The sequence below is a fragment of the Talpa europaea genome (assembly GCF_964194135.1).
Source record: "Talpa europaea genome assembly, chromosome: X".
NCBI classification, from domain to species: Eukaryota; Metazoa; Chordata; class Mammalia; order Eulipotyphla; family Talpidae; genus Talpa; species Talpa europaea.
Genome location: NC_140081.1, coordinates 22811342 through 22955520, shown reverse-complemented (window position 1 = coordinate 22955520; position 144179 = coordinate 22811342). Strand labels below are relative to the sequence as shown.

Here is a 144179-nt window from a genome sequence, read left to right as displayed (position 1 = left end):
AAAGTGAGGGTTTTGTGCACGCGAATAAACCAGACCTTTTTTTTTGTTGTTGTTGCAATCAATAACTTTACAGAAAGAAACGGTAGAACTGGAAGAAACTACTGAAAGAAAGGGTAAAACTGGAAATTACTGAAAGAAACTGTAAAACTGGGAAGAAACCACTGAAACGAATGTATTGCAAAGGCAGTACTGCCATGTGAATGCAAACTGGGTAAGGAGGGGAAGGCACCGCGCCCCCCCCCCCCCTGCCATGGGCAAGACAGTTCAGTCTAAGTCCATGGAGCTTTCACCCAGGGTGAGCTTGTCAAAGAGGTACTCTGCCAGGCCGTCTTCGGGGGCCCCGATGTCGCGCAGGTTGGTGAGATGGTCCCCCAGCTCTTTGATGGAGTCGACTTGCTCGCGCAGGTAGTGGGTGTGCAGGAAGTCGCAGAGCTCGGCGTCCCTGAAGTAGGTGGCCATCTGGTGCAGGTCGAGCAGGCTCTGGTTGACGCGCTTCTTGAGGCGCAGGGCGCACTTGAAGGCCAGGAGGCTGCTCTCCCAGTTGTCGTGCTCAGGCTTCCTGATGTCGCGGAAGCGGAGGCGCGCCCCGCGCAGGCTCTGCAGGTGCATCAGCTTCTTGGCGCGCCGCTTGGCCTCGCGGGCCTGCTGCCGGAAGTACTGGGCGAAGTGTTTCAAGGCCACGTCGTCGCGGCTGAAGTAGAAGGCCATGGACAGGAACGAGTACGAGGTGTGCAGCTCCACGTTGATGTGCAGGTTGATGGCGGCCTCGCACTGGGGCTGGTAGTTCTGGCGCACGCGTGGCCCTGCAGGGCCGGCCGGGTCTGGGGCCGCGGCCATGAAGGTGGTGATGAAGGCCACGCACGAGCGGTTCTGGTGGTTAGTTGGTGCTGGCCGCGCACAGAAGGCTGCTGAGGCGTGCTGGCGGCTTCCGGATGGGAGCGGAAGTGACGTATGTACGTGTGGGGGCTTCCGGTACGTGGTGGGGTCAGGGATCCCTCACGTGATGTAAGTGGGGTGAGCGGGGGAGGCAGAGGAGAGGGGGCAGGCATGTGGGCACTATGTCCTGGGATCCCGCAGAGCCAGGGTGGGGTGTTGTGACTGCTCTGTGTGCCTGGCATCGGCTAAGGTTTACATTTTGTAATGACATTTCCATTTTCCAATGACTAGTGATGTTGAGAATCTTTCATGAACCTATTGTCCTTTCTTGTTTCTTTGGAGAAATATCTATTAAGGTTCTTTGCCCATCTTCCAATTGGGTTGATTTTTTTTTCTTTGCTATTTTGTTATGTAAGTACTTTACATATTTTGGATATTAACCCTGATCAGATTCTTGGTTTGTAAATAGTTTTCCTCATTCTTTAGGTTGTCTTGGCACAATCTTCATGGTTTCTTATGTCCTACACAAATTTTTGGTTTGCTCTAGTCTCATCTTTTTTTGTTTGTTTGTTTTGATTCTTGTGCTTTAGATTCATATCCAAATAGTGGTTACTAGACACATCCTAAGAAGCTTTATTCTGTGTTTTCTTCTAGTAATTTCAAGGTTTCAAGTTTTATATTTATGTATTTGAGTTAATTTTTGTGAGTGGTAGGACAAGGATCTAGTTCCATTCTGTTGTGAATATCCATTTAATCCCATGCCACCTACTGAAGAGATTATCTTTTCTCCATGGAATGTTCTTAGCTGTCTTATCAAATATAAGTTGACCATACATGCTTGAGTTTATTTCTGGCTCTCAATTCTATTCCATTGTTGTTGTGTCTATTTTTATTCCAGTACTATATTGTTTTGATTACTGTAGTTTTACAGTGTATCTTGACATCAGTAAGTGTGATACCTCATGCTTTGTTTTTGTTTCTCAGAATTTCTTTGACTATTTGGGTTCTTTTGTGGTTCCATATAAATTTTAAGAATGTTTTTTCAACTTCTATAATAATACTTTAGGAATCTTCATAAGAATTGTATTGCATCTATAGATGGCTTCTGGTAGTATTGTCATTTTATTGATATTAGTTTTTCTAATTATTGAACACAGGATACTTTTCCATTTATTTGTGTTGTCTTTGATTCCTTTCATCAGCGCCTTACAGTTTTCAGTGTAAAGATCTCCCACCTCATTAGTTAAATTTCCTCCTAGAATTTTTTATTCATTTTTCTGTTTCAGAAATACCATTGTTGCTGTACAAAAATAGACAGCATAAATGAAAACACAGGATGGGAAAAACAGGTGGTCAGATAGTCAGTTTTCTAGATCAAGCAGGGTTCTCTGAAACCAAGGAACTTGGGTCTGGGGCAGCCTGGCTCTTGATCTGATCTTATCCAGGCAATGTGTTAATTGAAGCTAACCATGTCTGAGTAATCAAAAGCTTAATGTCAGGTGCTTGCATTACTATTTAAAAAAAAACAACAACTGTCAGACACTTAAATTACAATCCACCTTGTGATACTGAGGCATTAGGGTGAGCAGTGAGAATATTAATAACCTGCAATATTGTAGTCAGGGGAGCTGTCTCGGGTTTCGACCTACCACAGTCAGTCAATATGATAGAATGCTGCCCTGTAGTCCACAGGGGACATACTGACAGGCCTCTTGATACAGGTTAGGATCAGCTCGCAAACCCACACAGCAAATTCTGTAAAATAATATTCCAAGAATGATCTCCTGATCCACTAAGGCAGGACAGTAAGTCCATCATTCCCCATTCTTAGTCCCCATGTGGCATTCTGCCAGGTTTGCTGTATACTGGAGAGTGGGGCTATCTGGGCATGCAGCAAAGTCTCTGATATGGTGCTATATCTGTAAGGTGTCGTTCCAGGTGTGGGAGGCACAGGCATTTCTACTGGCAAACTCTTTGGTTGGGGCAATGTTCTCTGAGATGGTATCCTGTCCGGCATGGAGCCTAAAGGATTTTTCTAAACCGTGACATGGTGTTCTCTGACAGATGCTAAACCACTTATATAGAGAATTCATTTTCTTAACTTCCTGTAGCCAATGCGTGTTTTCAGTGATTTTTTTTCTATGTGTGTGTGTATTCCTGTGGTGTTCAAGTACAGTAAGTAGTTTTAACCATAGCTTCTACCCTTCAAATGCCTTGCAGACTGTGGCTTTGACCAGAATGGAAGTTAATGATCTAGGGCATCACAGGGCCTATAATGATCTACTAGAGACACAGAGTGTTCAAAAATAGATTGAGGGTTTAGGTGATATATCCACTAATAAGTTAAATTTCCTCTATCAGCAAGTCTTTAAGACAGCCTAACAATACATTGTTTTTCTAAGTAGCAGTTGGGGCTACCCAGGGAAAATTATGGATATCCATGTTTAAGGTATTCCTACTGTCTGGAGGGCTAAAAGCTCTCGAAATGCAATACAGAAGATGCTAAGGGTAATTTCCCTAAACCATGCTTGTAATTCTAATAAAGCATAAATCAATAGGGTACTTTATTTATCAATAAATAAAAAGATTTATTACTGTGTTCCATCTTGGCACAAGTTAGTATCATAAGAATCTGATGAACAGAATTGAGTCTGAATATTATAGGAATGATGCACTGGCTTGGTCCAGAGCCTTGTGTAAGCAGTCTGCATTAGATGTCATCTGCTTGGTCAAGTGGAAGGTGAGCTCTCCAGTTGGATGACTTTTTCTGATTTCAGGTCTAGAGGCCTCCTTTGGGTGAGAAAGATGGACCCAAGGAGTCCATGCCCTGTAATATAAATCCTTAAAGGTTGGCTAAGAGTATCTGACTGGGTCCTCTCCATCTCGGTTGGAGATGTCTTTTTCAGTAAACAGAGTCTCCTGGCTTTATCCCATAGTGGATCTTTCCATCTTTCAGAGTTAAAGTATTATGATGAGCTAATGACTAAGTTTTCCTTTTTATTAACCAGCTTCAACAGCTGTTTACAAAAATTAAGAGCTATATCTCCTTTGAAAAGGTTAGATTCAATGGCTACCAATGCAAAGGGCTTCTGGTGTAAGCCCTTGGGTATTTAATAAGAGCCATTTCTGTAGAAATAAAAACAAAGGTTAAGTTGGGAGCAGACCACAAATTTAGTCAGAAGTCTGAGGGCAGCCAGTGGAAAAGTTCTGGATGCATCTTGGGTTTGCCACTGGAATGCCTCTGGTGTTGCTGGATGGCATTCAGGTAAACTTTCTGAGTGTCCCACACAGCAGCATTCAGGAAGGAAATTTAAATGTGATATTTCTCTGAAGTTTGTATCAAGTTATTTCATTTTAGATTATATGGCTTAAGAAAAATGAAAGTTTTAATTTTTAATAAGTCCAAGCCAGAAGAATGGGGGAAAAACCTAGAAATGTTAGTTTGAAGAGTCATTCCAGTAAATTATCAGTTAAGATACTCATTCATTTTTTCCATTTTTATCTCATATAGGCTCATTTTGCTGTTATGCACACTATTTAAATCTCAAAGTAAATCTTTTTGGTATGACTAGCTACTGCTAAACATGTATTGCTATATATTTACAGAAAAAGTAAAAGTGAAGATAGTTTCTGTAAAAGTGAAGATAGTTTCAAAAGTGGTAAGACATTAATAGTTTATACTTTAATATTCCTAAAATAAACTGAAAATATCAATAGTATGATTTGGCAGTTCAATACTGAAATAAACATTGATAAAAAGATATAAAAATAATTTGCATGTTAACATAAGAATTCAGAGATCTAGTTTTTCATTCTATTTTAAACCAAAATTATGTCAACACAAATACTGTAGATATCTATAACTCGGACAGTAAATAGCCCAATATAAACAACATTCACGTGCCATAGTTAATTTTAGACACAAATTGATAGCTTCAAATAAATTATTTTAAACAAGAATACTTAATATATGAAAATCTTAATTTGATTATTTTTTCTTGTCATTAAATCCGAGTTTTACATGCTTGTGCACATACATTAGAAAAGTATATGTATGTACACTTATTTGTAAACACACATATGCCTAAATACTCAAAAAGGATTCAAATATTTTTTTCTCAACTCAAACATCTATTTTGTTTTAAACTTTTATACAATTATGATGTCTTTTGCTATACTTTTGTTAGCATTTGATATTATGAAAAGCATGAATTAAAATTGCATATACATTCCTAACTCAAAGCAACATTCCTAACTCAAATTCAATTTAAACAATGTTTTAAATAAAAATTATGATCATCCTTTTCATTTCCTCCAGTCCTATCTTTGCTCTGTTTAAATCTAGCTTCTCCATAAGATCTGGAAATCCTTACCCAATTCAATTTTATTATAAACCTTTATTCTAGAGTATTTGTTCGTCTTTTCTGTGAATCTGTGAATCTGAAACAAATTGGGAAATGTACCATAATAAATAAGTTCTGTAAATAACAAAAAGTGACCATAAAGATTCCATTATAATGCATTTGGCAAGGAACTATGCTTAATTTTGTGATAGACAATACATTAAAATAATAACCAGAAATACAGGTGCTATACCAGAAGTTATCTGACTTTGAGGAAGTTCATATAATTTGTAGAACACTTATATTAATAAAACATATACAAATAAGTATAAATTAAGGTTAGTATTATTTAACAGAGCATTCTATGTAGTTTTGACATAAAATAAATCTAATGGGTGTAATAGCCCTCCTTTTATAAAGGGAGAACAAATCTTACAGGAAGGTGTTTTAGGGAACCTTTGGATGAACATCTCATGGTAATTAACTATACAAGACTTTATCTAGAATTTGATGTTAGAAGTCTGTCAAAAGTATCAGAAAGGGGCCTCCCCAGTGGTGCAGCGGTTGAGCACTGGGTTGCAAAGCTGCCCGCAGCCTTTGTGGCGCCGGTTCGATCCCCGGCCGTGCAAGGGTCCCACATGACATGCAGTCCTCTCCTGCTGCGCCCGCTGCTCCCCTCAGCAGTGTACTTTGTCAGTCTGCCTGCTCTGCTCTCCCCTCTGGCTCTGGTGAATTCTCTCACCCTCCCACGCTTCTGACTGTACCCAGTGCTTGTATAAATTAAAATAAATAAATAAATAAATAATAAATCTTTAAAAAAAAGTATCAGAAGATTAGGGCACTTAAATAAGATCAGAGATTATTATGAAACAATACTTAATTTTCCATTTAAAGTGACACAGATTCCAAGTGCATATTTAGAAGATTCACATAGTTTTGAGCAAAATTTAGCTCTTAATATTGACAAGCCTAGGATTACTTAGTTAACTAAAGATCTGATGACAAAGATAATAAGAAGCATGAATTTTTTGCATTCAAAAAAGCTTTCTCCTTTTAACTGAAAGTCAAGTTATAGATACCCATTCTAATCTTTCTTTCACCACACATAAAAATTCCTTTTACAAGATTCCTTTTCCATAAGCCTCTACCATTTGTGTATTTTATAAGCTTTTACCATATTTTTCTTAATTTTATAATTTTTAATTGAAGTAACATTGGTTTACAAACTGTATGATTTAGGGGTATAGATCCACACATCTTTGGATGTATATTACCCCTCTATGCCCACCATCAGAGCACCCATAACCCTCTACCATATCCTTTTGGCCCCTTCTTTCTTCACCTCTCCTCTACCATCCCCTTCTAGTAGTCTCATTTCTGCAAATTTCTCGAGTGTTTTGCTTTAGTTTTCTCTGATCATTTATTTTGATCCTTTATATTCCACTTAGGAGTGAAATCATCCGGTATTTGTCTTTATCCCTCTAACTTCTTTTACTTGGCATAATCCTCCCCGAGTCCCATCCATGTTGCTACAAATGGCAGGATTTCATCTGTTTCTATAGCTGAGTTGTATTCCATTGTGCACTGATTCCATATCTTCTTAATCTACTCATCAGTCATTGGATACATAGGTTGTTTCTATAATTTAGCTACTGCAAATAGTACTGTAGTGAACATAGGAGTGCATATATCCCTTCAAGTCAGTGTTTTGATGTGCTTTTGGTGGATACCTGGAATGAAGTTGCTGGATTATATGGCAGATCTAATTGAATATTTTGAGGAACCTTCACACTGTTTTCCATAGGGGCTGGACCAATCTGTATTCTCATCAAAAGTGTAAAAATGTTCTTTTTTTTCCTCCACACGCTGGCCAGCACTTCTTGTGTCAGCTCTTTTTGAAATGGGCCATTCTCACGGGCCTGGGGTGCTGATTGTGGTTTTGATTTGCATTTCCTGGAGGATAAGTGATGCTGATCAATTTTTCATGTGCCTGAAGACCATGTGCATGTTTTCTTTGGAGTTGTTCTGCTCATTTTTGACTGGGTTACTAGATTTCTTTTTATTCAGATCCTGGATATTAGTCCTTTGTTGGATTATAATGTGCAAAAATTTTCTCCCACTCAGTAGGCTTCCTTTTTATTTTTTTTTAATTTTTTAAAAGATTTATTTATTTATTTATACAAGCACTGGGTACAGTCAGAAGCGCGGGAGGGTGAGAGAATTCACCAGAGCCAGAGCTGGAAACAGAACAGGCAGACTGACGAAATATACTGCTGAGGGGAGCAGCAGGCAGCAGAAGAGGTCTGCGCGCCATGTGGGACCCTTGCCCAGCGGCCGGGGATCAAACCGGTGCTGCAGAGGCTGCGGGCTGCTTCGCAGCCCAGCGCTCAACAGCTGCGCCACCAGGGAGGCCCAGTAGGCTTCCTTTTTATTTTAATAATAGTGACTTTCACTGGCAGAAACCTTTTCGTTTGATATAATCCTGTCTATTTTTGCTTTCTTTCCCTTGCTGTTGGTGTCAAGTGTTCAAAAATATCCTTGAAGCCAATGACCTGGAATGTTTTGCTTATGTTTTCTTTTATATATTTTTGAATTTCAGGTCTTGCATTCAAGGTTTTTAACCATTTTTTAGTTTTTTTGTATAGTTTGAGATAATGGTTTAGTGTCACTCTTGTACATGTGACTGTCTCGTTTTCTCACCATCATTTGTGGTGTTAGCTTTAGGTTTGTCATATGGCCTTCACTATGTTGGGAGCATGTTCCTTCGATCCCCATTTTAGTCATACTTTTATCATAAATGGATGTTGAATCTTGTCAAATATTTTCTCTGCTTCTATTGATAAGATCCATGATTTTATTGTTCCTTTTTTGATGTGGTGTATGAGTGGATGATTTGTGAATGTTGAACCATTCTTGTTCCCTGGAATAAATGTCACATGGTCATGATCTTTTTTATGCATTGTTGAATTAGTTTTGCTAAGATCTTGTTTAGGACATTTGCACCTATGGTCATTGGAGAAACTAATCTGTAGTTTTCTTTTTTTGTGATGTTCTTGTCTACTTTTGTTGTCAAGGTAACGGTCTCATAAAATATGTTTTGAAACATTCCCTCATCCTTACTTTTTTTTGAAAGTTTGAGAAGGAAATGTATTAGTTCATCTTTGAAGATTTGGTAGAACTCACTAGAGAAACCATCTGAACCCGGGCTTTAGTTTTTTGAGAGACTTTTGATCACTACCTCAATTTCCTTCCTTGTGATTGGTCTGTTCAGATTTTCCTTTTTTTCAGATTCATTTTTATAATGTTGTGTCCTATAAATTTGTACATTTCTTTTAAGTTGCCCAATTTATGGGTATAAAGATGTTCATAGTAGTCCATTATGAGCCTTATGTTTGTTGGAGCTTCTCCTCTTTTATTTATGATCGCATTATTAGAGGTTTCTCCCCTACCCAACCCTCCCCCGCTTTTTTTTTTTAATTTTTTCAAAGAGCTTTTGGTTTCATTCATTCATTTTCTTCATTCTGGGTTTTTTATTTGTTTGTTAATTTCTGCTGTGATTTGTCTATTCCCTTCCTTCTACTGACTTTTGTTATGCCTGTCTTTTTCCCCTAGTTCCTTAAGGTATAAGATTAGGTTAGAGTATTTGAAGGCTTTTTTTTTTTTTGATGTAGGTCTGTATTGTTATTTATATCCCACTTAGAGATGCTTTTGCTGCATCTCACAGCTTCTGGTAGCTCATGTTTTCATTTTTATTTCTCTGCAGGTATTTTTCAAATTCTCCTTTGATTTTCTCATTAACCCAGTAGTTATTCAGTAGCATGTTGTTTAGTCTCCACATTTTTTCCACACTTTTTGTGGTTGATTTCTAGTTTGATACCATTGCAATCAGAGAAGATCCTTGATAGGATTTTAACCTTTATGAATTTATTGACATTTGTTTTATGACCCACTATGTGGTCTATCCTCAAAAATGTTCCATGTGTACCAAAAAGGAGTGTACACCCAGCTTTTTGGGGGTGTGCAGTGCCCTATAAATGTCCAGTAGGTTCATCTGTTGCCTTTCCCAGTGGATTTGGATATATTTTCATTTTTTTCTTTACATTTTATTTCACTTGATTCTTTTGTGTATTAATATCTTCAAGGTCCTGATTTAATTTGTTCTGTTCTTCCATGGATTTCTCTTGAATACTTGCTCTTATAAACTGAGCCCTTGACATTATGAATCCATTATTTTCTTATTTATTTTTTTTTTGATTAATAAATTTTATTTTTATATTCCCCATACAATTGCAATCCCCCCATTCTGACCCCAATCCCTCCCCTCCCGCCCCCCACCCCCCAAAAAGTGTCTCTGGTTCATACTTTTTGTTGATTTTGATTTTCACTTTCTTATAGTTATTCATTTTCCTGGTCCCTTATTTAAGTATTCTAGATTCCTGCTATGAGTGAGACCATCCGGTATTTTTCTTTTTCTTTTTGGCTTATTTCGCTGAGCATGATCCCTTCCAGCGCCATCCATGTTGCTGCAAATTGCATGTGTTTATCTTTTTTGAATGCTGAGTAATATTCCATGGTATATATGTACCACATCTTCTTGATCCAGTCATCTATTTTTGGGCATTTGGGCTGTTTCCAAAGCTTAGCTATTGTAAATAGTGCTGCTATAAACATAGGGGTGCAGGTGTTCTTTGGAATTGATGTTTCTGTGTTCTTTGGGTAAATACCTAGGAGTGGAATTGCTGGATCCTGTGGAAGCTCTATGTTTAGTAGGTCCAGAAATCTCCACACAGCTCTCCACAGTGGTTGGACCAGTTTGCACTCCCACCAACAGTGCAGAAGAGTTCCTTTTTCTCCACACCCTCGCCAGCATTTGTTGTTGCTAGTTTTTTTAATATGTGCCATTCTCACTGGTGTAAGATGGTATCTCATGGTAGTTTTGATTTGCATTTCCCTGATTGCAAGTGATGCTGAACATTTTTTCATATGCCTGTTGGCCATTCGCATTTCCTCTTCAGAGAAGTTTCTTTTTAGCTCCTCTGTCCATTTTTTGACTGGATTATTTTCTTTGTTTTTGTTGAGTCTCATCAGCTCTTTGCAGATTTTTGTGATCAGTCCTTTATCATTACTGTTGTGTGCAAAAATTTTCTCCCAGTTGGTGGGGTTTCTCTTTGTTTTTGTTATTGTCTCTTTTGCTGTGCAGAAGCTCTTTAATTTGATGTAGTCCCAGCTGTTGATCTTTGCCTTCACTATCACTGCTTTGGGTGATGTGTCTGTAAAGATGTCTTTGATATGCAAATCACATAGTGTTTCACCTATATTTCCTTCTATGTATTTTATGGTTTCAGGTCTTATGTCTAGTTCTTTAATCCATTTTGAGTTGATTTTTGTATATGGTGTGAGGTAGTGGTCAAGCTTCATTCTTTTGCATGTAGCGACCCAGTTTTCCCAGCACCATTTATTGAACAAACTTTCTTTGCTCCAATGCATAGTCTTTGCTCCTTTGTCAAAGATTAGTTGACCATAAATCTGTGGGTTTATTTCTGGATTTTCTATTCGATTCCATTGGTCTGTATGTCTGTTCTTGTTCCAATACCATGCAGTTTTGATGATTATGGCTTTGTAGTAGAGTTTGAAGTCTGGGAGTGTGATGCCTCCATTCCCTTCTTTTTTTTTCGGGAGAGCTTTGGCTATTCGGGTTTTTTTGTGATTCCATATGAATTTCATCAATAATTGTTCTATTTCTTTGAAGAATGACATTGAAATTTTGATTGGAATAGCATTGAATCTGTATATTGCTTTTGGTAGGATGGCCATTTTAATAATGTTTATTCTCCCAATCCATGAGCAGGGGATGTTTTTCCATTTCTTTGTGTCTTCTTCTATTTCTTTTAACAGTGTTTTATAGTTTTCTTTGTATAGGTCCTTTACCTCTTTTGTTAGATTTATTCCCAAATATTTGATTTTTTTTGTTTCAATAATAAAAGGGATGTTTTTTTTGATTTTTTCTTCTTCAGATTTATTGTTTGTATATAGGAAGGCTACTGACTTTTGCGTGTTGATTTTGTATCCTGCCACTTTACTGAACTGATTGATTAGTTGAATTAGTTTTTCTGTGGAGTTTTTGGGGTTCTCTATGTATATTATCATATCATCTGCAAAGAGTGCTAGTTTGACTTCTTCTTTTCCTATTTGGATTCCTTGGATGTCTTTCTCTTGTCTTATTGCCCTGGCTAGGACTTCCAGTATTATATTGAAAAGCAGTGGTGAAAGTGGACATCCTTGTCTTGTTCCAGATCTTAATGGAATTGCTTTCAGCTTTTCACCATTGAGAATGATACTGGCTGTTGGCTTGTCATAGATGGCCTTTATGATGTTGAGGTATGTTCCTTGTATCCCAAGAATTTCAAGGGCTTTTATCATGAATGGGTGTTGCACTTTGTCGAAAGCTTTCTCAGCATCTATTGATATTATCATATGGTTTTTATATTTCTTTTTGTTGATGTGTTGGATAACGTTGATTGATTTTCGGATGTTAAACCATCCTTGTGTCCCTGGAATGAATCCTACTTGGTCGTGGTGAATTACCTTATGGATACACTGTTGGATTCTGATAGCTAAAATTTTATTGAGGATTTTTGCATCAGTGTTCATTAGGGATATTGGCCTATAGTTTTCTTTTTTTGTGTTGTCCTTGTTCGGTTTTGGTATTAGTGTAATGTTGGCTTCATAGAACGTGTTAGGTATTATACCTTCCTTCTCAATTTTTTTGAAGAGTTTGTGAAGGATAGGCACCAGTTCGTCTCTGAATGTTTGGTAGAATTCATTTGTAAATCCATCAGGTCCTGGGCTTTTGTTTTTGGGGAGGTTTTTGATTACCATTTCAATTTCGCTAATTGTAATTGGTCTGTTTAGGTGTTCTATTTCTTCTTTATCTAGCTTTGGGTGATTGTAGAGTTGTAGGAATTTGTCCATCTCCTTTAGATTGTTGAACTTGTTTCCATATAACTGTTCATAGTAGTTATTAATTATTCTTTTGATTTCTGCTGTGTCCGTTGTGATTTCTCCTCTTTCATTTATTATCCTATTTATTTATGCTTTCTCCCTTTTTGCCCTTGTGAGCCTGGCTAGGGGTTTATCTATTTTATTTATTTTTTCGAAGAACCAGCTCTTGGTTTCATTGATCTTTTGGATTGTTTTTTTAGTTTCGATTTCATTTATTTCTGCTTTGGTTTTTATTATTTCTTTTCTTCTGCTGGTTTTGGGGGTTTTTTGTTGTTCTTTTTCTAGATCTTTGAGCTTCGAGATTAGGTTGTTTCTTTGAGTTCTTTCTTGTTTCTTGATGTGAGCATCTATTGCTATATATTTTCCTCTTATTACTGCTTTTGCTGCATCCCATACATTTAGGAAATTGGTGTCCTCCTTGTCATTCAATTCAAAGAATTTTTTAATTTCTTCTTTTATCTCCTCGTTAGTCCAGTGGACTTCCAGTAGTGTGGGTTTCAATCTCCACAAGGTAGGAGAGTACCTTGCCTTCTTTTTATGGTTTATTTCTAGTTTGATGCCTTCATGGTCAGAAAAGATGGTTGGTATGATTTCAATCTTGGTGTATCTGTTGATGTTTGTCTTGTGCCCCAGTATATGATCGATCCTAGAGAATGATCCGTGTGCGCTTGAGAAAAATGTATACTCAGATTTTTTTGGGTTTAGTGTTCTATATATGTCTGTTAAGCCCAAGCACTCTAGATCCTTATTTAGAGCTTTAGTGTCTTTACTTATTTTTTGTCTTGTTGATCTATCCATTGTTGATAGTGGTATGTTGAAGTCTCCCACTACGTATGTGTTTTCTCTGATGTCTGTTTTCAGAGATGCCAATAGTTGTCTGATATATTTTGGTGCTCCTTCGTTTGGTGAATATATGTTAATGAGTGTTATTTCTTCTTGAAGTATTGTCCCCTTGATCATAATGTAATGACCACTGGGGTCTCTTTTTATCTTTTTAAGTTTGAAATCTGTTTTATCTGATATGAGTATAGCTGTTCCTGCCTTCTTTTTTGGTCCATTTGCTTGTAGAATTGTTTTCCATCCTTTAACTTTGAGTCTATTTTTATCTTTTGCAGCTAAATGTGTTTCCTGGAGACAGCAAAAGGTTGGGTTTTGTTTCTTAATCCAGCCTGCAACTCTGTGTCTTTTTATTGGAGAGTTTAGTCCATTTACATTTAGAGTTAGTATTGATATGTTAGCATCTGTATTTGCCATTGTGTTTGTCTTTCCTTTGATTTTATTTATTTATTCTTTTAATAGCTTTCTTTGGCCTTCTTTTGTTGTTATTCGTCCCTCTGAGGTTCTGGCTTTAGGACTCCTTGTAGTATTTTTTGGAGTGGGGGTTTAGTCGTAATAAAATTCCGGAGTTTCTGTTTGTCTGGGAAGGTCCATATTCTTTCTTCAAAGAGGAAGGAGAGCTTTGCGGGATAGAGTATTCTTGGTTGGCATCTGTTTTCTTGGAGTCTGTTGACTATGTCCCTCCACTCTCTCCTTGCCCGTAGTGTTTCTTCAGAGAAGTCTGATGTCAGTCTGATTGGTTTCCCTTTGAATGTTATCTGTTTCTTCCCTCTTGTTAGTTTCATTATTTTTTCCTAGTCTTGGATTCTTGGGAGCTTTACTATTATGTGTCTTGCTGTATTTTTCCTTTCGTCATGGAAGTTTGGTGTTCTTCTTGCTTCTTGTATATCAATTTTCAGATCCTTCTTCGCGTTTGGGAAGTTCTCTTCAATTATATCCATGAATATTTTCTCTGTTCCTACCTCTCTCTCCTCTCCTTCTGGGATTCCTTTAACTCTTATATTTCCTTTCCTCATGGAGTCAGATAGTTCCCGAAGTCTTTCTTCGGTCTTTTTCCTTCGTACTTCTCCTTCCTTTTCTGTTTTAGTTCTTTTTATTTCTGTGTCTTCAAGAGTACTTATTCGTTCTTCCATTTCATCTATTCTGCTTTCATTGCTTTTCCCAGAGTTCTTTAGCATCTCCATTAATTCTTTGATCTCCTGCATTTCTTTTACTTCCCTCTTTAGGGACTCAATTTCATTCTTCTGGTCATTAATTATTTTCCCCTTATCATTGTTTTCCTTTATGACTTCTGTCAGTTTTTTAATCATAGCAATTTTAAATTCTCTATCTGGAAGGCTCAGAAGTTCTTCCAAGTTACTGTCGTTGCAATCTGGTAGTTGGTTTTCTTTTTGCGGTGTGCTATTTTGCTGAGGAGTTGCTGGGTTGCATGTGGTTTTTCTACTCCCTACTGCCTGTTTTCTAATTTGCCGTATTCCTTGTGACACTGTGTTGCTGGTACTGGCCGGCATCTTGGGCGACCTTCCCAGCTCACCACTGGCTCCTCTGGGGAACTTCTGCTGGGTTCACAAGTCTCCAGCAAAGAAAGGTCCCTGCTGCAAAATGGCGATTATGGAACGTGTTCCCCTGCACGCCCGGTCTGCCCCAGCGGTGGGTGCTGCTCTCCTCTGGGCTGGAACTGCAGGCTAGAAGGTGCCCGGCGTGGGCAAGCCTCCCAGCTTACCTCTGTCTCCTCGGTGAGCCTTCTGCTGGGTTCACACAGTCTCCAGCAAGAAAGGTCCCTACTGCAAAATGCCGGTGCCGGGGATGCGCTCCCCTGCACGCCCGGTCTGCCCCAGCGGTGGGTGCTGCTCCCCTCTGGGCTGGAACTGCAGGCTAGAAGGCGCCCAGCATGGGCAAGCCTCCCAGCTTACCTCTGTCCCCTCGGTGAGCCTTCTGCTGGGTTCATACAGTCTCCAGCAAGAATGGTCCCTGCTGCAAAATGGCGATGCGGGAACGTGCTCCCCTGCACGCCCGGTCCCATTATTTTCTTATTTAAAGCTTCCATTTTTTACCTTCTGTTCATTGATTTTTTTTCCTGAACTCATTTTTTCCCCCTGAATTTCTTATATCTCTTGGATTAGCTTTTCTGAGTTCTCTTGTTTACTTTGATTTGCCTTACTGTGTTATGTCTATCACTTTGAATTTCTTTACTCTAGCAGTTTTGAACTCTTTATATGGTAGGGAGATAAAATCTTCCATGTTTATGTGATTGCATTTTGCAGAGTTGTGCTCTCTTTGTGATATATTCCCTTGAGATGTCATGTGTTACATTTTTTGTCAGCCTGTTTTTAAAAATTTTCCTTATTTTCTTCATTATCTGTAGCAGTAACTCGGAGAGTTGAAATCCTTTTATTTTTTCCACAGGTGGCTCTTGGGTTTGATTTGATTTCATTTTTTTTAAGGTTTATTTATTTATACAAGCACTGGTGTGCAGGCCAGAGGCGTGGGAGGGTGACAGTATTCACCAGAGACAGAGCAGGGCACAGAACAGGCAGAGGGACCAAAGTACACTGCTGAGGGGAGCAGCGGGTGAGACAGGAGAGGTCTGTCGTGCCATGTGGGAATCTCCCTGGCTGGCCAGGAATCGAACCGGCACTGCAGAGTGCCCAACCCGCTGCACCACCAGCGAGGCCCTGATTTCATTTTCTGTAGGCTTTGCTTGCTTCTGTAGCTCCTGAGACCTGCTTTTGCAGTTGCTGAGTCAACAGGGTAGAAGAGGGGTCTGAAAGTGTGTGTCTGGTGGTGGTAATATGTGGGGGTGGGGGACTCGCTTTTGTGTTACCACTGATATCCCACCCCTGTGGTGTTCCACATCCAGGGCTAGAGAGTGTGTGCTTTGTCAGCCCCCTTCATGAGGTCAGCACCATCCCAGAGGGGTAGGGGAGAGGTTGTGCCGTCTAAATTGCTTTATATTCTTTTCCTTTGATGCTATCAGCCTGTGTAGGCCACTGAGCTCCTCATATGGGTTTCCCCTGTCTTGAGTGCATGCCTCCATACCATTTTCATGCTGTCAGCCTGGGGTCTCCTGGCTGATGTGACAGTCCTCTCATCTGTGCACCCCACCCCAGACTGCAGCCTCCAGCCATCTCTCTCAACCCAGCTCCTGTTCAGTGAAGCATGAATCTTCTCCATGTCTCCTCCGTACAATGTGTGTTGATCTCCACTGCCCAAGAATGTTTCATTTGCACAAGTTGTGGCATTCTCTCAATGTTGCGTCCCTCTGGTTAACTGTTAGCTATTCCTCTCAGATGTGAGCAAGGAACCTGTTCTGTTGCCATTTTGGACAAGTGCCCAGCATTTGTCCTACTTCTTTATTCATCTTGGAACACACATTTTATTTGAAGACAAAGTTATTTTTCTCTTCCCTCTTTTACAAAAAGAAAATCCATGTCATTTACTTTTTTATCCAGAAAAGCACATTCTGTTCCCCTCACCCTACTTTCTGTATACACTTGTTTTCTTTCATCTTTTAGAATGCTTAATTTCTTTTTTTATTTATGTATTTTTACATTGTTATTCACTTTTGTACAATGTTTGATTTATTCACTCAGGTGTTGTCCCCATAGACTCTTGTGCTCTTCCCTCCTGTTTTGATCCCTCTCCCTCCCCCCTTGAATGTCTCCAATTTATAGTTTGCCTGCTAATTTTATCTTTTTTTGTCCTGATCCCTTGTATGGTTCCCCTATGTTCCTCTATAAGTGAAACCACCTGATATTTTCCTTTTTCCTCCAGACCTATGTCACTGGGCATAATCCCTTCCCCATCCATGTGGCTGCAAATGGCATGAGTTAAACTTTTTTGATTGCTGAATAGTATTCCACATCTTATTTTTTTTTCAATATTTTTTTCAATTTTTTTTACATCATTTTTCATTTTGGCACAATGTATGCGTTTTCATCTTGGTTATAGTCCCCATACAATTCCCACCCCCTTGTTTTGATCCTACTCCCTTCTCCTACCTCTGCCCCCCCCCCCATAGTGTGTCTCTGGTTCTTGATCTAGTCATCTGTTTTGGGGCATTTAGGTTGTTTGCATATTTTAACTATTGTAAATAGTGCTGCAGTGAACATAGGAATGCAGGTTTCCTTTTGAATTAATGTTTTTGTGTCCTTTGGGTAGATTCCTAGGAGTAGAATTGCTGGGTCATGTAATGGTCATGCTCCATTTTTAGTAATTTGAGGGTCCTCCATACAGCTTTCCATAGTGGTTAGACCAGTTTGCTTTTCCACCAGCAATGCAAAAGGATTCCTTCTTCTCTACATCTTCGCCAGCATTTTTTTGTTGTTAGTTTTTTTAATGTGGGCCATTCTTACTGGTGTGAGGTGATGTTCTCATTGTGGTTTTGATATGCATTTCCTTGATTATTAAGGGATATTGAGCATTTTTTCATGTGCCTGTTTGCCACCTGCATTTCCTCTTTGGAGAAGTGTCTTTTAGCTCCACTTTTTGACTGGTAGAATCCATCATTTCTAATGAAAATTGAAATTCAAAGGAGGTTTTCTTGCAGTCTGTATTTGAAGTCCTTACTTTTTTTTTCAGTCTCTTAGAATGGTTTTTGGTTATCTTCTAGGGGTCTACATTTCAGAGGCTGATAATGTTTACAACTTCAGGTTATTAATGTGATCCTGTCATCAATGTGGTCCAATTTGGCAGACTTTTCTTGAATGATGCCTTGCTCAGCAACAGACAACACTCACATGATATCGAACATCTCTGCATTTCTGATCAGATTAGGCAGAAAACATAAATAACCACAGCTGTGGTGTTACAGTGGCTCTGTTGACAGTTTGTGCCACCTAATTTCATGTTCTGTACAAAGACCCCTCAAAGATGTGAAAATTATTGGTTACTAAGGCTTTGATTGACTCTAACCAGTCAGAAAAATAGAAAAAAATGAATAAAATTACAATATATTATTTGTATTTTGTGCTAAATATAGCTTAGGACAATTAGTATTTGTACTTGATTTACCTTACTATTTTCTCCCAGGTTGTTTTCAGAGACTTATTCTAAAAAAAATTTTCCTAAAACTTGTCCCTCAATTTATAATTAAAGCTCCCATTGGATTATCTCTAGAGGCTGCTGTTTAGAAGGCTGGAGAAAAGCAGACTTCCTCTGAAAAATGTATGTCATATAATAACATAGCATGTCTTCACCACGCTGAGCCCTCAGTAATGTAACCATTTTTGATGCTAGAATTTGAAAGTTATCAGTAAATAAGTTAAGACTCTTAACGCAGTAATTATAGATTATTCAGGCCTCCAGACAGACCCACTGGCTCTGAGTTAAGGATGCAAGTTTCCGGCGAGCACTGAGCCCAGATAAAGGTGTGAAGCAGGCTTCTGTCAGGTGTTAGAATCTCTGCAGATGAGGCTATGCTAGAATGTCTGGGTAGACTCCCTCAACTAGGCTTGTCTAATCACACCTCATTTGAAACTTAATTCAAAGCTACAACCTCCCCCAAAAACTAACTGATGCCATTGTAAGAAATGCTGCAGCTCATCCTAAATATTTAAGGTGAATTTTATTACATGCTTTGGAAGTTACTCTTTGGGAAGGTGAGAGAGTAGCAGGTGAGGAGAACGGTTTTATTTTTTTTAAATGTTAATTTATTTATGCATACAAGAGCTGGGGGACAGGCCAGAGATATAGGGGGCGGTGAGAGGATTCACCAGAGACACAGTGGGGAGCAAAACAGGCAGACTGACTGAATTGCACTGCTGAGGGGAGCAGCAGGTAGACAGGAGAGGTCTGCTGGGCCATGTGGGTAGCTCCCTGGACGTCCGGGGATCGAACGTGTGCTGCAGAGGATGTGGACAGCTTCACAGTGCAGTGCTTAACCCCTTGCGCCACCAGGGGGGGCCCTGAGAAGAACAGTTTATGTAGTGGCCTTTGTGCTTGATAAGCCTTTATTTGTAGCATTTCCAGTGAACTTGACCTTATTCAATCTGTTATAGGACAGGGAGAGGGGCAGCCCAAACCCTGCAAACCTGCCTATTCTAAATGGGTTCTGCCATCCGCCGCATCAACACAAAACACATGAGACTAATGGGAAGGATCTTTAATAAAACTAGGAAACAATACAGGTAAGGCAAAGAGTCTAGTTTCTAAATGAAGCACCCAAAGTTACCCGTCCCCTCGTGGGTAAAAGTCCATCCATATGGGATCGGCCCAGAACAAGGCCCCAAAGCCTGCCACAAGTCTAAAGCATCTTCCAGTGGGGACCCACAGAAAAGGGTCACAAACAACCAGACAAGCCCGGAAGGAAAAGAGCAAAATCAACATCAAGATAAAAGCTGCCATGGTCACCTCCCCACGGGTCTCACCCACATCTGTGTCACCCAGTCCACGACCAAAAGACAAGCGCAGTTTCTTCACATGTCTCTAGGCTCCATGCGCCTCCTCCAGGTCTCCTTCTGGCTCCATCCTGCTTCCTTCCTTCCTCAGTCTCTTCTGCAGCTTCTTCTCTCCCTGCTCAGCTCCACCCTCCCTTGTGTGGGGCAGGGAACCTCCCCCTTTCCTGGGGACCACCCTGTTGCAATTCCTTGACAGTAGAAAGTGGTTTGGTTAATATTTTGAGTTCAAACAGAAAGGTACAAACACTTTTCCTTGTTGTAAAGATTTTATTTTTTTTTTTGCCATTTGAGGCAAAAAAAAAAAAACCTTAAAAAAATAAATGTTTAAATGAAACTGGAAAAAAAAGATTTACAACTTAAAGGGACAGAAAATCAAATTCTAGGAGTTCTGTGGCATATTTTTCTGTTGTTGTTAGAAGTCTAGGGTAATTACTATTTAAATTTTGTCCTTTTTCTTAGGGATTCTACGCCTACATGTCCTAATAAGGCCTTGTCACAAGTGCTTCCACCTTAATCTACAGCACCTTCTGTTTTCCCTTCCTTGCTGGGCTGCATGCTAAAGTCTCTAACTTCAGTTCTTCCTCCTACTTTGCAATTCGTACTTTAACCTCTAGTGAGGCATCAGTGTTAGCCAAACTACTTGCCCTAGAGGTCAACCCACTGTGAATCTAATCACTTCTTCCGGGCCATGGTACACCACGCAACGTTTCTCAAAACAAGCACATTAAAGTTGGTATTTTCTTTAGAGCAAAATTTATCTTCTTTTTTCTTAATAAAAATACACATTTCCATTCTTTATACTTTCTCTTATTGAAGATAACCATCTCACTTTTTTTATACAGAAATATTTTCTTTATTTTCATTAATTTTAATGTCCATTAATTTAGAGTTCATAACTCTGAGGAACCTTGCATTCTAATGAAAAGTAAGATGTAAGCAGTTGTGAACTGTCTGTGCTGATGCTGACCTGTTGATATTATCACTGGACCAACAGTTAGTGTTCTGATGGTCACAAGGATGCCTTTTTCAGCAATAACCATTAGGAAAGTTTGAAAAGGAATAGTCCCTCCTAAGAAGATCTGGAAATGACACAGTAAGGCTGGTGGTGTGGGAAGAGAGCCAGCGAGCACGAAAGCCAGCCAGGTCTGGGGTACAGCTTTTTTATTGGCACTGAAGATGAGGGTTTTAGGGTTTTGTTGACATACTCTTTTTTGGTTCATAGCAATAGTAAAAGTTGTAGTTTAAAGTGTGGGAAGAGAGACAGAAGAAGGGAAAAGGAAAGACATAATTATTTCTCATTGGACAGTTATCTAATCAGGCAGGATCTGTAAAACAAAGGACAGTTGGGGGAGGAGCATGGTGGCCTGGGTCTTATGTAGTCACATGACTAGGCCATGTGTTTGAGGCCTCTTTGAAACAGATGCTTCCTTGATAAGGATGCTTGGCCTCAAGCTTGAATTAAGCACTAGTATTACAAAAAGTAAAAGTCAATTCTGGGAATTTACAATACAGTCTGCTATACCATCATGCTTTCGATTGAAATATACTTTTCATGTTTCTTCCTCATAGTATAGCTTTTCAAGATAGCACAACACATGTTTATTAAGAACCCAAATCTCTTTAGTTAATAAAAAATATTTATTGCTCATAACATTGAAGACATGCCTGTTTGAAATCAAACTGTCTAATATTAAACTAGCTTTCATTTACCAAAAATTATCCCAGATCACATTAATTTGAAAATCAGTTGGGTTAGTTTCTATTATTTTTCTCAGTTTTAGCAATAATTTATATAAACATTTATAATTAAATAAAACTCATTAGTAAGTTAACTTTGGTAATGTCATCCAGATATTAGAACAGTATAATGTGGAGAGACACACAGAAACATACAATCAGACATAAACACAAACTTCATGGCTTTTATTTAAATTTTGTTTGCAGGGAAAAGAATGATTTGCCATGAGTCAGGTACAATACGAAAACTCATTAATTTATAAAAGAACAATTGAATCCTTCAACAAGCAATCACATTGTTAGTGAGTGACTGAGGATACCCAGGGACCCCAAACTGTTAAGGGGTGTATGCTCTAAAAAGGATTTGGCCATGGATGCAAGAAGGCAGTGGAAGCAGACTCTTAGTATGAACGATTCTTTTTTTTTTTTTTTTTTTTTTGGTGTGCATAGAGAGAGAAGAAAGGATATTTCTAATAAACTCCAAAAATTACCCATTCCTTCATGGGCAAATGCCCAGCCAAATGGGGTCATCTTGAAACATGGCTGCTGAGACCTGAAAGCTGGCTGTAAGTGTAAGATAGCTTCCAGCAAGGAATGAGAGAGGGGTTCGGCAGGTCCCAGAGAGTTGGGACAGAAGGAAAGGGTCAGAATTCAAAATGTACCACATAATCCACAATGAGGTCAAGATGATGGCTGTCATTTGTCTCTGCCAATGACCAGGAACAGCCTCCCACATCTCTCACCCACTTGTCTCTCCCATGAATCTTTTCTGTCAGTACCAGGGTGCGAGTCAGAACCAGAAGAGCAAGAGAGCAAGAGCATGCATGTCTTCAAACATGGCCACTTAACTCTGCCCCTTGTTCCCAGAAGTCCCCATTCCATTCTGGAAGTAAGGTTCATCACCTACTGGGAGCTGTAATTCTCAGTATCTGAGATGTCTTTGAAGTGGAGATGGGAGCAGAATCTGTAAAAAACGTCAGGGGGGGGAGTTCATTCAAAATGTCATCACAGGCTCAGCATCTGCTCCTTATTGTTCTTCTAACAACTTGAAAGTCATGGGCCAGAGTCTGGGCAAGGCAGCTACCCACCAACATTGGCACAGTCATACCAAAACCATGAAGAAGGCAGTCCAGGGCATCATTTAAAGGTACTGCATGTGCTTGTGCTTGGACATCAATTTCCTCAGCAGCTGATTTTAGGGGGGAAAAGGGCTTTCCTTTGTCCTTTTTACTCTTTCTTTTGTTATCTCTCGAAAGCTTGCCTTCTAGTGGAATGGTGCTACTAAAGATTTCTTGAAGACTAGGTAGAATGACTTTAAGAACTGCTTTTAGAGCTGCATTTTGGTCATGCAAAGGGTTTTAAGATAAAAATTCCTATCAGACACTGGGTAGCAGTTATTTGGGAGTGAAGCCAAGCTCTTGGCACACCAAGAGCAGTGAAAGGAAGACCTATCCTGACCCTATTATTTTCCTTCTTATGACAAATGATTCAAAAAGACAGGAGGTCGTAGAGTGGAAAGAGGAAGAGAAGAATGAGATCTCAGAATTTCTCTTATTTTAAATCTACAGGTTTAAACAAAGAAGTTTTGAAAGCTTAAAAGCCTCTCCACCCACATCTTCCTTAATTTATCAAACCCACTTTTCACAATGAGCACATGATAATGGCCCAGAATTTTTGCATAAACCTGCTGCATCTGGAAGAAGGCAAATTTGAAGCCTCAAAATGAGTGGATCTCACATATACATACCCTGCCAAAGGGAGGCACGTTTGCCCACAGAAAAAATGAAAGATTGTAATCACCAAATGGATAGCACTCAGGGGTGCCAACAAATCTTGAATAAAGGCTGGATTTAACTGAAAAGGAACAGGAGTTTGGGGCCAGGAGTGCAGTACTGAGATGGGAGGAGAGAGGAAATAAAATTCTCTGGCACAAGTAGCTAATATGTGGGTAGCTCTTGAATGGAATTTCCAGGCAACATTCCATAGGGGGTGCATAGCAATCGCAGACCCCACCGTTCTGATATCAAAAATATCGACTGAGACATAATCAGGCTTTAAGCAGGAAGGTGTTTGTTCAAGAATAGGAATCACAATTAGGGTGCAAAGGGCAGCCCCCCAAGGTGTGTACCAACAGGGTCACAGCACAGGGGAGTTTTAAGGGATCAGGCCAGGGAGATGGTTTGAGTTTAGGTCAGTTGCAGTGAAATATGTGGATTGGTTCTCAGATCTATTTGCCTCTGATTGGTGGGCACAGGTTTCCAGACAGGAGGTTCTGCTGTGTGGACCTGTTTTCATGATCAGCAGATGAGCCCTTATTTTTTGGTAGTTATCAAATGGCTGAGTCAGGCTGTTCAATTTTTACCTAGAAGTTTCAACATGGCAGCTGGAGACAAAAAGGAGCCTGACTCAAAACATGCCCCCACAGTGGCAGGCTGACATTATGCATTATGCCAGCATTATGACTAAATATTGCACATCTTAATTAAAAATACTTTATTGGGACTCCCTGGTGGCACAAGGGGTTAAGACACAACCCATAAACCTTCCGCAGCCTCTGCAGCATGAGTTCCATCCCCCGGCCAGCCACAGAGCAACCCACATGGCACAGCAGACCTCTCCTGCCTCGCCCGCTGCTCTCCTCAGCAGTGTATTTCAATGGCTCTGCCTGTTTTGCTCCTCACTCTGTCCCTGGAGAGTCCTCTCACCCCCCACACCTCTGGCCTGTACCCCAGCTCTTGTATGCATAAATAAATAAATCTTTAAAAAAATAGTTTATTGCTAAAAAATACCGACTATCCTCTGTAATCTTTGTTGGCCGCTCTTGTGCACTATCTTGAAACACCATGGTGTGTGATGAAATGAATTATGCCTGAATCCATGTGATGGTTCCAAGTGTTGTGTTCAGTGACCCTAGCTTCCAGGCCACACAACGTTGGTACTTGATGGGCCTGGGACAGGTTCCTTCTCACTGAGCTATTGGCATATTGAGTGTGTGGCTCTTGGCAGGAAAGTTGTGGCTTATGTTGTCCAGTGTGCGGAAAGGCCCCAGTTTGTAGCTTTTTTGCTATGCTCTCATCTCCGAGTAGGGCTTAACATTTACCAAATGGAGTTGCTTTCCCTCTTTCAGACACTCAACCCACTGGTTGAATCTCGGTTGATGATTCCTACTTCCTGTAAATGAGTGGAGTTTAGTTTCATTAGTCAGCACTTGTAGTCCCTGTGTTGGGGTAGGGTAGCTGGCATGGAGTTCACGCCTTTCAGAACGTGCTCACCACTGTCACGGTTTCCAAAGAAACACACAAACTAACCTGGTGGACTTTTGGCTTGGGGTGTGGGGGTCTTTCAAGATGAGGGGGTCATATTGGGTTACCCAACCTTGATCAGGTGATCAGTGTGAATCAGATGGCGAGATGATGGAAAACTCATAGTGGTAGGGGCAAGTGGAGTCAGAGGACACAAGCGCATTGTCCTGCAGGGCAAGAGCTTGAGGATTTCCCGAGTTGACTAAAAGTGGGATGGGGGTGAGTATAACAGTTGGGATGTGATATGTGGAGGCCAGGGACACGGATTAAGTAAGATGAGGGCCAGTGTTACGAGTTTGCTCCATTTTGGGGACCACTTGCCTGAAAATAATGTAAATAATGTTAAGAAGCGGTACTTGACGTGCAAGAGATCCGCTGCCTGGGGGCAGTAATCTCACTGGGCGTGCTTAAAGACTTCTGTGCGGCAGAGCCCACCGTTGAGTTTTCTGAGAGGTAAAATAAGTATCCGGTCAGTTAGTAAATGCCTGGTGATCCGAAGGGAGCATGAATACATTTGGTAAGGAGAGAGTTCCCAGGGTGAGGCCCCACGAGGAGCCCCACGTGTTATCAGTGTTTGTGATAACACATTAGAAGCCCCAGCGAGAGGTGTAGGGGGTCCAATGAAATGAACCTGCCGGCAGGAGTAGACTTACTTCCCAGGGGATACGTCTCCTGTGGGCAGCTTCAGTTGTTTGGTTTTGGGAGCAGAGAGTTTGCTCACCTGTCACAGCCGTGGCTGCTGTGTCCAAGTTATTAAGGCATGAAGTTAGTGATGATTCCAGATTCTTGGGCCTGTTTCATGAACTGGTGTCAGGGGTCAGTACCCTGAGCCACCTGTAGTGGACAGAGTGTGGAGGGTTGAGGGAGGGAGTCTGCAATAGCATAAATGACTTTTGGGGTAGAGTTGTTAATGTGTGTGTAGACATGAGTAACGATGGTAGGGATTGGGAACCCTGGTAATTCCTTCCATGTCTGGATGCCCCCAGCGGGTACCCAGACGGACTTGTTGTATATGAGAAAATTGTCCCTAGTTGGTAGCCAGATCAAACTGCAAGGCCATTAGCAAAAGTCCAGCAATTTGTAAAAATGTGGAGCTGTGAAAGCCTCTGCTTTTGGCTGCCTGGAGCGCTGGGTGAACAGCTACAAGTTCTGCCAGTTGTGTTGAGCTGGGAGAGCGCGCCTCACCTAGGCAAGGGCCGGAGTCCACGTGGAGTGGCGCCATCCTCCTATGAGCCATGGATGAAGAACACTGTCTCTCTCAGACGTTGGTCCCCGAGGTTCCCAAATAGCTAGAGGAGGAAAGTAGGGCGCTATTACCACTTCCTCACTTCCCTCAATATGGGCCACATGTTGTAATTTAGAAAGGCCTTTGACATCAGGTCGCGCCCTCTCCTGAAGATGCCATTTCCAGTTTTACCAAGAAAGCATCCATGGCTTTGTCAGGTTTCTGCTAGGAGGCGTAGCTAACCCAGGGAATTATGGGAATGTCTGTATGGTGTGTACTCGGCGAGGGCAGTGAGGCCCTAATAGAGTCCAATGCGAGGCAGAGGTGGCTGTGGTGTGGAGGTGATCTTGACAACAGGAGCCCCAGGGGATGAGGTTTAGCAAGGGTGAGTAGACTTTGTTGGAGACCTGGACCATCAGAGAACACGAGTATGCAACAAACGTGCGCCTCTATCCCTTACTTCCCAGGGGAGTACAGTCCCCCACCAGTGGGTTTGAACTTTCCAGTCTAGACCCTGGTATAAGTTTCTAGTGCCTGGCAATGAAGCTTGTGGCAACCTCAACACTAGCCCCTCGCCTGTAATTAGCGGTCACTCCATACATTGAAACTCAAATTCTTATGGTCTGTGATGTAGACCCAGAAGGACAGCAGAGGATGCCCAGCGGTGGAGGCCGTGTTCAGAGATCTGATGGCTTCATTTAACGATTTCATCCATCCCTGGAAAAATGGTCTGGCGTGGTTTTCTTTAAAATGTCTTTCAAATGTCCATTCTTCCTCTCCACAAGCCCCGTGGTGGGTTGCAAGGCAGGTGAAAAATCTTTGGCCCATTCCTGGTCTTTCTGCCCAGGAAATGGGCATCTTGGTCGCTGTCAGTTTGGTCAGGGAGGCACTGCCAAGTGGCCAGTGGGGAGGGAATATCTTTCCCAGATGTCCCCCATCATTCCCATCCCTGTGCAATCCAAGGATTGTCCATTTCTCATGATGCCATTGTGCCATCCACATGGTGAGCCCCTGGTGGCTGGCACAGCTGTCCATGCCCATAGACAAGGGCATGGGCTTCCACGCCACTCCTGTCCATACGGCTCTTAGTCCAGGCCACAGGCCATTCAGCACTTGTTTCCTTTCCCCAAATAATACCTGAATCTGAGCACGCTGAAGTGAATCCGAGCACGCTGAAGTGACAACATCATGCCAGCAGTTGTCTGTGTTCCTGCCATCTGTGTATCAGTTTCGTTAGGTGGGGCCCAGTTCCCCACAAGCGCAGTCTATATGTTCATCATTGTTTCAGGGATTGAAGAAAAGCCCTCAGGGGTCCACATGCATGACTGGACTTAATGGGTGGTGCATTTCTTTTGAAAAAGGGCTTTCTTGGAAAGAGCACTGTTGCTTTCTTGGGAAGAGCACGGAGTATAATACTCTGTTGATTTGTTGTTTGCCTGTTGCAAGTGAGCAGCAGTGTGCTATTTCTGCAGTGCGTGTGCTGGGCACACACTCTCCCGGGGCTTGCAAACATCTCTCTAATCCATCTTCTGACAGGAAGAGAGATCTTCACCTTAATAGGTAAAGTGCCATCTTTTCTGTGTGTTGCAAGGGCAGAAATACTACTAACTCTCTCTCAGTAGGGCTGCATCTAATTCCAGCCCCTTCCATAATTGTGACAGAAAGCCTAAAGGAACGCCTTTCCTTGTGGCCACTGCCACGAACCCTGTCCAGACACGTCAGGGACACTGGCTACATCCAATTTGCATTCCCTGCCAATAATGTGCCCAAGGCGTGTACCTTCTGTGCTAAAAGTTTTTCCTGGGTGAAGGCTTCTTCCCACTTTTTTTTTTTTTTAACCAGTCTGTATAAAGGACAAAGGACTTGGCCTAGGTGGGATATGAAAGTTCTCCATTATCCTAAAAAGTCCATAAAAGTGGGCAGTGGTTTGACATGGTGGCCACTGGGAGAGCTTGGATTTTATCTGTCAAGCATCTGACTTGACTTTATTCTGACCTGACCAGACAACTCGTGAGAATGTTACTGACTGTCCCCATCCCTGGCTCGTGCTGGTGTTGACTGCCCATTCTCGTAACACCAGGAGCTCTTGCAGAATAGTGATAGCTTCACACGATAAAGGCAAGTCACCGCAGGTTAACATATCAATGTAATAAAACGCTCTCACTGAGGACAGCCCTCCCACCTTTGCAGATCTCTAGCCACTAGATTGTAGCAAATAGGGGGACTGTGTAATTATCTTTGTGGGAATATAAATAAAGTCCACTGTCACCCATCCCAAATAAAGGGTTGAGATCTTGGGCTGAGATATCCAAAGGGATGCTAAAGAAAGCATTAGACAAATCCTAGACATTGTCATATAACCGTGGCGGAGCTGAAATTTGACCAAGCGGATCAGCTATGATGGGGACAGGAGCATGTGGTGGAGTGACCTTATTTAACTCTCAGTAACGCATGGTCAGTTTTCATGTCCCATCAGGTTTTTTTACTGACTCTGTGCAAGACTGCTGCACGGGCTGTGTATAGGGCACAAGGTTCCTGCTTTTTCTAATCCTATAATTGTAGCTGCAAGTTCTTTGTGACCTCTTTTTTTAAATAAAAGATTTATTTATGCATACAAGAACTGGGGCACAGGCCAGATGTGTAGGGAGTGAGAGGACTCACCAGAGAGAGTGGGGAGCAGAACAGGCAGATTGCCTGAAATACACTGCTGAGGGGAGCAGCCGGGGAGACAGGAGAGGTCTGCTGTGCCATGTGGGTTAGTTCCCTGGCTGGGGATCAAACTTGTGCTGCAGTGGCTGTGGATAGCTTCATAGTTCTGATGCTTAACCCCTGTGCCACCATGGAGATGCCTGTTTGTGACCTCTTCAAGTGGTATTAAAATTTACCACTCTGCAAGAAGTTGGCAACATTACTGGAGTCCACTTTGCCAGCCCAATTTGTATAGGTTTAACAATAGGTGTATACGAAGTTGGAATGCACAAGAAGTAGTTGTAATACCTAATCCTTGTAAGATTCCTGTATCCGTGAGACATAGACCGAGTATAATATTCTGTTGATTTGTAAATATACAGACACCTGTTTAATTCTGTTCTTTCTCCGTGTCCATCAATAGCCCTAACTGGCCCTTGAAATTTGTTTGGATTTCTGTAAATTCCTTTCCGCTTAAAGGAAATGTCAACCAAAGCCAATACCTGATGCTTATTGGAACAAAACCAGTAAATAGTGAACTGAACATGTGAGCGCCAGTGACCCATAAAGCCCACACTAGCACAGCCTTTGGCGGGGGAGCTCCAGATCCTTTTCAGACGTGGGCGAAAGAGGACAGCTTTTGTCACAGAGAGGAGAGTGGCATTAGGCTGTTAATCTGTTGATTCTCTTGGTGTTCCTGCCAGGAGCTCTGTCCACAGCTCTTCCCAGCTCACACTTTTTTAAAAAGATATTTTATATAATTCTTACATCATTTTTCATTCTTGCACAATGTATGCATTTTCATTTTGGTTCTATTCCCCATACAATTGCACCCCCGCTTTCCAGCTCACTCCTGTGCCCTTTGCTTTTATTTTTATTGCTTCATTTTTTTTGAGTTAACGTTGGCTTACAACACTGTATATGATGGAGAGGGATAGGTTCATGCCTCTTCAGATGTATGTTACCATACATACGCGCTACGCAGCACCCATAATCCTCTCCCATTGTCTGTGGGGCCCCTCTCTCCTTTGTTCCCCACCTGCCTCTCTCCCCCTCTGCTAGCCTCATTCTGTAGGCAGATTTCTAGGCTTCATTTTGGTTTAGTATTGTGTGTCCCTCTGTTTTATTTCTGTCTATTTTACACATGAGTGAAATCATCCCATGATTATCTTTCTGACTTCACTTAATCCCATCCAGTTCCCTCAATGTTGTTGCAAATGCCAATATTTTTTTTTTAATAGCTGAGTAGTATTCCATTGTGTATATGTGCCACATCATCTTAACCCCTTCATCTATCCTTGGATAGATGTTTCCATAATTGAGCTACTGTAAATAGTGCTGCAATGAACATAGGAAGGCATGTCTCCCTTAAAATGAGTGTTTTTGCATTCTTGGGTAGATATTAGGAGTGGGATTGCTGGGTCATAGGGTAGGTCCATTTTTAATATTTGAGACACCTCCATACTCTTTTCCATAGGGATTAGGCCATATGTCTTTGGAAAAGAGTAATTCTTCTGTATGTGTGTGTATGTACATACGCGTACATATATGTGTATGTATATATATAATTTTTGGATTGGGATTTGTTTTCTTTCTGTTGAGTTGTATGAATTCTTTGTAGATATTGGATAATATTCCTTGTCAGATGTCTGATGTGAAAATATTTTCTCCCTTTTAATAGGGTGTCTTTTCCTTTCACAAAGTTTATTCACTGTACAGAGAAGCCTTTTAGTTTATTGTAGTCTCGTTTGTTTATTTTTGCATTTATTTCCATTGCTGTTGGAGTCAAGTCTCTAAAGGCATCCCTGAAGTCAGTGTTCTGGAGTGTTTTGCACTTGTTAATTTTTTCCATGTTTTTTTTTTTTTTTTGGTTTCAGATCTTATAGCCAAGTCTTTAATAATCCCTTTTGAGTTAATATGTGTGTATGATGTGAGATAGTCTAGTTTAATTCTTTTGCATGTGGTTTTTCAGCTTTCTCAACATCATTGTTTGAAGAGACTTTGCTTATTTAACTGACTACTCTAGATTCCCTGTCGTATAAGTGTGGGTTTATTTCTGGATTTTTCATGTATGGCCTTTATTATGTAGAAGTATTTTCCTTTTGTTCCCATTTTATTTAGAGTTTTCATCATAATAGGTCTTTGAATTTTGTCAAATGCTTTCCCTGAATAGGTTGATAGGATCATGTGATTTTAATCCTTTTGTTGATGGGGTGCATCCTATCAATTTATTTGCAGACATTGAACTGTTCTTGCATCCCTGGTATAAATTCCACTTGGTCATGATGTACGATTCTTTTAATGTGTTGTTGAATTCAGTTTGATTAGTTTATGTTGAGAACTTTTGCATCTGTGTTCATCCTAGATACCTGTAGTTTCTTTGTTTTTGCCTACTTTTGGTATCTGGTAAAGTTGGCCTTATCAAATTTGTTTGGCTGCATTCTTATCTTTTTTTTTTTTTTTTTTGGAAAAGCTTGACAAAGGTGGGTAGATAAGATCTATGAAGTTTTGATAGAACTTACTAGTTCACCCTCTTTGTCCTGGTCTTTTGTTTTTTTTAGAAGACATTTATTAATGTTTTAATTTCCTTGCTTGTGATCTCTTTGTTCAGGTTTTCTATTTCTTCCTGATTTAATTCTGTAAAGTTGTATGCTTCTAAGAATTTTTCCATTTCGTGTTGCTTGTCTTCTTGGCATGTAGATGTTTATAGCAGTCTCTTCTGATCTTTTGCATTTCTATAGAACCTGTTGTAATCTTTATTTCTGATTTTTATTAATGTTCTGTTTTCTAAGTGAGCCTAACTAAAAGTGTCTATTTTGTTTGGTTTTAAACATCCTACTGTTGGTTTCATTGATCTTTTGTATTGTTTCTTTGATTTCTATTTTGTTTATTTCTGTTCTGGTTTTTATTATTTCCTTCCTTCCACTGACTTCTAATTCATTTGCTCTTTTTCTAGTTCCTTTTGGTGTAAGTTTAGTTTAATTTGAGACATTTCTCGCTGCATTTTTTAATATTTAATTTAGGGTGTCACCATGTGTCTCTGTTTGGGTTTGATTGGAAATCTTTGAGCTTCTTTTACCTGGATGTCTCTTTCCTTCCACAGTTTAGGGAAGTCCTCAGGTATTTTTCTTCAAATAAGATTTTTGTCTCTTTTCTTTCTCTATCCTCTACAAATGCGGATGTTGTACCTCTTGGTGTTATCCCATAAATTACTGCAGTTATCTTCATTTCTTTCTTTTTTTCTTTTTTTTTGTGGGACCCTCGCCGGTGACTGGGGATCGAACTGGCACTGCAGAAGCTGTGGGCAGCCTCGCAACCCAGCACTCAAATCTTTTCTAATTTTCGCTGGTCTGTTTTGCATACATTGAACTCTGCTTGCATGCCTGGCATAAATTCCATCACCCTATCTTCCAGGTTACTGATTCTCTTTGCTGCTTCATCTAGTCTACTGATGAACACCTCTATTGTATTGTTTAGTGCAGTTATTACATTCTTTAGCTCTGTCTCTTTTGAACCTTATTATTTTCTGGTTTTGTTGTCGTTCTCATTTTTCATCCATTCCTCTCCTAATTTCTGTAAGCATCATTAAGACTGTTGCTTTAAAATCTTCACATAGTTTACTTAATTCTTATTGCATTAGGATTTTTCCTGGGGGTTAGTCTTGAACAATCATTTGGGGTACATTCCTGTCTCCTCATTTTGTTTCATTATCTGTATTTCTGTAACTTAGGCTAAAGATCTTTATTTCTCAGCCTTGATGTAATGGCCTTATGTTGAATGTTGCAGAATGGAGGTCTAGGGCATTGGCCCAGCATGCTGAGCTTTATTTTGGTATATAGAAGCCTCTAACCAGTATGACTGGAGCTCACAAGTCATTGTGGTTGGGTGGCCTGAGAAACCAGCCTGTTGGTTGGGAAGGAGGGTGGTGGGAGGCAAGGATGTTGCTACTATAGATTGCTGTGGGCATAAGCCTCCCAGGGGCCTTGAGCTGCTGGAACTGAGGAAGGGATGTGCAACCAAGGCCAGCTCAAGGCACTTTCCACAGGTAGAGCTTTCTCTGTAGTCCCAGGCCTGGAACTGACAGCTCAGCTTCAGCCGAGCTCTGATAACAGGTTCTGCAAGCAGTTTTTCCCCAGAGGCACAGGCAAGAGCTGAATGGTTGTAAGGCAGTGGGCTCTGGCTGCAGGCAGTTACTGTGAGTGAATGCAGCCCCAGTAGTGGCTAAGTTTGCCTAGAAGTCAGTGGAACTTCAGGTGGGGCCTGGGTAGGTGTCTCACAGGAGTCCTGTGAACTGCCTGTAGAAAAGTGTCTCCTGTGCTAGCCTTTCTTGGGGCTACAGCCCCGGGAGGGAGCCCTGACTTTAGTCTGCTCCCAGCTGGTTCCACAATTATCCTCAGAGGCACAAGCTCCAGCTGCCGGAACCCAGGGCTATGAGCACAGGCTGCAGGCAGTTCCTGGGGGTGAGTGTGGCTCTAGTATTCACAGGAACTATCTGGAAACCATAACAACCACTGCCTGTGGCAAAGGGGTGAGGTGTTTTGCTCCTTGACCCTGGCTTTCCTATTGATTTTAATCACTGTGGCATCTGCCTGCCCCAGCACCACACAGAAAAATAAGAGAGCCCCTAAGACAGCACCCAGCATCGCCTCCACTCAGAGAAACTCCCCCTTCCCATTACTCCAGGTGAGGTTCGACACACAAGTGTAGATTCTTTAGGCCCATCAGTCCGCTGCCTTTGTGCTCAGCCCAGGATCTCTGCTCCCCAGACTCCGCTGCAGAGGAGAGCCCTCTGTTGTCTACACCTGAATGTGGGTGCTCTCCTCTGGTGCCGTTCCTACATGCTTGCACACTGGATGTGGGAAGGAATACCTACATTTCCTAGAGTCTCTGTGTCACTTATGGCCTTCCAATCCTGGGTCACGGTGCCTAGTGGCGTTCCTGATGCAGCTGTGTCTCAGCCTTTCCTGCCCTTTTCCGTGGTTTCTGTTCCTTTTCCATGTGGAAGCTGGTTCGCCAGTCCTCCTTCTCTCTCAAAGGCAGTGCTCCTGTGGAGTGCAGGTTTCTTGTGTCTGTGGAGAGGAGGGAAGATCAGGATCTTCTCTGCCATCTTGAGCCCCTTCATCTAGAACTGCGTTCTTTAGGGTTTATTATTGCAGCTGCATTAGTTTCCTTGGTGGTATTATATTTACCTGATTTTTTAGGATCATGGATTCCTTACTTTGGCATCTGTGCATGTGAGTACATTGTCTCCTCTTCCAGACACTACAGGTTTACTTTGGCAAACAGCTCTTTACTAGTCAGCTCAGTTTGTTTTTTGTGTTTCATGTCCTCGGGCAGGTGGAACTTTCCATCAGGGTCTATTGGGCAAGGTCACTGCTTGCACTCTAAGGTCAAGGGGCTGTGCCACTGAGAACTGGATAGGACCTGACTGCTTCCTTGCCTAAGTGAGGCTTGGAGGATGGGCTACACCTTTCCCTGGGTGCTCTGGCCATGCTACCCAGATGCTTGGGACTGGGCACTATACCTAGAAGTTGGTGGGACTAGGCATTAATGTTATATGGCAACCCTGGAAATTAGATTCTGCCCCCTCCTTAGGGTTTTTGTTTGTTTGCTGTTTTTTTCTCGTTGGTACTTGGTTTAGTGGCATTTTAAACTTGCTTTGTAAAGTTTATATTCTTAGTCATGTGTGGCCACTGGTCTTGTTACAGTGTTTGGTTAGTGATTTGATAGGGGTGTTTCTTAAACATCTAGAACCTCCTGTCCCTGCAAAAGAATGATCCTGGCTTTGGTAGATGTGCTTTGTGTGTGAGTGTGTGTGTGTGCGCACACGCACTCCCTCCCAGATAGTACGTAACTCTACCATAAACTTCACTTCCTGCTTCTGTACAACCTGAAGGTCAAAGGTGAGGTATAGGGCCTTCTCTCTCTCTTTTTTTTTTTTTTTTTTTTTGAGCACACTCCCCATTCTGCATATGGCTTGTACTTCTAGACTCCTAAGACTACATGGTTGCTTTTCAATGGGAAGCTTCTCTTCACGTCCCAGGCATTTCAGTCTGACAGCTCATGCATTGACCTTTGTTTTTGGAAAAAACAAACAAACAAAAAAAAACCCTCCAAGTAGTTGTCTCCAGCTAGAGTTGTAAAGTTCTAAGTAAGGTGAAATAAGGTAAGCCCTGTGAGGTGGTATTTCAGGAAGTCAACATTCAGGACTAAGGAACAACTCTCAGTTCTTTGAGAATAAGGTCCATTCTGTGCACTCTGATACTAGAAACCTATGCCTGAAGTGTGGGTGGTTGTCCTGCAAGGTGCCACTGCAAAGGGAAGCAGGGGATAAGGCCCAGGTAAGTTCAAGCTTTTTTCTTGCTTGTTTGCTATCAGTTCAGTTTCCAGAGTTCTGATGAAGCTGATTCTGAGAGGTTTTGCCAGTTTATTTGCTGATTTTGTAGAAGAACAGGCTTTTTTGTAGAAGAACTTCCCACTCCATGCTGCTTTCACTGACATCACTGTGCTTTTCGATGTGGTTTATGAATATATTAAAAATGTCATTTTGCACAGATGCAAAAGGACTGAGTATTGAAAATGTTGCATAAAGTGTGGCGATGATGGAGAGAATGTAAACCAAGAATTAGAAGCATTAACTTTCCGTGGTTCTCTCGTCCAACAAAATTTTTATATGGTGTATACTGGTGGCCAGTGCAGCATCCTTGTGAATTAGGCACTGGACCAAAAAGAACATTTGAACTCTATGTAGTTTTAGTAGAGCAGAGTCTGTGGATTGTGTGTGCATGAAGATGAGGAACTATAAATTAGACATCAGTGGATATTACCGGGTTGTCAGAAGTCATGACACATTTTTGCTTGAAAAACAGAGAAAAAGTAAGTCATGGCTTTTCTGACGACCCAATAAATTACAGTGCTTTTCCAACCATGTTTATAGAATTCTAGTGTTTGAACGGTGACTTCTGACCTGAAATAAGGAGGACTGACAAGGAAGGTCACAGATGGTCAGGTTCTAAGCTTTCCCTTCTGTAGTCCACCACGATAGTCTTCATCTCTGAGTTTTATGAAAAATTTTTTGAAAGTTTCCATTGCTGAAAACATAAAACAAACTGATATACAGGACTGCGTGATAAAAAGGACTGTTGGTAAACACCAAGGGATTTCAAGCCAAAAGAGTCACTGTGAGCTGGAGGTGGACCCTTGCGTTACACAAAATTAGGACAAGTTTCTAATTTTGGAAGGGTATTCCAGTCTTAAGCAGATTGCAGAATCCCCAGGGACAAAGGCTATAGGTACCATCACTTTCTAACCTGCTTAGTGCTTTACACAAGGTAGGCACTTTGCATTTGTTTGGTTAACGACAGGCTGTATTAGCCTCTGGTCTTCAAGGTAGCTATGCTTAGGAAGATGCCCTGTGGTCACAACAGTCACAACAGTTTACACCTGGTGCTTTTCTTTCTCATCTTCTCAAATGTCAAATAGAAGCTGTTCTGCTAAGGGGGAAAAAACCAGTTCCTTGGTATTTGGTACCCTCGGGACTTCACAAAAAAACGACATTACAGCAGGGAGCTCGATCTGTCCCTTTGGAGCAAGTATTCCCATTTTATCATGCGTGCATAATTCAAAAGCCATATGGAAAGTTCCTTTTTATGCTGAGAACACTTTCAGAGTTTCACCAGGTAATTTGTCGAGCAACATTCCCTGAATTCATAAGAGAAACGTATCTACCTTGTCAAAACCACAATGAACAGAGCTTATGTAGTATGTTTACCATCTACTGATGATATAACTAACATATGGCAGAAGAATCTCTTGGGTTTAAAAATAGCTTTATTTAGCATACCAAAACCACAGACACATAAGAAAAACCTTACCTAGTATAAACATAAAAACAGTTAAATACCATAATTTAATGTAAACAATTTTAAAATGTGACATAATAAAATACATGCTATTTACACAGAACCAAATTAAAGCCACCTCCACAGTTCTGGTATCAGATCAGTCTTGAAGTCATCATAACAATGAAACACAGCATTGGTACTAATAGGACAAAAAGAGATCCTTTAATTTACTTTAAGCAGATAGGATTCATTGTGACATTCAAAGTAGGGAGGCGGAAAGTGACAGTTCTAAGGTTCCAGACTCAAGCACTTCCTGTGAGGGTTTGGAAAACATTCCACTGGAAGGCCCTTGAACCCATTTCTTCATTAAAATGCAAACTGGTTGATTCAGTTTAGTCATTGCTTAAGAAAGATACTACATATATGCTGCAAAAATAAGCCTTTATTAGAAATGATCAAAGGTGAATATCAATCAGATAAGGCAAACACATAAAAATATATATTGATATTATTCCAGACACACCCCTGTAATTATAACACATGTTAAGAAACTCAGCTTATAAAGTCAGATGGGATAGCAAATGGGCTTTTTAAAAATGTAAAATCCAAACCAAATCAAGCCAACCAAACTAATTTAAGAGACTGTTTCTTGAAGGGAATGGAATTTATCTTGTCATTGTGGGGGTGCCTCTGACTGATACCACTTATCCTTAAGAAGTGTAGGGTTATCTTCTTTGACCAACAGCCAAAAAAAAAAAAAAAAAAAAAACCCATAGTCACTGATCAGTTTAAGCATTTGGCTTTTGCCTCAAGGTTTGACACTCATTTTGACACAGTAATTGGTTTGTAAGCGGCAGTACTAACTCCAGTATGAGGTGCTTAAAATGTAAAACCAAGTTGTAGATACCTAGTAACATAAGTTCCTGCCCTTTTCTCTATCCTTTGCACCTCCAGAACCCTTTACACTCTGAGAATGTATTTGGGATATGGATGCCAGTGGGCTTTTTGTTCATGCATTTTCTGTCTATCAGTATTTGCCATATTAAATAATAAAACGGAAAAAGCTTAAAATATTTAAAAATTTAAATGTCCATTACATGCTAACACAAATAACATTATAAAGAAAATATCCATATTTTCTAAAAAAAGATTTGTGAGAAGCAGGCATTTATATTTTTAACTATTTTTGAGAGCGTGAAAAAGAAAAAGGCTATTTTCTTAATAACACAAACATGATTTATCTCACAGATCCCCTGAAAGTTTCTCAAGGACTTCAGGGGGCCCAGGGACTACTCTGAAAACCGCTGGTCTAGTCTAGTCTAAGGCCTGATGTTAGTGACCACATAAGGCTACACAAAAGGAGCCTTATTTTTCACTTAAACCCCCAAAACCAACACACACACATATCCACCACTGGATCAAATACTCCCACTTTCAATTTTCTTTTTCAAAAGATTTATTTAGGCATACAAGAGCTGGGGTACAGGCCAGAGGTGTGGGGGGAGGGGTGAGAGGATTCACTAGAGACAGAGTGGGGAGCAGAACGGGCAGATTGACCAAAGTACACTGCTGAGGGGAGCAGCGGGCAAGTCAGGAGAGGTCTGCCATGCCATGTGGGTAGCTCCCTGGCTGGCCAGGAATCAAACTCGTGCTGCAGAGACTGAAGATAGCTTCAAAGGTTGCGTCTTAATCCTTGTGCCACCAAGGAGGCCCCCCACTTTCAACTTGAAAAGCCAGAGATCACCAAATACTTATGGTCAAATTCAAAACAACACTCTTTTCTGCTGAGATCAGATCAGGGTCAAGATTTTTTCATTTTGAGTCTGCGAAAGCTACAAAATCTGTTAACACACGTCTCAGTTCCTTTTTGATATTTGCTTAATCCTGTTTGTGCTGAGCTGGCTGTGGCCTTTAAGTGGGTACAGCAGTGATACAGACCAGGGAATGTCAGGAGCTTAACTAACACCCACACACTTGGAGTCTGCTCCTTTTCTTACTATGTGAAAACTGATACATTTTAGGGAAACAGACTCAGAAAGCTGTCCCTTCACCACAGTCAGAGCATTGCTATGTCTGGACCCCTAGATAGCCCTTCACAGCTCACAACTTAGTTTCACACATTCCATCTCCTGAGATCCTTTTTAAGCCCAGAGGCAGGGGGAGGGGTGGGGGCCTATGGAAAAGGGCAGGTCAAAGATCTACTTTTGAGTTGAGAAATTTGAGGGTGGCCTATGGTCCTTCCCGAAGTACAATGGAAATGCGTTATAGAAAGAGATCTAGAATCCACCTGATTTCTAGTTTACTGTTCTCCCTGCCAGCCTTCCCTTCCCTGAGGGTGGGATTGAAGGGAGGGTCAGCAGAGACTAGGCAGAGGCGGAGGGTGTTAACACCTACAGTCAGCATCACTTCTACCTCAGCAAACATTTTATCCAACACACAGGAGACCTGGGCGTGGTGCAGACGTTGCCCTGAACAGAAGTAATGAATTTGCCACTCGTGCCTATATAAGGGGACTTCATACTACATAAGTCCCTTTTTTTCTTTCTGAGCCAGTTTATGTTGGCAGTTCATTCACAGTCTGTTCCCTCTGCTCCAAGGGAAAAGTAAAAATCCTGTAGTTAAAGGAAAATCCGATGAAAACACAAAATGAAAGAGCAACAAAAATGCGGGCTTTGTGAAGTTAAAACCAGATTTACTGTGCCCCTGGCACAACACAGACTGCAGTTTTCTTCCACCAACTAGGGAGCAATATAAAAATCGCAGTTCTTCATGGAATGGAAAATTGCCTCTTAATCATCTTGAGGCAAAGACGTCAGGTTATATGAAAACATTAAGAAAGTAATTTTTAGAACTTTAACTAAACTCTTAGGTACTTGAAGATTTTGTGGTGGTAGGCGAGGGAGCAGACAAGAGTAACAGGCGATGAAACTGTAGAAGTCATTGTCCCCAGTGAGCAAAGGCATGCTCACATCTATTTCCTGCCATTGATACACAGATCTGCTTCAGGAGACACTTACCAGGAATTCGTCTCCACTAAGTTGTTAATACAAAGAGCATGAGACCGTCAAACACACAAAACATTTTAATTTTTTTTTGGGGGGGAGGATTGGGAGGCAGTCAACATGATCCCTCCAAAACTAGCTCAGGTGCCGCTAATGACCAACAGTTGTCTTGGCACACACACTAAGCTAAGGTGCCTTTTCTCTCGGAGATGTTTCTAAAATGGAGATCGACTACATACATTTTTTTCCCTTCGAAGGTAGGTGAAGGAAAAAGGTTAATAAAAGCCAGTAAGAGTTAGAAAACATCCCAAGTTCATCTTATTTTCAAAATCAAACAGCATGTTGCTGGCTGTCTAGTCTACAAATTGTTGGTGCCCTTCTCCCCAATTTTGGTGAGTAATGTTCTCTTCACACATGATTCAGACAGAAGTTAATATTTTGTAAGACACTTGCACATATATGCATATACATATATACACACATGTATAGCTCCTCATGGCACATGAAGACCCCCACTAGTATGTTTTTCTACACATATTTCCATTAGCAAAAATGAGCGTGAATGTTTTTATAATAGGAAACAAATGAAAATCAAATCAGAAAATGTGAAGTGGTATGCTGTAAGAATAATAAAATGAGTCAATGCACATTTATGTAGTGGTAAAGTGCTAGAAAGTTCTTTCATTAGTATTTAAAAATGATTATAGTAAAAAAAAATGTAGCTTCATTTGATGGTGGTGACCACAGGCACCATAGCAATGGCAGTGGCTGAGCTGGAGTTGATGATGTCCTCATACTCTGGCGGGGGGTCTAAGTGAGATTCTGTTTCGTTCCTGTGCAGGCTCACCTGTCCAGTGGCTTCCTCATAGGTGGGTGGGGGATCACAGTTAGACAGGCGAGTGGAGACAGAATCTGAGCGTCCGACTACATATTCCAGAAAGCCTGGCGACAATCCACTGCTGTCAAATACTTCATCTGGTGGGGGCGGCTGAGTGATGATATTAAGGTGCTGAGGGAAAGGAATATGGCCTTCAGTCACCGTTTGTCTGCGAGTCTTGTTTCTCAGGAAGCATCTCCAGATTAGGAAAATGACAAGGAGGATAATGAAGAGGCCAAAGATGAGTGGGAAGGTAAGGTAAAACTGAAACCAGTCACTTCCTCTGTTACTCTCTCCTTGTTGCGCTTTAGTGTAGGTGTTCCAAAACTCCTTCTGAGAAGATAAAATACATTGAAAATTAGTCTGATCAACATCAAAGAAATTCCATTAAAATTACATGATACTCTGAATCCTCCCTAAAAGGGCTGTCAGAGCCAAGAGTCTTTTTCAAGACTTGGAGAGTTTTATCCTTTCAAGCTGTGAAATATCAGTGGGAAAAATAAAACTTGAGAGATTTCCCCTTCCAAATTATACTAAATCCTCTTCCCTTAGAATCTCAATTATTATTTTCCATGTCCAACTCATTGTATCCAAACAGCATTACTAGCATAGCAACATCTGCTTTTCTAGGTGGCTGTAGCTTTCAGTACTCAAACACTTGACAGATCAACACCTTATTTTCTAATGGTTCTCTCTGGGGTCTCCCCTACATCCCTCCACATCTCTCCCTCCCAAAGTTAGTGCAGATGTTGGCTAAGTGCTGCAGGTACACACTGCCTCTAAAATAGGAAGGTCTGGCTAGTGAAAAAATGATTTGCAAAGCTAGACTGTAATCCCCGATGACATGTGATGTAGTAGCTCAGCCTTGAATGTCTGTGGGGGAAGTATTAAAAAAAAAAAAAGGAAACCTGGACAAGTTGCTCTTGGACACCTTAGTTACACAAACCAGCCACAGAGGCTACCTGGGCACTACATGAGACCATGTACTTAACGCATCTAATGAGGTTCCTGGCATATAAATTAATGGTAATTTTTGTATATCAAGATCAAGTCTCTGCTTCAAATTGATTGCTGAATCTATCTGATACTTTGGTACAAAGACTGCCCCAACCATGGTGCTACTGACTCCGTTTACACTGCCTAAACTTAGCCAAAAACTGCTTCTCTCTATATTTATTGGCAGGCACTATAGGTCACTGACATTATTTAATCCAAATTGGCAAAGGTAGAGTTGGGGAAGGGAGTTGTCATTATCCAGATGGGCAAACAGAGGTTGCTGGATTAGGTCAGGGATTGTTAACCTCAGATGTGCCAGGGGAGCAAGACATTTACATAAATCTATGACGCTGGTCCAGAGTAACACTCTGGATACTAATGCTGCTGGCTTTACAGTCACCGACACTAAGCATAAGGTACATTGTGGGCATAACAATGACCCAAAATCATGAATATTCTACTTGTGAAATAGATCTTCTCTATGGTACACATTACTCTGGCGTTCTGTGTTTCTAAGATGAATTTGGGGCGTGTTGGAAGAACCGTATGATTTATGACAGGCAGTATACAGGTGAAAATATGCAAAGTTCAGTTCAATATTAAAATAAGAGTAGAAAAAGTATATCCTAAAGTATACAGCATTATTTGTAGAACATTGCCCAAAACCTGAAATTGTCAAATGATGAAATTTGTTTCACTAATAACTTAATCGCAGGTAAAAACTCATGAAGCTTACTTTTAAGACAATACACGTGCTTTTAATTTTTTATACTATTAATTTTTTGTATAATCGTCACTTTTAGGACTGCAAACATTAAATACTTCCGATTAGAGTAATAGTTACATACAATTTTAATACACAGAAACATCTAAAGAGAAAATATACAATCACATCTCAAAGATAATCACTTTAGATGCATTCTTGGCAACTTTTAATTCTGCTCTGCATTATGTATGATGTTTGTACTTCTAGACCCAGTTTACCTGTCTTACCCACTCTCTAAGACCCTCCTCCCTCCAATAACTATTCTACTTTTTGTTACCTATGAGTTTGTTGTTTTTAAGATTCCACACCTAAGGGAAAAATACAGTGTTTCTCTTTCTCTGTGTGACTTATTTCACTTAGCATAATTCCTTCAAGGTCTATTCATGTTGCAAATGGCAAGATTTCATTCTTTATGGCCGAGTATTTCATTATATGTATATGCACACACACGTTCTATTGACTGGGATTAATTTCTCTTTGATGCTTTACTGTTAGTGTATAGAAACAGAGCCAATTTCTATATCGATTTTGTTCCATGCAACTTTACTTATTAGTTCTAAACATTCTTTTGTGGCATCATTGGGCTTTTCTGTATATAACATGTCATCAGTAAATAGTGAGACTCTTATGTTTTCTTTTGATTTGAGTACCTTCCGTTTGCTCTGGTCTATCTGCTATGTCTAAATCTTTCAAAACTAGTGGGCACCTTGTCTTGTTCCTAAGCTTAGAGGAAAATCTTTCAATTATTCCCTGTTGAATATGATGTTATGCTGAGGTCCATTCTCTCTATATATACTTTGTTGAGAGCTTTTTATCATAATTGCATATTGAATTTTTCAAAAGCTTTTTCTGCATCTATTGAGATGATTATAATATTGTTATCCTTTGTTAGTATGATGTATCACATTTGATTCACAGATGCTGAACCATCCTTGCATCCCTGGAATAAATCCCACTTCATTGTGGTATATGATCCTTTTAATGTATTCTTGAATTCAGTTTGCTAATATCTTTCATAGGGTTTTTGTATTTATACTCATCAGGGATGTTGCCTTGTAATTTTCTTGTGACATGCCTGCCTGGTTTCGGTATCAGGGTAATGCTGGCCTCCTAAAAGGAGTCCAAAAGAGTTCTCTTCCATTTTTTTGGAATGCTTTGATAAGGGTTGGCAGGTACCAATAGAAACCTTTGGTCATGGAATTTTGTGGGGAGGCTTTTGATTAATTATAACACAATGAAATTGGTAGTCTATTCAATCTTGGAAGAGTGTATGATTCTAACCTCTCACGAATTTATCCACTAGATTATAACAACTCTGCACCAACAATCTGGATAGTCTCCTATGATGACTTGTCTATCTACGAACCAGTTGTTAGTTTCACTTATCAGTGAGCACTTAGAATGTTTCCACAAATAGGCTATTGTCAGTCATGCTGCAATGAACATAGGGGTGCATATTATCTTTTTGAATTCGTGCAGTTTATTCTTTGGTTACTTAGAAGTGAAATTGCTGTATCATATAGTAACTCCTTCCCATAGAGTCTGCACTGATTTCCATGTATGATGGTTCCTTTTCCCCCTATACCAACACCTTGTTGTGGTTCTTTTTTGATATAGGACATTCTTACTTTAATAAGTGAGGTCTAGCATTTCTTTTGTTGAGTTGTATGAATTCTTTATCTTGGATATTAAACTCCTTAGAGTATAGGGTATATGACGTGCAAATATTTTGCTCCATCCACCAAGAAGAAAACAAAGTTTAGGCAAAAATGGAATTAAAAACAAGATTTTTATCTGATCCATAATAATCCAGTCCTTATCTAATAATAATAATGTAGGTTAGAAAGGTTAATAATAAACCCAAGGTTATTTAACATGTAAATGCTGGAGATGTGATTTGAACGTAAGAGGTAGGCATCTGAGCAAGCTGTCTTGGTGACTGTAAACTGGTTTGGCCACTTTCCAAGAAAATTTAATCTTCCAATCATGTTAAATTGTGGCTGGCTCATTTTGTAGATTAAATATAACATTGATATGACTAAAGTGATACTGACATGTTTGCAACCGAACTAGAGTTGTCCTTTAAAATGGAGAATAAGATTAAATCACTTGAAATCAAGACTAACATAAGTATCATTCATATAGATAAACCCAGTTTGTCTTTTGTAAACTATTTAAATATCCCTCTATCTTACTGAAATAAGTGAAATATATTCAAAAGAGCAACTGAGTCCAAAAGGTGGTAAGCGGTGCTTAAAAGGTAATGAAAATTTGTTTGATAAAGAAAATATGGCAACAAGTTCTCAGTAGTTTTAGATCTTCCAGAGTTTTGAACTGTTTCACAGGGAAGAGCCCCAAGAGGTAAATGCTTTATCCCAGCAGCTGAATTTTAGATCTTGCACATAGTGAATTTTGTTCTATTGAGGGATATGTGTTGCTATTTTTTTTTAAAAATTGTGCTTTTCTGTTTTGAACTTTCTTACTACCATTTCTGAAATAGAATTCAAATGATTTAAGGCCTGAAGGACTCTATTCATTACCTGGAAAAAAAGCAGAGCCCAGCATGTTTTATAATGTGGTTAGTCAGCTCAGAGCCTGTCTTTACATTTTGGAGGTAGGGATATTCCTTGAACTTGGATTGCCGAGGAGGGCCCAGAAGCACTTATAGTCAGCTCTGACATTGGCTTATCCCTGTCCTTGGACAAGAATGACAGGATTGTGATTTGTCTCTTCTGTGTTTTCCCCCCTTATCTCCAAATGTTGCCTTGTTGAGATCGAGTTGCGACATTCAGCAAGAGCTTGTCCAAAAAATTTAACATTCTTTATCAAGGGGGATATCCTAGGGAAAATAGCTGGAGTTACACAAAGATAGTTTAACATTTTTGTGCCAATTCCTTTATCAGTAGGGTAGGAATATGGAGATATGACATCTGAGGAAACAGATTTGTAAATTGTAAAGTACTATACAAAAAGTAGGGTATTTTAAAAATCTTTTTTCTTACAATGTTTGCTTTCTTTTCTCAGGTGTAGTCCCCATAGAATTTCCACCACTGGTTCACCCGTGCACCATCACCATAGGGTGCTCTTTCCACCCTCGTTTTGATTACTTTCCCTCCCCTGCAGAATGTCTCTGATTTATATAGTTGTCTGTTTTTTATTGCTATATTTTTCCTTGATCCCCTATATTCCTCCTATAAGTGAAACCATCTGGTAGTTTTCTTCTTTGACTTATTTCACTGAGCATACCATGCACAAAAACAACTCAAAATGGATCAAAGAATTAGACATAAGACCTGAATCCATAAAATATATGGAAGAAAATATAGGCAAAAACACTACATGACAGACATCTCAGTAATATCTTTAAAGACTCATCACCTAAAGCAAAGAAAGTGAAGGGAAAGATAAACAGCTGGGACTACATCAAATTAAAAAGCTTCTGTACAGCAAAAGAGACATTAACCAAAACAAATAGACATCCCACTGATTAGAAAATTTTTCCTTTCCATACAACTGATAAGGGACTGATCACAAAGATCTACAAAGTTTGCAATTCAGTCAAAAAATGGGCAGAAGAACTTAGAAGATACTTACACAAAGAGGAAATGCAAATCAAAACCACAATGAGATACCACCTTACACAAGAATGGCATATTAAAAAAAAACTAGCAACTACAAATGTTGCCAATGATGTGGTGAAAAAGGAACTCTACTACACTGCTGGTGGGAGTGCAAACTGGCCCAACCACTATGGAAAGCTGGGTGGAGGTTCCTCAGTCTACTAAAAATGGAGCTCCCATATGACCCAGCAATTCCACTCCTAGGGATCTACCCAAAGAACACAAAAACATTGATTCAAAAGAATATATGAACCCCTATGTTTATTGCAGCACTGTTTAAGGCTTGGTATCAACCCAAATGCCCAAAATTAGATGACTGGATCAAGAAGATGTGGTATATATACACAATGGAATACTATTCAGCAATCAAAGATAAACTCATGCCATTTGCAGCAATATGGATGGAGCTTGAAGGGAAAAAGTAGGGTATTTTTCTTGAAAACCACCACTAAGGTGTAGAGAAGTTGCTGAGTATGGGGTCAATTCAACAATATTCATTCTCCTAGTAGTAGAAAATAGTTGGGGGGGGGTGTGATGGAGAATGCATTTTTGTTGTTTCCTTCTGAAATGTTACTTTACAGCATGGCACACAGCTTTCATAAAAGTAAAACCTCCTTAACTTTGACATAATTATTTGGAAACTATTAGTTTGGATTCAAGTTTCAGATTCTGGATAGAGGAATTCGTAGCTGTCTTGGTATAGGAGCTGATAGGAGGAATCTCAATTTCCAGAATCTCCCTAGTGACCACTATTTCAATATTTTTTTAAAGATTTATTTATTTATTTATACATGCACTGGGTACAGTCAGAAGAGCAGGAGGGTGAGAGAATTCACCAGAGCGGGGAGCAGAGCAGGCAGAAGGACCGAAGTACACTGCTGAGGGGAGCAGCGGGCGGCAGGAGAGGTCTGCGCGCCATGTGGGACCCTCAGCCAGGGATTGAACCGGCGCTGCAGAGGCTGCGGGCAGCTTTGCAACCCAGCGCTCAACCGCTGCGCCACAGGGGAGGCCCCACTATTTCAAATTTTGACTGTTTAAAAATTCTTCCAGGGTTCAAGATGACAACAGGAAGCTCCTGAACTCACCTCGATACATATAGAACAATTTCCTTTGGAAATAACCTCAAAACTGGTTGAACTTACACTTCGGGTGAAGGAGAAAAAGGCCACATTATTGCTGGTAAGCAGAGACAATCTTGCCATAAACTCCATCCCTGACAGTGCAATGTTGGGAGAAATCAAAACCCAGCCTCTCACTGAGGCATGAGGGGTTCAAAACTCTACACTGGATACCCCAGATTTTAAGACCTGGACCTGAGATGAGCCCCTAAAACATCTAGCTTTCCAAGGTAATGGCGCTAGCTAGCATGCACAAGAGTATAGTGAACCCAGAAATGACTGTTCAAGGTCTCGTGTTCGGAGGCAGCGACGTGTGTGCAAGGAGACCTGCTTGCTTATTTTAAGCATCAGCCCGAGAGGCAGCATGTAATCTGGCACACAGCTAGGGGCCCACTAAAATGCCCTAGGGCCACAGCGCATGGGTGTCATTTCTGTACTCTCCCTCACTCCAGCTCACCAGAGAAACCCTGTTCTCACCCAGGGTTGCCAGCATCTCAGTTTTGCAGTGTGGACCCTTGCCTTGGAGCCTGTGTACTGGGGCCCGTGCCCGGAGCGTAGTGCTGGGTTGCCTGACTTAAGCGGGACGTGTGCTTGTGGCCCACAGTTTTGTATATATTTGCATACAGAAGTACAAATAGGTACTCTCCTTGGGTATGGAGGAGGAGGGGCACCGTGGGGATGCCCCCTACCATCCACTTTGAGGTCACTGGCAACTAGTGAAACTTAGGCCTAAGGCTCTGTAACTGAAGGAGGAAGACGTCTGAACCAGCTCCCATCCGCAGAGCACAGTGCGCAGAGTCAGACGCAGCCCCCAGTCCTCCTGTGGAAGAGACCCGTTAGCTAGAATCTTCAACGCTGTGGCCGAGAGGCAGGCTTCTAGTTAGTCAGACATTTAAGGGCCAGCTATAGCCTCCAGAGACCTTTGGCTTTATCAAGCGTCCTCGCTGCTGCACTACATCGTGCCAGCACCTCACAGAGGGGAGCTTGTACATGTGTTTATTATCCCAGTTATTGTGGCTGCTGCTCAGGGGCTACCCCTTCATTACCTTGCTCTGGTGGCCAGTCAGGCTCCCATTCCTGGGTCCCACAAGACAAACATACTCCTAGTCTTCCTAAGGGCAGCATCTGGCCGGTGCACATGTAGGGGCATTCCAGGGAGCTTTTCGGCAGTGGAGCGTGTTGTGGACTGTCCTGCAGCCCTTATCGTTTTCCTTTGCCACTGTGAACAAACCCTCTGCCTGGGAAATCCATTTTTCCTCTCCTTTTGCTCGACCAGCAGCTCACCCAGACTTTCTACAGCCAAGGCCGGGGCCCCTCCCTGATACATCCCTGCCGTTTGAGTACCTTCCTGCACCACCGGTGCTTTCATAGCCTCCTTCCCTTGGGATCCACCTCATTGGATGATCAGGGGGCCCAGTCTTTCATTCAAGGTCAAGGCACTCCTGTTACATCTGTCATAACTTTAAACTCTATAAAGACAGAACAGTTCCTCTCAGAAGCCCTGCAACCTGAAGTGGCACAATCAGAGTTTGGTCTTTGAAATCATTTCATCAGATACCACAGGGTGTGCGCACAAGCCAGTATTAAGATCACCACATGGACTGAGGGTAAATTAAACGGGTCTAACCTCCCACATTTTCCCCTTCCACAGACAAGAGAGAATGGCCAGAGCAGGTAGCAAGTTGTGGCCTGGGGATGTCCAGCCCAAGGTGAGTTAAAGTGGGGACACCCACAGTCATAGGACTATTCCCCTGGAGGGGAGGGGTATGTCCATGGGTGCCCCCACGATAATCTGTCCATGACAGATTCCACTTTTCTCTCTCATTCGTTATGGGGTCTGCTCAATCCATTTTTTTTTTTAAGATTTATTGATTGATTTATACATACATACATACAAGCACTGGGTACAGTTAGAAGCACGGGAGGGTAAGAGAATTCACCAGAGCAGGCAGAAGGACCTAAGTACACTGCTGAGGGGAGCAGCGGGCGGCAGGAGGGTCTGTGCGCCATGTGGGACCCTCCTCCGGTGGCCGGGGAGCAGCTGGGGATCGAACCGGTGCTGCAGAGGCTGCGGGCAGCTTCGCAACCCAGCGCTCAACCGCTGCGCCCCCGGGGAGGCCCTGCGCAATCCATTTCTATGGACTGTCCTCTGGGCTGTCTCTGAAAACAATTGGATGGGCTAGGCCTCACCCCTGGAGTGAAAAGACCTTGATTCTTACTGTAATTCAGCCTGGCACCTCTACAAATTAAAAAACCAAGAGGCGTGGCCACCCTAAGCTATAACACCATCCCCAACTAGACCTCTTCTGCAGCAGCTCAGGCAAAAGTCAGGAACAAATGCTGGGGAGTAAGTGAGGAACACCGCCTTGGGTGGCACGTGCGCGCGCGGCTCCTTTGATCTCAGCAGCAGCTGCCTGGACCTTTCCTCTCGTGCGGAGATCACTGGTATGACTCGGCCACTTCCCAGCTGTGGGGGACTGGGTTTCCCCTATCTTCCACCTTGAGATACTATTCTGGTCTGTCCCATGGGGAAGGGAGCCTCCTCGCCCCCCACTATGTTTCCCTGCTCTTAAAAAGGCCACTTGTAGACTCTAGGGTAAAAACTGTAGAACTGCTTTGGTCTTACTTGTAACCTATGTAGGATGCTTATCGGACCTGTGAAAATTTTATTTCCCATTACATTTAATTTGGTAAAAGAACTATGGAGACAGAAAATACAGCCTTTTGAGAGCTAAATTCCAAACCTGAGATTTCTAATTAATGTCAGTGAAATGCAAAATAAGAGTCCTTAATCTGCTCTCTCTCCTCTATGAATAAGGAGTTCTTTTGTCTCAGGAAGAGGCCCGATTTCCAGCAGGAACAAGGCCTCTGAAGAGCAATCTAAAAAATGATTCTAGTTTTGGGCCCTTAGAGGTCTTGGGTGATGGTTAAAATTGGACACTTATTCTAGCATGGAGGCACTTTAGCATCTATCTTGTTGGAAACCTCCTCGATATGAAAGTATATTGGAGGAGAACTTAAATGGGCACATCAAACTTAGGTTTTAGCCTTTAAGTTATTTCAGAAATCAGGTCATGTGAGGCATGGCTCTAAGCCTCTTCCAAAAAAATCTCTTTCTGGCCTTAGGAAATTAATGTAGATTCTGGTCACAACTCCTTTACTTTACACTCCAATTTTATTATTATTTTTGTAGGACTGACCCTCGCTGGTGGCCGGGGATCGAGCTGGTGCTGCAGAGGCTGCGGGCAACCCAGCGCTCAACCGCTGCGCCACCAGGGGAGGCCCTACACTCTGATTTTAAACATGGTTACTTACTACTAAGCTTTTTAGTCAGGAAAATTCACAGAAAGAAGCTAACAGTACTGAAAATACAGGTTTGTCATGGAATGGACATACTGGACTGAAAACTGCTAACAGGAGATTGAGACTTACCTAGTGCGGCTAAAGAAGAAGCTTTAATACGTTGCCTTTACTTCCAGAAAGCTTCCCTTAGAACTGGGCCATGATCAGCAACAATGGCAAATCACATTTTTTAATGAGTAAATTGGAACATTTGCTTTTTTCTCTACAGTAAAGTGACTTAAGACTCTGAAATCTAAGGCCTCCGGAAAGCACTCTGGTTTCCAGAGTGTTAGAAGAGACAGCAGGGCCTTGCTGTCAGGGGTCTGTGTCTGCCAGGAAGAGTAATGAATGTCACTCCCTTGGGAGATCTGGAGGGACCCCCCCAAGTGCATTTTGGGACCTCAAGGAGAGGAACCTACCCAAAGACACAGGTATTTTCAGCTACCGTTGATGAGAAAGAAACTGGGCATGGTCCCTGCCTGCAGGGGCTAACAGAAGGCCCAATCGGAGACTCCTGGGGGTCAATCTTAGAAGTAGTTAGTTTTGTTACTACAGTTAATCTTAGTCAATTGGTAAAACTGAAGTGAGGGTAGAGCAAAATTATGTTTCAGTAATTTAATTTCTAGTCCTCTTCAGTCTGGCATTTTGATTATCTATTTTGCATAAATTTGCTTCTAACAGACTCCAGCATCCCACAGACTTCCATTCTCCTGGTGCTTCTGAAAACTTGAAAGTGTCATGATTCTGAAACCCATACTTCCCAACACCCAATCTGCCCCAAAATTGCAAGAAGCAGAACTGTGGATTCATCATTCTCAGGTAAAACCAGACTGTAATCCCCAATTTAAATTTATAAGCTCACCCAACTTTCCCCTGAGAGACCAGGACTCTCCAGGCCATGCTCATGCCACTCTCTGTCCCTGACAAAGCAGGGAGCTAATCCCTTTCTCTGGGCTCACTACTATGCACTTGCAGCAAGCAAACCTCCAGCTGGGTTTGGGGCTCTCCGCCCTGCTCCAAGAGTCGGGGCTCCCTTGGTGGGTGGTGCATGTACAGCTCCTCTTTGCTGCGAGCAGAGAGCCCATCTGCTCCCAACAGCACTCCAGAAATGGTCTGTCTTTGCTGAAATTCGTCCCTGACAGGTTTGCTGCTCGTTCTGTCCATCAACGTGACTATTAATGGGCGAACATGTTAACTGGAGTCCAGGTAGACATTTGCACAATAATCACAACAAAATGCTGTGTCTATATTCCTGGCCATCCTGTAACATGCTACATCTGTTGAGACACAACTTCAGTCCCAGTCCCTCTCACTGCCACCTTTTTAAACAACTGGTTAAGCTCTTAGTGGGAAAAGGTTTAAGACTTGATAAAACGTTGTTCATTGTATTGCACTTTATCCTTCACACACGAGTTTCTGTTACTGAATTTAATCATTCTGTATAAGCTCTACACAGGCATCCCTTCAGCACATAATTTCTAAAACCTGTTCATGTAGCTCCCTGGCCTTGCTGCCTGAAATACCTCTTTAAAAGACAACAAAAGAGGATTACTGACCACCGGTGGAGCAGAGTAGAAAATGTGGGAAGGAGGCATCACAAGACCAGATACTGGAGGTACAGATGATTAACACAGTCCAAAAGCCAGCGACAGAAATGAAAAATCCTGAGACCCCAACAGCTACACAAAGTATGTTGAGGCACAGGCTAGCCGTGGGGAAATGGAGAGCGAGCCCTGGTAGGGAATCAAGGGTCCTTACCACACCAATCAGACTGGTCGCCCCTACAAGTAATTAATTTAACAAGAGATAACCATTCCACAAAGGAATGCACCCCTCCCAAACTATCAGTGCAATTTCTGCCCTGGCCAGACACAGCTCTGCTGCCCACCCCTTTCAAAATGCAGCTCTCCTCCCAAGACTGGAGAACCATGTCTGTGCGACTTGTCTCCCTCAACAGTCCTGTCCCTTTCAGAGGCAGCTCTCCTGCCCACCGGTGACTGCAGGTGCCGCTCCTTTTCCTAATAAACGTGCCCTTTTGGGCTATAACCCAAATCTCTGTCTTGTGGAAAACTTGCTATGTGCCGCTGACAGTGGGGCTCCAGTGAAGCTTTTCTCAGAGGTAACCCCAGGACCCTGCTCTCTGAACCCAACATCTCTCCAAGCCAACATCAGAGCTGCTTAAGTCTGAAGTTTTCTGGTCAGATAAAGTTGCCTTTTAGGTAAAGGTTTCGACACAAGCAATAGGTCCCTATAGCAATAATAGCCTCAATGAGATTACTGGTAACTGACAGTTTTAGAGAAAACATGTTAAATACATACAATAAAGCAAAGAAAGGAATATTTCAGGCAAAATGACTTTTACCAGTCTAATTGCAGATTGGTTGGATGGGGGATCCCCAGCAACTAAAACTGCAATGTCAAAGTTTACCATGGATAACTCCATTTATAATCCAATCCTGTTAACACCAAGTTTCCCAAATTAAGGCTTTACAAAGTTTTATATTACTGAATTTACTTAGGTTTAGTTTTGGTGCCTTACTGAAAACTAAAGAATTTGAGTAGAATGTTTTATGTCACCTAGAAAAATGGGAGCATATATTCTAAAGGGATAATGGTTTAACAGTTTGTAAAACTGAGTTTTAAATTTAAAACTAACGGAAATAAGGGTAACAATTCTGTATGTGAAGAAAGTAAAATGTGTGTGGTTGGGGGAAAAAAGGTATAATGAATGAAGATATCTTTGGAATGGAAAACTAAAAAAATCTAGCAGATTTTAAAAGGAAATAGCTTAGGGAAAAAAAACTGTCCAGACTGGAAAAGATTATGTGACTTGCTAGAATTCTTTTAAGCTTTATTATGAGTAGCATACTTACATGAAACCAACATTTTCTTTCATCTGCTAAAAGAACAAAAAGTACTTTAATACTGTGGTTAACTTTGAATAACAAATTGTATAAACATAGTTTAAGTGATCTAAAAATCTGAATGTTTCAAGGTCTGCTTAGCTAGAAAGATCTAATCCTGTCAGTACAGGGTTGAGCTCAGTCTTGACTGGAAAGTAGATTTGCTCTTAAAATCTACTATTATCACTCCTAGTAATTATTATTTCATGGTGCTCTGTGTATTTTATACCTTCTAATTAATGCCTGTATAAAAACTTCCCTGAAAATTGAAATTCTAAAATAGTAAAGTATTTGATTACAAGGAAAAAAAAAATATGGGAAGTCTTGGAAAAATTCTAATGTACCTCATAAGAATTGTTCTCTCCTTAAAAGGAACTCTTCTGCACTGTTGATGGGAGTGCAAACTGGTCCAACCACTATGGAGAGCTGTGTGGAGATTTCTGGACCTACTAAACATAGAGCTTCCATATGATCCAGCAATTCCACTCCTAGGTATTTACCCAAAGGACACAGAAACATCAATTCCAAAGAGCACGTGCACCCCTATGTTTATAGCAGCACTGTTTACAATAGCTAAGTTTTGGAAACAGCCCAAATGCCCAAAAATAGATGACTGGATCAAGAAGATGTGGTACATATATACCATGGAACATTACTCAGCAATCAAAAAAGATAAACACATGCCATTTGCAGCAACATGGATGGCGCTGCAAGGGATCATGCTCAGCGAAAAAAGCCAGAAAGAAAAAGAAAAATACCGGATCGTCTCACTCATAGCAGGTATCTAGAAAACTTAAATAAGGGACCAGGAAAAAGAATAACTATAATAAAGTGAAAATCAAAATCAACAAACAACTATGAACCAGAGACACTCAATGGGGGGTGGGGGGTCAAAATAAGGGGGTTGCAATTGTATGGGAAATATAAAAATAAAATTTATTTTAAAAAAATTGTTCTCTCCTTAATAGAAAGTGAGATATTAAATAAATTAGGCCGAATTGGGTATATTGAAACCTCAGGTGAAGTATAGCTATTTATATTGTCTGTCACAAAATTGAGTGACGTTCCTTGTCTATACTATAATGAAGATATGATAAAGTCTCTTGCCACTTAAAGCAGAGTAGATGATAGTTTATGTCCATAGGGGTTCACAGGAAGAGAACTTTAATAATATTCTAGAAATATAGGTTTGGCATGGAAGTAAGGATAAGAAATTAAAGTGCTTATGAAAAAGCTGTACTCATAAAAACTACCAAGAGAGTGACATTTTCACCATGGTACTGCATGAACTATTGAGGGCTAATACTTTTTTTTAATGACTTAGTTTAAAATATCACTGCTTCTTTTTATGAGCAGAACCCAACCAAACATTTTCCTTTTCCCAACACCCCAAATGTGAACTTTCAGTATTCTTATTTCTCATGGCAATGAGAAATAAGACACTTTTTACCCATAACAGACTACTGGAAACACAGCTGTATTACTGATGCGTTCACCAAATTGTCACTGAGACCAGACAACTTTCAGCTTTGTCTTTGAAGGCTCTGGGATCAGACAACTTGATACCTTGCTTTCAGAGAGCAGGTCTATCAGGACAAAGGGTAAGGAAGCACAGCATTGGTAGATCTGGAACCCCCAGATATTTGGGGGACCTCAGGAATAAGATAGGAACTTACCAACCCACAGGTAGAGTCTTGAGGGTGTGATCATGGCTTGCCCTAAAAGGCTGTTATCAATCTAAGATTCCTTATGAAAAATTCCAGCAAAGCAGGTAAAAAAGGTTCTAGTTCATACACACTATGCACATGAAGGGAAAAAAAGGCCAGGTTTATTGAAACCAGACTTAATTTTCAATTGAGTTAGCTTTTCTATAGTTATTTGGTAGACTATGGATGGAAGGTGGAGAAAAAAATATTTCACTAACATCTTAATCATTTTTGAGGTTTTTACTTCTTTTAACCTATGAACTGAACTGGCTCCTGATTTTTTTTTTTTTCACTATCTGGCTATAACTTTCCAAACTAATGTTTCAATTTTTTGTTCTCCCAATCTTTTTGACTGGGATTGAAAACTACAACTAAACAACTATCTTGGAATAGGAGGTCCTGATAAACATCTCCCTCAAATACAACTATGAAAAACTTTACAAAGTGTGATCACAGAAAATATTTCAACCTCAGCAACAGGAAACTGAAACACACGTTACTCCAAGGTCGGTGACTAGCTGGTGGCGTCAAACAGCTAACTGGGAATGGTTATGGTCGGGGAACAGGCTGCATGCGGGCAATGCAAACCTGGCCAACAGGAGCCGGGACTATGGAGTTCAGTTTTGGAAAACACTGCTGCTAACAGCTGGGGTGGGGGAGTGCTCCTCCCTCCCTGCAGCCAGTGCTACCAGAAAGAGGGCTGCATGTCTTACATTGGGAAGGATTTGTGCCCTCCATCACTATGTGGTCCACACCATGTCATTTTGGTCTAGCAAGCCAGGGTCCAGGCGCAGACTGAACATGGTGCGCAGACGGTACCTGGGGGACCTCCATCAGTGAGCAGGTACCAGTGCGGGGATGTTGACCTCACTAATGGAAAATCAGGCTGCACCCCACAAAGGGCTGTCCCCTGCTCCTCCTCTGCAGGGAACACTGAGAGACTAGGGGCACCTTTTGTACTGAGAGAGGCTTGTGCCCTCCACTGCATGCTCCACACCAAAGCCATTACCTGAGCCAGGACTGGTCCTGCCCCAACTGTCAGCCACCCCGTGCCAGTCTCCACATCACATCAGGATCCTCACACCCCGTGACAGGAACATCACAGAAGTAGGCAGCTGGCATTTGGGCTCCTTGAATGCAAAAGCTCTGACTACATTAACCCTCCCTCACAGTCAGACTGATTGCAAATCTTTGAACTCCAGCATTCCCTCCTTCTGCACTTGCCAGGTTAAAGATTTAAGAAAAAAACAAAACAAAACAAAACCAGACACATCTCCCAGGATGGAATTAGCAAATAAGGCAACACACACGCCTAGTAAACAAGGCACATATCTGAATACAACATGGAAAAACTGAAAAACAGAAGTCCAGAAAACTTTGATAAAGGATACAGAATTACAGGACCTAATAAAATATTTTACAGTAACAATTTAAGACATCTCAGTGAAACTCTGGAAGGGAAGCCAAACACAGAAAGGCGGGGGCATGATTAGGAAAGAGATTTAGGGAGTAAAAAGAGTCCTTCATTAAAGAGATCTAGCATAGCAAAAAAAGACATTGAAGAGTACACACAGAACCTTCTCAAGGCTAGACCATATGCTGGGACACAATGTTTCAACAAATATACCAAAATTGAAATTATACTGAGCAGCCTTTCTGATCACAATGTAATAAATGCTAGACATCAATCATAAAAAGAATAAGCATGGAAAAAACCCAAATATATGGAAACTCAGCAAAGTGCTTTTGAATAACACTTGGGTCAATGAAGAAATCAAATGCAAAATTAAAAAAAAAAAGTGGACACAAGTACAAATGAGTAGACAAGCTACTAGACTATGCGATTCTTTCAAAGCAGTAGTAAGAGGGAAGTACACAGCAATACAGGCTCATGTCAATAAATAAAACTCAATCTAACTTTATATCTGAAGGAACTAGAAAGAGAACATGTGCCCCAAATCATTAGGAGGAAGAGTACAATGGAGCAGAAATAAATGAAATAGAATCAGAAAGATACAAAAGAACAACGAAACTTGACCTGGTTCTTGGAAAGGATAAACGGAACACTTAGCAAAGCTCACTAAGAAAAGTGAGCAAACCCAAATAAAAAGCATCAGAAAAAAGGCAAAACAATAACAGATACTGCAGAAACACAGTAAGAGATCACTATGAACATCGATAAAAAAACATGACAATCTGAATTCACAGAAACTTCTAAGACTGAACCAGAATGAAACTGACAGCTTACACTTCTGACAGACACAAAAATTGAAAGAGTAGTCAAAGTTTCTCTAAGAACAAAAGCCCAGGACCAGATGGCTTCACCTGTGAATTTTCCCCAGCCTTCACAAAAGATCTATTCCTATACTTCTCTCTTAAAAAAAGAAAGAAAAAAAAAAAAGAAACGAAAAGAAAACCTGAAGATTGGGGGAGTTTTCAAACACATTTCACGGGCTAACATTACTTACCCTGAAAACCCAAACAATGACAGCACCAAACACACACACAGGTATCTTTGATGAAAATAGATGCTAAAAATCTTCAACAAAATCTTGTCAAGTCAAATTCAACAATATATTAAGAGAATTATTCATACCATGAGCAAATAGGTTTCATTCCAGCGATGCAAGGCTGTTTCAACAAACACTGATCAATGATTTATCACATCAACAAAAAGATAAAATCACATGATAATTTCCATAGATGTGGGGAAAGTATCTAAGTTTCAACACCCATTTATGATTAAAACCTCAATAAAATGTGAATAAAGGAACATTTCAACATAATAAAAATTATGACAAGTTTATAGCAATCATATTGAATGGTATAAAACTGAAAGCATTTCCCCTCAGATCAGGAACAAAACAAGATTGTACACTATCACCACTACTGATAAACATTGTATTGGAAATCCTAACCAATACAAGAACCAGGCAGGCAAAAGAAAGAAAAGGATTCCAAATTGGAAAAGTGGAAAATGCCACTATTCACAGATGACATGGTAGTATACACAGAAAACATAAGCACTACCAAAAAAAAAAAAAACTATTAGAAATAATAAATGAATATGATGAAGTGGCAGAATACAAAAATCAATTGCATTTCTATATGTAAACAATGAATGAGAAAAGAATACCATTTAAAATTGCTCTGAGAAGATGATATACCTGTGAATCAACTTAACAAAAGAACAGAATTATATAATGAAAACTATAAGACAATGTTGAAGGAAATAAAAGACACACAGAAATGGAGAGATACACTGCGTTCATGGGAGAATAAACATTGTTAAAATGGCCATGTTGTCTAATTCAATTCAAGAGACTCAATACCTATTAAAATCCCAATATTCTTCAGAACAGACAATTATAAAATCTGTGTGGACCCACAAAAGAACCCTAAGTAGCCCAAGCAACCCTGAGAGGAAAAAAAAAAATGGAGATATCACCCCCCCCCCCCGACTTCAAAGTAAACAGTAATAGTAATCAAGACTGTATGGGATGGGCAAACAGAGAACCATGAAATAGAACCACACCCCCAGGAATAAACCCACACCCATATGGACAGCAGATCTTTGACAAAGGTGTTAGGACCATATATTGGAGAAACTGTGCTGGGAAACCTGGCTAGCCTTGTGCAACACAATGAAATTAGGTTATTACTTCGTTCACAAAACTTAATTCAAAGTGGACTGAAGGCTTGAATATTAGATCTGAAACCTCTATGAGGCTTCCGAGGAAGATGGCCTCAGAGGAAGGTCTCTGCTTCACTCCTGCGAGTGAACTGGTGTAGGCCAGGCAAGCACTGAACTCAGCAGAATCCAGGACGTGGGGTGAAACCGGCCCACCACCTGAACGTCGGAGACCAGTGCTGAGCATGCATGACGCAACGGACACTGAGGAAACCCAACTCTGGGCTAAGATGGTGAGTGGGAAGAGGCATCAGCTAGGATGGAGACCAGGGAAGGTACAGCTGTATGTTGTGTAACTGTGGGGAGGTTTGTGCAATAGTGCAGGGGTAAGTCAGCTGAACTGGTCCTCAGGGAGGAAGACAAAGCTCAGAAAGGTGCAGGTTCCCCCACCCACCTCCCTTGGGATCAGGACGATAAAGAGCTTGGATGGATACAATGAAATGGAGCTGAAAACACCAGGAAGCTGTGTGGAGAGCCCAGCTCAGACTGCAGAGACAAAGGCCTGCAATCCAGAGGAGGGTGACCATCAGTGCTGCCACAGGCACGCCCCGTGCCCACACACACACCACAGTCACCAGCAAGGGACAATCTCCCCCTACCCAGATCCTCCTTCACCCCAGGAAGAGCCCACTACAGATTAGTTCTTCCTGACACACAGTGCCATCTGCTGGAAAAGTGGAAGCTCTGCATCCTTAATACTTAGCCAAATGGGGAGACAAAAGAACATTAAAACAAAATAGTAACTTTAGTGCTCAGGGGGATACTATACCACAGAGAGAACATAAATCTCCAAAACCCAACTACAAAGACATGGAAGAGCCCTTATTCCTATCAGAGTAGAGAGTTCATAATTGCCATGATAAATAAATTCAAAGAAATGGAAGAAAACACAGAGAAGCTGATTGAAGATATGCAAGAAACTCAGAAAAATAAGTGAAAGTCCTGAGAAATTAATGAGTACAAGATCAAAACTGAAGCTTTAAATAAGAAAGTAACAGTGATGCAGGATGTAATCAATAGAGCAGATTACAAGCTACTGAAGTAGAAAAGACCAAATGGAAGATGAAAACGGTGATCTCGAAGATGATGATGCACAAAGAATCCAGGTGAAAGAAGGATGAGAAATAAAAAGAAAAAAAAAAAGAAAAAGCACTTTGAGAAGCATCTGACTCCATGAAGAAAGGGAATATAAGATAATGGGTAGCCCAGAAGGAGAGGAGAGTGAAGGGATCAGAGAACTTATTTAATGAAATAGAAGAAAACCTCTTAAACCTTCAAAAAGAACAAATATATAAATATATAAGTACTTGCAGCTAAAATCCAACCTGCACACCTCAATGTATTGAAACCTACATCAAGATACATAACACTAAAACATCCAAGAGTTCAACAAAAGAAGATATTGAAGCTGGCTATGGCAGAGATATCAGACTCAGACCTGACTGTTGTGAAGAAATACTATGGGCGAGGATGGATGGAATGACATCATCAAAATACTTAAAAGGTAAAAACACCAGCCAAGAATACTCTATTCTGCAGTGCTCTCCTTCAGATATGAGGGAGAAATAAAGGTCCTTTTAGACAAATAGAAGCTGAACAAGTTTGAAAACACTAGCACTCCTTCTTCTCAGAAATATTTCAAAGAGAACACCCACAAAGAAATGAAGGAAATAGAGCCACACAATTAAAGACAAAGTGGCAGTAGCAGACTTCCATATGTCAGTAATCACTCTAAATATAAATGGACTGAACTCACTGCTTAAAAGGTTCAGAGGGCCCCCTTGGTGGCACAAGGGGTTAAGCGCAGAGCTGTGAAGCTATCCGCAGCCTCTGCAGCCCAAGTTCGATCCCCGGCCAGGGAGGTGACCGACATTGCACAGCAGACTTCTCCTGTCTCGCCTGCTGCTCCCCTCAGCAGTGGATTTCAGTCAATCTGCCTGTTCTGCTCCCCACTCTGTCTCTGGTGAGTCCTCTCACCCACACCTCTGGCCTATACCGCAGTTCTTCTATGCATAAATAAACAAATCATTAAAAAAAAAGGCAGAGTGGCTCAGGTTGGATCAGTGAACAGAATCCAACTTTGTGCTGTTCCCAGGAAAAGCACCTGGACTCCAAAGATAAACACAGGCTCAGAGTAAAAGGGTCATAAGACAACTAACCCTACAAGCAAAGGGGATGCCTTGCATCCCCCAAAGGAAGGCAAGGACAACCATACTTGTGTCAGAGAACATAGTTTTTAGCTAAAAAAGGCAACAAGAGACAGGGATAGATATGTTACAGTGACTAAGGAAGAATACATCAGGAAGGCATTAACACTTATCAATATTTACTTACAAGATGAAGGAGCATCAAAATATGTAAGGCAATGGCTATCATTTCTGCAAACAGACTTTGGGAAAAACATTACTGACTGGGGAGTTGAACATCACACTTTCACCAATGGGCAGATGAACCAGACAGAAAAAAAACAGGGACACAAAAGCCATAGACAAAGAATTATATCACAAGGGCTTAATAAACATTTGTAAGGACTCTACCCTGAAAAAGCTAAATACAATACACATTCTTCTCAAGTACATGTGGAACATTCTCCAGGTTTGACCACACATTGTATTACAAAACAAGTATCAATAGGTTCATAAACACTGAAATCATTACAAGCATCTTCTCTCGCCACAAAAAAAAAAACAAAAAACTAGAAATCAACCACAAAAAGAAAGCAAGAAAAAAATCTCTAACATGTGGAGACTGAACAACCCAGTACTGAATGACCACTAGGTTAAAGAGGAAAGAAAAATATACCTCTAGACAAATGATAATGACACACAACCTTCCAGAACTTATGGGGCACAGCAAAAGCAGTACTAAGAAGGAAGTATATAGCAGTACAGGCCAACAACAAGAAACAAGAGCTCAACTAATATTTTCTGCCACCCTAACGAACAACAAAAAAATGAACAAACAAAAAAATCAGTATAAGGAAGGAATTAATAAAAGTCGGAGGAGAAATAAATTAAATAGAAAACAAAAAGAAGGTCCCCAAATTGAATGAAATAAAAAGCTGGTTCTTTGGGGGTGGAGGGTGTTTAAAAAAAGAGCAAAACCTCTAGCTTGGCTCTCCAAGAGAAAAAAAAGGAGAAAAGTCAAATAAAATAGCATCGGAAACAAAACAGCAGTTAAAACAGACACCTCAGAAATTCAGATGGTCATGAGAATACTATAAACATCTGTATGCTAGTAAGCTGACTAACTTAGAAGAGATGGGCAAATACTAAGAAATATATAACCATCCAAGACTCAAGAAGTAGAAACCCTGAATAGACCAATTACAAGCAATGAAACTGAAACAGTAATCAAATGTTCCCCCCAACCCAAAAGTCCAGGACCAAAATCATTAGCAAGTTCCACCAAACCTTCAACGATGAGCTAATACCTATTCTTCTCAAACTCTTACCCAAAAATTAAGAAAGAAGGGCCTCCCCTGGTGGCGCAGCGGTTGAGCGCTGGGTTGCGAGGCTGCCCGCAGCCTCTGCAGCGCCAGTTCGATCCCTAGTCACCGGCGAGGGTCCCACAGGAAAAAAAAAAAAAAAAACTTTTTAAAAAACAAATAAAAACGAAAAAAAATTGAGAAAGGAGTACTTACAAACACATTTTATGAGCTCAATACCTCCCCGATACCAAAAGCAAAGACACCACACACAAAAAAGAAAAATAGAGACCAAATTCTCTAATGAACACACATGCAAAAGTCCTCAACAAAATCCTAGCTAACCAAATCCAACAACACATCAGGAGGATCATACACCATGACCAAGTGGGATTTATTCTACAGATACAAGGATGGCTCACATCTGGAAATCAGTGAAAGGAAAGATAAAAATCACATGATCCTATCAAGAGATGCTGAGAAGTCCTTTGATAAGATTTAACATTTATTTTGATAAAAACCCTCAAACAGTTGGGGCCAGATGGGCTACACCTCAGCATAATGAAGGCCATATATGACAAACTCACAGCTAACATCGTGTTCAAAGGTGCACCACTGAAAGCTTTTCCTATGAGATCTGGTGTAAGACAAGGATGGCCACTCTCACTAATATTATTCCACATCATATTAGAAGTCCTAGCTAAAGCAATTAGGCACAAGAAAGGATAAAAAGAATCCAAATTGGAAAAGTAGTAAAGCTACCATTATTTGCAGATGTATAATATACATAGGAAACCCTAAAGATTCCACTTAAAAAACTAATTGAAGCGGTAATCAGTTCAGCCAAGTGGCAGCTTACAAAATCAATATACAAAGACAAATGGATGGTCAACAAGGTACATGGAAATTGCTTACCATCAATAATCATCAGGGAAATGCAAGTCAATACCACCATATTACCTGGCACCTGCCAGAATGGTATCAAACATACGAGAAATAACAAGTGTTGGCAAGGGTGTGGCGAAAGGGGCACCCCTGCGCTGTGGATGGGGAAGTAAGCTGGTGCGGCCACTTTGGAAAACAGGACAGAGGGTCTTCAAAAAACTAAAACTTGAACTATCTTATGATCCAGCTGTAGGGTAAGAAAAATGTCAGTCTTTTCTGCCCTCCCACCATCAGGATAGACGATGGATCTTTGCGGTCCTGAATGCATGCCTGATGGCGGGCACCTGGAGTAGGGTGTGGGCATAGGAAGATGGGATTCACCTGGGCTGAGACTGTGGTTTTTTTTTTTTAAGGGCAGTGTCACGGGGACGCCAGTAGAAGCCAAAAGAGAAGCCGAGAAAGAAGCAGCAGAAGCCGAGAGAGAAGCAGAGAAGGCCGGAGAGCCCAGATAGAGTGAAGACTTGCTGGAGGCTGGGAGGCCTGCCAGCCTCCCGCCCCCCCCAGCACCCCTGCCTGCCATGTGCCTGGTAAATCCCAATAAAAGCCTGCAAAGCCACTGAGGACTCTGACTCCTCCTTTACCAGGTCTGCTGGACCAGAAAACCTGCACTGTGTCCTGTCCTGACTTTCCACCAGCAAATTCACTTTAACAAAAACAAAAGCCAAGATGCAGGACCCTGTGGATTGTGCCACTATTTGCTAAGAGGAGAAGGTATAAATTCATTTAGGCTGCCATGTTCATAAAGCTCGAGTGTGCAAGGGCGGACTGCAAACTTACCTTCTCCCAAGTGGAGGGGAGGGCGAGCAACCGAGAGCATGGGAGGAGACAGGGCAGGAGTAAGTCTCTATAGAAATTGCTTCACATTTCAGTTTTTAATCTTGGGGAAGTGCCACCTGTAGATGGGAGAGGGGCCTGGGAAGTCCGGTGGTGGGTGTGGTGCGGTGATACCCATCTGAGGCGATAGGATCCTAGTCCCTGAATCATATACAGTGTTGCTACGTAAAAAAGCCCATGTTACATCAAAAATAAAAATGAAAATACATTAAAATTTTTTTCAGCTAAGAAAGTCCTCTTTTCAGGAACATGAACAAGCGCACAGGTAACCACAGCCAGAGCGTGGCTATCCACGAAAGGGTGAGGCTGCCGTCTGTCTGAGATGCAGGAGCGGCTCAGGAACCAGGATGGTGTGCTTGGTAAATATCAAATCTGCCAGGTGAGATAGGTTATTCAGGGCGGGGTGTGCCAGGGAGAACATGAACTCCTGATCTCAACACCTGGAAGAAATGTAGCTAAGTTTGCAGGCAGTGTTTGCACATCACCTTTTATTAAAACAACAAGAACAACAAACTAGAATAAAGTGACTCATTTCACAGGGCTCTTGCTTAAATGAAGTCATTTTTGTCATAATGATCACCTGTCACAAGAAATTGAGATGAGAGAAGTGATGCAAAGACATTATCATTCTCCCCTGCAGCCAGATGATTCTGATTCTAGTGCTTTGGAGCTGTGTGGTTTTACGAAATGGCACAACCTTAAACCCACTTTCTCATATATCAAATAAGGAAGATCCGTATCTCACAGGGTTATGGCTACTGGCACAGATAATGTCTGCAGAGCACCTGAAACAGCACGTCACATGTCGTATGCACTTACAGCACTAGTTAAAGGAGGGGGGGATAAATTTAATTTTCAGGGAGTCACAACACTGCCTTATCCCCATAATCATCTTTTATATATTAGATTAGCCACAAGTAACAATGCCCAGTTACTCTGATGTCTTCACTTACAGGAAGCCAAGGTGGCAGACAATGCCAGGGCTCACGACTGGCCAAAGTATAATATTCCTTGGCCTCTCCTCATGACAACATGGTGGTTGTCTCTGCGCCTGGCATCACATCCTTCTACCAGCATGCCAAGAAGAATCATTAGGAGGGAAAACAAAAAACAAAAAAAACCCAAAAAACCAAAACAGAGCTGTCTCTTTTATCAAGGAAATCAACTTTTCCTGGAAAACCAGGTTATGTCTTAGGCGAGAAGTCAACACGTGGTTGCCTCCAGCAAAAGTACAAACTAATAAAGCACATATCTTTTAAGGAGAACCTAACTGCACGATCAATGCAGACTAACGACGACACAGCACAAGGAACGGGGCGCACTGTCATTCCCAATCAATCAGCGTTCTCTTAAGAAGGATGTGAAGTGGCTGTTGGACAAGTAAGCGGCAGGGCCCACCACCCCTCTTCAGCTGGAGATGCTATTTCAAATCACTGTTCTCTCAGATTACATTTATACAGGACACTGCTCTCCTTCCTGGAAGAGGACGTCTGTGGTAGGGAAACAGACGATTACACTACTTTGAGTGTATGTTGAAGGTATAAAGAAAAGTGAAAATTTAAAAATATTTGGCAACTTTAGGGTACAGGGCCTGTAACAAATTACTATAAAACAAAGATTGACAACCATTTTGTTAAGATGAAGGCTGTAAATATTTTAGACTTTGTGGCTATGTAGTGTCTGTCTTCCCTTCTAGCGCTACCACTGTAGCATACACCCAGCAACAGGCCATATGCAATCAAATGGTTGTGCATTTGTTCCAACAAAACAATTTACAAGAAACAGACAGTGGGCTGGATTTGGCTCATAGGCCATTGCTTGTCAACCCGTTTGTAATAAAACAAATGGGCTGCAGAGCATTTATACAATGTATGTGCTTTTGTGTGTTCATGCAACATCAGTGGAAGTGAAAGAAGGTTTTTAAGTGTTGTTTTTTATTTTTTTAAATATTTGTTAGTTCACTAAGTGTTGTTGAAGTTACAGCAGTTTTCCTAAGAGCTGTTTCCCACCTCTGAGAGTGAGAGAGTGTTCAGGATGCAGGGAGTCTCAGGCAACCTGGATTTGGGAAGAACAAGCAAAAAGCATCTGAGGAAGCTGGTTGAGAAAGAATGGGGGGTTACCACGGAGATTTGTCAAAGCAAACCTTGCCTCCAGGCTTGGGCCTGAGTGTGGGGCAGTGAAAATAGCAGTTTATCCTCCAGAATCCGGACACCCCAGCTGCACAGGAAGAATTTCTTTTCCTCCATCTGCAAGGGGATGCGGCTGATCTAAATGCCAAGGAGCCCCTCCCGCCCCGGGTCAGTGTGGAGACATGAATTCTCTCCAAAACTTCAACAACGCAGAGTGACTTAGAAGTGAGTCGTGAGGATGGTGATGATAAAGGATGGCTAATACATGGTGAATTTACTAAGTCCCAGGCACTGTTCTAAGAGATTTACCTACAACTCAGTTAATCTCAAAAATCCAATGGCATTTTTGGCAGCAGCCACTTTTATCCCCCTTATTTTACATGGCAGGAAAGAGACACAGAGAAGTTAATAACATCAAGTTCCCCCCAAGCTAAGTGGGTAAACTGGGATTTGAACCTAGGTAATCTCCGGTTAAGAAATAAGTATAGTTGCTTTTTGATTTTGATTTTGGTTTTATTACAATTAGTCTTTTCCTGGTCCCTTATCTAGGTTTTCTAAATTCCTGCTAGGAGTGAGACCATCCGGTATTTTTCTTTTTCTTTCTGGCTTATTTCGCTGAGCATGATCCCTTCCAGCTCCATCCATGTTGCTGCAAATTGCATGTGTTTATCTTTTTTGATTGCTGAGTAATATTCCATGGTGTATATGGACCACATCTTCTTGAGGGGGGGGAGAGGAGAAGAGGGATTAAGGTCAGAATAAGAGGGGTGGGAATTGTATGGGGAATATAACCAAAATGAAAATGCATACATTGTGCAAAAATGAAAAAATGATGTAAGAATTATATAAAATAATTTAAAAATCAATTCACTCAGCCATAACATTAAAAAAGTAAGAAAAAAGAAAAAAAAATAGTGAATTGCTGCTCCTTAATAGCAAAGAAAGGATCCTCAGTTATAAACACAATCAGGTGCTTGCCCTGTGCTTCCTCATATGGGGTGTGTGTGTGTGTGTTTGTTACATGCGGCCAGGATTCAATTTTTTTCCCAAAAAATTTTTTTTCTCAGTGACTATGTAACGTATTCACAGGACTCAGAAATGCAGCTCTCCTCTCCGCAGGAAACCACTGTGCTCCTGCATGTTATAATCAGGAGGCGACAGAGGAAGTGACACTCTCGAGCAGAAGAGAAGCAACTTTAAAATAACTTTTTACCTTAGTGGTGGGTGTGGTGTGGTGACAGGCATCTGAGGAGATGGGATCTTATGCCTCTGAATCACGTACAGTGTGGTAAACCAATGTCAACTCAATAAAAATAAATAAATGAATAAAAATAACTTGTTTAGAAGCATATTCTTCTCAAGCGCTCATGGAGTATTTGCCAAGATAAATCATTTTCTGGACCATAACCAAATCTCAATAAATTTCAAAGGATTTAAATAAGCGAGATTAGAAAAGAAGATCCATCTCAAATCAAACACATAGCCCTCTACCTTAACGGACTTGGAAAAGAGAAGCAATATACACCCAGATCAGGCAGCAGCAGGAAACGATACACTAGTAGTACTCAGTGGAATTGAAAACAAAAAATAGAGAAAATAAACCCAAATACAGATTCTTGGAAATTTTTTTTGGCTTAAAAGATAATTTTAATTGCTACAAATTGGTTCATAATTTTAATATTTTTATTTTATATATATTTTTAATTTTTGCACAATGTATGCATTTTCATCTTGGTTATTGTCCCCATACAATTCCCACCCCCCTTGTTTTGACCCTAATCCCTCCTCCTCTCCCCCTAATCCCGTAGTGTGTCTCTGGTTTATAGTTGCTTGTTGATTTTGATTTTGACTTTATTATAATTAGTCTTTTTCCTGGTCCCTTATTTAGCTGTGTGGAGATTCCTCAACCTGCTAAAGATGGAGCTTTCCTATGATCCAGCAATTCCACTCCTAGGTATTCACCCAGAGGACACAGAATCATTAATTCAAAAGGGCACCTGCACCCCTATGTTTATAGCAGCACTGTTTACAATAGCTAAGCTTTGGAAGCAACCCAAATGTCCCAAAATAGATGACTGGATCAAGAAGATGTGGTACATATACACAATGGAAGATTCTTGGGATTAACAAAAAAAATACACCTCTAGATAACTGTTTGGGAATAAAAGAGAGGCCATCAATTACCAAAATCCAGAATGAGAGAAGACATTACTACAGATCATGAAAAGGAAAACAACATTGCTATGACTTCCACTAATTATGATTCACCCCAGCAAACTGTTTATATTAGTACTCCCCAAAGTTGGGGTTCTCTTAGCAGGGAAAGAAAAGGAGGCTTTTTAAAGATCAGTAATCAACACTGTTTGCCACATTTCTCTTCATTAGCAACTTATAATACATTCACGCAAGCGAGTGCTTTCTTCTCTGCCCAAGAATGTTGGCGGTAACACAATCCATGATCAAACTGCAGTCCACACAGGATTTCTAGAATAATGAAAGTGAGTAATGCAAGTGGTATAGTAGAGCAGCACATGCTAGAACAAAGTATCTTTGTATGCTAAGCTCAATAAAGATATACTAAAATCCATAGTAGCTAGAGTTTGCCCTGGATTTTTCTATTTTAAAAATAGAAAACCCTACAGTGGCTGGGCCAGTTTACGTTCCCACCAGCAGTGTACGAGGGCTCCTTTATCTCCACACCCTCCCGAGCATTTGTTGTTTCTGGTTTTTTTAATGTGGGCCATTCTCATTGGAGGGAGGTGGTAGCTCACTGTGGTTTTGATTTGCATTTCCCTGATAACTAGTGATGTTGAATTTTTCATATGCCTGTTGGCCATTTTGCATGTCTTCTTTGATGGTTCATGCGTGACGTGGGGGGAGAACTATGGGGACTACAGCAATGTAAGAACAAATTAATAAAGAAATAAAAAAATAAATATAAGAAACACTAATGTGAAAGTGGTCGGTTTATGTTCTGTTTATGGAGATTATTTTTATTAATTTATCTCATTTTACTTATTAGTAAGCATGTTATCTTTATAAGGGAATCTGTCTTTCAAAATAATAAACGAATCCGAAGAATTGAAGTTTCATTAACTTTAAATAGATCTACTTCTGTGCCATCTCTTTCACCTCTTCAGACATTACACTAGACTTATAATGAAGCCCCATCAATTTAGCTTAAAAGATAGCCCCGTTGAAAAATGACCTCATCATATCAATTGTCTAAACATTCGGGTTGCCTCCTCTTAGATAATAACAGGAAATCTCAGCCTACCCCGTCTTCTTTCCTAATTGGCCCAATTATATTGCAAGTTCTATTAGGTTTTCTTCTCTTTAACACACTCTGTTTATGTTACAACTGTGTCAGCTACAGGGTATGGTGTCGATGAGTACTAACAGGAAGCAAAAACCACAAGTTCTAATTCCAACCAGAAATCAGTGACATCATTGGTCATTCTGGCCCTCAAAATATTGATCTAAAGATAGACAGAATATCTCCAGCTTCACCTGTCTCAATGGGTGTTATTCTAAAGCATTTAAAAATAGTAGAAAGTAAAAGTATGGCTAAGAGTAGATACCAGCCACCAATGTTTCCGCTTCTGGGCTTGAATAACTATACTGTGATGTGACTTTATCAATGGCCTAGTGAGAAGCCAGAGTGAGAAGCCTATGGCTAAAATCACTGTGAAATCCTGGAATAGTCATCACCAGGTAAATTAGGAGGGCACTGTGTTCAAAGCAATGGCAGGAGAGGAGGGAAGACACTGAATTAGGAGACCACTGTTCTATTTTGGGCCACATCAATCAGTATCTTGCTAGGAAAATGAGCAAATCGATTTCTTTGGGTCTGTTCTTTCTCCTTATGCATGAAATGAAAAGCTTGATCTGCTCAGTTTTCCTGGTAAGTTATAAAGATGACTGGACCCTTTCCACGAGTCTTTCCTCTACAATGGAATGAATGGAGTGGAATGGAAAATTAGCCTTTAGCCTGTTCATGAAAAACAGGTATTGACTACTACCTTTGCAAATGGGATAATATCTTAACACTCAAATAATAATGCTATTTCAAAATAGAGAATTGGTGCAACCCTCTAAGACAGACAACTCAAGAAAAGGCACAGCCCGCTTTGCTCTACTGCTCGAGTGGGGGATAGATCCCCATTTCAGCTTGTACCCAAGACCTGGGGCAGATGATCTAGGGCTATGGCCATACTCCAATCTCCTCTGGCACTGATTTCATGGTACCTTGGAAGTGACTAAGCTGCAGACAGAATGTCTATGGTTACTGACATTCCAACCATGAGGCCTGTGGTCACAAGTCTTGCCCTGGGGGAGGTGTGCCTTAGCAGTGGGGCAAAGAAGAACAAGTGACAGCCCCAAATGTTAAAGGAATTTGCGGCCACCCACTATATAACACATTTATAGTCATGGTCTCACCCAGATGACAATCTCTGAGGAATGAGCAGGGTGGTGACTTGTTTGCTGTACTTTATCAGATATACCATAAATTCAAATACAATTTTTATGTATTAAAAGTAGAAAAAAACAACACATGATTTTAACTAATGTCACTGATTATAAACTACACCTCAGTTTCAGAGAAGTTAAAATATGAATACATGATCAAAAAAAAGCTAAGAAATAAGGTATTATTTACTGGTTTTGTCATGTACTTGCCTGAATACATGTATCATATGTGTTTTGGTAATTTGTGGCTACAACTAAGTCTATAGTATCACGTACAAAGATGGAGGGAGAGGTTTAGTTTATTAGGCTAAGGAATAGAATTCTTTGGGTAACAGGTAAACCCCTGTTCTCTGAACGCACATCTAACCTCCACCCAGCATGCTTCAGGAGGCATGTGACTTCATCTTTCCGATGAAATAATAGCTGCAGTAAACATTCAGCAAAGTTGCTGAGCTCGGTCTCCACTGCAATCCCAACGTGAGTGTGAAGGTTTTATTCTGATCAGTTCCTTTATCACAGCTCACTCACTGGTAATGTGAGCGCCTTCTAGCAACGACAGCACCGCCTCTCCAGCAGCCCAGCATCTCCAAGCAGCAGCACAGTGCCTCAGGGGGGCCATGAGGACCTCTCCTGCACATGCTGGGCTGGCTTGTGCCCCTTTTCATAGATTCAGAGGGACTGTTTAGACCATAAGGCTTTTGACTACTAAAGAGAGTTCTAAGAAAGCCAGTTGTAAGGTACCTGCAAGAAGAGAACACTGATAATTCATTCTCCTGGTGGACATCTGCTCAAGCAGTGGGCTGGCTGATCTGTGTCCCTCCTCCCCGCCCTGCCATGCTCATATGAAGAACAGGGTGGATTTGAAGAAAAAGCAAGTTAGAAAACAGTCAGCAATGGAACAGTTCCAAGCGTTAAAGCGAGGGTGTGAGGATTTCCCATAGTTAGGCGGTTACCGTGGAAAGCTTGAACAATGTTGCTTCCACTCTGTCTCAGAGGGCCGTTTGCCAGGCACACGGCCCCAGCAATAAGGAAGTGAAGTATGTTCACCAGGACAGGAGCCAGCTGGGGAAAGGGTCAAAAAAGTTCAATGCAGAGTCGTAACTCCTATTCCCGGAACGGAACTGTGTTTACGGGGAAGTTTCTTCTGGAATCTCAGGAAGATGACTCCACCTCCCACCCAACATATAGTGAGGCCCCCTGCAGAATTAGTGGTCGCCTAGACGGGGCTAGAGCATACCAGTTAAATTAGAGACATCTGTCTCTTTTCCTCATCCTTCCTGCAGGTCCTCAAAATAGCAGAGAAGAGAGAAATAGGAGAGGTAAAGTTTAAAGAGCGAATCATGCCATTCACCTCACTCCATGGTCTTAAGGTCAAGGCCTAACAGTAACTGGAGAAGTAGAGGTGGAAAAGGTGAACATAAAGTGAATCCAACATTGAAGTTTTCTTTTTTTCTTTTTTTAAAGATTTATTTATACAAGAGCTGGGATACAGGCCAGATGTGCGGGAGGGTGAGAGGATTCACCAGAGACAAGTTTTAAAAAGAGACTGGATAAGAGTTTTGATGTCAACAGTGCCTAGCAAGGAATGAGATCTGTGTCTTAGGAAAAGGAGTTTAGACAGTCAAATGAGAGTGAATACACAATGCAGGGTCTTTTAAAATACTTATTTATGTGACCTTATGCTCTGGTGCAATGATGCCACAAAATCCTTGGATTTTCACCAGATCCATTAGAAGAACTATTTGATTAATTCTGACAAGAAATACTGATGAGCTCTCACATTCTCCATGTGCCTTCAGTCTAACTATGGGTAAGTAACTTCACATTTGGAAGATAACCAGGGCATCCCTAACTAGATGTTACTGTCTACAATATGCAGTTATGTCAGACACATAGTGCAGATGATTCTACAAGTGACAAAAAAATGGACCTGTCAACCCCACCCGTATACCCAGTCTCTGAAAGCAGGTCTGAAAAGGTTAATGGCACTGAGAGGAAACCTGCTGAGGGAGCTTCAGGTCAAGTTTAAGAGACTGTCAGCAAGGGATTGGAAGACCGAGCACTGATAAAATGGCCATCTTACCCAAAGCGATATATACAGATTCAATGCAATCCCTATCAAAGTTTCAATGGCGTTCTTCGAAGAAACATAACAAACATTACTAAAATCCATATGCAACTACAAATGACCCTGAATAAGTACAGCAAGCCTGACAAAAAAGCAGTATCACACGCCCGGACTACAAACTATTCGACAAAGCTATAATAATCACAACAGTATTATACCGGGCCAAAACCAGATATACACACCAATGGAATAGAATTGAGAGTGCAGAAATAAACCCACACCTGTATGTGTGGTTAATCAGTGACAAAGGAACCAAGAATACACATTGAGAAAGGAAAGCCTTTTCAATAAATGGCGTTGGGGAAACTGGACAGCCACATGCAAAAGAATGAAACTAGACCACTATCTCACACCATACACACCATTTAATTTAAAATGGATAAAATATTTGGCTATAAGACCAAAATCATAGAATACATTGAATAAAACAGACAAAACACTCCACAACGTTGGCCTCAGTGCTGTCTTTGGGGACTCAACTCCAATGGCAAAGGGAATGAAAGCAAAAACAAATGAAACTACATCAAACTAAAAAGTTTCTGCACACGGAAGGAAACTGTCATTAAAATGAAAAGACACTCTACTGAATGGGAGAAACTACTTTTTTTTTAAAGATTTATTTATTTATACAAGCACTGGGTACATTCAGAAGCACGGAAGGTGAGAGAATTCACCAGAGCGGGAAACAGAACAGGTAGACTGATGAAATACACTGCTAAGGGGAGCAGCAGGCGGCAGGAGAGGTCTGCACGCCATGTGGGACCCATGTGGGGATCGAACCAGTGCTGCAGAGACTGTGGTCAGCTTCACAGCCCAGCGCGCAACCACTGCACCACCGGGGAGGCCCTGGGATAAACTATTTTACACATTGTACATCCCACAAGGGGTTAGTATCTAAGATTTATAAAGAACTTATACCCTACAACTCAACAAGAAGAAAATCATCCAATCCAAAAAATGAACAGAAGGTCTGAATACACTTCTCCAGAGAAGGCATACAGATGACCAACAGACACAGGAAAAAAATCATCATCATCACTGTCAGGGAAATGCAAGTCAAAACCACAGTGAGATATCAGCTCACGCCTGTGAGAATGGCTCAGCTCTAAAAGACAATAAACAACAAGGTAAGGGTCTGGAGAAAAAAGAACCCTCACACACTGTTGATGGGAATGTAAACTGGTCCACCCTCAATGGAAAACAGTATGGAGGCTTCTCAAAATATTCAAAGTAGGAATACCATACAACTCAGCAATTCCACTCCCAAGTGTCTATATGAAGAATACAAAAACACTGCTTTGAAAGGATACATGCACCCTGATGTTCACTGCAGCACTGTTTACAATAGCCAAGATATGGAACAATCAAGTGCCTAACAACAGATGAGTGGATAAAGAAAATGTGGTGCATATATACACAATGGAATACTACTTACTCAGCTATTAAAAAAAAAATGAAATCTTGCGATTTGCAACACATGGATGAAATTAGGAAGGGAATTACATTAAGTGAGAAAAGTAAGGAGAAAGTCAAATACCAGATGATTTCACTGCTATCTGGAATATAATAAAACAAACAAGGCGCAGACAAAACCAAACCAAAACAAACCCTTGGATTCTGAATGCAGAGCTGAAGTTATGGAGACAGGTAAGGGGAGGAAAGCAAAGGCAGGAGAGGGCCTAATTGACTGTAGTTGAGGATTACTGGTACTTTGGTGGTGGGTGTGGTCCGGTAACATATATTTGAGGAGCTGTGAACCCGTACACCTAAAACACACAGTGTTGTAAATGATCTTAATAGAAATTATTAAATTATCTTAATAGAAACAAAAATAAATCCTTCCTTGCACTGACCTAAAAATAAGGAATGTTGGGCCTCCCCGGTGGCACAGTGGTTGAGTGCTGGGTTGTGAAGCTGCCCGCAGCCTCTGCAGCACTGGTTCGATCCCTGGCCACCGGGTGAGGGTCCCACATGGCACAAAGACCTCTCCTGTTGCCCGCTGCTCCCCTCAGCAGTGTACTTTGATCCTTCTGCCTGTTCTGCTCCCTGCTCTGGCTCTGGTGAGTTCTCTCACCCTCCCGCACTTCTGACTGTACCCAGTGCTTGTATAAATAAATAAATCTTTAAAAAAAAAAAAAAGGAATGTTTGGGGTTGATGAATTTGTTTGCTATCTTGTGATGAAAGTTTCACAGGTATATACATAGGTCAAAACTTACCAAATTATATACCTTAACTATGCATAATTAACTATGCCAATTCTAACTCAAGTAAGGTTTAAAGAAATCAACAGCTTACACATACTCAAATAACATGCAGTTACAGTATGTCATGGAAAGGAACACCCCATTTACAACAGCAACAAAACAACACTTTGGAATCAAATCTAAGAAATAGGTTAAACCTGTATGATGAAAACTATAAAACATGTCTGAAAGACAAAAATGTTGACTTCAACAAATAGAAACCTCTTCTTGGAGAGAGTGATTTAGTACCTTAAAGATGTCAGTTTCCCTTAGGTTAATTTACAAATGATTTTTACCAGGATTTTTTTCAGTGACAGATTATTCTGTTGGGACCTAGACAAATACTATGATTTATATGGAAAAACAGGCATGAAAAGAACAGCTCACAAAGCACTGAAAAGGAAGAGCTTATAAGGTGAACTAGCTCCAATTTATTCTAAAAATCAAAAATCCTCTATAAAACAGTGTGGTACTTGATGTTTGAGCAGAATAATGGCTCAGTGAACTAGGATATAAAATCCTGAAATTGACTCAGCACATATTGAAATCAGCTATAACCTAAAGAGGAACTGGAATGATGGGGACAAGGAGGGGCTGCATAATAAATGGTGTTTGGACAACTAATAGCAATGTAAAAAAAAAAAAAAAAAAGCAGATCCATAACTCACACAATACCCAAGAATGAACTGTAAGTGCATAAGAGATCTAAATGTAAAAACTTAAAAATATTAGAAGAAACTGTATGGATTTCTCTATAACCAGGTTATAGGGGAATGGTTTCTATTATATCTAAGTAGGAATTCAACAAAATATGGATTTATCACTACAATAAAATTGTTTAAAATTTGCATAGGAAAAATCCATATGCAAAGTCAAAATATAAATGACAACTGCAAGGAGATAGTTGAAGCATATGTCACCAATAAAGGTTAGTATTACCAACACACTTTTTAAAAATTTGATTTAAAAAATAACAACAATGGACTACAGTTTATAACTCACTGAATAAAAGTCCATATTGATACATGAAGGGAAAGCTTCCACCTGTAGAATGTTCTGTGTATAACAAGTACACAGAAAATGATGGAGTTAGAAATTCACTTCAGCAACTTTTAATTGATTCAATTAAGAATCATCACTAGCAGAAGTTAAAACTAGTGGGTAGAAGAGTTTGGTGAACAATAAAATAGGAACATAGTTGTCAAAATATTTTTCACTAAAGTACTTACCATTCCGGGCCTCTCTGGTGGCGCAGGGGGTTGGGATGAAGCCTATGGAGCTATCTGCAGCTACTGCAGCATGAGTTCGAGCCCCAGCCAGGGAGCTACCCACAAGGCGCAGCAGACCTCTGCTGACTCACCCGCTGTTACCCTCAGCAGTGTATTTCAGGCAATCCGCCTGTTCTATTCCTCACTCTGTCTCTGGTGAATCCTCACACCCCCCACACCTCTGACAAGTACCCCAGTTCTTGTATACATAAATAAATCTTTACAAAAATAAAGTACTTACCATTTCTTTGAAGGATAATGATGAGCTGTAGGACAAAGTCATTAGCTTTGTAAAAACCATATCAGAATATCTAAATTTACATTCTTAAAAAAAAAATTCTCTAAGTTTTAAATACCTGAGCCAGAGTGCATTAAAAACTGCATGTTACAAAACACTACACTACAGTCATTTTTCCTCATTAAAAATTATAGGCCAGAGGGATATGTATCCAAATCATACAACTGGTGGTGGTAAAAATTCCAACAATTTCTGTTTTACTATATTTTAAATTTCCCTTTATACAGTTAATGATTTAATTTTATAAAAAGAGAAAACATAAGCATGTGAAATAATATCAACAAGGACAAAGCAAAAGTAGAAGAATAAAAAAGTTGGAAAGAAATGAAAACACCAACGATACCTTGTGACTGCATGATGGGATTGTGGATGTTTCTTTTTCCCAGTTTATAACTGTGATTTAAGTATGATTTAAGGACAATGATGCTGTTTATCAATTTATCAACTAATTTTGCTTTGCTGTGCACACTGCAATCGAGCAACAATGGTTCTCTGATCTTTCCTTGACAAAGGCTTTCCATTTAACCCTGGATCCTTCTCTACCAAACAAGCACTCAAACCACCGCCCCCCCCTCAATCCCTTTTGAAAAACTTCTGTAATCACTGATCTTCAGACATATCTGATGTCTCTTCTGTGCACTGGACATCATTTATCTAGTATTCCGCTCATACCTTTATATAATGGTCACCTCTGGCAATGTCATTGCCAGCTGTGGGGCAGTTCTATAGAATTCCCACCACTGCCTAGTGCTCCCTCATCCCTGCTCTCCTTGAGGAGCTCACAGCCCAGAATAAAGAGGGGTGAGGAGACTATTCTCACAGATTGGGGAGGGAAGTACTGTCAGGTCTTTTCTTTGGTGCAAGAAGTAAACATCTGGAAGCAGGGCCCCCGTCTATTAGCTTCCTCCACACTTTCTCTGGCTGGGCAGAGTAAGGTCATGGCTGCTGATGTTATCTGTAACATTCCCAGACGAAGCCCCTTGTGACACAGATGCTCACTCCTTGCTAAGATGATACGTCTCAGTTCAGCAGAGCCCAGTGGAAGTGGGGTGCTCAAACACAGACCAACATGCAGGAGGTGATCCTAGCTCTCCGGCCCACAGAGATTTCCTAGCTGGGTGCTCCTTACAGAGTCCTTCCCTAGGGGTGTTCCCATCGGGTAGCAATGCACACATTTGGGAATACAGATTTCACAAAACTTCAAAAAGGTAGGCAAATCACTGAAAGTTGTTTCTAAAATTGCCAGAATACTTACAGTTTTTTCATTATTTTCAAAAGCCTCCCTCGCTTCTTCAAATGTGCAGACTTCTTCTTTGCATTCGCGCTCAATGTTGCCCTGTCGTATTTCTTCAAAAAGCCCATTGGCTCTTGGGTAGCGTTTCAATACTGAATTAGCTTTTTCTCCTGTGAGGAAAACTAAAGAGAGAATAATAAGCATAAAAGTGTAATTTAAAAGCTACTTGCAAGGTTAATATACACCCTGAAAGCTGCTAGGCGCTCTTTAGAAAACAAGGCGCTGAAGTTAACAATTAGCTCTACCCCTCAGGCTGCTCTCTTCCTGGGGGGGGGGGGTGGGGGAGAGACAGGTCCTTGCAGCAGCAGATGTCCTGGCGGGGAAGGTGACATCACTGACCATGTTCTATCCAGACTGTTGCACACCCCTGCCAGCCGGAGGGCGGGGGGTTATTGGAGTTATACCTCCACTGACACTCATTGCTCTGAGTGGACACCCCGAGGCATTCTGCGCTGGATAGCAGCAAGCAAATCAAAATCCAGTCTCTAGACCACCAGACTTTGTCCCCCTAACTAAAAATAAATAAAACTCCAACTGACTTAGGAAACCCTTATTCGTGTGGAAAGAAAATGTGACATAACATTAAGGTGTCAAGATAAATGTGCTAAAATCTATTCCAAGGGAGAGCTTGTACTTTTATTCTAAATGTACGTACGTGACAGATAGTGTAACATGCTGACACACCTAACCCCATTCCAGTCTTTCAGAAAAAAAAATATTCTTCCTAATAAGATATTGCACATGAACAATCAAAATGCACACCCAACATACCCTGTATGTTTATTTTTACTTATATGTGTATACATATATTGCATCACTGTTCATTTTTGTACAACATATGCTTGTCTGCTTTCTCCTTTTAGGCATATCCCCCATAAAATTCCCACCCCCAATTCACCCAAGAACCATCACCATAGTCCCTTGTGCTCGTCGATCCCCTGTTTTGATCCTTCTTCCTCCCCTCCCTTGCAGAATATCTCTGAATTACAGGTTATTTTTGTTTTTTTAATTTATTATTATTTTTTTTCCTGACCCTTTATTTGGTTTCCCCTCTAGTCCTCCTATAAGTATACCCTGTATGTTTAAAAGGTAATCACTGTAATATACTTGTAGGGAACTCTTTTGTATGAAAAAGATACGCCAAAGCAAATATCAAGAAATTAATATAAATTTGGCCATAATTCACTAATGAAAAATTTGTTGAATGCAATTAAGTTAAATCTATTGTGACACTTTAATACGTTCAACCACCCTTCAGAAGAAATTCCTCTATGTGACTTAACAGGAATTTTTTATAAACATTCAAAATGCACATTTAAAACACCCATTAAAATAAATTAAGGCAACCACTATATGTATGCTTATGAGAAGTCATTTTTGTTTTTATATATGGATTCATTTAAAACGATAATACATTTTTTTAATAAGTGCCATGCTTGTTTAAAGAAATAAGTACAATGATAGGAGAATCTAATTTCTGCTAATGCAAAGAAATCCCAAACTTCCCTGATCTGATAGGCTTTTGACAGGGAGAAGGTATATAAAAGATCTTTAAAAAAGTTTTTTTTTTTTAAAAAGGACATTTTGAAGTAAATGAAAATCAGTAGATAATTGTTTAAAAATGGCAACAGGAACAATGAATTTAAGGATTATTACATTATAGAAACGTAGAAATGTGTGCTCCATTTTATAGAAGATAGAGATTCATTACATAGGATAACTTCAAGTATGCAAATTGAAAACAGGGAGCTGGCACTGACACTAGGTAGAAAGCTGTGGTAGGCCTTTTCCAAGTGTTCCTTCCTTCTGTCGCTCAGAGGGTAACCGTCTATTAAATGCATCGGAGTCCCAGAAATTCATTACAAGATGTCTTTAAAAATAAACATTGTGGCAAATGTTATGAAGGTAACAAAAAGGGTGCTGTTGAGTTGGAGAAGAGTGGTGGAACTTTCTATCAGCATTTCTCACAGTTCAGCAGCATCACTATGGCCTAGAGGACTTATCGCACAGCTTGCTGGGGCTAGCTCCCAGACTTTCTGATTCCAGGTCCAGGGTAGGGCCAAAAAGATGTATTTCCAGTATCTTGCCAGGTAATGCTAGGTCGCACTACCCCAATTTGAGAATCACACCCAAATGAGAGCGCCTTAGAAAACCAGGTCTGAGGAGGGTGTTTATGGAATGCTGGGATTAACAAGTTTAACAGTATCTTTTACTGCATACCATTGCAGGAGTCTCTCTCTCTCTCTCTCTCTCTCTCTCTGAAAATCTCCAGGAAAGGAAAATGGCACAGGCTTTTGTCATATGTATTTGCCTACAAAACCCCTTTTCAGAGATGATTCACTGAATTAACAACTTTCTGGGCACAGGGCCTATTATGCCCTCTGAAATGACATACAGTTCTCCCACCGATGCATAAAAATAGTAACTGATTTCCCTTGAGGGTTCCTTTTCCAGCACAAACATGTCCAGTTCCTTCATCTGTTGATCAAATAAAATGGATAACAATCTCTACACAACCTTTATCTCATAAAATACTGTGTCTTACACTGTGTGTAATGCTGCTTGTGTCGTCTGACCAGTGCAAAACTGATCCGGTCAAACCGTTTCCCTTGTTTTTAAATGCAACAGATAACAGCAGTGCAGTGTAAGATATCCCTAGCTTTGGGGACATCTGTGTATTGAGCTTTTAAGAGAGGGAAAAAATGAAAATCTCTTAAAAGAAAATAATTTTCTTAAATGCTATCCAGATGGAAAAGGCGGGGAGGGTGAAGGAAAGCAGGCTCTTTCAGAAGGTGACACAACTCTATGCTAATGTAGCAGGACACAGATCTTTGACTCCCAGCCTAATCACATCCCAAGAACATTCCACAAACACCCTGTGTGCACTGTGTGTGTGTTGGGATGAAGGTAACATAAACTGGACTAAGCAACTAGATTTTATCTCATGCCTTGTCTGGCCAGTAAGACGAGGCGATCTGGAGTGAGAATCTGACTGGTAGGAAAGAGCTTATCAGAGATTAATAATGCCTGCCATGCATCAGGGAATAGGAAGTTGTGGCAGAATATTTAACATCTAAAAAATCTGGTAATCCAATGGGTACTACCAGAATGAGGATGCTTTCAATGTGAAAACAAAAAGGTGAGAGGAGCAGCTTAAGACTTAAAGGGTGAGATCAGACTGCGTCTTCTAAAAACAGAAGACAATTTCCAAGATTCAGGGCCTTGCGGTTGGGCTGACACAACCACAGCAGTGATATCTGAAACTCAGGTTCACCATTTCCCTCTATCTCCTTCTCATCCTATTGTGTGAGCTCACCCACAGCTGTCAGGAGTCACGTGTACACCTTCATCAGCGATCACATGATGTGACAAGTAAACAGAACGTAACCGTACCTGGGGAACATGACATATATATATGAACAGATTTGGGGGTAGGATAAGGAGAAAATGGAGAAAGAAAATCCAGGTACAGAGCTACTAACAACAGATGAGTGGATCTAGAAGATGCGTATGTGTACTCAGTGATCAAAAAAGATAAACTCAAGCTGTTTGTGGCAACATGGTTAGAGATGGAAGGAATTATTCTTTCTTTTTAAAAGATTTATTTATTTATGCATACAAGAGCTGCAGTATAGGCCAGAGGCATTGGGGGGGGGGGTGAGAGGACTCACCGGAGACAGAGCTGGGAGCAGAACAGGCGGAGCTACTGAAATACACTGCTGAGGGGAGCAGTGGGCGAGGCAGGAGAGGTCTCCTGCGCCATGTGGGTCAGCTCCCTGGCTGGGGATTGAACTCGTGCTGCAGTGGCTGCTGACAGCTTCATAAGTGCTGAGACTTAACCCCTTGCGCCACCAGGGAGGCCCCTGGAAGGGATTATTCTAAGTGAGTCAGAAGGAGAAAGATAAAAACTGGATGGTTTCACTAATATGTGGAATCTAAAGAAACCAAACAGAGGATCAGAAAAAGACAAACTGTAAGCCTGGCCCTTGAAAGACTGTAGATCTGAGGCATCAGGGAAGGGTGGGGTGGAAGGAGAGCATGCTGGAGTGTGTTGGAGGATTGTGGGCATGTTGGTGGTGGGAGAACTATGGTGACACACCTGAAAGAACTCCTAAAATGTGAAAATTAAGTTTCCACTGTTACCAAAAAAAAAAAAAAAGAAGGAAGGAAAAAAAGCTATCACTAGGTTAAGAAATAATGAGATCATGCATTAGTGGTTGCAATACTTTGGAATGTACATTCCTTTGCTCCCCACACCCCCCTGGAAAAAACAGCTGCTTCAAGGATACAGCTTTGATAAAACATGTTGTAATGTCAAATATGTTGTTGAGACTATCTGCACTGCACATGTAACTGAAGAGTTAAAGCCTCTGTTTTAACTCTTTAAGATTTGGTGGGGCAAATGGGGTACAGAAAAAAGCCTTGTCTCGCAGCCTCCCAAGACAAAGCCTCGAAAGTTCCCTTGTTCATTAAAACTGCTGCCTCAGCTCTTCCCTCCAGCTTGAGTCTGTGCAAGCAGCGTCCTCTTCTCCTTTCCTTTCTTTTATATAATAAACCTGCCCTTTTTGATATTAAAAAATTGCTATATCAATAAATATGAAAAAGGGCCTCCCCAGTGGTGCAGAGGATTGAGCGCGGCGCTGTGGAGCTGTCTGCAGCCTCTGCAGTGAGGGTTCAATCCCGGCCGGCCAGCTGGGGAGCAACCCACAGGGTGTGGCAGACCTCTCCTGTCTCGCCCGTTGCTCCCCTCAGCAGTGTGTTTCAGTCAATCTGCCTGTTCTGTCCCCCGCTCTGTCTCTGGTGAATCCTGTCACCCCCCCCCCACACACACACACCTCTTGCCTTTACCCCAGTTCTTGTATAAATAAATCTTTAAAAATAAGTAAACATGAGAAACACAAACACACACACAAATCTGCTGCCTACCAGAGAGAACAAGTGTACAAGAGCCCGAGAGACTGAATGGTGGCAACAGGAAGGAAAGGGATAAACCTGGAATATGCAGTGACTGCCCTCCATACCCCCTGTGCGCCTTACTCCCCATACCAGTCGCACCGTTCTCCAAATAGGTTCTTTTGTGCCGCCATACTTTTGTAGCTAACATTTCCTCTGCCCAGTGAACTTTGATTCCAGTCAGCTAGAATGTGCTCTAAAAGCCTTCCCCCGATTCTACTCTCCACCTCACCAGACAGAGCTGTTATGAACTCTCACTAGTCATGTGTACTTCGATAAGAGTAATCAATTAAATAAATGATCTTGACTTTTGGAAGCCTATCTGGCTCCCCTCTCAAAACTACAAGCTTCTTGGGGACAGGGCCCATGTATTATTAATATTTTGATCTCACTGCTGTCTTTAATAATAGCTAGTAAAGAACTTGGTACAGGACAGAATTCCTAAGTGTGGAGTAAATGAAAATGTAAAGTGGGAGAAGCTTGCAGACTGGATGACTAGAAGCTGGGAAACCACCTCCTATTAATCTGATGGTGAAATTAATACATCTATAGTCATTTCTAGTGAGACAGCACTGGTGTATTCTTTTCTTTGCGAAAAAACCTACCTTTTGAAATCTATAAAAATACTTCTACTTATAACCCTCCTCCCTGCCACCAGTGGAGAAGACAGGTTTTTGTTCTGTAAGAACCACTTGATTTTCCTTAGTAATTAGGCAGAAAAGGAGTAACTGGACACCTGCTCTCCTTCGAAGACAGCACGGACAGATGCTTTATGACCTGCCAAGGAACTAGCAACTTGATTTCCAACGTGTGCACCGAGGGCCTCCAAGGTCATACAAAAAAATTCCTAGAAAATATATAGATATTTTACATTTTTGAAGGAAATGCTTTGATGCTAACCATCTGTGGAATACCACACAAACTACTAACAGTTTAGACAGTACTATGTATTTCTTCCTTTGTAAAGCTGGATTTTCAACTGTGGATTAAAAAAAAAGTGCTGTGTGAAAAATCAATGTGGAACAGGAAACGGAGGTGGCAGTGTCCAATCTGATTCCAAGCTTTTAGAAGCTGCACAGTGCCCAACAGACATACACAGCCCATTAGTAAGAAATGCCATGGCTATATGACTCAGCTAAAAATACTGCTTTATTTCAATTTATATATAATAGCTATTCCAATGGCTACTAAGCTGTCAGGATGTAAATAAGTTTTTTGAACCTAATTGCTTAATACCTAATTAGCAGGTATTTCTTTTGGCCTATGGTTGGTATGGGGAAAGTCACTGTGACAACTAAGACTACTACAACCTTAGGAAGCTCTCACCTAGGGGTTCTGGCCACTGATGGAGTCTCGACACTGTTCTCCCAAATCCATTTTTCACCCCGAGCTTGAATGGACCAAGAAATTTTTTTCTCGAGGAAAGAGACTGAAATCCCTTTTGAAAGTTCCAAGTTACTGAAATACGACACATGATCATGGTGGCCCCTGGAAGAACTACAGCTAGCAGAAAAAGAAGACTATAGTCTCTGACGTCGCCCAGTCATATCACTCAAATATATGCTATACCTTAGTAGCCCTTTCCCTAAAATTAGTCACTCTGATTCTATGAGCTTGCCTGGGGACTGAACCAACAGGACCACTAAATAGGTGAAACATGGAGAAATCAGGCTTCCTGTACTATGGAGTAAGGATGGAATTCAGGTTAAGTGAAATGTTGAGGAGACAGATGCCCTCCCCTTTTCTCAGCACTGCTAAAAATGACTACCAATCTAGCTGGGGCAATCTATGCCTCAGTTACTAGTCATTCCTCTTGCGTCCTTGGATCTGTTCTGGTTACCAGACATTCTGGTTTCGGGGGGGGCCTGACTTATGTAAAACTGCATATGATCAACAGCAGCATGACTATCAAGAGCAACAGAGAATGGGATCTTTCTACAAGTAAACTTAACTTTCTGTTATGTTTTCAATGCCAGAGTCAAGGTGTACTCCTGTAAAACTGTGCAATCTTAGAGTTCTCAAATTTTCCATGGGAGCAGGACTGGTCAGGCAAGGAAAAAGGCATTCTTGTATTACCAGGGACTATGGTTGTTTCAAGTAAGTAACAGATGTGATCTCACTGAAATCCCAAGCTTGTTCTGTGGTACACCCCAATCGTACATTTAGAAAGAAAATGTATTGTTAAAGCAAACAGCAATGTGAGGAAAGCAAAGTCCCCAAGTTTTCCTTCTTCACCTGGAAAGTTGGAATAACACCACCAATCTTCTAGTTATAAATGATGTAATGTACGCAGAGTGCTTTGCTTATGACTTGGCAAAAAACAGATGCTCAATAAATATTATTGATAGTATGACTCATTGTCAGTCATGAAAGGAAAAACAAGAGACTTACCAATTTGAAAATGCAAATACACTTAGAATATACAGAATAAACAAGTACGAACAGGGTTAATTTGCAGTGAGTCTATATGCTTAACTCCAGGAATACCTGGGAGTGTGGTCCCCTTGGTCAAGTTAGAGATGAATGTGCCAGCTTTATAAAGTGCTACTGAAACTCTAAAACACACTTGGAGGCGCTCTCTGCTAATTTGTCAATACTGTACATTGACAATGTATACATTAATGGTTTGCATCTGATTTAATCGATTACATGGCCTACATGACCAGCAGGGTATCAAAGATTCTCAGTAAACTTGGCTCTTCTGAAACCAGTTATTTTATACATATTTTGGTAGTTCACAATTAGAAGACCAAGTGTACTCTGTGAGACTAAAAATGGCCTTAGCTATCATTCCGCTGCACTGTACCACTAAACACTATTAACACCTGAGAGAATCTCATAGTTCCTTTCAATTCTCTAATGCCATGTGGTGGCTATAATACACTTCAATGATTCATAAATATTTGGGGTGACTATCATGAAATTAAAACATTTCAGAAATATTCTTTACCATAGCTTATATGCTTACTTTCATTCACTTCAAAGTTTGATCAAATGAAGTATGATAGTCTATCAACATCAGAATTTTAATAAAAGCCCACAAAGAAGCTGTTAAGGACAAATGAAAATTACACACATGGCAGATACATGTGCTTAGAGGTACAAATTACACTGGAGAGTTAAATTATGTTCTGCTGATTCTTAGGTTACTTGTGAGTTGAGGTAGCTTGCCTTATTTTACATAACCTTTGTGAGTGTTTAGTAATACATCATTTATGCAGAAGTCGCTCAAAACCAAACACAGTCTCACGAACTTAGGAACAAGAGATGACCACGGCCATGCAGTATGATTTATGCTTTACCTCCAGGGGAGGCCCAACCCTCTTAGATTGATCAAGAATAGTCATTCAATCCACATACACAAGAATGACTATGAGACTTGAAAGGCTCACTGGACCTTGGAGCTGAAAAGTAGAAGGTGCAATGGTGGACTGAATTAGATCAACACACTGACAGCAACAAGTGAAAACTGATTACTCCGAACACAAGAGAAAAGAGAGAAGGCCCTTTGAAAGCTATTTCGAGTAGCCTCTAACTCCCTTACATTAACATTTTCCAAAGCTGTAGGCACCAATGATCATGTATATTAATGATTGAGTCACCATAAGAGGGCCGTATGGTGTTTAGGATATAATTTCAGAAAGCAGCGAACATATATGATTTATTTTCAAATGAATTCCATATAAAATAGTTTTAAATAAGTTTCTTGATACTTATTTAAAAGGTGAGCATCGGCCATCTGCAACTGTGTCCCTTCAAATGGAAAGATTGTTCCTAGGAGGTGTTGTGTAAATGCTGATGTACTGTAGACTGAACCCGAGTCCACATACAGAGTAATAAGTTATTTTTCTTTCTGAATGAATCTCTGCTATGTTATTTAGTTGTGGATTTCTCACAAAAGACTGGATGTGCCAAGTTATTGTCTTTTATGAGAATTCCATTTGTCAAATGAAAACTGCCTGTGAGACCACCTTGTTGAAGTCAAAGAAAGCTGATATCCATTCGCTGCTTTCACCAACCATGGAGAAAGGCAAATGAAACTGCAGGAAGAGAAAAAAGTGGTATGGTGAAAAGGTCCTGAACTTCTAGTCAGGATACTGCAGATTCCTGTTCCAGCTCGGGAGCTAAGTGCGCTACATGATTCTGTATTTGTTGCCTAATTTCTCTGAGCTGGTCTCCTAATTTGTGAAGCTAAGGTAAGGTATTGTATATGATTTCTCAGGTTCTTCCCGTTTCAGCTGTACTGAGTTTTATAAATGAAAAGGATTTTGTTAAGTGAGAATAGTATATCACATCCAGATCCTTTGGGATCTGAATACACTACTTTCAGCCAAACCATCACCTACCCCGGTGAAGAACAAAAATTTAAACAAGAAAATCAACAACACACCTTCCCCACCCAACCTTGTACTCAGTTAAAAAACAAAACAAAACCCAGAAAACCTTATAAAGTGCCACACTCACAATTCCTTGTTTTCCTGCTTTTAAGCTGTTTTTATATTTTTCTTTACTCAGTTGAGCATGCATAGAATGCCTTCAGGTTTTTTATTCTGCTGAAGTAGGTGTTAAATAGGTATTTCTTATCATAGATTGATGGAAATAACTTTCCCTGGGAAAACAAGCATCACGTTCTGAAGTGACATTTCACTTACTGAAAAACAAAATTATGCAAATGGAAAGATGCTATTTGAATCACTCTCCAACTACTTAGGAAGGTGGTAAAACAGAATGCTTCCAAATTTATTTCACTAATGCAATCAATTTATGGAAATTAAAGATTAACTTTTTCATAGCAGGTAGGTTTATATTTCAGATTTTGTATGGGAGTGTTCATGTGCCCAACCAGGTTGTCAGAAACTTGTAATTAAGTGAGAATGGCATGTAGCATATGCTTACACACGAATTAGGGAGCTGAAACCCATTCAAGAATGCAGATATTTAAAAAGTAACTTGAAGTTACAGGACTAAGTAACAGTAGAAAGTCTAAGGATTTGAGAGAAGAGATAACTGCTATCAATATCTTCAATATCCTGAACCTGTTCTTTAAGATAATGGGGAGATTAGGATCACTACCTAAGACATTTAAAAAAAAATGTATCTTTGTGCTACTGGAAGCATGCAATGAAATGTCAAATGATAGCAGACAGGTTTCCAGGAATAAGTGTGGATAAAATGCCAGAAATGGATTTCTATGAGAGAAGACAAAAGAGGTAATATGCAACTACAAAGTCAATATTCTTGAAAAACAGAACATGGTTCCCCCAGAGTGACTCTAACTAACTCAATAGGGCTTTCTAAAAACCAGTTTTAGATCATACTCTCAGATGTCCTGTCTAATGAATTTATGTCTTGTAAGGAAAAATGAGATAGAGAGAAATGGTATAACAGATTCTCCCAGAAAGTCAGGTAAAAGGCTGAATTTTCTTTGAAGGCTTTTAGTTTATAGCTCCTTGTCAGGAAGAATTTTTCATGATATGGTAGAAGACAGCAATCACATTGCTAGCAATTATATAACTGATTTAAAGGTATGACACTCTGGCACAATATTTATAGACTAGGGGCAATGCCTGACCTATAAGAAGCAAATCTATACGGAATTAGCAAATGATCAAATTTGCACTTAATTAAGCACACAATCAGGTAGAATCATCACAACAGGAGAATTCCAAAGATGGGTTATTTCTCTTTAATGATATCAGCAAGAATATCAAATTAGTCATAGTGTTTACAACTGTTAAACCATAAACCTTTCTTTTTAGCTTATGGACTCTCCCTATACTACCTACACTTCTGTCCCAAATGGAAATAACTGTAACCAATAACCCCATTCAATGGGGAGAAAATAGAATCCACCAAATAAGAAACCCAGTTTGAAATATGTGACTATGTTATGGTAACCTCAGTAGGGTGCTTCACAACTCTTCAACACTGACAGTATGATATATATGATATATATCTATGGGAAAGCTGTAATCTAGAGTTCAGGAGTGGATAATTGTGTTAATAAAATACATACTACATTAAACCGAAAAGCTACATTCCAGAGGTGGCTATTCAGAGAGCATTCAAAGATAACACTCAGGGGCCTCCCTGGGTTAAGTCTGAGCACTATGAAGCTATCACGCAACCACTGCAGCATGAGTTCGATCCCCAGCCAGGGAGCTACCCACATGGTACAGCAGACCACTGCTGACTTGCTCGCTGCTCCCCTCAGCAGTGTATTTCAGCAGATCCGCCTGTTCTGCTCCCTACTCTGTCTCTGGTGAATCCTCTCACAACCCCCGCCCCGCATCTCTAGCCTGCACCCCACCTCTTGTGTGCATAAATAAATAAAATCTTTAAAAAAAAAAAAGACAAAAAACAAAGATAACACTCAGGTATCTTTTTCTCTAGACCACAACAGAACATAATGGATTTAAGTAGTGGCATATCTTCAACAAGAATATAATGGATTTAAGAAATGGCATATTGTCGACAAATTAGTGCCTGGTTAATTAGCACATTTTAGAAATAACTTTTCACTGGTGAAATCAATGTTGTTTATATGTTAATTTTCTCTAGAAATGACAGCAGAAATTCAGGTTTTACTTCATCTGAAGGAGAGCAAGTACCCACCCTTTCCTCAGGGAACCCCTTTAGATAGCCTGGCACTTCACTGAACACTGGCAACCACCGATACAGCTCCATCCCCTCGTTTTACTGATGAAAAAACTATAATACAGAGGTTATGTGGCTTATCCTAGGACACAGCTGCTTGATTGTAGGATTAGTAATATACCATGGTTTCTGGACCCAAACAGTGTTCTCCTTTACACTCAAATACTTCTAGGAAGAATACCACAACACATGAACTGTGGTTTATCTCTAAAGACTTCCTTCCCTTTATTCTAAATCAGTGGATCTCAATTGCGTGTGATTTTGCACCTGAGGAAACATTTGACAGTGTCTGGATACATATTTGGTTGTCACAACCCAAGGGTAAGTACCACTGGCATCTTGGGAGAGGACAAGGATGCTGCTAAACCTCTTACAACACACAGGGCAGCCTTGACAATAAAGAATATGAAACACACAAATGTTACCCATATAAGCTATCATCAGATACCTCGACAGAAATCTCTTCAGGCTAGGAGAGAGTGAAAGAGAAGAGAGGAAATTTTAAAACATTAAAATCACCAGCCAAGAATACTCTTAACTTGCAAAACTTTCATCATTTAATGGATAAAGATTCTTTCCAATGAACAAACAATAGTTTTATACTACCAGACCCACCCTACAAGAAATGTTGAAAGGCATTCTACATGAGCTGAAAAAACATGAAATCTTGAGCACTATGATATACAGAAATAAATCATAAAGAATTATGTGATTAAAAATTTAATTAGCCACACCTTTCATATGTGCTAAAAACAGAACCAGACACTGATGCAAAAACTTGTACATGGGTGTTCACAAGCAACACTATTCACAATATCCAAGGGCTGGAAACAACCCAAATGTCCATCAATTGATAAATGTATTTAAAAAATGGTATAGTCACAGAGTGGGATATTATTCAGCCATAAAAAGGAATGATGTACAAATACATATAGCATGAATAACCTAAAAATAAACATGCTAACTGGAAAAAACCCAACACAAAAGGTCATATTATTCCATTTTTGTGGCATATCCAGACTAAATAAGTCCAGAGAGAGAGAAGGCAGGTTACAGGTTGTCGGGGTCTGGGAAGAGGGAGGAACAGAGACCAACTTCTTCATGGGCAGTTCAGTTCTCCTTTGGGGGGGGTGGTGATGACAATGTTTTGGAAGAAGATGGATGCACAACATTGTGAATGCACTAAGTGCCACTGACTATATGCTTTAAAATGGTCCATTGAATGTTATATAAATTCTGCCTCAATTAAAAATAAACTCAACAGTGCTGAGGTTGAGAAACCATTCTAAACTTACGTACCAAATTTACAGGTAAAAGGCAGGGAGGATTGTGTCAAAAACAAAAAAATATCAAGCACTGCAATGTTTTTTTTTTTTAAAAAGAGGCTGATCATTAAATAGTTAGCTCATTTTTTTTTTTTTCTGGTGGGAAAGACTTGCCAGGAAAAAATAATAGCTGTTGTCAGGCCCAAGCAGATTTGAATTACTGTTATAAAATTATGAAGATAAGGATTTACGATAAACTGGTGACATCATCTAAACTACAGAGGCATGAATAAGCTACTGTAATAAAGAGACTCAAATTTAATAAAGACCAGAAAATGAAATAATTAATTGTCTTTAAATGTGTGCCTTCACTTGAACTATAAAACAGGGTGTTGTCAAATAAAATCAGATATTACATTATGAGAAAGTCATTTTACAAGGATTGTCTGTTTCAATGTTCATTCCTGGGAACAGCATGCTCAGAATTCAAGTTTAGGGCCTCTCTGGTGGCGCAGAGGGTTGAGCACAGCATTGTGAAGCTGTCTACAGCCTCTGCAGCGCAGGTTTGATTCCCGGCCAGCCACGGAGATACCCACATGGAGAGGCAGACCTCTCCTGTCTCGCTCGCTGCTCCCCTCAGCAGTGTATTTCAGTCCTTCTGCCTGTTCTGTTCCCTGCTCTGTCTCTGGTGAATCCTCTCACCCTCCCGCGCCTCTGGCCTGCACACCAGTGCTTGTATAATATTAAAAAAAAAAAAGAATTCAAGTTTAGGATCGTGAGGGGGTGGGAGTGGGGAATCTGCACTTGCAAAATACCAAAAATAATGTAAGCCAATGTTACCTCACTTAAAAAATTAATTCAAAATTAAAAAAAAAATAAAATTTATGATTGGCCTGACCAGAACTTCACAGTGAATCAAAGAAAGGGATATACCGTGGTAACTGTGAGCCCTCTTCCTTTCCACTGAGTCTTGACAAGTTGGGGATATCTTTAGGCTCCTTGGGCTAAAGGAGCCATATACATCCAGAAACCCAAAGGGATTATGCTATGCTTTCATAAACAGCGAAGACTAACTGGCAGCATTGCCACAGTTTTTCTATAGTGAGGCTATGTTTATTTATACTAGAAAGTCAAAGGCATGTTACTATACTACTAAGTATGGAAAATGAAGATGGAAACTGAGCTTTCAGATTAAGATTTTATAGACCTAAAGATTTTCTACTAGGCTAGTAAAACCTACTTCCAAAGACTAAAAACTGGATGAGGAGAAACAGAGAAAATGCTAAGTTATCTTCAAATTTTTATTATAATTATTGTACACAAATAAGACCTGTCTGCTTACTGTCATTCAGCTATTTCAGATATTACTTTCTAGATGACAAAGCAAAATTAATCGTTCCAAAGAGTCTTGGCTAAATATTATTTTGAGCAGGAGCATCTATGGTTTCCTAGTATTGAGACAGCATGAATTTCTTCTAAAAGCTCTGCTCTTAATGTAAACACAGTGAAATGAGTCTTAAATAATTGCATCATCAGGCTATAAATACCACAAATTGCTGCTATCCCACTGAGTACATATAAGTGTGTTCTCACATAGGAAAAAATTCACATGGAAAACAGATATATTTTAAAAATCACATTTGACTCAGTTTAATAAATAATCCCAAATATTTTCCTTTTATTGAGGTAACATTGATTTACAATACTGTGTGATTTAGGTGAACAGGTTCACACGTCATCAGATGCATGCTGTCACCCCACCCTGGCCATCCAAGCACCACTGTCCTTTATCCTAGACCACGGGGTCCCCTCCCACCTTTATTCCCAAGTCCACTTTCCCTCCCCTTCTAGTAGCCTCAAATTTTGCAGTCATATTTCCAGGCTTTATTATGGTTTAGCTTTCTTAGCAAGAAAATGCCCAAGAAAATGTTTTGTGGAGAACCAAGACTTGTCATTTTGTCACAAATATACCAGCTGCTGGGGGGAGGGGGGAGGATGAGAGGAAGGGATGGTGGTGAAAAGAATTTCTAACTTCCATTTGAAATGATGGTTAAAGATAAGTATTGAAGCATTACATACATCACATTTTGTGAGCCTATATATACAGATTTGTACAATGCTCACATTCTCTTCCTTGTGAAATTATTCTCTATTAAGATCTTATTTTATTTATACATGCTGCTTTGCTGTTGTGTGTAGGGTTTTTTTTTTTTTTTTTTTTTTGTAACAGCATTTTCTCTTGTCTTCTCATACTACTCTGGTGTTCTGTAATGTACTATATATCCTTTGTACTAAGAGAAACCTCAAAGATTAAAAACCTGTCAGTCAAGAATGGTGACTTTCACATAGTGTCCACACGCCAGGTACACAGTGTCCACAGCCCCTTCCTTTAGGCAAGCCCCACTGTGGGTTGTATGCAGCAAGCTGCTTAGTTGAATTATCTACTTATCCACCGTTAATCCATGCCACAGCATTTTGCATTACTGCAGTCCTGGCCCACCACTGTCAGAGGATTTGATGTTTGAGGCACTCTATTATCTGATACACATGTGATTTAACTGTTACCATAATGGTAAGGAATGCTGAGTCACTTCCCTTTGCCTATCTGCCTAATGCCCTATGCTGTGAGAAATATCTGCACATCATCACAGATCCTAGAAAACATTTTCTTCCAACCTTTCATAGCCACAGATAGCTCCTACGTGTTTAATTGACTTTATACACTAGCGATCGCTAGGGTGTTCAGAACATGGCTTATTGGGTGGAAAAATGAATATGACAAGAGGACACCTAGGTCTGCATTGTGACTCTTCATTTATAGGCTGTGGACTTCAGCTAAAACTTTCTCTCATGACCCCTCAGTTTTATAATATATAAAATGAAGATAATCCCTATTCACATTACAGGGTTCTCTTACAACTCAAATAAGATAAAGTAGGTGAAATATCCATGAATTATACCTGTTATATTAAAAACAAGTATACAATTTTAACAGTCCTAAATACTAAGTCCTGGCTCAGGACTCACATATTAAATGGGATTTTAATATCACACAAAATGGACATGACCTAATAAGAAATTAAACAATCTCTTCTCATCCCCCTATTTTTAAAGTTTATAATTCTTTCATGCCACATAAATAACAGAATGAGTCTTCTAACACATATCTATATACTCTTCACCCAATATCAAAGAAGAGTAAAAGAAATTTACCTCAATTTTAATTTAAATTTTTTACCTAATCTATATGGTTTTCCAGCTGTGTTGTTTTCATGGCTCCTTAATTAGTAAGGCCAGTGCAATGTCTTTGTGACAGTTTCCTCTGCTGTCCCTTTGTATGACACACTGAGCTGTGTATTTGAGAATCTTTGCCAAATCCAGTAAAAACTTCATTGTATATTGCCAGGAAAAAAAAAAAAAAAAAAACATGAGCAGACAGTAGCATCTCTTTTTTCCACTAACATTGTCAGCAATTAACAAGTGTAATCAGGCTAACTAAGCAAAGCTTTGAGAGTAAAGGATAGATCATTTTTACATTCAGGATGTTAAGAATGCTTTTAAGTGGTCAACACAAATGGTCAAAATGCTGCTATTACAAACTTCAATGTGTTTGTAAAGTAACATTTTTTGAAACACTTCCCTTGTCTCCAGGTTGGAAATCTGCCCATCTTTGCAGAGAACATTAGCAGGCCTTGTCCTTTAGCAAGAATTCTACTAAATGCCTGACCATTTAAGCAAATACTTGCTGAAGCACCTTTTCAAGTACCTACAGGTGTCCCCACTGATGAGCCAATGATCATGCTGTAAAGAGCAGAAACAAGAAGAAATGTGCTGCCTGCCTCAGCTCAGCTCCCCTTTCCATCTGGCCATGATGAAACCCAACAATCAGAATATTCTCCAAATCCACCAAAGGCTTGAGATTAGGTGAGAACCAGACCACAGTGAGTTATTTTGGAAGCTACTGTTAATAGCCGAGTTAGGATATGATATGTCCTAGACCTCTGACCATTTTTTAAAAAAATCTAAATTATCAGAGATTGGAATCTTGTGAATATTGGAAAGGAGCCAGAATCTCTCTGTCAAATCAATTGCTGAGGGAGAAAACAGGCAAAATAAGACCCAAAATGGTTCAGGAAGAAATCTGCCATAATCCGAGACATAATCCAAAGGGCTGCCTACCAGAACCCACTCTAGGGTGGGCAAGTGAGGTGTCTAGAACACAGGACACATGAGACATCGTCCATCTGCATAGCGCTAGCCTCTGCCCTGTTGCCAACAGAAGCATCTGATCAAATAACTTCCTTTTAACTGTTAAAAGCAAAACCAGTGCAGATACACTTATTCAATAAGGGCAGCGATGAGCAGTCACCACTACTCTCTTCCATTATACTTTATAGCATTCCCAAAGTGCTTTCATATGTATAATCACATTATGTGAATCAGAACTTCCTGAGGCTAGAAGTGCAGAAAGGATTAATCCTACCTCAGAGATGAACAAACAAGTTTAGGGGAGCAGTAGGACTTGATCCAGGTAATAGACTTTGCACCTGCTTTCAAGCCTTCTAATTCCGCCCAGGATGCTTCTCACTACATTACACAGAACACCAGTTTTCCCTCTGATGTCCTTCATGTAACATCTGATTTTATGGCCTACGTCAATTAAGATTATTTACAAAGTCACTGCAGTGGCTGGTTAATATTAACAAGAAATGACCTTAAATTTGTCTATTGTCTGCTACCCATAAATAGGTTTATGAGAAAGGAAAAATGAAAGGAATTCACCTAATGTCCTTAAGGTCAGACATACCAATTAAGGAGAAGCCAAAAACATTTACAAATCAATCTCACATTTGAAATTTTTACTTGTTACTGGCTGCATAGTAGAATCATTTATTTAATTTATGCTATTATTAATAAGGCTGAGATACTATTGGAAGCAAATCAGTAACTTTGCTGAGCGGGTAAAGAAGCTGGAATTAAGACAAGTCTATACTGAATCAAATCTGAGCCTGCTCTCCCTATACCGGGAAACAGTCAGAAAAGAGCTGCGGGGGAAGACCTCTGTCAGTGAGCAACAGATGGTCTGCCGGTCTTTCTCTGCACATCCCCACGTCAGACAAAACCTTTCTGACACTAACCAGAAATACAATTTAGGTATCCACCTAAATCTAAATTGCAAATCTTATTTCCTGGATGCAGTAGATTAATATGGAGAGGGTCTAAATTATTCAAAAGTGAAGGGAAACTTACTCCTCCCCATGTCTCCTTGTGGTCTGCGGCAGGTCCCCGGATGACGATTCCCTGTATTAAAACACAGCACACACACAGTCAGATTCACAGAGGTCGAGTCTCCATCAAATAAATTCCACTGAAGCTGATGCAGTCTACACAAGCACTTCATTTCAGTGCGTTCAAATCTTGCCCCCTTACATAAACATTGTCTCCATCACAGTCACCTAACCTCAGAGGACAGAATCTTAGCATTCTCGCAGCAAGGGCTCTTCATCAACATACGATGACTTTATCTGGCATTACTTTCTGCCCTTGCCAAATAAAAACCATCAAATTTGTCACAGGCTTATCTTGTTAGGAAAGCGGTGCTGTTAACCAAATATATGTGGGCAAAAAAAAAAATGCTAAAGGAGGTCTACTTTCAATAACCAGGCTAACATGTTTAGATTGCCCATCCCTGGCTTCTATTCAGTATCATTCTGGGACAAATTTAATATCCGTTTCAGTGTAACATTTTCCTGAAAGGTGTCAAACAGCAGCACCCCTAATCAAATCACCCCTGTGGCTAAGTGGCTCATAGAGTTACTACCAACGCACAGGATGAATCAGAATCAATAGCCGCAAACAAGAGACAATGGACACCCTGGAGGGAAAAGGAAAACGTATTGCAAATTCAGGTTACACGGAGGAGCAACATTTCTGTTTTTAAAATACGAAAATACATACACAGAAGCTAATTCATGCCATAATGCTGCATTTTCTTATAGGGTTCGATCGTACAGTTAACCACATTTATTTCTCACCTGCCGCACTCCCAGAAAGGTAAGATTATAAGATACAGCCTGTCAGTTGGTTAAGGAATGTCTAACCTAGTTGAAGTTAAGCATATAGGGAAGAGTGCTGTCATCACGACAGTCACACAGGTCATTCCTGACTCCAGTTCCCCTCACAAGAAGACCAGCTGGTAGCCAGCCACAGAAAGGACTGCACTGTGAAAATCCCAGAGCCCGGGGGTTAAGGCTGAAGCACTCCACTGGACAGCAGAGGCCAAGATGGACGACTCTGGAAGGGGAAGAGAACCGGATATACTCCGAGCTCATGGCCTCTCCTCTGTGCTAGCAACTGCCACACCGAGAGGGCCCCCTAGGCCTAAGGTTTCAATAATGGAGAAGAGTCCAAGGTGGCCATCTAGCTCCCCCAGCACGCGGAGCACTTCCCAGGAGGTCCACTCAGGTTTTGCCTCACAGGGATCACTGCAAGAATCTTCGGGACTTGACAAATGGGGATAAGAGTGATATGGAGAAGGGGGGAAGACACAGAGCAACCAGTGCTCAGGTCTTAGCAGGCGGCCTTCCTGCTTGCCACAGCACCTCACCGGAGAGCCCGGCCATCTGCAGAGTTGAGCCAGTGACCCCCTTTGATAGGGAGCTGACCTGGCAGTTCTGTCTGATTTGGAGACCCAGTCAGTGGGTCATATGCTGGCAGTGGAGCCTGTTCTACCACCCTGCCCAGGGAGGGAAGCAAAATCCCAATCCCACCTAAGTGCTGAGCCAGAGCACTGGGGCAGCTGTACTGCCCATGCTCCAGCCCCATGTGGCCAGGCAGCCAAGTCAGCAGCTGTGCCCAACTATTAAGCATAGCTGCAGGACCCACATAACTAGGGAACCTAAACTGTCCCAGAGCAACACGGGGGCCCAGCCTACTACACCTGCCAGGTGCACAGCCCTGCCCATGTATGATTCCATCCAGCCATGGAGTTCGGCCTACAACCCTGACAAGCAGGGGAGCCCAGTCTATGACCCTGTCCAACTGCTGAACACAGCCTACTACCTTGCCAAGGCAGGAAGCCCAGAGAGTAACCCCGCCCAACCAAGGAGCACAGTCTGAGGCCCCATGGGACAAGAAAGCTCAGTCACTGACCCCGCCTAACAGTGATCACAGGGATACACACAGCTCTTCTTAGCTTCACTGACAGTCTTCAGCCTAGTGCCAGAGCACAGCCTGAAGCAACAGCAGGATCCTAAACCATGTCTGTGGCCCTGCCTAAACAGACTCTAGACAGTGTCACCATCAAGTGTAGAGCACAATTTGAGACCCCCGCATAACTAGGTGCAGTTGCAGAGCCCAACCTGCAGCCCTGATCAATCAATCCCCAAGTCCAACCTGCCATACGAGGAAACACAGCTTGGAACTTTGCCTAACCACTAGCCCAGCAAGTGACCCCATTTGCTTGGAGAGAACAACGAGTAGCCCCACCCTAATAGGGGGAGAGTCTTCCAGTGATCCTGCTTGAACATGGAGTCCATTCAATGAGTTCATCCAAGCATGGAGCTTAGCCAACAGTCTCCCCCCAACCTCTGAGTATAGGCAATGGTCTCACCCAACTAGGGACCCCAATAACAAGCCCTGCCTGCCTGCAGAAGCTACTTAGCTGCCCTGCCCAGTACCCCAAACTGAAGTGACTGGTGAAAGTCTTTCCTGCTAAAGCGAAGCTGTAAAGTCTGGAAAAGGAAACTGCTTGAACAAATGGACAGAGCAAATGCACGGTATAATGCAAGGAACCAAGGAACATAAATCAACAGAGAAACATGACATTACCAAAAGAAACTAACCAAGCCCGAACAGATGACCCTAAAAAATGAAGATCTATGAATTGTCTGAAAAAAGAATTCAGAAAAATCCTCTTAAAGATTATATACAGTCAATCAAAGGAAATTAGGAACACAGTGCATGAATAGAAGGAGACATTCAAAAAGGAATTGGAAACCATACAAAAACGAACCGAAATCTTAGAGCTGAAGAATATAATGGCTGAAGCACTCAATAGATGAAAATGGCAATAGTAATTCCTTTATCAAAAATTACATTCAGTCCACAATGTCATCAATAGATTCTTGGGAACTGTGACTTCAAGTGAAACAATGTAGAAGGAAGCCAATTTTAGTTCTTGTGGCATATTTCTGGTCACAAGAACACCACCAAGTTTCAAAATAATTACATAAAACACTTCTAATATTAAACAGTAAAATATTTTCATTCATTCCAAACTGCTTATTCCAATTCAGTGGAATAAGCAGTAGTCTTATCCCAGCAGGCAAAAATAGTCATGTGTCACTTAATGACATTTTAGTCAACAATGAACTGCACAAATTAAAAAAATGAACTGCATATATAACGATGACACCAATAGGCTATACCATACAGCCTACGTATGTAGTACGCTATATACCATGTAGGTTTGCATTATTGCATGCTCTAATGTTTATGCAAGGATGAGAGCACCTAATGATGCATTTATCAGACATATCCTGATGAGTAAGTGATGCATGACTGCATATTTTAAGCTAAAAATTGTCACAATGGACAAAGAAGGTATTTATATATAAGAAATAGCTAATTCATAAAGAAGACATAACTATTCATGCACCTAATGTAATCTTAAGGAAAACATTATAGTTCCTGACTTCAAACTATGCTACAAAGCTAGAGCAAATCAAAATGGTATGCCTGGCATTGAAAACAGACAAATAGACCAAAGGAACAGAGTCCAGAACTAAGAAACAATGCCATGCATATAAAATCCAACTAATATTTGACAAGGGAACTGAGAGTACTCAATGAGGGAAAAATAGTCTCTTCAATAACTCGTGCTGGAGAAACTAGACATAGTCACATGCAAAAGAAATAAACTGAACCTTCTTCCATCACTGACAAAAAGTAACTCAAAGACTGAAATGTAAGACCTGAAGCCATACAAGTCCTAGAAGAAAACAGAAAAACTCCTTTGTCAATGGGCTCTTGCCAATGATTTTTTGGCTCTGACAGCAAAACACACAATAAAAGCAAATATAAGTGGGACTGCATCGGACTAAAAAGCTTGTGCATACCGAAACAAAACGACAACCGTGGGATGTCAAAGGGTGGCTCACGGAAAACCCGGGCTCTCATCAAGTATAAGTAGGAAATGTTTTCTTAAAATTTAACAGGTTCCTTTATTCTATGACTTCTCAGAATCTTTAAAATGCTAAAGAACAATGTGACAGAAGCAGAGTCTCTCAGTGCATTTGCCCACATAAACTATTCCATAAGCAATCAGTATTTCTCAGGAGTCCTAGTCTTTGGAACTCAGTCCGGGAAACTGAATAATTGCTGAAACTTCTTACAGCTCCAAAATTTCATTATTTTCTAACAAAGTATTAATTGAATGTAAGAAATAAACAAAGCAAATCAAGAAAGGAGTCAGGAGGCTGCATTCTCAGAATTTTGGAGCCAAAAGGAACTTTAGAAAACAAGTAATCATTTCTCAGCACCCCACCTTTTACTCAAAGCAGCACACCACCCTCTGAAAATCTCATACAGAACACCAATATATAACATGGATTTAGGACGGCCTGCTCAAGTCGAATTAAAGCAGAGGGCTGAGATCCACCCACTGGGATTTCTCCTTGCGGCAATCCAGATGTACCTTCTCAGAAACCCACTGCCAAAAGAAAGCAGGGTGAAATCTAGTGACCCCTGGTCCCTCAGGTGAAGCTATTCTGGGAAGGAACTAGGAAAGCTGACCTCCATACATATTCACAGGAAGGTGCTTCAACTTTCCAAAGTATCATCTCAATTTTAACTATAACTCTGCCAAGTCAGATAAGCATTGTGTAAAGAGAATTATAAAACTCTACTCTAGGAAAAACCACAAGAAAATTAATGCACTAAAATGCAATCCCTTACAAGTGAGAAGCCATGCAAGAGTTAAGTGGGGGGAGTCACGTGGCTAACTTTGGACTTTAAGACATCTCGGGCAGTAGGGAAGGGAGATTTGATTGTGAGAGCGGCTTGAGCAGGCCAGTGATACCACATGCCAGGTAAATCTGGCAGGACTTCTTGTATTTCATTTCTTGTTTATGTTTTAATATTTAATAAAGTATCTTTGGAAAGAATCAAGCCTATCTCAGCTGTGCTAGGGGAACCACAAAGGAAAGGCTTGTCAGGAATGGGCAAGGGTTTTCAGAGAGGACACTTCTCTAGAGGTCAACATGGTGGAAAGAACAGACACGGGAAGCAACACACTTCTGAGGGAAGATGAAACCAAGGAGACAAACATCTGTACTGCCTGTACTCCCCTTGTGACCCAGCAATAAACTTCCAAAGATCAAAATCTTATTTTAAAGAAGACAATTACAGAGGTATAAGGCCTACTGACCATATACCCCAGCACCATCACCACCAGCCAACCAAACCCTAACCCTTAAGCTCCCCATCCCACGTTACCCCCTTGCTTCTTGTTGGCAGGGTTTTTAGCCTGCTCACTCTGATCACATCCCCTGTAACTCTACTCTCTTTCTTCTGCTGATCTGAGTCTGGATCTGTGTATACATGTGCTAGTTTTTATAGCTCGCTAAGCTGGAGTATTTGTCAATCAGGTGGCCATCCCAAGCTCAACATTATTTCTAAAGCAATGACAACAGACAAGTAACTCAGCTTTTTTTTTTTTAAAGATTTTATTTTTATACGAGAACTGGGGTATAGGCCAGAGGCGCCGGAGGGTGAGAGAATTCACCAGAGACAGAGTGGGGAGCAGAACAGGCAGAGGGACCAAAAACACTGCTGAGGGGAGCAGCAGGCAAGGTAGGAGAGGTCTGCCGTGCCATGTGGTTATCTCCCTGACCAGTCGGGGATCAAACCCACACTGCAGTGGCAGTGGCTTCAGACAGCTTCACAGCTCTGTGCTCAACCTGCTGCACCACCAGGGAGGCCCAAAACCCAGCTTTTAGTCATTAAGAAATACAATTCACCAGATTTATCCAACCTGGCATTAACCGCTCTCCACAAGCAGGATGCACCTCCCTTAACAATTATATGGCATTTTGGCCAAACCAGCCTCTACTCATCCCTTATAAATGCTTTACACTGTTCCAGCTCTATGCTTCTGCACTTTTCCTCTGCACTACTCACACCTACTCGAATTCCATGCATCCTTCAATATTAGTAGGAAGGCTTTCCTCATTACCTGAACAGGAAGTAATCTTTTTTTATTTAAGTTCTCACACAGTATAAAAACATAGGTGCTAACTCATATAGATACTTATATTATCTCTCACACTATCCAATGCTCAAAGGTAGCCAACTTGCCTTCTACATTTGTATCTTGTTCACACAGGGCACTAGATTATTCCGAATGAAGGTTTTAGTGACTTACACAAATCGGACAGGGAAAGCTCTTACAGCAAGTATGTTCAGGACAAATTATGTTTGCCAAAGATTCCCTTACTATGGATCAATACATTAACCTCTGGTCATTTACATACCGCCTTAATTAACTTTATGATATTTGCTAAGTGTATTTATTATCTACACTTACTTAATGCTTCTTCCAATTAAGTCATTGCTTTTACTTCAGTATAGTATACAACTTTCACTTTGCCCTACAAACCAGTATATGAAAAACGGATTCAATATTTTTTAAGCACATATAAAAAAGCCTAACTTTTTTTTTTCCCCACTCAAAAAGTAGTCTCTCTCTTATTACAAGGTCATTTTAAAATTATCACTGAAAAATCAGTGGCAACTATGAATGCATAGTTGCAATCATCATAAAAATGCCTAACTTTGAAAGTTCTGGAGCTTTTATAAAATTTCCCCTAGCTATTTTGTATATTACAAGCAATACACTTTGTGGAATACTATATGAATAGTATTCCTATCTTTGGTCCATTCCAAAATATCTGGTAAATCTTTTACTTGCCAGGCACTGTTCTATTGTTAAGGGCAGTTCCTCCCAACTGGGGCCAGTTCCTCCGAGGCCCCCAGCTTCAGTTGCATACACCAATACCCTGAATTCTTTAAGAGTTTCCTTTGTGATTCTTGACGCCCCCTCTACACACTTGCCCCTCTTTTCCCAGCCATCAAGTGACAGTCACAGCCTGGAGACTCCTAATCCTGGTAGTGGTTCTTCTCCCAGGAATCCTCTGAGATTCAATAATATCAAGCTCTTTATGAGTTTTGAAACACTGCAGATTACATTTTGATCTGGAGACAAGCACTTCAATGTTGGCTGACTTTTTGCCACAGGGCTTCTCTCCTGGCTGTGCTCAGACATAGCATTATATTGATTTCTGGCCGCCCTACTAAAGGTTTCACCAGTCCTAGTCTCTTCTCCCCCACACCCCAAGGTTCTTACAATTTGTAAAGGTAAGAGGGCCTAAGGACCTGTGGCATACCCTACAGATGAGATGGAGTCCACTCTTTCCTCAGGGTGTCTCTTAGAGTCAGCTCGAGTCAGCTACCTAAGGGCTGCTCTTTTTTTTTTTTAAGATTTATTCATTCATTCATTCATTCATTTATTTATTTATTTAAGCACTGGGTATAGTCAGAAACACGGGGGGTGAGAGAATTCACCAGAGCCAGAGCAGGGAGCAGAACAGGCAGAATGACGAAGTACACTGCTAAGGGGAGCAGCGGGCGAGACAGGAGAGGTCTGCAGTGCCATGTGGGACCCTCGCTGGTGGCCAGGGATTGAACCGGCGCTGCAGAGGCTGCCAGCAGCTTCGCAGCCCAGCACTCAACTGCTGTGCCACCGTGGAGGCCCTTAAGGGCTGCTCTTGAAGAGACTGGTTTATTCTACTTGGTTTCTGAGCGCTTTGTCTTTGTCATCTTCCATTTCCACAACCTTCAAAAGAGTCAACTGACACATGTTGCATATCTACAATAAGAAGGCAGTTTCACCTGTCATCTCACCAGTGGTTGCAACAACCACACAAGGCAGGTACAATACCTACTGATAAATGATACAATTAAGTTTCAGAGAAATCAGTTCACACAGTTAGTAAGCAGGGGCATTGCAGGGTTATTACTTTTCCCCAGATTATGGGGTTTTTTTGGTGTGTGTGTGGTGAAGTGGGTTTTCATCTTTGTATCTGCTCCAGGGGTTATAGGTTCAAATCTCCACAAATGTATACTCACACCCTGCCCATCACTAGTGGCCCAACAATCCTCTACCACATTGCTCTGGGTTCCTTTTCCACCACTGCTACTCACCACTCTCCCACTCTGGCCAACTCAGTATCACAGTCAGATACCGACCCTTTTGTTCCATTTAACTTATCAACATATTTACAGTGAAAGCTCTCACATTATAACTGTACAGCTCAATAGCTTCATGCACACCTGTAACTGGCATCCAGATCAAGAATCAGAACACATTCCTGAATTTTAATGCAGAATCTATGATACCAATTCCATTGTCTTTTCTATCATAAATGTAGTCACTCAACAAATATTTACCTGCTGCTTATGACATTTCAGTAATTTTGCTCAACACCAAGGACTTGATGGTGAATAAGACTTGATGGTGAATAACGATGTGATCCCTGCCCAACAAAGCTTAGGGTCTATGGGAGAGTGATAATAGTTTTTTAAGTATTAGAGGAATTTAAAGAAAATCAGTATGCTTTAGCACAGCTACCAACAGAGAAGAGATTGGATAGAGAGACAAATGGTTGAATCATATAAGACATTATTGGGGGGGGGATGTATGGCGTTTTATTCTAAATGTAGTGGGAAACCACTAAATGCCCCTTCATTCATAAAATGACCTATTTCCAAAGAACTTGTTTCACTTTTCAGTTACCATAACCTTTATACACTTATTACGTGCCACTCACTTCACCACATCCATTTACCTCAATGTATAAACATAAGACATGAATACCTGTCTACTATATATCACACAGTGATAGCTATAAAATACATTCTGAATGTATACTAGCAAATTATTTAAAAACTGAATATATATGTAATATATAAATGTAGATGCTACTTCTTCCAGTGATAAACACAAAGGAACAGCACCAAATGTCCTGTCATATATTGCTGAGTTTCTTGGATAGAATCTGGAGAATGAAGCCAGGCAAATTATTTAAATGAAGGACACTTTGTTTTCATTTGATCTCCAGTTTGCCTCAGATTGGGTATAATAATATGTATGCAGTTCAGCACAGTCATCTTTTCAACTCACTAAATAAATACTGTGGCTAAATACAACATGGTGTTTCTAATATTTGCCAGCCTAGGTGAAGAAGATCAAGAGGCAAAAATCCCTGCCCTTATGAAAGTTACAATCTAGCAGGAAGTAGCGATCCAACTGTGCTGATTTTATTTAAGCATGCTAAATTGTGATAAATAATGGTTATGTACCAAGAAGGAAGAGAAAAAGGGCAGGAAAGAAGGGTAGAAATTATTTAAATGATGATTGTGTAAGACAATCTGATACTTGTCTTTTAGCAGTTTATCAATGACACAACTGTTGGTGTATACCAGAGGTGAACAAACATTTCTGTAAAAGACCAGAATAAATATTTAAGCTTTGCAGGCCAAGTGGTTTCTGTTGTAACTACTAATCTCTTGCTATTATAGCACAAAAGCAGTCACAGTAACCAATCTGCGTAAAGCTGTGTTCTTATAAGAAAATTTTATTTATGGATACTGAAATCGTAATTTTATACAATTGTAGTGTGCCATGAAATTTTCAACCAACTAAGAGTGTAAAAGCTATTCTCAGTTCATGGACTATACAAACACAGGCATTGGGCAATTATTTGTCAACCCCTGGTGCACACAATGAAATGGCTTCCTGAATTTTTATAAATCAACAAGTCAAAATACAAGTAAGCTCAGAAATAAATACTATTGAAACACAAAGATCCACCACCACCAATAACAGAAAATTCTAATAACTTTTAAGTTAAAGATATTAATTTTATATGACAGTGAGACTTATGTTTCAATTACACAATAAAATATTAAAGATAATGGTGTAACTATCTAAATAAATCATGCTAAAACTATAGTAGTTCCTTGGTGAATAAAAGGAAGTCATCATAAACTACATCAAATAATCAGTTGTCCTATAAATCACTTGAAGTCAACTGTATTCTCTAATAGAAATAGTTTCATCCACACTTATGTTTCGATTATCACTTCCATCCCAATAAAACACAAATCTATATATCTAACTTTGACCTTTTCTCAATTTCCGTAATTCCAAATGTCACAGATCTAAAACCAAATATTTACTACACCTCACATATAAAGTAGCTTACCCTCTAAATTCCATAAATACATATTTTAAGGATTTATTTATTTATGTATACAAGAGCTGGGATATAGGCCAGAGGTGCCAGGGTGTTCAGAGGATTCACTAGAGACAGAGTGGGGAGCAGAACAGGCAGACTGACTAAAGTACGCTGTGGAGGGGAGCAGCAGGCGAGACAGGAGAGGTCTGCTATGCCATGTGGGTAGCTCCCTGGCCAGGGATCTAAATTGTGCTGCAGTGGCTGCAAATAGCATCATAGTGCTGAGACTTAAGCCCTTGTGCCACCAGGAGGCCCCTGTTTTGTTTTTTTTTCCCCAATTAATTTATATATTTTTTACATCTCCATTTTTGTACAATGTACGCTTTCTCATCTCGGGTATGTCCCTGTGAAATTCCCGCCACCAATTCACCTGTGTACCATCACTGTAGTCCCTTGTGCTCTTCCCACCCCTGTTTTGATCCTACTCCTTTCTGTTTTGAGAAGAGAAACAAGAGAAGCTGTGAAGTGGAGGGAACCCTCAATGGAGGAGTGAGAGAAGAGGGCGAGGCCAACAAGAAGGTGGTGCACGTGGACAATCGGATTTGCTTCATTCTGGTGGATGGGACTTAACTCAATTGAGTCATGTTAGGCATAGTGACCATCCAGAAAGACTTTTCTGATGCAAACCACAGACAGAAATGAGCTTTAACACTATTAGAGTGTTATAATTCAGGGCAGTTCAGTGCTAGTAGGAAAAACAGTAAATATTTTACAAATGGAAAAGCGTTATCAGCTACAAGCATGGTCCCAGTACATCACACTTCTCAAGAGGAAAAATGATATTTTTCCTTGAATAGTCAATAAATACACACTCACCTTCCTTTAACCTCACAAGCTTACATTAGGCTTTACTTTTTTTTTCATTTATGAGTTACCAGAATGCACTATGGCATTTGCTATTTATTTTTAGTTTACTGATTAAATTTTAATAAGACTCTTCAGCTAGCAGAACAATCAGTTAAAGAAAGTTAATATTGCTGGACAAGATCAATGCATAATGGACACCATGTGTGATTGAAAACGTCGAAGAATAAATGATGTGGCTTTGGCTATATTACCTTAGGCATGCTACAGCACACAATCTTAGCCTCCAAAGCAACAAACTGGTGTTTTAAATGTGATCGTATAAGAAGTTAGATATTGCAATGTTTTTAACAATGAGGTCAGATATACAAAATAACTTCAAGAGGTCAATATTTACCATGCAAACAGAAACAAATGTGGTTCTCACATATTTAATATCCCTATTGTTTTCATGTGTAGGCATGACAAATGGCATTGAGAAATTATCTCAATTAGTACATAGGATAAATCTGATATACCCCTGATGCTTTAAAATGAACGGCTCTTTCTGTGACTTGTGAAAATGTTGCATCGCTATCTAACAAAGCATGTCACTTTAGTATGTTCAAGGATATTACACTCAAGTTCCTGGGAGAACCCAAATTTGTCTGGCTGGCACAGACAAAACATTGACCTCAATTCTGAAACATCCTTAAATAAACATTTATAGCTGCTATAATAAAATATTTCTTAGTAAAGATCCATTTCCTATAAGTATCATTAATGTTTAAAAGGAAGTTTGTCTCAAGAACAGAGTTAAGTTAATAACACTGCACAACAAAAAGAATTACATTCTATAAATACACCAGGATTGAGTTTGCAGAATGAAATTAAAAGGCCCACCAGAAGGGCTTTTCTCCTTTGCAAACTATTCTAGTATCTTTCCCTGCAGATGCAGCCCAGACAAAATCACCATGAAGCATTCCTTGGAGAAGCCGTCACACTGATGCTGTTGGGTAATACTGACCGCACAGGTAAAGAAAATCTCAAGATGGTGGGGAAGGCTAGCTTTAGATTGCCTGTTGCTCTTCTTTATAAGCTCTACAGCTCAATCTAATTGAACTGGAGAGTCATGACAAAAAGCAGACAAAAGCAGGAGAGTGATGAAACCAAAGTCCTGAAGAGTCCATAAATGAAACGAGCCTAATCGCATTTGACTAGAAATCACCAATCCCCAAGAGGAGATTTAATTTCATAACGATGTCCTATTTTGTTTAATGCTGGCAAGGATCATGGATATCTTGTTTGATGCGGTATCTCCATACACATCACTATACTTGACACATACCAGGCATGCCAAATTTATTACAATATGATGCATTTTAACAAGTTGAGTTTATATGATATTCCATTTTGTGTCCAACTTTTTTCATTCGTGCATTGTAATAACCTGCCTAAGAAATTAAATACTTCGCAAACATGAGTCTTAATGGCAGCATTATATTCATGTACCACAATTTAACAAATGCTATATCATTCAAAAATAAACACTCTTACATCCATACAGTAAAAAATTAGGCAGTCGGTAAGAACTGATCCTATCTTTTGCTATTATAAATAATGCAGCAGTATATATTTTAAAATGTAAAAAAAAAAAAGGTTATGTCTGATTATTTCTTTGGGACAGATAAATGTGAGAATCTACACATAGACACTAGAGATAGAGCTATCTTACCCTGTGGGGCAAGCAAGCATGTATTACTGGGAAAATTAGGGGAAGGGGAAGATATCAGCCCTTCACACACATGAGTTAATCAACTTGCTTCTTAATACCTAAGAACTGAAAATGAACTACAAAAATTTCACTGAGTTTTTTTTTTTTCCCCTGTGGCAAAATGGAGCTGGCATGGCAGTGGAAGAGGTGCATCATGGGGAGTGGGTATGGAGGCGTTGACCCTGACTAGGGAATATGCACTAGGCCAGCCCTTCATTCTGTCACTTAATCATTTGCGAGACATTTCTGGGACTCTGTTTCCTTTCCTATAAAAGGCTTCCTAGTGAAAGGAACCGAGGCTGGAGAATCTGGTGAGGAAAGGGCTAAGCTACAACCTGTGTAAGCCTTGAGGAATTCATTGCAGAGGTTGGCGGACACATATGGTCATTTGATGCTTTACCTCTTATGCTATCTTATCTTAAAGTTCAACTGTTAGGTACTTTTGAATATCACCTAATTTGGATCTGAGATCACCCCAATTCATGGCAAACAAATAAACAACAGAAAGCAAAACAGACACCACGTCTATGCATTAAACTTAGTACTTCATTATCTCAGTAAACATATTTGGGAAAAAATAAAATAAACTTAACATTTCAGTACGGAATTTATTCTACTTACTCGATCCCCTACCTAGTTCTAAGAAAGAATTAGATGACTTAGATAAAATCCAGTTAAAAATAAAAAGTATTTGAAAAAAAATATGACAAAGGGAAAAATCAAAAATAAAAGATTCAGGAATAGCCAGAACTCAGATTTGATTATAAAAAACTTGCTGAAAGGTTATGCATCTTTGTTAAAGGAAGAGACAAGCCTTCAAGTAGCCAAGGCCAAGAGAAAAACACAATTAGTTACAGGAGACCTGATACCCTTAAGGTCATAGCAAACCAGTAGCCCAGAGCCTCACCACTTCCCATTTTTGAGATCAGAGAGAAAAATTATCCCTGGTATCCTAAGAAGAAATGTAATGAGCAATGACTTCAACATCCATACAACGAACCAGGCATTTATAGTACAATTTCTTACAATTTCTTTGTTACAAGTAGGCCAATGGCCAAAGTAGCAGAGATTTGTATATTTATTTAGAAACTGACCTATTCAAATAGCTTCTGAAAATTGCCTAGATACAATCAAAAACACACAGGCCCAGTGGGATGGCCAAGCCAAAAGAAACTCGTTGCACCCACTAATCCAGACAAATATCCTAATGGCCACTCTATGAACAAAATTTAAAAGATTTGACTCACTCTCATGGCCCATCTCCAAAAGAGAACAGCAGCCTGAAAGAAATGCTGATTAGCAATCCCATGGGCCAAGAGAAGTCAGAATATCATACCATTCTAAATAATTGAGGGTGAGGGCCTGTAGTTTTCGTGGGGGTGGCCTTGGGTGGCTATGAATTACTACTCCTCAGAAGTACATTGTGGAAAGTTTGCCAAACTGAATCACCATATCATTGTAGTCCTGGGATCAATCAGCTGAAAACAAATGAGGACGTTTGTTATGATATAGTCATAGCTAAAAAGTAGCACCAAAGCCTTATAGTGGAATCTGTCTGGAGACAGTGTACTAAAGGTTCTGGTACTGGGTAGGGGAGACATTTTTCTGGACCATTGCCAGTTATGGACTCCATTTTTTAAGTGGGTTCAAATTTCTCCAGATAGTCTTTATTTTTGTTTAGTTCTATTTTTATTAATTCATTTTTATTTATTTTTACATCATTGTTCATTTTTAAACAATATTTGCTTCCCCCCCCCCCGCGCCTCAGGTGTAGTCCCCAGAGAATTCCCTTCCCCAATGCACCAGTGCACCATCACCTCAGTTCCCCTGTGCTCCTCCCTCCCTCCCTCTGATCCCTCTCCCTCCTCCTCCCCTGCAGGATGTCTCTGATTTATAATTGTCTGTTTCTGTTTTGTTGTGTTTTGTATTATTTTTTTACACTGATGTTTTATTTATTTCTCATCAGAGTGAGGTGAGGAAGCAAAGGGTACAGAGGGGCTTTGGCCTGAAGACTTTTTTGCCTGCCCCAAGAAGAATCTTTAATTATTTTACTTGATCTGCACATTAGGAACCCTATGAGCCTGGAGTTGATAATTTCGTCTATTAAAACAAGTTTGACATTAAGACCTGGTTTGGTTACAAAGTGACTCACTACGTAGAATCTGTAGCACACGCCAGGTCTGATTCTCACAAATGCTGTCTTCACTATAGTAGTGACTCAAGAATGGAGCATTTTCAACTGTCAACTTCACATGTCTTACAGTGGATTTTCTAATACTAAAACGGCCACTTTTGCAAGTTGTAATTGAAAGCAACAAATACATCTGCATGCACACCCAAGAGATCCTAAGAGGATGGCAATCTAGGCTGAGTTCTGACCCCTTTTATTTGCTTTTCCACTCCAAAAGAGTTGGACAAATCAAGACAAGCTAGCTTTGCACAAAAGCTGTCTTTGTTCTTATCACTACCTTTAATTTAAGTAGTATGTCCCTTTCTTTAGGCTTACTTAAATCCTAAAGTCCTTGCTAATAACAGTGCAATTCCTACCACCATGGAAATATATCTCTACTAGCCCAACGGGACATCATCTCTCTGTTGTCTGAATTTTTGTAGCTTCCATTTCTTTATTTTAAACAATGCTGATAAAGGTCCCTACCTATATTTTATGCACATATTATTTTCTGAGATCAAAACTTGTAGGGTTCTAATATTATCCCTAGTGATGGTACAAGCAGTTTCACTTTCATCACAAGCTTGAAAGAGTGCTTGTTTACAGACAGTAACTGCCTCAGGCTGATGTTAAGGAAGAAGAAAGAGAATCAGATTGGAGAGGGCTAGGTCTTTTTTTTTTGAATGTCTGAAATAAAATGGTAGACATAAAAAAAACCTTCTGAGAGGGAGGAGGGGAAAGGGATGGAAGATTACAGGGTTGCGGCATACATGGAGGTGTGAAGTTGTATTCGTACAGAATGCATCTCCACTGAGGGGGAGGAGCGGCACAGTGCAGTGAAGGAAGCCATTTCCCCACTCCTACTGACACACAGCTGTCTTGGAACACAATTCCCAGCATGCTGTGCCTGAACGGGGTGGGGGGGCAGCTGGGAGGGAGCAGGGTAGACATATAAATGGAGGTGGAACAAAGGAGCTACCTGGAGAAGGAACACAGGGGTGAGACATGTAGCGGGCTGTTCCTGCTCCTTGGCAGAGACAATGGCAGCTGTTTCCTTGACCTAAAGGTGGGCTACATTGCACATTTTGAGTTTCTGTTCTCTTCTTCTATCCCAACTCTCTGGGCTCTGCCTCACTCCTTTCCTATGGTTCCTGCCAGGGTGTGCCTTACACTTGTTCTGGTGCTTTCAGGCCTTAGCCATCCCTTTTTGATCTGAGCCTGTTTGGTTGGACACTTCACACTAGGGAATGGGTTTTCCTGAGAATCTGTTATTTGAAATCCTTTTTCCCTCCTCTCGCCCCCTGACCAATCAATGATTTATCATGTTAAGAAACTAAGAAGCTGCTTTCCTTGAGTGTGTCAAACCATCTTAGAGCATGCGCCTCTTAACAGTTTGGGGGTTTCTGGGTACCTCTCAGTCATGTGCTTACACTCCCAAAATTATAGTTATGTAAGCTCGTGGCAAATCAATAAAATTAAAAGACTGTCTATTCCCCATACTTGTCAGCATTGAGTATAAGCATTTTGTTTTTCAAATATAAATTCAATAATTAATAAATTCAATAAAATGGTATCTGGTTGCTTTAGTTTACAATTCCCTGACCACAAGTCAGACTGTATATATAATATATAGTATATGTATGAACTAGTTGTATTTCTTCTTTTACGAACCTATAGTTTTTGGCTTAAATTTTGTCCTCTCTATTCTTATGGGTGTGTGCACTCTGTTTTTAATTTAAAAGCACAAATGAAGAACATTTTTGTTAAAAATTAAAACTTTCACCCCAAACTACTATAAGTGGAATGTCTACATATGTAGTCCCTCTTCGATTTCTTTCTCCTCATATATGTGGCCAAAGGAAAAAAATCCTCCACTAGTGTATTGGACATAAATTTCCTAGATGCAATTTCAAAATAGAGGCCTTCAGAAAAGCTTCTGCCTTTCCTAGAAAAATTAAATGGAAGGTCCTGGAGGAAAGCTTGGTCTCTGAGGAAAGGAATTAATCTAACAGATATGATTACAAGGCTTTCTGTTGCTGTGGTAAGTAAGGACAAGGGAATGCATGGTTGGAATAAAAGTTCTATATTCAGATAAAGAATGAGACATTAAAATTCACAACTATCTAGAGAACGCAGTAATGGACACATGTAAACTCATGAATCTCAGGAAAGAGGGCCGTGAGAAGACTGTAGAAAAAAAAAAAAAGCAGGGGGCAGCAGCAAGGATCGGAGGGTCCTAAGTGTTCCCAGTACTCAGTGCTCCATTTCAACCTGCTTAAAGGACACCCAAAGACACTTTGTTGATACAGAAGTTTTAAAAATTCAAATTATAAGTAGGCCCATCAAGTGCTGCAGCCTCTCTATCAAACACAATTCACAGAAGGAGGAACTGAAAGCTAAAAGATATTCAAAAATTACAAAATTCTAGGAAGCAGAGAGATTATTTATGGAATTCATCAGAGTTAAATGGTTTCCACATTGCCGGGGTCAATATTCTCTTGCACTACTGCTTATATCCATCTCTGATCTTGGTCAAAGTTAAGTTTAATTTGAAACCATGAGCCAGACCACACTTTTAAAATAGATACAAAGAATCAAAAAAAAAAAAAAAAAGCAAAGAAAGATTTTGCCCTTGAGATTTAAGATGTAAACCTACTGCTGAAATATGTTCAGTGTATGACATAATGGACTGGACACGTGCCAGGTCATTTTTGAGGGAGACCTGAATCATAAATATGAAAGTGCAGGCCACCTACACAAATGCCATCCACCATGCCTTTGTCCCCAACCTCTCTTTCTTTAGTAAGGACTGGCAAAGTTCACAGACTCCCTTGCAACTAAGGGTGGCCTGGTCAACCAGTACTAGTCAACATGACATTAGGAGAAAGTTTTTGCTTCAAGAGAACATACCTCTGGCAAACCCTTCTGCCATTTGCCTTCTTTATTCTTGCATGGAGTACAGATGTGAGGTATGGAGTATAGCCAATGTATAATCATGAGAATGAGAACCCCATGCTAAGCTTGGTGGACTGAAAAATCAAAAAGATATATGTCCTTAAAGACACCTCAAGGACACTTGCCCTGCACTGCCTACCTCCAAACTCATTTTCTGAGTCTTGATCTAAGTCTCTATTAATTGCACTTCTTCTAATTACAGTCAACTTATTCCTACCAGGAGTAGACAAATAGTAATTGTGCTATCCACTATGGTAGAAAGAGGCAGAAACACATAAAAATACAATAAAATGTCACAGATGCTATTGAAAAAGGATACATTAAGGGAAAAGTGGTAAAGCCAATTGCACACAGAAAAGTTTTGATGACTTCACATACAAGGAAATATTCAAGAGTCTTTAAAAATGAAGATTTCTTGGGCCTCCCCGGTGGCGCAGCGGTTGAGTGCTGGGTTGCGAAGCTGCCCGCGGCCTCTGCGCTGGTTCGATTCCCGGCTGCTCCCCGGCCACTGGAGGAGGGTCCCACATGGCGCGCAGACCTCTCCTGCCGCCCCGCTGCTCCCCTCAGCAGTGGACTTCGGTCCTTCTGCCTGACTCTGCTCCCCGCTCTGGTGAATTCTCTCACCCTCCCGCGCTTCTGACTGTACCGAGTGCTTGTATAAATAAATAAATCTTAAAAAAAAATAAATAAAAATGAAGATTTCTTTGCCAGGAGCAAAAAGGGAAGAATATTTGACTTTGCTTTCTGTCCAATAAGGCTTCTTCTATTCCCAGGTTAAAACAAGTAAGGAAACCTAGGACATAATACAAAATAATTCCCATTCTTTCAACAAAAATTTATAAGTACTGTGCCAGGACTTAATGATTACCAAAAATGACATAAAACCTGCCCTCATGTAGCTTACAGTCTAATGAACATTATCAAGACTATCTCAATAAAACAAGCAATCACAACTCAATGTTTGCAGAACTGTATCTTAGATATACCGCTGTTTGCTTGACCTATAAGAAGTCTGATCTTCCATGTCTGCCAAATTAAAATCTATACCTGTTCCTCATCTAGGAATTGCCACTCTTGTGGAACAAAGGGAAAGACATCATGTTGTCATCTGTGATCACCAAAAATCTGAGTACAATTACGAACCTGGCAAAGATCCCAGGAGATCAAACCAGTCTATTTTGTAACTCACAGCTTCAAAGTCTCCGGACACAATCAGGATCCAAGAACTTAAAAAAATTACCTCAGCATCTATTCACCTCCTTGGAAACTGTTTCTCAAATGTCTAGTTGAACTTTAGCTACCAATGAAAGTCAGTTGTAGTGAAGGCTCCTCCCACATATTAAGTTAGTTGCTAATTTGAAGAGAAAATTCTTTTTGGTCAAGCATTTCACCAAACTTCATACAGGCATTATAAGGTTCTAATACCATGTGCAGCTTCCTTTAAAATAGACTGTCTCCCTGTCCTTCTTTCACAGACATGGTGAAAACAGAGGAAAGTCTCTTGAAAATATAGCTCCTTATCTCCAATTCAGCTGAAGCATTCATACCAGACAAGTGAGAGTAAGATGAAGGGTAGTAATTCATGTGGCCTCGTAAAGAATCAAAACAGGAACACAACTCGGTGGTCAGAAGAATCAAACAATGTGTTAAATTACAAATGAAGCTTTTAGAATCATCTGGGAAAAAATTGCATCCTGCTGGCAATATGCTTGAATATCCATAAAAAACATTTTTTACCCTTACTTGCTCTGGTATTCTGGTTTATGACTGTTTTCACATTTTTAGTGCTCACTCATGCAATTAAGGCCTCAAAGCCATTTGAGGGCACTGTATTTCAACCCAGGGTACCTGAGGAAGAAAGAGGCTACACACAGGAATCTGTAGCTTTGGGTCACTAGATCTAATGGCAAGAAAACTACCACATCTATATAAAGGACCTTAATGAACTCAGAAGTCCTAAGCCTTTCTCACAGTTCCTGACTCTGCCTAGCACTGAGTAAATAGAGGCAAACCACAGAGAACTGTAGGGAGTTTCTGAGTTATGATGCTTAATACTTGGATGAATCTCAGGAAATAGTTTTGTACTCTATCTCTTTTATTATAATCAAACTGACAAGGCAATGGCAAATCTTTAATGTTAGTGATAGACATGGCTGCTTTGATCTCATTCAATAGCGAGTAGCACTTACAGTACAGCCTCTGACCCTATGAAAACTCTTACATGTGAGTTAACAATGAGCAGAGTGCTGTGAGTCATATTTTGATGAATTTTAACCGCAATATTAAACTTCATTTTTTTGCTATTCTCCAACTGAAATTCTTCTGTAACTTTTATAAACCTAATTACTACATGCATTCTTAAGGTGTTCAAGTTAACAATCTCCTTTACTTTGGTTGTCATATTGTGTAGAAAGCACAAAATGAACTTTAATTACATAGCCATAGTCCTTCAACAAATGAATTAGACAGAAGAAGGAAATAACCATTACAGGGATTTCCCCTCAAACAACTCATCTATACAGCACTATATAACAAAGCATATCATAGATAAATGTATCTTTTTTACAAATGGCTTGAAACATATTAGCTGTATGTCTATACGAGCATGAGAAAAGTATACAATTATTTTTCTACAAGCACCTTATTTCTGAGATAATCAAATGTTCACACTTAACTAATTGATTAATGGTAATTTATTATGGGGAGTTCATAATGAATGGATTCAGCCAAACTTTACTGATTATTATGATAGGCATTGTACAGCAAAACAGAATCTCGCAATTGGCACAAAACAGTTATAGATAGGTCTTTAGAAAGTTCCAGGCTTTTTGAAAAGTTGTTCTATTTTCACCAAAATAGTGAGGGAGGATCATGTAGGTTTGTTCACAGCTATAACAGGTTTGGCTTGTCTCTAAAATGTCAGCCTCTCCTACTCCCCTATGTATAGAAAGCAAGAGGCTAGGACACCACAAGATTCAAGGTGGCTTCTAAGAGGTTATTCAGTGAAGTGTTTTTTTCCTCCTTAAGGAAATTTTCCTTGACACTTCCCATTTCTGGGTATGATGACCTCAGAACCTATAGGAATATCTCCCTCCATGCAGACATATACACAGGAAACTACAAAACCCAGATATAACAGAAAGAGAAGAGAAACTAATTTAGAGTACTAGACAAAAACATACAGGCTTGTCACAAAGAACTCAATTGTTAGGAGGAATAGGGAGTGATACAAATAAGTTTTAATCATCAAATTTTAGCCTGAGGCTAAATGCAGCACTTGTGAATAGCAGTTGGTGGAGGAGGGGACCCACACTGGGGTGGGAGGGCAGGAGTCTTTATCACCTATGGGACCACAAAGTTGAATCGGAAAAATGTGGAAAGAAGTGGGGGAATCCCAAAAAGAAGAGAGCCAGGGGGATCCCAAAAAGAAGAGGGCCAGAGAAGAGAATCCCTAAACTCTGCCTCCCCACATTTCTGATTCTACCTGAACCCTGAACCATGGCTGTACAGAGAACAAATGCAAAGCAGAATAAAAAATTCTGAACTGTGACTACAGTTACTACTAGCACTGGTGAGTCAAGAGAAGAAGACAGACATTTGGCAGAGAATGTGCACTCACTTGGAGGAAGCGGGCCAGTGTCTTTTAATTCTGAGATTTGGTACAGTCCAAGGGCTCTCAAGCAGAAGTGAGCATATGTGAAAAACCCAGTCATACAGCCCAGAAAACCAGATAAAAAGAGTCTAGGAAATCGTGAGCATTGAAGAGATCCCAAAACATGTATTACCCACATCTCTGACTAAACCCTGAACAGTGCTTACACAGACTAAACTCTCAGCAGTCCATCCAAAAACAAAAGATCTGAACAAAGACAAGAGCTACTACACAGGAAATAGAGCTAACTATTCTAGTCCAGAGCAAAAAAAAAAAAAAAAATTCCCTAAACAACAGAAAAAATACTTATTGGATTAAAAAAACATAGCCTAGAATCACCCCCAATTTAATATTCATAATATCAAGATTCAACATACAAAGAAAATAGAACACGGTATCAAGAAAAAAGAAACACATCCAAATCCAAGTCCAAGATAAACCAGATATTAAAACTAACAGACAAGGATGTTAAAGTATTTGTCCTTCATAAAATTCAAAGAGGCATGCTTTTAATTCATAAATTCAGATTTCTGTTCTGGCACAAAAGGAACTTAGAGAAGTCATCATTCCCATCCTTAAAAAAAAGAAAAAAAGATGAGCATACTTAAAATCAACAACTCTTCCTAGATTCAGAGGATCAAGGTCATAGTGCAAACCCACTGTCTCCGAAATTGTAGAGACAAGCAAATAGAAAATCCAACTTAGCAAAGCTGAAGTCCAGGAGCTGAATCCAGTAACAAAGTAGAAAAACAAGCTGTAAATAATTGGTGGAGCCTCAGGATGGTCAAGTTTCTAGAACTCCAGGGGTGAGAGAACAAAGTTAAGGGGTCACCCAAAATATCTAAGTTTTACCTTTGGGAACCTTGACAGGTTCTCACAGTGAAGATCAGAGAAAAACTTCCTCAGGCTTCCAGCAGAGGAAGGGGAGATTAATAACCACTTTGTAATATGTCTCAATCATTCTTATTCTGCACAAGGCCTGCTCTCAAGAGGAACTATTCACCAGCGCATAACAAATCTTGAGGAATTAAAATACCCAATTTGGTTCAAAATACCCAAATACCCAGATGGCTATAATCCCTTCTAACCTTCCATGTGGGGGGGGAAACTCAATTCCAGCTTCCATCTAGCCTTCCTATATCACCTAAGGAGTGAAAACAAAACAAGACTGAGAAGTATTTGGGAAGATCACAGTCCAGGAGCACAGGTTCTCTAAAAGGGGGGCACTGTTACAGGACTATAGTATGCTTCCTCTTCCCCCACACCATACCACCATATCAATAGGACTCCTGTATTAATAACTAGGGAAACTAAAAAAAAAAAAAAAAAAAAAAAAAAACTGCACCTCAGACCTTTATTTAAGAATACGTCTCTACGAGTGAGACCATCTGGTATTTTTTCTTTTTCTTTCTGGCTTATTTTGCTGCACATAATCCCTTCCAGCTCCATCCACGTTGCTGCAAATTGCATGTGTTTATCTTTTTTGATTGCTGAGTAATATTCCATGGTGTATATGTACCACATCTTCTTGATCCAGTCATCTATTTTGGGCATTTGGGTTGTTTCCATAGCTTAGCTATTGTAAATAGTGCAGGAATTTAGAAAACCTAAATAAGGGACTAGGAAAAAAGACTAATTATAATAAAGTAAAAATCAAAATCAACAAGCAACTATATACCAGAGGCACACTATGGGGTGGGGGAGGAGGGAGTAGGATCAAAACAAGGGGGTGGGAATTGTGTAGGGACTATAACCAAGATGAAAATGCATACATTGTGCAAAAATGAAAAATGTAATACACAAAATTAAAAAATGAAGGGAAAAAGACAAATAACAACAAAAAAGAATAAGTCTCTAGAGAAATCCAGAAACAAGGGTGTCAAAACCAAGACAGAAGAGGAAATTATATCTCTGACAGCTACAGCAAACACTAAACACAACCTAATCTCTAGCCAAATAAACATCAAATCTCACATTAAAGGCTAATTTATCTCAGTTCCCTTTACCCAGTACAACAAATCCAGCTTTCAATAAGAAAATTACAAGGTATAATTAAGGAAAAAAGTCCTTCATATAAAATTTTATTTACTAACCTTTGGTTTATAATAATTTCAGGAATATAGCTTTACACTTCTATATGTATATAAGCTTTACTGTATCCACTACCAAAGTTCAAGAGCCATTTCCATTAGATTTTTTAAAAACCTGGTAAGACAAAGAAAACATGAGACCCAGACTCAATTATGGCAGAGATGTTAGAATTATCAAATCATGAAAACCTCTGCAAAGAAATTTTAAGTCTCAGGAGAGAAACAGACAATAAAAAGGGAAATTTTAGAATTAAAAAGTATAATTTCTGAAAAAAAATCATTAGATTAATAGTGAATAAGTGAACTTATAGATCAATAGAAATTATAGAAGGTGAAGAATAGAGAAAAATGGAAACACCAAGAATAGAAGGTCTAGGTTAGATATTGAACAGCCATCAATAAGTGTAAATAGAATACTAAATGAAGAGGAGGAAAGAAATCTAAAACACAATTGATGGAAAATTCCCAAAATTAATGAAAGAAATCCGCAGATAACAAAATATTGAATACTAAGCAGAATAAACAGAAAACCATGCAAAGAACATTAAAAAAAACAACAACATTGTAAGCCAAATATAAAGAACAAATGTTGAAAGTAACAAGAATAGTTAAGAGAATAATGATCTGACTAATTGTTAACTTCTCATAGGAAAGCATGGAGGACAGAAGGACTGGAACATCTTTATAAAGCCTTTGAGAAAAAACAATGTTAATCCAGAATTCTATATGCAGCAAAAATATCACTGGGGAGTTTAAAACAAAGGTATTTTCAAATAAAACTAAAAGCATTTATCATCTATATACCTGCACTACAAGAAATGCATTTATTGCCAGCAGATTTGCATAATAGAAATATTAAAATTAGATGGAAGAGAATACCAGATGGAACTGAGATACTAAAAAAGGAATAAAGAGCATCAGAAATAGTTAATGGCAAAAGACTGTTTTTTTGCCTTCCTCCCCTAAATTTGTTTACAAATCAAATAACGGTTTAATACAGGTAACACTGCCTTGTGATGTATGGACATATAATAACTATAACAATGTGGTGTAGAATTGCAATTTTGTAATATTTCCATACTTTACTGGTAGTAGTACATTACTAATATACTAAATAGTGTATTATTAACTCATCAAAAAGACTGACAATTTATGTTTATATACTGTAATCCCTAGGACAGGCACTGTAAAAACAACACCAATAAAAGAACAGCTATAGTATCATTAGAAAAAAAAGATTCAAATACTCTAAAATCAAGGCAGGAAAGAGAGGAAGGAAAAACAGGAGATGTGCAAAACATAAAATATTAGATCTAAGCACTATCATGTCAGGAATTACACTAAAGATTATTGAACTAAAACTCCAGTTAAGAAATACACATTGTCAGGACCTCCATGGTGGCGCAAGGGGTTAAGCACTGCACTATGAAGCAATCCACAGCCTCTGCAGCATGAGTTCGATCCCTGGCCAGCCAGGGAGAAACCCACATGGTGAGGCAGACCGCTAATGTCTCACCCGCTGCTCCCCTCAGCAGTGTATTTCAGTCAGTCTGCCTGTTCTGTTCCCCATTCTGTCTCTGGTGGATCCTCTCACCCCCCTCCCCATATCTCTGGCCTGTACCCCAGCTCTTGTATGCATAAATATTAAAAAAAAAAGAAATATACATTGTCAGAAGGCAAAAGTAAAACAAATCAATCAGACAAGTACCTGCTGTATACAAGACACTCATTTTAAATACAGATACACAGACAGGTTACAACTGAACAGATGAAAAATACATACCTTGCAAAGTGTAGGTAAATCACTGGAATGGCCATTAATATCATAAGGCAAATTTCAAAACCAGATGTATTAGCAGAGATAGAGAAGGAATCGTCATAATGATAAAGTGTCAATTCAACAGAAAGGCATCATCCCCAATGTGTATGCATCCTGTAACAGAGCTTCTAATTATATGAGACAAGAACTGACAGAACTGAAGGGAGAAAGAGACAATTCCCCAATCATAGTTGGGAACTTTGACACTTTCGTCTTAGAAATGGATTGAACTATAGAAAATAAAATCCATATAGACAGAAGAGCTGAACACCACTACGAGGCCACCTTGACCTAATTGGTGCTTATTGAATACACCCAATAATGACACTTTTAGGTTTACGTGGTACACTTACCAGGATAGACCATAGTCTAGGTTATAAAACAAGTTTCAGTAATTATGTTTTAAAAATTGAAATCATACAATGTTCTGACCACAACAGAATTAAATTGGAATACAGGACAGTGTTATGGCACATAGGATCACCCTCAAGTCTAGTGATTTACCAGAAGGACTCAACTGTAAATTATTCTCATGACTAAGATTGATCCCAGCAAAATGTAAAGAATAAAATAAATAGGGAAGAGCCATGTATTGGGTAGACTCTGGAGAGGTCACACATAGGTTTCTTATACACACTTTCTAGTGGCAAAATACAGGGATGCACAAAATACCTCTGCACTGGGAAGAACGGAGAGATCATCTGAGTCTCAGTGCTCGTGGCCTATACTATCAGCCACAGTAACCGAAACTCTGGACCCCAACAAGCCAAGTACACAATGAAACCAAGTGCTCATTCCTGTTTTGTACAAAACAATTCTGACAAGGTACAGCATGGTCTATTGCTCCTGGTGTACAAAACAAATCCAACCATTAACATTCAAACACTCAGAAGGCCACATTCCCAGGGTTCACCACGAGTCAGTAATGGCTCCAGGATCCCTTAGAGACATGAGAGTTAGGAAGCAAACCTGCTGTGTTAACATTTTCCTCACAAATACCAACATGAAGACCAAGAAAATCCTACATATTTGGAAAGTAAACAATAAAACCCTAAATAATCATTAGATCAAAAGGTAAATTACAAGAGAAATTATATTTTCAACTAATCGGTAATGAAAATACAATATCATTATCAGGGACATGATGCTAAAGTAATACTTAGAGGGAAACTTGTAGCTTTAAATGTCTATACTTAAAGAAATCATAATGCAAAATAAAGAAGTATTGCAAAAAAAAATACTCAAAAATATATAAGTAGAAATTAACCTTCAAGTTGTCTTCTTTTTCTAATGCTGGCACAGGAATGTTTTGGATTCGCTATTATGGCGAATCATTCAGCTTCTTTGGAAAGCAAAAAACCAAAGAGTGATGAGACAGAGATCTATGAGCAGGAAGCAATCACCTCCTGAGCAGGAATATGCCATTTAAACTGCACCTCTCTGAGCAAGCCCAAACACTGTGATTATGCTTTGTTTCCTACCACACTTTAGGGGGTTTTGAGCATGGGCACAGAGGGAACAGGGGGGTGTCAGCCTCAGAGTTTGTGTGGTCCTTCCAGTTACATAAAACTTTCGTTTCTTTTTTTTTTTTTTTTTAAAGGAAAGTGGGGTTTTCATCTTTTTTTTTTTTTAAGATTTATTTATTTATACATACATACATACAAGCACTGGGTACAGTCAGAAGCGCGGGAGGGTGAGAGAATTCCCCAGAGCCAGAGCGGGGAGCAGAGCAGGCAGAAGGACCGAAGGACACTGCTGAGGGGAGCAGCGGGCGGCAGGAGAGGTCTGCGCGCCATGCGGGACCCTCCTCCGGTGGCTGGGGAGCAGCCGGGGATCGAACTGGCGCCGCAGAGGCCGCGGGCAGCTTCGCAACCCAGCGCTCAACCGCTGCGCCACCGGGGAGGCCCAAAACTTTCGTTTCTTATACATATTTTTAATATTTTTTTACATTTTTTTTTTTATTTTTTCTTTTACAATGTATGCTTTCTCGGCACAAGGGAGTATGGTGATGGTACATAAAACTTTCTACTGAGCAGACCTTAGTACTTTTCTTGCTCGGGCAATGAGGAAAGAGCAAGGCTAGTGGAAATCCCTGACTTCTGTCCATGGCAAACTGGGGTCCCCACTCTGCCTAGAGACAAGTTAAAGGGCTCAAAGACTATCCCACAGTACACAGGGCAACTGAATGCTTGGTCAAGTGAGAGCCCCAATGTGTCAAATAGTCAAACGTTCCCAAGCCAGCAACTCCGTGGCTAATGGGGACACAAGTATTACCACTGCAGCCGTGGGGCTGGCTTGCCATCTTCGGTAGAGTCAGTCGGTAAGAGACAATGAGCTCAAATGGACTCAGACAATTTATGACTTACACAGACAGCAAAAGCAAAATCAGGATGGTGTCAGCTCCCGAGTCCCTAACCCCACATAAAGTCATCAAACAGAAGGGGCGAGGAGACAGACAGCCCCCGCGGTGTGTTATGTGGCTGAGGAGCCACATCAAGACTGAACCCTAGTAGTCTTAGAGACTTGCAAATAAACCTGAAGTTGTACCCCTCAGGATTCAAGGTGAAAATGTCTACACACAACTGGATCAAGGAGATAGGGGAGAAATGCCTTGGGGCAGTTACCTGAAAGATACAGTATAAGAAACTGCCTGTGGCAGCTCCTGACCAGGCTACTTATGGCCCCTTGCTCCAGGAGGAATCCCAGGACATTTCCTCAAAAGAGGTCAGACTGGTCAAGCATTGCCCCCATGAACTGAATGAAGCATGCAAGGTTGCCACCGTGCTGCACAGACCAACTTTTCTACAATATGCTGCTTCTCTGTGAAGCAGAAACACCAGAAGTACCGGACAAGCCAAGATTTCTGAAGCTGAGTCACTGAGAGGTGACACAGTGTTTTAGCTGGGTCCTGATTTAGTTAAAAGAATATGAGAGTAAGGTGAGCATCAAGTTGTTAACAGAATATCCTTTCATCTACACAGGCAGGCTAATGGTCTGACTGAGCCTTTGAAGCAGAGAGCCTGTTGTGGGATGTATGTGCATTGCGTGATGAAGGAAGCGCCAGCTTTATGACTTCCCTAGCCACTCACTCTTTGTCCTACAGAAAATTCCACTCGGGATCTGGTAATACTCCCTAGAATTAATGCTTCTGCTTTTGGTCAAATGGAGTAAAGTTAGGTCAAAGGCTATAGCTCTGAAATAACCAGTACACTACAGTCAGAAAGGTTTAGCCCAGACAGTGCTAGAACTATAGGTTGTAAACAAACCCATATCAGAGTGCTCTAAGGCAGCCGGCCTTTGTCCCAGCTGGCTGCAGAACCTACAACAAAATGCATTTAAATTACAGTTCTTTTAAATACAGGTATGAACAGAGAGACCATGGAAGACCATACAGTAACCAAGATTTACCTATGCTGAAAAGGAGGCTAGGGGGCATTAAGTTTTGGTCATCTTGATAGTTTTCATAGTATCCATCAATGCTACATAAGGTGTTACAGCAAAAAATTTGAAATAAAAAGAATGAAATGTCCCTTATAAATTTCTATTTAATATGACTAAATGTAGGAAGGAAAGGCTTAAAATTATTTTGCCAACATTATACACTGATAACTGAATTAAGGCTGAAGACAATATGCTATTTAAACAAAATAGGTGCAACCCAGTGTGTGATATAAGAAAAAAGAGAAACAAAACCACATGCCAATGTAGTAATGAAACAGGAAAAAACATAACACAATCATTTGAAGTTCAGTAAGTATAACACAAAGAGGGGAAACCATGGCTAGGCCCAGAGAGGTAGGCAAGAATTAACGCAGTATCCTGCATAGACCCTCTGTGAGGACTGGAAGTAGCAGGAAAAATAACTCACAAAATCACTTATGGTTCATTATCCATCTAGGAAAGAAACGGACAATGGGGGAAAACAGCCACACAAACCTTGAGCAAGTTCTGTACATGTGAAACTTGAACATTCAAGATAATATAATTGTATTCATTAATTAAGGGCTACAGACATTGGGATAAGCTAAACCCATAATGCAGGATAAACTCCCAAAGCAACTTACTAAGTCATATGATTATACACATCACTGTTAGATGAAAAGAGGATTTTAATCCCAAGACTTGTATTTTACCTAAAATTTGAAATGAGATTTGTTATAGGTAATAGACTGTGTATATTCTCTCACATATTATGCTTGAGCAAATGAGTTGATGAAAAAGGTTTATTCTGTCACCCTGCTAGAAAGTCAATTGTCACGGAAAATCATTGAGACACAAAAACTTCTTTGGAGGGGAGGATGTGGACTATCCCCTTGATGTAGAGACCTTAACTTTGGGACCAGACTGATTTCTCCAGAGTGGTTGAGGGAAATTTATGTGGTCACATTCATCCTTATTATACTCAGGCCCTTTTACCCAGAGATCTTCATCATTCCCTTTAATATGAGACACAACAGAGGAAAAGCAGACTCTTATGTGGGGTAGCAGGTAGGGGGCAAAATTCTGAAGACACTGTAGTTTAAGGTAGATTGTCATTTTTGGCTCTTCAGGGAAAAATTCTGACTGCATATAGCTGCGGGGCTTGATGGTGTGTAGAATGAAGCTAAAGGTATAGGAATTGGATCGTATTATCCAGGGAAAATGCATAAGTCAAGAAGTTGTTTTAGGGAATGAAAAAAATGAGAGGGCCAGTAAGATGAAATGGGAAAATGAAACCTTCTGAAAGCAGAGTTCAGCATATGATATCAATTACTCTTTGAGGGATTTAAATGAAAAGGCATTCATTAAAACACATGTTTTTTTTTTTTCCTCCAGAAAACTAGATCTATGACTCAAATACTTGTATTCATAACAACCTTTTTTAATAGAAGAGCAGTGAGTAATCTGAGCAATATTTGAGTGGGTAATCTCACCGTTTCAACTATTTTTTGAGTGCCTGCCACATGCCTGCCACTGTGCTAATCACATGGAGATTACTAACTAATTTACATAGTATACTCTCATTCATTCCACACTCATTAAGCACTTAATGCTTGCTAGACCATGGTTGATGATTGAAATGCACATATAGTAAATGTTCCATACACATTTTTCTCTTCCTGAGCACAGAATTTCAGTATTTACTGTGTGAAAATGAGAATAGAAGTAGTAGCCCAAAAGCCTTATGCAATGGGGGCGCCCTTAAAAAGTTCCAAGATTTCATGTCAAAAGGGACCTGAATTAAAATTCCAGTGCTACCACACACCCCAGACCACGCAATGATCTGGGCCACTTAATCTCTCTGAACAGTAATGTCCTCACTATAAATCAGGGATAAATGTCATATCCTATACAGGTTGGTAAAAATAGTGAAAGTAAAATAGTATAACAAAGGAGTTATTGTCATTGCTATTGCTGCTGCTACTGATATTATTAAAGAAGATAACCCATGTGATTGCTTGAGAGAAGAGAACAAAAAAAATTGGGGCAATTTTCTGAATAATTACCTCACTATACTTTTGTGAAGGACAAGGCTGCCAAAACTGAGTGAGTTCCAGAGAAAACACAAAATCCTGTTCTACATAAAATTTGCCCCAGTCACATTCCTGATCTTCTAAGGGCCCTGGTATTTTTCTTTCTTTTATCAATCTCATTGAACTATACTAGTGTCCACCCATTCTAGTAGCACAGTATAGAGATATTCAGCATCCTGATTCCTGGAACTCTGCAGAAGACCAAGTAAAGACAATGTAGATGCTCTGATCCCTTGCTAGAATGTCTGAGGTTCTGACAGAAAACAAGCCCTAGTTAAATGATTAAAAACTGAAATGCAAATGAAGAACTAAGAAAAAGTAAACCCCAACTCAAATGTTAGGCACATACACCTTTGAGAGAGTTAAAAGTTCAGTCTATAGGGGTTGATGGGGCTTTCTAGAAGCACTGTGAAGGGTGGTGCAGGTAGGGGGCTTTCATCTTATGTGGATGGACAGATTTCGGTTAGGGGCTAGTAGTAAATGACCTGGGAGACCAATAAAATGGATATGATTATAATGTTAGGAAAGAATTAACAAACCCTGAACTAGGACAAGAGCAATAGGAATAGACTACTCAAAACTAAATCAAAGTAGATTTTATAAACCGGATGAACATTCATAGCTTAGAAAATGGAATACAAAGAAAATGCTAATAAATACTTATGTCTATCATTTGCATTTTATATTAAGGAAATGTCAAAATTCAAATACATTGAATTTTTCAATTTAGACCATATGAATGCAACAAAAGCATTTGTATTTTCAGAATGACTGTTTGAGCCTAAAAAAGACATTTTCTTTTATATGTAATAATATTTTCTTGATAAATATTGGGGGAAAATGAGTGAGATACTGAAGCATGACCAAATTACATAGCAAAGGAAATATATCCTTCCCAAAATCATTATTCTGGTCCCATGAGTAATACTAACACAAAGAAAGAAACAAGGAATATATTCCATTAACTTTATTTTGCAGTGACAGCAAATTTTAAAAGTAGGCATGTGTTTCTAACTTTGCCAGCTTTCTCCCTGAAGCAGGCATGTCAGAGAGAATTACCATGGCAAGTTAGTCATATGGATTTTCTTTTTTTTTTTTTTAAATAAAACTGAAATGCATAACATTATAAACCAAACCACAAAGAACAGGCACACTGGAGATAGACTGGAGTAGATACACAGAATATACAGTGCTTGGAATAACCAGGCTCTGTCACTCAAAAAGGTAAGTTTGACTACTTAGGATTCCAGAAAATAACATGTATCTTCTAAGATATAGTTTTAAAAGATGGGGGGGGGCGAAATAAAACATAAGGAATTTTTTCCAAGTCAGGAATGTAAAATATAACACATTTCCTTAAAAAAAAAATCCTAATTTCCGGGCCTCCCGGGTGGCGCAGTGGTTGAGCACTGGGCTACGAAGCTGCCTGCAGCCTCTACAGCGCTGGTTCGATCCCCGGCTGCTGGGCGAGGGTCCCACAGGGCGCGGGTCCCACAGGGCGCGCAGATCTCTCCTGCCACCCGCTGCTCCCCTCAGCAGTGTATCCTCAGTCTGCCTGTTCTGCTCCCCGCCCTGGCTCTGGTGAATTCTCTCACCCTCCCGCACTTCTGACTGTACCCAATGCTTGTATAAATAAATAAAATCTTTAAAAAAAAATCCTACTTTCCAATCTCTGAGGCCCTAAAATAATGTACCTAGCAAGTTCAAATTGTTATTTAAAGTCTGGTCCATTTAACTGCCAAGTCTTTCAAGAAGATAATGAGTGCTATCAAAAATTCATGGTCAGTATTTGAAAGCGATTGAAAATAAGTATACCAGTTATTACCACCCAGTAACTGAGAAAGCAAAGCAACCATTGAAGATTTCTAAAAGCTGATTATCCCTGAATTGTGGCACTTTATTTGCTTCTCACTTCATTATGCTCAACAACATTCATGAAAAGTATGTCTACTTTACAAAGGGTAAGGTTAATACACGCCTTACACAGTGAAGGTGTACAGTAAGAACTGAATTGTTTGATACATAGCGTAGAAAGCCATTTTCTTAGGAGACTCTAAAAGTCAATTGGCACTGACAATTTTATCTCTATGGTCCTCAGGGTTTTTAGGATAACCAAACCATTTTGTCACTGTAGAAAAGGTGTTGCAATATCTTTAGAAGAGGCTGTTGCCTAGGCCTTCTGAATAGGTGGGGAGAAATGAAAACAAAACAGTGGAGTTATTATTTCCTGTCCAAAAAGCCCTAAAATAAAGTTTTATATATTGACTGTTCCATACATCTCTGAGTGAACAATCATACATGTACACAGCACATTAACTTGGCTTTATTTGTTTACCTAAAAACTACCTGTACAGAATAAAGTTGACAAAACCTTAATTAATAAAGCAACATGAGAAATTTGATAGACCCATATTGCTAATATTTTGTTGCACTATTATAACAATATCCATTTTACATATTAAATAACTTGTTTTCTAGCTCCCAATTCTGGAAAATGATACTAGACAGACATTAAAGGGACAGGTTTCAGTATTTTTCCTCTTCCAGGAAGAAAGCCTTCATTACTTCAGCATTGTCTATGCAAAAGCAATATATGGGAGCTGGTTAGAAAGACAGAATATCAACCCAAATGCCCAAAAATAGATGACTGGATCAAGAAGATGCGGTACATATACACAATGGAATATTACTCAAACAAAAAAAAAAAAAGATAAACATATGCAATTTGCAGCAACATTGATGGAACTGGAAGGGATCATGCTCAGCGAAATAAGCCAGAAAAAAAAAAAAAGAAAAATACCGGATGGTCTCACTCATAGCAGGAATCTAGAAAACTTAAATAAGGGACCAGGAAAAAGAATAACCATAAGAAAGAAAAAATCAAAATCAACAAACAACTATGAACCAGAGACACACTATGGGGGGGTGCGGGGAAAGGGGGATTGGGGTCAAAATAAGGGGGTTGCAATTGTATGGGGAATATAAAAATGAAATAAAAAAAAAAGACAATCTCGGGACCCACCACAAACCAAACCTCCTAAATCAGATTATCTGCATTTTAACAAGATCCCCTGGAATACATGTGCATACCAATGTTTGAGCAGTATCAAACTAATGAATTTATCCCGTAAAATGTAATGATGACCGAGAAAGACATTGTATGCATGGATGATCCCCTCTATATCAAGTTCAAAACAGGCAAGAACAACTAATATGTAGATTACATATTTAGAGATAATTAGGTGGTAAAAATCTCATGAAAAGCAAAGGGGGACAACCAGTTATCAGTCTGGCATGCAAAGAGCTTAGAAGTAGCAACTGTTTCCTAACAAATAAAAAGCTGACGGAAATAAACTCTTCTTAAATCTGTCAGAGAAGTCAAATCACAGGGCAAACTGCTGACCCCAAACCGGAGAGATTCAGATACAGAGAATGACAATTTAACCAAATAGAATCCAAGTTAGGATTTTATCACAGCCTAACCTACCTAGGAGAATGAAATAACAAACTTCATCCTCCTCTATCCATCCTGTTATGACTTGAAGAGGGGGTGGTAGTGAGAGGAGACTGAGAAAGGCTAGTGAAGTTCATAGTCCAGGGGCACGGACTCAACAAACATTGAAAACAAATCATAGGGCAATAGAATACTTGTTTTCCCCCACACCCCTTACAACATCACTTAAGGCCTATTCACTGTAGTTCCTTTTACCCAGTACATCATATTCACTGTTCAACAACAAAATGCAGGCTATATGAAAAGGCAAAAAACACAGCTCAAAGAGACTGAAAAATATCAGAATCAATTGGTGCAGTAATATTAGAATTATCAGACCAGGAGTTACACACACGAGGATTAATATTTAATGAAAAAGCAAACAATATACAAATACAGATAATGTAAGCAGAGAAATGGAAATCCTAAGAATAAGGAAAAAATGCTGCCAATCACAAATGCTATAAAAGAAATAATTTCTTCAATGGAATTATTAGTGGCCGAGAAAAGAACTCCAAAGTTTGAAAATATGACAATAGAAACTTCTAAGGCTGAAAAGAGTAAAAAGACTGATAAAGAGTAAAAAGACTGATAAAAAGAGAACAGAACATCCAAGAACTATAAGACAAGTAAAAAAGGTGTAACATATAGGTAAATGAAAATACCAGAAAAAGGAAAGGGAGAGGAATAGAAGCAATATTTGAAACAATAGTGACTGAGATTTCCCCCCAATAAATATCAGACACTAAACCATAGATCCAGGACGTTAAGAGAGCACCAAGCAGGATAAAAGCTAAAAAACAAAAATCCTACATCAAGGTGCAAATCATAATCAAAGATTAAAAATTTTGAAAGAGGTCAGAGGGGGAAAACACCTTACACGTAGAAAGGAGCAAAGGTGACAATTATATATGACTTCCCTTCAGAAACCATGCAAGTAAGAAGAGAACATGGTATCCACAGTGTTGAGAGAGAAAAATCCAACTCAGAATTTTGTATACGGAGATAGTATCTTTCAAAAGAGAAGGAAAATTAAAGATTTTCTAAAACAAACAAAAATTGAGGGAATTTTATGTCAGTAGATCTGCCTAAAAGATAGAAGGAAAATAATACAGGTCAAAAACTCAGATCTACATAAAGTACAGAAGAGAGAATAAAGGTAAAAATTGAAAACTTTCTTTTTTTTCTTTCATTGATCTGAAAGATAAGTTTGCTCAAAACAATGTCAACAATGCATTCAATTATGAATGCTTATATATGTTTTATTTATACATTAAATGAGTAACAATGATACAAGGACTTGATGGGAGAAGTTCCGATTACTTTGTTAATATGAGGAACTTGTATTACCCATAAAAAATTCTCTGTATATATTAATTGAAAGTGGAAGTTCAAAATATATTCTTTGCAAACACTAGGGCTACCATTTTAAAAAGAATAGCACAATTGACATAAATAAAATGTAAAAACCACAAAACACAGGAAAGTGTGAAAAATAAAAACAGGAACAAAAGAACAAAGGCAAGAACTAGGGAACAGTAATAAATATGCTCAATATTAATCAAAAATATCAATGATTCCTTTAAATGCCAATGATCCAAATATACCAATTAAAGGAGACTGTCATAGTAAATGAAAACAAACAAAAAATTACATGTTGTCTACAAGAAGACCATTTTAGATATAAAGACACAGAGTTTAAAAGGGATAGAGAAAGATGTATCATGCTATTACTAGCCAAAATAAAGGAGCAGACTTGAGCAAGGAATTTATCAGGGGCAAAGAGGAATAATAGATAACAAAGGGGCTGATTCTGTAAGACATAATAATGTGTATGCACATAAACAAGAAAGCATCAAAATATTGTGGAAAACCCAACAGAACTGCACAGAAAAACAGATGTATCTCCTATTGTAGCTGCCAACTTAAACACCCCTCTAATAGAAATAGACATATCCCGCAGGCAGAAAATCAGTTAAGTATGTAACTGCACCATCAATCAACTGGATAAAATTGATATTTAGACTACATCATCCAACAACAGCAGAATTCACATTTTTCTCTAGCTCAATGGAATTATGCACCAAGATAGACCAATTTTTGGAACATAAAACACACCTCAGCAATTTTTTAAATAATAGGATTCATATAATGGCTCCTCTGGGACACAATGTAATTAAACCAGAAATCATTAAAGTACAATAACTGGAAGATTCCAAAATAATGTATGAGTCAAAGACAAACTCAAGAGAAATTTTAAAATATTTTGAACTAAATGAAAATGAAAATACAACTTATCAGATATTGTAGGATGAAGTTAAAGCAGTGCTTAGAGGAAATTTATAGCATTGAATGCATATATTAGACAAAAGATCTAAAATCAACAATCTAAGCTTCCATCTTTGAAAAATACAACAGCAAAATAAATTCAAGGCAAGCAAAATCTAAATAAGGAAAACTAAAGAACAGTGATAAAAGACATCATGAAAGTATATGGAGAAGTGTTCCATGTTCATAGATGGAAATACTGAAAACTGTCAAGATGTCAGTTCTTCCCAAGTTTGTCTATTTATTCAATGCAACCCTAATCAAAATCCTAGCAAGTTATTTTGTGGATACTGACAAAGTTATTCCAAAATTTAAATGGAGAAGCAAAAGACCCAGAATAGTCTATTCAATATTGAAGGAGAAAAAGTTGGAAGACTGACACTACACTATTTACAGACTGACTATAAAGGTACAATAATTAAGAGTGTGGTATTGGTGAAATAATACAATTGAGCACTGACAAAGGAGCAAAGACAATACAATGGAGCAGTGACAGTATTTTCACCAAATCATGCTGAAACAATTGGACATCCACTTATAAAAATAAAAAAGGAATCTAGACACAGATTTTACACTTCACAACATTTAACTCAAAATAGATCATAGATTAAATGTAAAATGCAAAAACATAAACCTCCAAGCAGTTTATTTACAACTGCTAAAACTTGGAAGCAACCAAGGTTCATGAATAAAAAATTCATGGTTTATCTAGACAATGAATATTACTCAGTGCTGAAAAAAAAAAGTGCAATCAAGTCATGAAAGAGACATGAAGGGAAATTAAAAGCATACTGTTAAGTGAAAGGAACCAATGTAAAAAGCCCATATAAGGTGTAACCCCAAAGATAGACATTCTGGAATTGTAAAAAGATCAGGGTCTCCAGGGGCTGGGGAGAATGAACAGGCAGAGCACAGAAAAGTTTTGGGGCCATGAAACTATTCTGCTTGATACTGTAATGGTAGATATATAGTAGTAAACATTTGTCCAAATTCATAGACTGTGCAATGACCAAGAGTGAAGCCTAATGTGGACTTTAGTTGATAATCACGGACTTTAGATAATCATGAATCAGGGTAGGTTCATGGCTTATAACAAATGTACCAACATAGTGCAGGATAGTGACAGTGAGGAAGGTCATGTGTGTCTGAGATGAGGGGTACATATGGGTACTCTGTACTTTCTAAAAAAATTTGCCGTGAACCTAAGGTGCCCCCCACAAAAAAAAATGTACATTAATTTTTAAGAAAGCAAATGGATGACCTCTCTTCTTCCCTTGTAATGATTTGATCCATTTCCAGAGTTTCATGTCTACCCATACCTCTATTCTAAATTCTACCTGGATATCAAATAGTTATCCCAAACTCAGCATGCCTAGTACCAAATCTTTGGGTTTTCTTCTCGAGTTTTCTCCTCCTGAAATTTCCATCATTAAAATGACTCCCCCCTTCCAATTGCTCTTATCAAAATCCTTGGCACCATGCTAGACTCTTGTCCTTTGTCACATTCCCCTTCCAATAAATGAGCAGGAAATCTGATCCTTATACCTCCAGCATTATACTACTTGGTCCAAGTCACCATAACCTCTCTCCAAATTGGTTTCGCTCTGTTCTGGCTCTCCTTGCAATCCATTCTCCGCAAAGCACTCAGATTGATCCTTACAAAATAGAAACCAGACTGGACTATTTCTCTCTTTAAAGCCTGCAAGGTTTTTCTTCTCATTCCATAGATAACCTTACAATGCCTTACAAGATCTTCTCACCCTCTAAAACAACTTATTTATCAGACCCTGTTTCTTATTATTCATCCTCCCTCATTTGTGCTTCTTTAGTCCCAATTGACTGCTTTGTGATTCCCAGCAAAAAGGTCTCCAAAAGGTACCATTTGCACTTGCTCGCCTCCATGTCTAGAAAGCTCTTCTCGTCATCCAAATGTTTTTCTCATTGCTTACAAGCCTCTGTTGATAGCAAAGTCTTCCCTGATCACATCACCACTCTCCAATACTCCCACTATTTGTCTTCCCCGTTTTATATTTTCCAAAGAATGCAAGCAGCGCTATGTGATGATAGGTAGACAGATAGACAAATAGATATGTACATCCATAAACTGATAGTTCATGTTTTATTTTATTACCGGCCTCCTTCAAATAGAATATAAGCTACTTGGTGACAAAAATCTCCAATAAAATACAACTGTTATATTCACTGTTGTATCTCCAGTGCTCAGAATAATGTCTGGCAATTGATAGGTATACAATTAGTTGGTGAATAATCATATACAAACTTATGTCCATCTTCCAGCAAGGGCTAGGACAACAGCATGACAGCTCAGTATGTCTAAATGTAATTTAAAAATTCTTCTAAATGAGAAAAGTTTGAAAAAACAATGGTGTAACTATTAGAGGTAGCTATGAATAGCTGAAATTACTAATTCATTTATCAGCATTATTAAAGCTGAAAAAGCCATAGGGTTCATGGGCTTTTTAAATTCCACTGAACAGTAGTGTGCAAACAAACCACCCTTAAAGAATGCTGCTTCAACTTCTCCCCTCTTTACCTTTAGATATATTTTTTCTTTTTCTTTTTTTTCTTAAGATTTATTTATACAAGAACCAGGGTACAGGCCAGATGCGTGGGAGGGTGAGAGGATTCACCAGAGACAGAGTGGGGAACAGAACAGGCAAACTGATGAAATACACTGCTGAGGGGAGCAGCAGGGGAGACAGGAGAGATCTGCCGCCCCATGTGGGACCCTTGCTGGCTGGCCGGGATCAAACCAACGCTGCAGAGGTTGCAGACAGCTTCACAGTACAGTGCTCAACTGCCTGCGACACCAGGGAGGCCCTAGATATATTTTTCTTCAGTTGATCTCTCCTCCTCTTTTCTTGGTACCTCTGATTCCCTTCTCTACTCCAGCCCTAGGACCCTATTTTTTATCCACTTAGCATTACTACCTCATCACTTCCCTTCTCCAGGAGGATTTTCAACTCTACAAATTCCCACTTTCTTGATGGCTTAAAATTCTCAAATCCCAATCTTTTTCTTCCTTTCTCCATTTGCCAACAATTAAAAAAAATATTTTCACTCCTTCTACTTACAGACCACCATTGTTCAAAGAAGTGTTTCTTAACTAGGATGCACATCAAAATCGCCTAAAACTTTTTCACGCCCAGGTTCCATGCTCTGCAATTCTAATTTGATGGGTTTACATTAAGGGAAGGGGCACTAGTCCTAAGTAGCTCCAAAAGAAAGTCTAATGCACACTGCAGATTAAGAACCATTGCCTCAAATATTTGCCATTTGTTTCACGGTCGTAATACTGATACTAGTCCACCATTTCAGGAGTATAATTAAATCAATCCTCTGTACCTGACACAAACACAAAATAAACAAAAAAGTTCCTGGTTAACAAATCTAACTGTGCTCTTAGTCCCGTTGTTTCTAAACTTGACATGCTATCTGATACTACCAATTTGAAGCACTCCTCTCTTAACATCTCTAACTTTTTGGTTTTCTGGTCTCCTCTCCCTTCCTCCCTGCCAACCTGTCTGAATGCCATCAAGATCAGCACCACTCGGGGTGATCTGAGAGCCAGCACCATCACTATCATTTGGAACCCTATTAGAAATGATAATTCCCAGGCCCCATCCCACACATGATTCTTGTGACTATCGTGCATGCTAGTGTTTGTGATCCACTATGCTTAACCATGTTCTCTCTGCTGGAGATATATGGGAGAAATCCATATATATAGCAGGGATCCTCTGTGAGGGAGTCGCTCAAACAGGGTAGATGTGAATACATCCACATTTTAAAGTTAATTGCTATCAAAATGATGTTTCTCATGAGAAATGGCAGTTTACAAATAATAATAGCCACCAATGATAATAACTACCATTTTTAGGGCAAACAATATGCCCTAGGTATTATGAGAATATGTTAACATACTTGATCTCACTTATCAGTTATTGTAACTGTTACAGATGAGAAAACTGACTCTTAGAGAAAGAAGCAGAACATTTTCCCTCCAAATTCCATGTCCTTGACCACCATATTATTGTCTCTCACATAGAGTAGGAAAGGAAGTCTTAAAGGAAGTCCTAAAAAGAAGACTCAGCAGAAGTGATTGAAGTTGACTGGTCAAACAATTATAGGAAAAACCAGAAATGTTGGCAGGAAATCTAGGTGCGGAAAGAGGGAACTCCTTAAGAAGTAAACCATAATCACAGATTGATTTACTGAAAAAAAATTATAATCTAAAGGCCACAGATATAGAATTTTTTTTAAAGTTCTATGGGGCCTCCCTGGTGGCACAAGGGGTTAAGCACCACACTATGAAGCAATCTGCAGTCTCTGCAGCACCAGTTCGATCCCCAGCTGGCCAGGGAGAAACCCACATGGCAAGGCAGACCTCTCCTGTCTCCCTGTTGCTCCCTTCAGCAGTGTATTTCAGTCACTCTACCTGTTCTGCTCCCCTCTCTCAACCCCCACATCTCTGGCCTGTGCCCCAGGCTCTTGTATGCATAAATAAATCTTTTTTTAAAAAAAGTTCCATGGATTCTGTTCATCTTCTCTGCGTCCCAATGTTTACAAATAAAAGTCAGGCACTAATAAAATGTTTAGGGAACAATGGTTAAAGTTATTAAAAAAAAAGAAAAAAGTGACATGGAGAAAAAGCACTTTGATAATTAGGTGGAAAGGGGATAAATAAAGTGAGGGTAGAAAAAGGGAAGTTACTAATAGCCAGGATAGATTCTCTGCTTCATAAGTACAGGAACCTGGACTGTAGCCAGTTAGTCAACTCTAACTGATTAGGGTTTAAATTAAGTGATGATTTGCTCATGATATTCTCTGCAATGGGTAAATCCATTCAGGAGATGAAAGCTAGATGTGGAGGTGATGAAGTGGCAAGAACCAAGAGGAAGACAACACCTGTTATGAGCTGAAAGTAACCAGAAAGGCCAATAATGCTGGGAGTTGGGAGATGTCAAAGACAGCCTGGCAGAAACAGAACAAGCCTATCAAGGGCACTTTAACATGAAGAGACCCTTTAGCCCAATGTGCAAACCACCTTGAGATTTAGGAGTACAATACAGCTGACTAGGTTGGTTTCTTTCAGTTACATTTGCGTTCTAAGTATGTCATCTGGTCAGCTATTGACACACGTGTAAAGTCCTAAACTCTGGCAGTGCAATATTTGCATCATTTAACACATGATTCATTTTTTTTCTGTGTTCACTTTTCACTAGTTTATTAGAAATTGACCCTTTTAAAAATTTTTGCCATTTTCTGATTCCTATTTTGTCTCTATCACAGTTTTTATACCTCTTTTAGAAGGATCAACTACAGAATATATGGGAACATACTTTCATATTCATTTCTTATTCATGTTCCAAACAGCATTCAGCATTCTGATTTTCTTCTATTATTCCATGAACTTTATGGATTATGAATTATCTTTTGAACATTTATTAACATGTAACTGTAAGTACACTTTCTAGGCACTTACAATATATTGAGCAGACCTAGGCATTGGGTAACAGAGAAGGCTGAGCCTGAGAGAAATAAGGTCAGTTTTATCCGTTTAGCAGAAAAGGGGGTGATTCATTCTAGGACAGCTGGAAAATTTTCCCAAGAAGTGAATTGGGCTAGTATGGAAGGATGAATAAGGAGTTCATTACTGGAAAAGAAAAAAAAGATACCTCTAACACCTCCCTTCCCAAATTTGGTAATGTTGGCAGCATTTAACTTAAAATAACCAGAAAAGAAAGAGTAAAATGCCAATAACACAAGCAGAAATGCTTCGGGGGAGGGAGGATTGTGCCTTTAAACACACTTCAGGTTTGAAAGTAAATGTTTATAAAACAGGATTCACAATCAAGGGAAAGGGGTGGAGGAGGAAGAAGTTCAGTTTGTTTTCTTGTATTAAGTTAAACAAATGAGTAAAAATATCAGTATCTGGGCTAGGGAGCACTTATACTACTTTTGAAAAAGATCCTAAGTTGGAAAATGAAAGCACATGGAACGTTATCCAAAAACACATTTGCCTGAGTGTTCGATATTCCTATTTTCGTTAAGGGTTCTAAAGTGAGTTGGCCCAAGAACGTAGGAGCACAGCCGCATCCAATAATCTCTTGATTGAATCAATCAACAGCCACCTAATCAACTTCTTAGTTACCCTAACTTACGCACCTTCCTATTCTTCAAAGACTGGCCTGATTTACTGTGACGATCACAAGGTATTCATGTAGCTCTAAGTTTGACACTCCACCTCTTCACCCTTTCATTCAATTATTTCCTCTTAAATTCCATTAGCTTCGCTTTTCTCCTGAAGGGACACTTAGAAAATACATCAATAGCGCAATTAGAAAACCAATGGCTGCAGCAACAGCATGAACACACTAATTTCTAGCCCTATCCCTCTCGAGGCTGTTCGTACCAATGATCAAAATCAGCGGACCAGGAAGAAGGAAAAAGCTGAGGCAGTAAGGAAGGTCGTTCCCTTCCTCCCACTCCCCTCAAGCCAGCCCCACCCCCCTCCTTCCCCGGTCCCCCAGGGCTGCACCGCGACCTCGTGCACGAGCCCCCCCTCCCCTGACCCGCCCCCGCTGTCACCCGCCACAGGCTAGAAAACAGTCATAGTCTTTGTTAAAATGTTCATGAATACAATGGACCAGAAGACGGACACATTCCCGGGAGTGGGGGTGAAGGAAAGTCACAGGAACGCCACGCCCTCCCTGGCACTAGCCCGGAGCGACAGCCCACCTCCCCCAAATCCTCACCCTAGCCGGAGGAAGAGTCCTGGCAACTCAGCACTTGGAGGCGGCAGCGCGGGGGAAGGGGTGGGCCCGTGACGCCGCTCAGGGGCACCTAGCGGGGGGACTGAACTTGAAGCTGGGACACCCTCCAGCACCCTTGGCTGGCTTCCCGCTCCTGCCAAGCCTGAGCACGGACTTCCAGCCTCCGAAACCCTTTGCTTTCCTGTCTCGGCACACGTACCCTCCCCGGCTCCCGCCGGCACGCACTCCGCTCCCCACGCGGCCGGGGACACCCTCAAGCAGCGTGGGCTCCCCCGCCACCGCACGCCTGGCCCGTGTCTCCTAACGGAAAGGAAGGTTTCCGGGCGCAGTTACCCCCACACACCCCGTCCCCTGCCCAGATGCTCCGCCGAACCCCGTCCCCGCCGCTGAGCCCCGCGCCGCCGCCCCACTCACCGCGCCCCGCGCCGCTACTCCGCGGTCCGCGAGCCTCCAGCCGCGCCTGCGCGCTCCCACCGCCGCTGAGCCCAGCCGAAGCCTGGAGCCCGGAGCTGAGGGGCAGGGCGCTGGGAAATAGCGGGGGCCGGGCAGGGCGGGGTTAGGAGGGGAGGGTGGGGCCAGGCTGGGTGGGAAACGGAGGGGCGGGGCCTCCGACGCCTGGGTCCGGAAGAACTAGCGCTCCGGGCCCGGGGCTCGAGCGCCACGACCTAGACGACCGGGCAGAACGCTAGCACACAAGTCGTCGAAACCTCTCGGTGGACCCCCACACTCATCCTCCAGAACGGCCAGCCCTCACGGGACCCGCGCGCCCCTCTCTGAAACCACCCGATCTTTGCCAACCTTCATCCTTTTGCCAGTCTCACCGCACGTCATTCTCCGCCCTGCCTTCCCCAGACCCCCGCCCGGGGGTGCACGCAGCGCACTGGAGGTGAGGGGCGCCCAGACAAGCACACGCACACGCCCGTGCTGGGCACCCTTGCTAACGTGTATCTTTGCAGTACGCGAGCCAGATCATGGTTGTTGATTACCCAACCTTTGCCCACCGCTGCAGCTCAGCCCTTTCCCTGGCAACAAACTATTTCTGTTGTTTCTGAACTTTTGGTGGCAACAATCTGCTTTTTCTTAAAGAGTCCTGAAAAAAACCCACCCGCATATCTTGGAGAGAAGAACACAGGTTGTCAAGTAAGACCCATCTTTGACTCTGCCGTTTAAAGTAGGCTTTCTAGAATCTGAGCCTTCTAAAAGTCCCTGTGAGAAACAATATTTGGCTTCTGCTGTGTGGACTTTGCCCTAGTGGTTTCAGGTTTTCTGGCATTTAGCATTTTAAGGAGGCTAACTTGATTATTATTCCATGCTGCATGCGTGCTTAGTTTTAAGTCCTATGCTTTTCTGTTTAGAATCTGGTCAGCTGTGCTATCTCACGTGCCTTCCGATCAGCTATTAAAATAAACACACCTGCGTGAATCCACAGTGAATTGGGCTGTGGCTGTGATTTACCCCAAATTACTTTTCCTTTCTTTTTTGACTTTACTTATGATAGAATTCAGAAACATTTGGCATAGTAAGGATGAAAAAAAATTGCCACAGGGCCACAGCAACAGCCCTTCCTGGCCAGTATTTTGACTCTGATGGCAGCATTTGGGGGACAGTCTGGTAATTACCCTTAGGTATCTGAATATTCTGAAATTCTTTCCATTAACCTTCGTGGTTCTTCCATTTGTGTATTTTACAAACCAGAATTCCTTGAACTCACTTTTGTTTTGCATTTGCCAAAAAAGCATAGGGGGTTGGCAGAAATGACCTGTAAGAGGGTATGCATATTGGTACACGTGCATACAAAGTCTGTAGGATCAATGGATTTCTAAGTGCATGGAAGCAGGACCTGGTCTTATTCATTTCCCTAGTGAAATGTTTCACATGCAGAAAGGGCTAAAAACAGCACTGGGTTAATAAAGGTAATTTTTGTATCTTTCCTACACGTGTACATGAGTTTTTACATTTTCATCTGATTACTGGGCTTATTCTTTTTTATGTTATGCTGGAATTTGTCAGAATATTTTGATAGATGTGACCAAAACAAAAATGAAGTAAATTGGCCTTGGGAGTAAATGGAACCAGCAACTGGAATGCCTCAAATTCCAGGTTAGACTCTATCCTGCTCTCTGACAGAGTCATTCTTTCAGAAACTCTGAAAGCCATGTTCTTCAGGCCTGGAACCATAGCCTCTCACAAACTGTGGGTTTATACCTCCCAAGTTGTTACCAGATTGAAGGGTCTCTCTTTCCTCAGTTCCACTTTATAAAACGCCAGATAAAGAACATGAATGTGAGCTTGAGTGAGAACCATTCATGGAGAGAAAGTACACGTGTAACAGAAGAACTGTACCTCAGGAGAACCATATCGTTTGAGGGAAAAAATGAAGAGACAATTTCTAAATGAAAACAAAGGACAGGGTGAGATGCTGTTTTCTGAGGACAAAGGTTCTAGATAGCCCAAAAAGAAATGTTTACAAAGGTAACAACTGTGCTTAAGGAATACAGCCTGGGCATGATATTTGATCTCTCTCCGTCTCTCACGTTCAAGTATTAGCCAGTTTTTTTTTTCCCTAATCTCTATTGGTTTTCTGTGGCTTCTGTAAAAAAAAAAAATGACCACAAATTTAGTGATTTTAAAACAACACAAATTTATTACAGCTCTGGAGTTCAGAAGTCTGAAAAGGGTCACACCGGGTTAGAATCAAGGCATCAGCAGAGCTGAGTACCTTTACAGAGGCTTTAAGGAGAACCCCTTTTCTTTTCCACACTCTACAGAGCACCCACATTCCTTGCTTCATGGTTCCTTCCATCTTCAAAGCCAGCAGTGCCATTACTCTGATACTTCTGCCTACTCCTTTGCACATTGAAGAACCCTTGTGATGATATTGTGCCCAACCAACGAATCTAAAATGATCTCCTTATTTTGAGATTTGCTGATTAATAATTTTAATTCCATTTGTAGCTTGAATTCCTTTTTTCCACTGTAGTCAGTGAAAAATTATCAGGCTTTTCCACCCTCCCACCATTAGCATTAATGACGGATCCCTGCGGTCCTCCATGCATGCCTGATGGTGGGCACCTGGAGTAGGTGTGGGCATGCATAGGTGGGCGCACCTGGGCTGAGAGATTGGGCTTATAAGGTGGTGTCAGGGGGACGCCAGCATGAACCGGAGAAGGAGAGAGAACTATAACGAGAAGAACAAGAACAAGAATGGAACTGAAGAGAGCAGAACCAGCAGAGCAACAAAGGAGAAGCAGAGACCATGAAAGAATGCCAGAGAGCCCAGGAAGAGTGAAAATTTGCTGGAGGCTGGGGGCCTCCCAGGGGTTAGGGGGCCTGCCAGCCTCCTGTCTCCCCCCCCACCCCCCGCCTGCCGTGTGACTAGTAAAATCTCAGAAAAAGCCTGAAAAAAGCCAAAGGACTCTCCTTTACCCATCTGCCCCGATCACAGAGATCCTACTCTGTGCCTTCCTGCCCCTACAGCCACTAAAGGATAGGCCTCCCTGAGAAGTTCAGAACAGGCCTTCCCAAGATGTGTCACTTTAGCATGTGGATTATTTTGAGCTAATGTCAATAGAGGCCCTGGTGTCTCACAAGAAACTCTGGCCATTCCCTAACTACCTACAAAAATGAAAATTGGGGATATTATCCAGAATCAGGGTTTTTCTCAGAAATAACCTCTCTAGCTACATAATCTGTCTATAAGGCAAGGCCAACATCTCATTATAGACTATCTGGTCTTTGTCATAAGAGTCACTCTCCTTGGGCCTCCCTGGGGCGCAAGGGGTTAAGCACCGCACTATGAAGCGATCAGAAGCCTCTGCAGCACGAGTTCAATTCCCGGACCGGCCGACCAGGGAGCAACCCACATGGTGAGGCAGACCTCTCCTGTCTCGCCTGCTGCTCCCCTTAGCAGTGTGTTTCAGTCAGTCTGCCTGTTCTGTTCCCCACTCTGTCTCTGGTGGATCCTCTCACCCCTCACATCTCTGGCCTGTACCCCAGCTCTTGTATGCTGTAGGGTAAGGAAAAATATCAGGCTTTTCTGCCCTCCCGCCATCAGGATAGATGATGGATCCTTGTGGTCCTGAATACATGCCTGATGGCGGGCACCTGGAATAGGGTGTGGGCATAGGTAGGTGGGATTCACCTGGGCTGAGACTGGGCTTTTAGGGGTGGTGTCGCGGAGATGCCAGGAGAAAGAGAGAGAGAAAGAGAGAGAGAGAGACCAGATAGAGTGAAGACTTGAAGACTTGCTGGGGGTTGGGAGGCCTGCCAGCCTCCCGGCCCCCCGGTACCCCTGCCTGCCATATGCCTGGTGAACCCCAATAAAAGACCTGCAAAAGCCACTAAGGACTCTGACTCCTCCTTTACTCGGTCTGCTGGATCATAGAAAACCTGCTCAGTGTCCGCTCCTGCTCTTACATATGCATAAATAAATCTTTTTTAAAGTCACTCTCCTTGTCGCCTGTGTGTGTCCCCCCTCCTTCCTCCATAAAGTCTCAGGCCCCTATCCCATTCTTTAGCTCCTGATGCATACTCTCACGTCCCCCACTAAAATCAGAATCTTTGTTTCTGTGTCGATTCTCCATATGTATGTAATTAAATGTGTTACTTTTTCTCCTACTAACCTGTCTGATATTAATTTGATTTCTCCATCAGCCCAAGGAGAGGTCAGAGGGGTTGGGGGGTGATATGGGAGAAGGGGGAACATCCTCTCCTCTCTGACACTGTGTAACATAAGGTTTCCACAGGCTCTTGGTAGTAACACATGGACATTGTTTGTAGGACCATTATCATCCCAACCACAGTCGTTATTTTCAGAAAAACAGCAGAGCCTAGGTGTAGGGTAAACGAAATTATTAGGCTTTTTCTGTTCCCTCCCACCCCTAGCATGGTTGCCCGGGATGAGGGGCCCAAGCTCGGGGCACACACGCCTGTGATTGTGGACACCTGGGCCCAGGGAGCATGGAGCATGCGCGTGTGTTAATGCTCACACACCTGTGCCTAGAAGTGATGACTAAAAGGGCTGCATCACTCTGAGGCAAGACCACAAGGCCACGGAAAGAGAAAGACCAGAGAAAGAACGCAAAGATTGCATTCCCCCCTGCCCAGCCCAGCCCTGCCCCTGCCTAAGCCTGCCTCCTTGCAGGCCAGCCTCCCTGCCTGGGGTGCCTATGTACCTGGTTCCCTGAGAGGGTATTAAAGTCCTGTAAAAATGCATCGAGGGCTCCAGGACTCTCTATCCATCTGCCGGAATCGACGGTGAA

General features: G+C 40.4%; 2 protein-coding genes across 2 annotated transcripts; both read right to left on the bottom strand.

The window, feature by feature from the left end:
• Positions 1-264: 264 nt before the first annotated feature.
• On the bottom strand, positions 265-837 carry LOC311187485 (ferritin heavy chain-like; the record flags this gene model as incomplete). Its single annotated transcript, XM_084258894.1, has 1 exon — positions 265-837. The coding sequence occupies one exon, from the start codon at positions 835-837 to the stop codon at positions 265-267; it is 573 nt and encodes a 190-aa protein (XP_084115020.1).
• A 39141-nt stretch (positions 838-39978) lies between these two features.
• On the bottom strand, positions 39979-139749 carry PRRG1 (proline rich and Gla domain 1; the record flags this gene model as incomplete). Its single annotated transcript, XM_084258893.1, has 4 exons — positions 39979-40464; positions 77272-77432; positions 139252-139442; positions 139673-139749. The coding sequence occupies 4 exons, from the start codon at positions 139747-139749 to the stop codon at positions 39979-39981; spliced, it is 915 nt and encodes a 304-aa protein (XP_084115019.1).
• Between the last annotated feature and the right edge of the window lie 4430 nt (positions 139750-144179).